This window comes from Elephas maximus, chromosome 17, assembly GCF_024166365.1.
Source record: "Elephas maximus indicus isolate mEleMax1 chromosome 17, mEleMax1 primary haplotype, whole genome shotgun sequence".
NCBI lineage: Eukaryota > Metazoa > Chordata > Mammalia > Proboscidea > Elephantidae > Elephas > Elephas maximus.
This window is the reverse complement of record NC_064835.1, coordinates 90,218,056-90,362,234: the sequence shown is the minus strand read 5'-3', so window position 1 is coordinate 90,362,234 and position 144,179 is coordinate 90,218,056. Positions and strand designations below refer to the sequence as shown.

Sequence of the window (144,179 nt, the reverse complement as noted above, 5' to 3'; positions counted from 1 at the left end):
AACTCTCACACTGATTTTTCTAGAACCAGGGCATGAAGGTGTGGTTCCCAACCTATTTTGACTGGGGTTCCAAACCCCTTTCTGTGAGATGGCCACCGGCTCAGGATCAGAAAGGGGGAGACCAAGAGGTTCAGGGCAGTCCTCTGTCCACTGGCCACCTTGGAGCAGGAGGACCCATCTATGTCCTGCTCGTGGACATCATTTTAACCAGAAAGGACCTGCCCAAGCCTACAGTAGGGGCTGACAGCACCTACAAGTTGGACGCAGGAGGGAGTAAGTGCAGCACCTGAAGCCGATGACTGACAAAAACCCCAGTGACCTAGAGAAGGAATCACAGCTTGTCTCATCCTATCTACAACCTAGAGGCCAGCACAAGTCTCCCTCATGCCTCCTTGTGATGTAGATGTGACTGAAGACTCAGTGGCCAAGCACAAGTTACAGGCAAGTTCACCAACTGTCCCAGTTTGCCTGGGACGGAGGGGTTCCCTGGGATGCAAGGTTTTAAAGCTGGGAATGTCCCGGGCAAACTAGGACAAGTTGGTCACACTCACATGGCCTGCACGTTACAGGCATGAAGGTTGGGATTTTAGTCAAGGGCTCAAGCCACGTTTCAGCCATTGAGTAAAGCCCAGGTCCTCACCAGGAGCATGCAGCTGAATGAGAACCTGCTCTTTCTGATTCTGCTTGTCTCTGTTCCCAGGTCCTGGGTCACCACGATCCCTACCTCATCGTCCTTGCCCAGTCCCAGGATGGGCTCTCAACCTCATGCTGGCTTCTGCTCCTTCCTCTGTAGGTGGACCAGAGCGGAAAGCTGAGGAGGACAACCTGGTAAGGCACCAACCCTGCTTCACTGCGTTTTCATTGAAGGTGTTGTCTTTGCAAATAAATTCAAGTCCTAGAAATACAGGATTCCAAGTGACTCTCAAGGAAAATAAATAGAAGTGCATTTTTAAAGTTACCACCCTGACAGGATTTAAGATTAGCAAACTGGAATCAAAAGACCGATAATTTACCCAGAAAGCAAGACGCTTTCTCTTCTTCAGTTGTGTTTCTTTGTTCAAACATCCTGCCTCCCAGAGGTATAAAACGTCCACTAGGAGCAAACTCCGAAGCACGCTCATTTAATACCTTTTACATGCTGTGTTCTTCCAGCAGAATTGTAATTACAGTGCAAAAACAGCAGCTATGGCTGCCAAGCCAAGAAAAAACTATGGGAAAGGCAATTTCTTGATTTCAGCCCCAAACGATGCCTGGGCCAAAATACATGAGAATTTGTCTGCTTGAGTTCAAATCCTGACCAAGTTAGGTCAGTCACTTAGGTGAATCCTTAACCTTTGTAAGCCTCAGTTTTCTTATCTGTATAATGGCATCCCTACCTTGTACTGGAATTAGCATAAGGACTGGTATGCAGCAAGTGTTCAGCTACTATCACTACCAATTCTTACCGTGAAGATGCCTTCTTTAACCACAGATGCATCCCATGGGATTCCAAAGGCAGCTTTGTAAATCGCGGCATCTCTAGGAAGCCAGGAGCCTCAAGAATTCACCTGGTCCTCCCTTTGCAGATGAGGAGATGGAGGTCCCCAGAAAAGCCACGGCCTGCCTAGGGCCACGCAAGGGGACCCATGGGGCTCCATTCCCAGACTCTCCATCCAGTCCTCTTTTCTTTCCATTACAACGAGCTCTCAAGAAGAAAACAGAGGGGATTTTTTGTTTTTGTTTTTATCTTTGTTCTTTTGTTGGTTTTGTTCTGCTCTGAGTTTTTTCTGTGTTTGGTTGGTGGGTTTTGTTTTAATGAGGCTTTCACCATGCAGAGGTGGGGTGTAGAAATCTGAATCTGTGGCTCAGTGGTGCATGAAGCATGTCGTCATTGTTGGGTGCTGTTGAGTCAATTCCAGCTCATAAGGAGCCTTGGTGGCGCAGTAGTTGAGTGCTTGGCTACTGACCTAAAGGTTGGCAGTTCAAACTCATTCAGCAGCTTTGCAGAAGAAAGACCTGGTGTTTTGCTTTGGTAAAGCTTACAGCCAAGAAAACCCTATGGGGCAGTTCTACTCTGTCACATGGGGTCGCTATGAGCAGGAAGCATGGCCTTCTTCATTTTGGGGTGTAACAGAACATCATTTCTGCTTTGGGTCTTCATTTTTTTGCAGTGGAAGCTTACTCTCACTTTACCAGAGTTCTTCACCTCTCCCTGGGCCTGCCAAAGTTACAGGAGGAGGTGAGAGGTGGTGTGATGGTTAAGGTTGAATGTCAAGTTGGCTGGGCCATGATTCTCAGTGGTTTGGCAGTTATGTAATGATGTAGTTTGGCAGTTATGTAATGATGTAGTCATCCTCCATGATGTGATCTGATGTGATCAGCCAATCAATTGCAAGGGGGTTTCCTCGGGTTGTGACCTGCATTCAATATATATATATATGGATGTTCTGTCAAAGATTGCTTGCTTGCTCTGGATCCTGCATCTGGCTCATTATCATCTGATCTCTGGTTCTTGGGACCTGAGCTAGCAACCTGCCTTATTGTCTGCTGATCTTGGGATTTGTCAGCCTCTGCAGCCTATGAGCCTGCAGTCTTACCTGCCGGTCTTGGATTCATCAACCTCCACAGCCTATGAGCCAGCAGCCTGCTGTCTGAACTTCCGATCTTGGGCTCATCGGCCCCTGCAGCTACCGAGTCAGGAGAAGACTCCAGTCTGATGTCTGTCCCATGGACTTGGGACTTACCAGCTTCTACAACCTCATGAGCCATTTCCTTGGGATAAATCTCACTCTCTGTCTATATATATATACATATATGATTGATATATGTGTGTGTGTGCATATATATGTTGTTAGGTGCCATCAGGTTAGTTCTGACTCACAGCGACCCTATGTACTACAGAATAAAACACTGCCCAGTCCTTTGCCATGCTCACAATCGTTGTTATGTTTGAGCCCATTGTTGCAGCCACTGTGTCAATCCATCTTGTTGAGGGTCTTCCTCTTTTTTCCTGACCCTGTACTCTACCAAGCATGATGTCCTTCTCCAGGAACTGATCCCTCCTGATAACATGTCCAAAGTATGTAAGATGCAGCCTCACCATCCTTGCCTCTAAGGAGCATTCTGGTTGTACTTCTTCTGAGACAGATTTGCTCCTTTTGGCAGTCCATGGTATATGTAATATTCTTCGCCAACACCACAATTCAAAGGCATCAGTTCTTCGGTCTTCCTTATTCCTTGTCCAGCTTTCACATGCATATGATGCAATTGAAAATACCATGGCTTGGGTCAGGCGCACCTTAGTCTTCAAGGTGACATCTTTGCTTTTCAACACTTTAAAGAGGTCTTTCACAGCAGATTTGCCCAACACAGTGAGTCTCTTGATTTCTGGACTGCTGTTTCCATGGGTGTTGATTGTGGATCCAAGTAAAATGAAATCCTTGACAACCTCAATCTTTTCTCCATTTATCATGATATTGCTTACTGGTCCAGTTGTAAGAACTTTTGTTTTCCTTATGTTGAGATGTAATTCATACCAAAGGCTGTGGTCTTTGATCTTCGTCAGTAAGTGCTTCAAGATCTCTTCACTTTCAGCAAGCAAGGTTGTGTTATCTGCATAACGCAGGTTGTTAATGAGTCTTCCTCCAATCCTGATGCCCCGTTCTTCTTCATATAGTCCAGATTCTTGGACTATTTGCTAAGCATACAGATTGAATAGGTATGGTGAAAGGATTCAACCCTGACACACATGTTTTCTGACTTTAAACCATGTAATAGCCTCTTGTTCTGTTAGAATGACTGCCTCTTGATCCATGTGCAGATTCCTCAAATTTGTTGTCATAGAGGCTTTTTGTGTGTTTGTTTTTAAATAACACTGTCTTACTATCCTTGTGATATCAAGGAGGGAGGGGGTTGGGCAAGGGTTCTAAGTTTTTATGTGGGAGACAGTTAGTTCCTATGGTTGGAGTGTGGCGATAAGATACCTCAGCCCTCGAGGCTCTCAGGACCCCTGGTTGTGCTGCAAACTTCTGACGTCTGCTCCCCTCCAGTGAATGTGGTTACTGAGGGGCTAACTCGTGCCTTAGAAAAGGAGTTTCCACAGAATTCTCAAAACACAGAAATAGTACCATAAAGACAAAGGTAACCATTCAAGGAATAGAGAAGTATATTCTCAAAACTGCACCCTGAGCCAGAGTTCAGAAGGGGTTTTTTTTTGCTGTTGCTGTTGTTGTTTCAATTTTGGCCTCAGAATTGGAGTGCTGCCTTGTAAACACTCTCTCAGCCGTAAGCGGGGCTGTATCTTCTGAGTTGGGACACAACTCAGGTCCCTAGCACATATAGGAAAACAGTAAGGGCCCCAAGACCAGACTCAGGGTACACTTGAAAGAATCTTGCTTCTCAAGTGGAGGGTTTACTTTTAGAAGAAAGCACCAGGGAGATGTTTTCAGAGAGCTTGTGACAAGAGGAACATTTCCAATGCAGCTTTCACCATCCTTTCTGCAGTTGGAGGTACCAGTCACCTCTGGGTGACCAAGAGTCCAAGTCTTGACGTGGACACTGAACTCCAGCTGAGCACTTTCCATGCCAAGGATGTAGACATCTCAGCTGACACAGGGAGCTCCAGCTGCTGCCAAGAGCACTTTGAGGAGAAATCCTCGGACCCTACCAGGCCCGTCGCAGTCGTCTTCTTGGGCTCCTGGTTTATTTCTGCAGTTCATCAGTGGTCTACCCTATGGCACCCCCGACTGAATCTCACACTCCTGACCATGCCCTGCTGGCAGTCTGCTTACTTCCAGTAATTTCTAACAGAGCCAAACTCAGGAAAGCAAAGATGCAGGACAGTGTGTTGGAATGTGTTATGGTAGGACTTAGCCTATCCACCTGCTCCTTTCCCGATGAACCTTCCCTTACCTCTGGGAAGCCAAGTTCCAGAGAACAGTGAGGTACAATATGAGGTGACCCTTGCAGCTCTTCCTGGGCAGCCTCTGAACCAGAACATATGCCTTCAGGAAAGGCCTCATTTGAGGAAGTGAAGGGTGAAGTTCTTTATTTTTTTTGTTGTTTTGAAAGTAGAGAACATCCCTTCTCACAATCCTGCCCCTAATTCCAGCTAAAATGTTAGTTACCCTGAGAAAGAAGAGTTAAGCAAGTTTCTTTGAGTCCCTCAATCTCATCTCTAGTAGGCATCGGGGGTGATGAAGAAATACCTCTGAGAGCAAACCTCACTCCAAGGGCTGTGGGACTTTGCACTTCAGCTGTTCCCACGATGCCGAAACTGGGCCTTTCTCGCCCCTTTAACATCCTCTGTGTTCTTTAGAGATGACAGTGACCAGTGAGGAAAGGAGAGAACTAAAATTAGGTTTGCCATTCTTTGTTACTGGGTGCTTTCAGGATAGCCACACCGTGTTCCTTCTCCACCTCCACCCACACACTTGTACTCTAGTCTCACAGCCCTTGTTTTGTATCTGTCTCCTAACCCACCTCACATCAAGGTGATCATGAACTTTTTGCCAAGTCATCCTGCTACCTTCCACAGCAACCTCCACAGTGCCCACCCATAGGGGCTACAAGGCGATGATTGTGGAATCACCTCCTGCCAGTCGACAAGGGGCAGGAACCTGTCCTGAAGTCTTACGCAGCAGCATCTAGGCTGAGGCCTGTGCTAACCCACCTGGAGTCCCCGCTGAGCTCTGGGCTCAGTCTGCCTCGTGTGTAGAGATCCTCCTAAGTAGCAGCTGATTCAGGCAGGTTACTGGGGACAGAGCAGAGTGGATCTAATTAGGTATCGTGTGCGCCTACTATTTCTAGCTTATGGATTATAGCAAATGCCTGATTTTAAGGTAACTGTATAAATGACTTTCTCAATGAGAAAAATTTTAAACAATGTTTTGATCAACTTTTTTGGAATCACTAGTTAGATGCCTATTTAACTAGCGATTTACTTACACATAGACCCCTGGTGGTGCAGTGGTTAAGAGCTTGGCTGCTAACCAGAAAGTCAGCAGTTTGAATCCACCAGCCACTCCTTGGAAACCCTATGTGGCAGTTCTACTCTGTCCTATAGGGTGGCTATGAGTTGGAATCGACTTCATGGCAATGAGTTTTTTACTTACACATATGTATTAAAATAATATATTAGTTTGTTAATGTTGCTTTCACCACATTCACTTTTCAGGAGACAATTTCTTCAAATTCTTCACAGGGATCTTTGACACCAGTATCTTTGTCATCACTAGACCCCTTTTGATCGTCTCACAATTCCTTCACAAATACTTCCTTGCCACTTGGGCTAAATGTTTAAGATGGAGCAACTCACCTCAGGATGACCAAGCCATAGCCAGCCATTTGCAGAATATTAGGATAAGGCATCTTGTCTTCATCCTTTAGTGTATGTTGGTTATTCTCACAATGTGACAACACCTTACAGAGTGGCTTTTAAAAGGACCCTTTAAAAGGCTGGCTGTTACATGTCTCTGTCACCCATTGGCAACCCTATCAGGATCTAAAACTAGCATTGTTTGAAGACGTTGGGGCCAATGGCTCTTTCCCAGATAGAACTTTTGACCAAAATAAATTGCTCAAAATCATTGAGTCATGTCATATGAGAAGATTGTAAGGATCTGACTCTGAACTGACTTTCTTTCTTCCACAGTGGATTTTAGGAAAAGACAAAGCCTTGCCTTAGGTTTTGTTACATCTTCAAAGCAATGGCTCAGGGTGTGCTGACAAGGTCAATGCGAAGTTAGGCCAGTGCCTCAGTAATCCTGGGCCCAAGAAGCTGGATCTCTAAGGCCCAGAACAGCCAGAAGAGCTGGCTGGTCTAGCTGCCATTCATGGGGCGGTGGGGGTGGGGTGGTCTGCAGACACAGTGGCAGAGGTTTGCCCGAGGTTGGAGCAAAGTGGACCGCAGACTGAGGCTCAACCCCAGGCCCCTGACTCTAAGCCTCTTCCCAAGGCTTGTCCTTTCTCCTAAATACACACCCCCCCCAAATTGTCACCAGATCTCAAGAGAGCACTGGCTTTGTCTGGGATAAACACCAACCCCACAGTACACCCGGTCATTACCAAATCGGCAACTCTTGTCTAGGCCTAGTGGCTTTCTCGGGGTTTTCTCGGTGTCTCTCTCCCAAATCTTTCTCTTTCCTCTGACTGTGTTCACATAAACATCCAACTTTGCTGCCCTAATGCACTCTCAAGCATAACTCAATTCGCACATCTGGATCTCCCTGTGCAGCACCTGGACAGGCCCCCTTCATGGTCGCCCATCACCTGCCGTCTGAGGTTCTCCCCGAACTTGCCCTGCAGCTCCACTTCACCTCCTCTCTATTCTCCCAGCTCCCCTCATGGTAACATCTATCTAAGGGTCCTGAGGGAAGAGACCTAAGGTTCTTCCCTTGGGCAAACGGGGTTGGATGGATGACATAATCCCTTTTAAGTCTTAGAAAACAGCTTTGTGGCTCTCGGCTCTCTCAAGCTCTCATTTCAGCTGCCTCAGGGTGCTGGGCAGAAGGCCAGGCAGAAGAAGCCCCGGTTAGAGACTCTCAGAACTCCAGGGAGCACCAGCAACGGGCTGCCTGCTCCCCTTCTTGAGGACTCTGCTCCGCAGCTTCCAGTTTTGAGACAAGCCCTGAGACCACACTTCATGCCTTCCAAAGCCTGCGACGGCTTGACCACACACTGCTTCATATTAACCTCTACTTCCTCTCCGTGTGTCTTGACTGATCACTTGACTTAGAGCCAGGTTACAGGAATCCTGGGGTGGGAAAGTGGACCCACTACTGCTCAGGACCCAGGAAGGGGCAGGTTCCATGAAAGGCACTATCTGAATCCCTATTGTTCTGGATCTCTTTGAAGAAAAGTGAGTTATCTTGAAGAAAAAAATTCTGAGGAGTGCTGAATTTCCAAAACTTAGGGAGAAGAAGCCCAAATGTCTATCAAAAGTGGAGCGAATAAAGAAATCATGGCAGAGTCACGCAATGGATTACTACCTACTAATAAAAACCTGATGAACACAAACAACATGGAATCTCTCAGACAAAATGTGTATGAAAGAAGCCAGACACAAAAGTGGTGGTAGAGGTCAGAGTTGCGATTCCTGGGAAGGGGAGGAGGGTGGTGGATTGACTGGGAAGGAACACAGGGAGCCTCCTGGAAATATTCTATATCTTATTCGGGGTGGTGCTTACACAAGTATTAAAAAAAAAACCATTACCGTGGAGTCGATTCCGACTCATAGTGACCCTATAGGACAGAGTGGAACTGCCCTACAGGGTTTCCAAGGAGCGCCCGGTGGATTCGAACTGCTAACTTTCTGGTTAGCAGCCGTAGCTCTTAACCACTGCACCACCAGGGTTTCCTACTCAGGTACATACACGTTTAAAACTCATCAAGCTCTACTCTGTTTATGCACTGTATGGTATGCGTGTCATATCTCAATAAACCCCACCCCACACAAAAAAAAAGACAAAGGGAGCAAGGAGTCAGTGGATGAGAACAGGAGAATCAGAAAGAGAAGTATAAGAGGCGAGGAAAGCCAGAGTAGAGCATTTCAATAAAGAGGCAACAGTGTTGATGGATGTAGACAGACTCCTGAATGTGGTGACTGAGTTAACTAGTCCTGACATAAAAATGTCAGTAGGATAACTTCAGCCTGAAGACAGAGCACGGTCAAAGGAAGTTGGTGGATGATGACGTTCTTGTTGCTTAAGTTTGGACAGTGTCTGAGCAAGTCTGTAAGAAGAAGATACTGGCAGATGATGGTTTGGGGAGAGAGAGAAAAAGAAGGGAGGGAATAAGGTTGGGAGCAAGGTTCTACAGGAAGTAACAAGGCATGGGATCTCAAATTTAGTTGGAAAGAGGAGGATCATTTGGAGACAGCAGAGAAAGAAAGCTCAGAGCCGTTCTGCTTAGAAAAGGTGTGACCTGAGCATAGTAGCAGCACAGGGTGAGGGGTCACTGTTCCTGCGGGAGGGATATGGGACCCTGTAAAAGGCTAAAAAGGTTATGAACTGTTGTTAAGAATGTGAAAATGTGTCAACACAAGTTTTATACTAAAAGTAACTGAGTTCCACAAGTATAACTGGCTGGACACTCAGAAAGCCCATTTGGGACATTTGCCAGTTATGTTTAGGAAACAAGAGATGGATGCAAAGAAGGTGAGTACATGTGAGTTGCTCTGGGTTGGGGACTAACAAAGCGTATTTGACAAAAAGATGAGAATTCTAGGAACTGAAGAATTCTATATCTCTCAGAAGGGAGACCCATGATGACAAAACATAGCAGTTTAAATTTTGTATCATCAAAGTCCCAGAGAGGCTAACAAGCAACACACTAAAAAAATACTTGAAGAAATAATATCTGAAAACTTCCCAAATTAGGAAAAAGACATAAATTTTAGATTCAAGAATCTCAGAGAACCCCAAACAGGACAAACACAAAGAAATCCATGCTTAGACATATCATGATCAAACTACTGAAAACTAAAAACTATGGAAATAACTTTAAAACAGCCAGAGAAAAATGACGAATTACTTATAAAGGAACAAGAACTTAAACGACTGGAGCTCTCTCATCAGAAACCACGGGGGGAGGGTCAGCAAGAAGTGGAACACATTTTTAAAAACCTTCTATTTTGAAATAAGTAGAGATGCATACCCTTCCTCTACCCACCTATCACTTGCTGACGTCAAGTGGTCAAGTTGATTCTGGCTCATAGCAACCCTTCCTCTAGTTTCCTTCGATGGTTACTTCTTACCTAACTATAGCACAATATGAAAAGCAGGAAACTGATCTTGGTACAGAGTGTGTGTGTGTGTGTGTTGTAGTTCTATGCTATTTTATTGCAGACACAGATTCGTGTAACCACCACAATCAAGGTACAGGATTATTCCATCATCACAGGGATCTCCCTCATGTTTCATTGTTGTTAGTTGCTGTCAAGCCAATTCTGCCTCATGGAAACCCCATATAGATGCATCCCCTGTTTTGTTCCTGATATTAGTAACTTGTGTCTTCTTTCTTTTATTCTTTGTCAATCTTGCTAGAGATTTGCCAATTCTATTGATCTTTTCAAGGGCTAGCTTTTTGTCTCATGGATTTTTTTCTATTGTTTTCCTGTTTTCATTTTCATCGCTTTCCGTTCTTATCTTTTTTATTTCCTCCTTTCTGCCTGCTTTGAGTTTATTTTGCTTTGGCTAGTTTCTTGAAGTGACAACTGAGACTTTTAAATTGAAAAATTTCCTCTTTTCTAATATAAACATTAATGGTATATATTTCCCTCTCAGAACTGCTTTATTTGTATCCCACAAGTTTCGATATGTTTTATTTTTATTCATTTCACATTATTGTTTTATTCCTCTTGAGGGTCCCTTTGAGCCAGGGGTTATTTAGAAGTGTGTTCATTAGCTTCCAAGTGCTGGAGATTTTCCAGTTACATTTCTGTTATTGATTTCTAGGTTGATTCCATTGTGGTCAGAGAACACGTTGTACCATTTCAATTCTTTTGCACTTGTCAGCGTTTGCCTTACAGATATAATCTATCTCGGTATACCCTCTGTGGGCACTCGAAAAGAATGTGTATTCTGCTGGTTTGAGTGGGGTGTTCTATAAATATCAGTTAAATATCCTCTTGGTTGGTGGTGCTGCTGAGTGCTTCCGTATCCAGCTATAATTGTGAATTTGTCTATTTTTCCTTTCAGCTCTATCAGTTTTTGCTTCACATAATTTTTAACTTTGATGTTTGTTCATACACCTTTAGGATTTCAGATTGACCCTTTCATCATATGTAATGTCTCTCTCTGTTCCCGGTAATTTTCTTCACTCTAAAGTCTGTATGATATCCTTATAGCCACTCCTGCTTTCTTTTCATTAGTTTTGATTGGTAGATCTTTTTCATCCTCCTACTGTTATAATTTAAGTGAGTTTCTTGTAGGCAGCATCTAGCTGTGTCATGTTTTGTTTTGTTACCCACTCCGCCAATCTCTGTCTTTTAATTGGTATAGTGAAACCACTTACACTGAATGTAAATTGATATATTAGAATCTAATTCTCATTTTATGTTTTTAATTTCTGTTTGTTCTATTTTTAACTTCTATCTTTTCTATCCCCTGCCACCTTTTGGGTTACTTGAACATTTTTTTACAATTTCGTTTTGATTTATCTGTAACGTTATAGGGTATGTCTCTTGGCTGCTAACCAAAGGGTAGGCGGTTTGAATCCACCAGCCACTCCTTGGAAACCCTATAGGGCAAGTTCTACTCTGTCCTAGAAGGTTGCTATGGGTCAAAATCTACTTGATGGCATCGGATTTTTTGTTTGTTTGTTTATAATATATATACTCATAATAATCTACTGATGTCAACATTTTACCAGTTTGAGTAAAGTGTAGAAATCTTACCTTCTTTTACATTCCTTTACCCTTCCCAATCTATCATACTATTGTCTTAAAGTGTTTCCTCTGCATAACTTGAGAAGCATATTAGAAAGTGTTATTATTTTTGCTTCAACCATCAAAAATAATTTAGGAAATTCAAGAGGAATAGGAAAGTCTATTTTATTTACCAATATGTTTACACTTTCTGTTGTCTTTCCTCTTTCCTGACGTTCCAAGATTCCTTCTTTTATCTTTTATTTTCTGCTTAAGAACTTCCCTTAGCCATTTATTTTATTTATTTATTTTAGCCATTTATTTAGGGTAGATCTGCTAGCAACAAGCTCTCTTGGCTTTCACTCATCTCAGAATGTCTTTATTTCCTCTTCATTCCTGATGGATATTTCTGCTCCACATAGAATTCATCGCTGACGGTTACTTTCTTGGCAGTTCTTCTTTTCCAGCACATGAAAGATGTGCCATTTCCTTCTGACTCTATGGTTTCTTTTTTCTTTCTTACTTTTTTTTTATTGTTGGCGCTATAGACCTGTCTAATCTTTGGCTGAAGGGTGAACCTCAGGAGTGACTTCAGTACTGAGTTAAAAGGGTATCCGAGAGCCATGCTCTCAGGGTTTCTCCAGTCTCTGCCAGACCAGTCAGCCTGGTCTTGTGTGTGTGTGTGTGTGTGTGTGTGTGTTTGTATGAATTTGAAATTTTGTTCTACGTTTTTCTCCTACTCTGTCCTTGACTCTATTGTGATCCCTGGCAGAGCAGTCAGTGGCCTCCCTGGTTTCTGGTGAGAAACCCACAGTTATTCAGATTGTTTTTCCCTGAGATGTGTCCTGTCCCTCTGACTTCTGGTAAGATTTTTTTGTCTTTAGCTCAGCTTTTTGCATCTGTAGTTTTATGTATTTTGCCAAATCTGGAAAATTTTCAGCCATTATTTCTTCAAGTACTTTTTCATCCCTGCCCTTTTTCTCCTCTTCTTCCAGAAATCCAGTGACACAAAAACTAGACCTTTTGTTAGAGTCATACAAGTCCCTGAAGTTGTGTTCTTTTTCTTTTCAGTCTATTTTCTCCTTATTGTGCAAATTGGGTAACAACTACTGTTCTGTCAAGCTCACTGTTTTCTCTGTCCTCCCTATTATGCTGTTGAGCCTAGTCACTGAGCTTTTTATTTAGGTTATCGTATTTTTTTTCTTTCAATTCTAGACTTTCCATTTAGCTTCTCTTTATGCTTTTTATTTCTTTGCTGACTTCTTATTTTTTTGTTTCTTTCAAACATGTTTGTAATCGTTCCTCAAAGAATTCTAATGGTGCCTGCCATGAAATCCTTGTCAGATAATTACATCATCTGTACCATCTTGACGTTGCCATCAGACAAATGGCTTTTTTCATTCTGGTTTAAATCTTCCCAGTTCTTGATAAATTCATATTCTATTACAATCTGGTCATTTGGGGTACTGTCTTGAAAGCAGGCTGGACACTGGGCTCTGTAGTATGAGAAGTGTTAGCAGGGCTGGTGAGGGTGGAGGGCTGGGCCGTGCTGGGCAGGGGATGAGGGTTCAAGTTCTGAAAGCCACTTAGCTGCCTAAAGTGCTAGAGGCCGCCTCATGCGGGCCAGGACCTGAGACTAGGAAGAAGCAGCTGCCCGATCCCTGAGGCTTGGTGGGTCCTGGGGGGTGGCTAGACTTCAGCTTGAGAGCAGGGGACCCCACCTGTGGATCATAGCTGAGGAGAGATGGGTCAGAGTCTTGTGTTAGGACTGTCACTCTGCACATGGTACATCACCACGGGCTGCTGCTCAAGGCAGGAGGGCCCTGCGGAACTGAAAATGCTTCTTAATGCTTTACCTCTTCCAGATGCCATGTTAACATTTTAGTTATGGTATGGAAACCCTGGTGGCATAGCGTTAAGTGCTACAGCTGCCAACCAAAAGGTCGGCTGTTCAAATCCACCATGTGCTCCGTGGAAACTCCATGGGGCAGCTCTACTCTGTCCTACAGGGTCGCTATGAGTAGGAATAAACTCAATGGCAATGGGTTGGGTTTGGTTTTAGTTAGTCCACAACCCCAGGAGTCACTGATACACCACAGGCTGTAGCTGAGATGGGGAGAGAGAGGCTGAGGAAACGCTGTGAGTCAGAGATAGGCAGGCCTGGCTCCCCAGCCCAGCTGCACCCAGTCACCATCAGCAGTCTGATGCTGCCTCCAGGGCAGAGGGTAGACAGTTTCAGTGTGGGAAAGGAAACTGAGGTGTGTGAGTGGTGGATGCTGTCTATCAGGAGTGGGAGGGAAGATAAGTGGCAACATAAAGACAGAAATAGATTAATTTTATTCTTCTCTCATGGATGAATGGCCATGGCTGCCCAGAAACAGAAGAGTTCCAGAGTTATGACTGTGTTAATTGCTACCCAGGCAGGGACACAGGAGAAGGACACAGGTTGGGGGGGAATAGGGGGAGTGTTTAAAGGCCCTTTTCTTTCTTTGTGGTAAAAGAGCTAACAGTGGTGGTGACAGTGGCAGCAGTGGTGGTGGTAGTGGAGGAGGTGTATGTGTACACATGGGGAGGAGTGAATACGTGTACACGTGGGAGGACTGAATGTGTGTGTACACGTGGGGAGGGGTGAATGTGTGTGTGTACACATGGGGAGGAGAGAATGTGTGTGTGTACACTTGGGGGGAGTGATTGTGTATGTACTTGTAAGGAGGAGTCAATGTCTGTGTACTCATAGGGAGGAGTGAATGTGGGTGTACACATGGGGGGAGTGAATGTGTGTGTGTACACATGGGGAGGAGTGAATGTGTGTATACACGTGGGGAGGAGTGAATGTGTGTGTGTACACGTGGGGAGGAGTGAATGTGTGTGTACACGTGGGGAGGAGTGAATGTGTGTGTACACGTGGGGAGGAGTGAATGTGTGTGTGTACACGTGGGGAGGAGTGAATGTGTGTGTGTACACGTGGGGGGAGTGATTGTGTATGTACTTGTAAGGAGGAGTCAATGTCTGTGTACTCATAGGGAGGAGTGAATGTGGGTGTACACATGGGGGGGAGTGAATGTGTGTATACACGTGGGGAGGAGTGAATGTGTGTGTGTACACGTGGGGAGGAGTGAATGTGTGTGTACACGTGGGGAGGAGTGAATGTGTGTGTGTACACGTGGGGAGGAGTGAATGTGTGTGTGTACACGTGGGGAGGAGTGAATGTGTGTGTGTACACGTGGGGGGAGTGAATGTGTATGTACTTGTAAGGAGGAGTAAATGTCTGTGTACTCATACGGAGGAATCGATGTGGGTGTATACATGGGGGGAGTGAATGTGTGCGTACATGTGGGGAGGAGTGAATATGTGTGTGTACATATGGGGAGGAGTGAATGTGTGTGTTCATGTGTGGGGAGTGAATGTGTGTACACGTGGGGGAGTGAATGTGCATGTGTACATGCGGGGAGGAGTGAATGAAGCTGGGCCTGAGAAAAGCACTAAATATTCCTCAGGCCACGTCCTTAACAGGAGCAGCTTCAGGATCTGTCAGGTGATTCAACTGTCTCAATAGCCTCCCATCTTCCTGAGCTCCAGGCCCCTTCTCCAACCCTTGCTCCAGTGCCCCCAAGGCCATCCCAGAAACTTGTCACCCCTCAGCACCGGCTCCCCTCACAACTCTTGAACTGTCTTCCTGTTTTCTGACCCTCTTACTACCCAGCTCACTTCTGCTTTCACTCCCACCAAAACTGCTCTTGAATTGCATGGAGACGGCAGTCCCGGCCAGCTTCCATTCTCCCCACATGCTCAGCTCCTTTCTGTATTCACATCCATTCCTGGTTCCCATGGCCTCTAATTTCTAACTCTTGGCACCATCTTCCCTGAATCTCTTTTCTCTCTTGTTCTCCCATATCACCTGCCCATAAAGATCCCATACGAAGACCTATCCAGCTGGCCCGCTCCCAGGGTGTGGACTGCTGAAGAAAGTCACACCAGTGTGCAGCTGAAGCTCACTGGCTCCAGACACAGCGGGACCAGATCCCACCACAGAGCATGCTTCCCCCATGGTCCCAGGCCCCCCGTCTCCCACACCCTCCCTTAGTGTCAACCCCAAACTTTGCCATCAGTTTCTCTTCTGTCCACAAACTTCTTCACCCCTCGTGGCAAACGGCCTTGCCCCACAGCCCTCTGGCACTAACTCCCATCATGCCACCTTCATGCCCATCTCTGTGCACGCCTTCCTTTCCTCCATCCCTTCCTGCCAGAAGTATCTAAGCCTAGTCCCTGGATCACTTTCCTCCTCCTTTTCAGAACAGTTGGTCTCTCAATCAGCATCTCTCTCACTCTTTTCCTCACAAACAGACCAATCCACTAAAAGAAAGTTTGCTAAAAAAGCCAATTCACACAGTGGCCAGTTTCCAAGATGCAATTTGTTAAAAACCAATTTGCCAAATGATCAATCTCATAGACTGCCAAATCACTGAAAACTTATTTCTATTAATTTCTTGCAAAATGTGCTATAGTATATGTGGCAGGGAAGGTTTCAAAAGTCATTGATGATGCTCCCTGCACGTTGTGTGATCCAGTTCAGACGTTTCAGTTTTGGCTTCTCCACCACTGTTGTATGTTGAATTCGTAGGCATGTGGTTGACATTTCAGAAGCTGACTACTTCTCAATAGTTACTTACGAAGGTTTTGGCAATTCATAAGCCTATTTTTTTTTTCTTGGTCTTTGGTTTGCAGAAAGGATGGTTTTGCCCTTTAAGTGCAATTTTACAGCAATTTGTATCTTCTCTGTGTTTTCAAAGTGGTTTGGCAGTCAGCCAAATAAAAGATTTTTCTGCATGTTAATTTTCATATATCCATGACAACTTCCCCAATGTCAAAATCCCAACGTGGAGCTGTAGACCAATTTAGACACACGTCTTTAAAGTTACAGTTGACAGTAAATACAGCTAAGGGAAAGCCCATCTACTGACACCAAAAAAAATGCTGTGCAATTCAAAGGAGCATCCTGCTCTTCAAATACGGAAACCTACATAAAACCAGCATTTTCCAGAGATGGACTGAGAAATCTATGGCAAAACGGCTGGTGAAAATATACCCGACAGTTTCTAATCCAAACTCAACTGCAAAACATAAGTGAAATAGAAAGCCAAACCTGGGGGAAAACCTCCACAGTTGGAGACACCATGGCACCCAAACTGCTATACTTTTTAAAGTCATTAACCAAAACAAGTTTGGGGTGAATCCCAGGGATCAGTCATCAGGAAAACCATCCTTTAGCAAATGGATTTTTGATGAATTGGCTGTGGGGAAATGGTGACTGGTTATTTGGCAAACTGACCCATTTCTTCAATGTCTCCATCCTTCCTGGTCTTGCCGTCTGCAAGCCGAGCATCAGGCTCCTGGGCCCCTAGGCCTGCCAGCCTCACACAGTCGTCCTTCCTGTTAGAGCCAATGAAATAGATGGCACCCTGATCGCATTGAGTGGGTCAGGAGACTCGGCCCCCAGCATTGACTCTGGGAACTTTGTAACTTTTAGGCCAAATTCTCCCCTTCATTCCCATCTTATTCCTGTAAGTGGTTTCTTCTCTTCTCTCCACATTGATTTAAGATCCCTGGTCCCTGGGTGGCACAAAGTTAATGCTCAATTACTAACCAAAGGCTGGCAGCTTGAACCCAGAGGCATCTCAGAAAAAACGCCTGGCAATCTGCTTCTGCAAGGTCACAGCCTTGAAAGCCCTGTGAAAAATACATGGGAGCACCATGAGTAGGAATCCATTCAACAGCAATTAGGTTTGGTCCCTAATTTAAGCCCAAAGTCCACAGAAGTATTTGGGTGTGGCTGACTTTTACTGAGGTTTTGGGTTACATGGCCAAACAGGTAATTTAAAGTGACCTCTCAGTCAAGCCTACAGGGTCAAGCCCACACAGTCAAGCCCTGGACTGGCCAGTCCTGTCCCAGCTGTCCTCTCACCTCTTCACCTCAGGCAGCTCTTAGACCCTTTTACCTTTGAGACCCTTCTCCTTTCTGCTCCTTCCCTCTCCCTCTCTGTGGTCCCTCCTCCTCTCTCTCTGGTCCCTCCCCTTCCCTCTCTGTGGTCTCTCTCCCTCCCTCCCTTTGGTCCTTCCACCTCCCTCTCTGGTCTTTCCACCTCCCTCTCTGCTCCCTCCCCCCCTCTGGTCCCTCCCCTTCCCTCTCTGTGGTCCCTCCCCTCCCTCCCTCTGGTCCTTCCACCTCCCTCTCTGGCCCCTCTCCCTCCCTCTCTCTGGTCCCTCTCACTCCCTTCTGCTCAGGTATTTTGTGGAACTTCTCTCACTTGGTCCTGCCCTCTATTTCCATATGCTGTTGCAGGAAAACTCACCTCTCAGAGCGTTTGATGGTGCCCTGTAGAGCAAAAGAGACTATTTTACTGCCCTAGGAGCCAGAAGCAGCTGTTGTGTTTCTATAAATGGCAATTTAAAGAAATTCTCAGTACAACCACAGGCACTGAAATCACTCCCGCCTTCCAAAACAAACTCTCTCCTGACCTCATACTTCCTTTAATAGCCAAGCTTCAGGGACCAGCTACTGATCCTCACTCTCTTCCTTTGTCACAACCAGCAGACAGTTCTTGGAATTTTCCCAATTACCCTTCTTGCAACATCTGACACTGTAGACACCTTCTTCCAGAAATTCTCCTTCCTGCAACCACCCTGGCCAGGGCTTCTCAGTCTCCTTTGCAGTGTCCTGTTCTCCTGTTACCCCTTCCAGGTCAGTGGCCTCAGATTTGGCCTTAGGAGCCTGGGTGGTTCCACGCACCGCAGTCTTAACCACCTCTTACATGCCGGGTGGAGTCATAGGTCTTTGTTAGCGGCTCTGGGCAACTCAGGACAACACTGTATGTCTCCTGGGTGTCTGGAATTCAGCGCATGCAAAACTGAACTGGTCCTCGTCCCCACAAGCATGTGCCCACTGCCAAGTCAGGAACCTGGGAATCATCTTAAACCCCCCTTTCCTGCCACGCCAAATCCAAGTCCTGTAGGCCCTCCTCTCTGATGCCTCCGAGACCCCTGCTGTCCTCCCCACCCCCAGTGCTCCTGCTTGAGTTCAGGCACTCGTTGCTTCTTCATCGAGGGAAGACCCTGGCCTCTGCCTGCTGTTCTCATCTATGACCAACGCAGCTGCCAGGCTGAACTTTTCCAAAGGCACGTCAAGAGATGCTTCCCTCCCCTTTGCCTGGAATCTTTCATGAGATTCAGAACTTTCAAGATAATATTTCAAGTCTTTAGCTTAGTACGCAAGGATGCCTTAGTTATCTAGTGCTGCTATAACAGAAATACCACAAGTGAATGGCTTTAACAAACAGAAGTTTATTTTTTCACAGTGAAGTAGGCTAAAAGTCCAAATTCAGGGTGTCAGCTCCAGGAGAAGGCTTTCTATCTCTGTCGGCCTTCTAATCAATCTTCCCCTGGACTAGGAGCTTCTCTGTACATGAATCCTGGGTCCAAAGGACACCCTCTGCTCCAGGCACTGCTTTCTTGGTGCTGTGAGGTCCCCCTTCTCTCTGCTGGCTTCTTTTATATCTCAAGAGATTGCCTTAAGACACAATCCAATCTTGTAAACTGAGTCCTGCCTCACTAACACAACTGCCTCCCATCCTCCCTCATTAACATCATAGAGGAAGGATTTACAACATAAAGGAAAATCATATAATACCGGAAATCATGGCCCAGCCCAATTGATACACATATTTTTGGGGGCACATAATTCAACCCATGACAGGGAGCAGTGGTGGTTCAGGGGTAGAGTTCTCACCTTCCATGCAGGAGACCTGGGTTCAATTCCTGGTCAATGCGCAACCACCACCCATTTGTCAAAGGAGGCTTGCCTGCTGCTGTGATGCTGAACAGGTTTCAGCAGAGCTTCCAAACTAAGACAGACTAGGAAGACAGTCCTGGCGAGGTCTGATTCTGTTGTCTGTGGGGTCCCCATGAGGCGGGAGCCAACTAGATGGCAGCTAACAACAACAGCTTAGAACACAGGGCCATTTGTAATTTAGCATTTTCTTCTCTTTCCACCTCCAAAATTCAGTTCAGGCACTACGTCCATCCTCTGGGAAACTTGCCTTGACCCCAGCCCTCTGAGATCTTCTGCACCTAGGTAGCAAAACTCTCAGCTCACATTACTCTGGCCTTGAACTTATATAACTGTCTGTGAGCTCCTAAAGGGCAGCCCAAATCTAACAGGACTTCATCTTTCTGGAGCCTAGCACGTGGTAGGACATTCAATAAAGTTTTGATGACAAGGACAACAAAATCTCAGGCTTTTCTGCTTAGAATGCTGCAGTATAGACCTTGATGATATGTGAGAGGGAGAGTCAAGAAGCCCCCTGGGGAGCTTCAAAAGTCCAGGGGAGCCACAGTGTGGCCAAGTGACTTCTGAAGTTGAAGGCAATCAGGAGCAGCTACAACCTCCAATCATGGGAGATGTAGTTTTCATTGTTCTGTCTCCTTAGGCTCTGCCGAAGGAGGCTCCTTCCTTCCAGTTCTGCTGGGAAGGTCTAGAATGCCCTGAGTGGACCTAGCAGAGTGCCTTGGACCATGAGACAGTGCCGTAAATTTTTGAGGATTGAGCACACACAAAAATACAAGTGAATTTGGCTCTGTCTCAAGGCAGGGGCACATTTTGTGTACCAAGCCCTCCCCGTCTGTGCCATCATGCTTGAATTAGAGCTGACTGTGACCCCTGCTTGGCTTGTCTCCTCAGCACTGATGAGCCAAGTGTAGTCTGTGGTGGCAGCTAAGGGGGATGTGTGGTGTACAGCCTTCTTTGGTCAGGCCACCTGTTCTCAAGGGGCCTCACTGCTGGGCCACTCCTTAGATCCTACTGACCTGTGACCAAACACACTCCAGGCGGGTCAAATTCTTTCTGAGTCCAGTGCCCATCAGGGTATAAATGATGTCACAGAGAGGGCAGCGAAGTACCATCAGGAGGTGGCACCTCGCCCCCAGCTCCAGCCCAACAGGCCAGCTCCTTAAGCCCAGGAAGATGGTACCTAGCTCAGCATGACAGGCTGAGAGCCCCTGTCAAGTGCTTTTTGGAAAAGTGGGGAACAAGTTCAAAATAAAAGTAAATCTGGTTCTACAGAATATATTCTCCTTGGAATCAGTGGCTAGAGGTGACGGGCTGGCAAAGACTCAGAAACAAAGGTGCAGGGACCAAAGGAGAAGGTGGCAGGACGCTAACTGGCTGGGAGTGTGGTTACATAATGAGTCTGTGGAAAATCAGCCAACATTCACATCATGAACCAAATTGAAATTTCTTCCTGATACATTAGCTGAAATTAACTTTGTAACGGCAAGTCCCAATCCCAGCAAGGATGTGGTAAAACGGCTGCCTTTGCACACTGCTCTTGACAGTATGCCTTGGTACCGTAACCCATGGGGGCGATCAATCATCATGTGTCAAAAATTGCAAAAATGTTCATAACCTGCTCTACAAAGAAAATAATCCAGAATATGGAGGAAAGTATCACCAGAATGTTAAGATTGTTGTTTTGGTAGAATTCTGCAGCACTCAAATTACACACTGTTTTAATATTGTATATGAATTTAAATGATGACTATGAAAGCAACATAGTAACACAGAAGAGTGCTCATGACAATGACAAGGCACACACTGCACACAGGATGACAAGGGGGTGAAACAACACCTTCACAGGATGAAGAACATGTATGAATACACCAAAACGATAGCTGCGGTTGTGTGGGACTTATGGAGGATCTTTTCCTTTTTCAAATTTAGTATAATGTGATATTACAATAAAAATAGTTTTTTCAGATTTGATGGATGCCAAGTGGAAATAAAAAGGGCAGGTGAGAATACTTCCCAGGTTGGGCAGGAAGGAGCCTTAGAGGAAGTGTGGGGTGACCTGGCTATGTAGGGACTGGATTTTGATTTGGTTTGGATAGGATCTGGTTGGGGGCTAGGCACAGAGGCAAGGACAGGCCTTTCCTACTCTGGAGTTTATTGGGATCCTAAAGAGTCTGGGGAGGTGGCAAGCTGATCTTAATTGGGAAAACTTTGAGGATCTCGTATTGGAGCTCTTTGGGAATCTGGCATAGACCCCCTGAGGGGACCTGAGAAAGTGACGACATCAACTCTGAAGAGGCTCCTGGGAGCTGGTGAGGAAGGAGGGGAAGTGACAGGGAAAGGGTCTATGAGGCTCTCAAGGGCAGTGACATCCACAGTGCCTGCACTCGGGGGTACTGGGGAAGGCATTCTAACTCCCCAGTGAGAGGCAAGTGGAGCATGGCTTTGGGGATGTGTTCACAATTTTGTCTTCAAAGAGCAGGCTTGAGTTTAAATAGTCTGTGGGCCAAGTATACAGGGTACATACACAGCCCAGAGCTTGGTGTTAGAATTTCATACAGCAAGAGCTAACTGAATAAATGAATGAATGCTTGAACACAGAAGGATTTATGCCAAGCATTGGGTGCAATAACATGGTCTCAATTGAGTCCAGTGGTGTTCAGTCAGAAATCACCGTTCACCATGTGTTACTGCAAAGAAGTCTTAGGCACATCAAGAATCCCATTTTCTTAAATAGCCCCTACTGAGAAAATTTACCAATTCATCAGAGCGCAGTGGTTAAGTGATACAGCAGTTAACCAAAAGGTCCACAGTTTTGTGAGCTCTTTAGGGCTTAGTCTTTTAGGATGCAAACACACGCAAGACAGAATTCTATTGTACAAGGAATGCCCCATCTAATTCTCCATCCCCACTTCTTGGGCCCTGTCTGATATTCTGTTAGGGCCAACTCACAAAATCAGTGGGATCAAATTTGCAGTAGGCAATACTCTATAATCTGTGGGTGTTGAGGGAGAAGAGTCAATCCACAATGTAAGAAATGAATCTGAATGCAAATCAGGTAAAAGTAAATATCTTTTAGGGTTAAGTACAGACAAGAAAATATGCAAAATTAAGGGGAAACCATCTCGTCTTCATGACGCATGTTCTACACTCCTTTTTGTACTGGGAGTAATTTTAACTCCCAGTTTATTTGCAAATAGACAAAGATGAGTCCAAAACACTTTCATTATCTTACAGGAGTGATTACCCAGCTAAAGAGAATGTTCCGCCCCACAGCTCATAAACTTGGTCAGGCTCCTTGAAGCTCTCCAGTCCATTGCTTTGCTGAGTCATTCCACTAAGCAGGCCCCTCAGACACAGAGCCCATCTGCCATCTGCTCACCAGAGGTATGGAGGGCCCAGCTGACCGCAACCACGGAACTTCAGAATCTTGCTATCTTGGTTGTTTTCACTGCTGTAATTTTTTGTCCTTAGGCAAAAATCACAATATTTATGTGAAATCACGTATTTAGGTAAAAGCCTATTTTTAAGATCATGCTAGAGCTTCAATATGGATAAAATTGGCATGATCTTGAAATCAGAACACAAAGGGCCTTGCTTTTCATCTGGTTTTACCTTCTGCCTCTAAGCAGTTGTTAATTCTATTTTATAAAGAGCTTCAAGTAGAATTGTTAAGTGCAAAACAGGACATTGCAAAATAATATGTGTGTTATAATTCCAGTTCTGTTAACACACACACACACACACAGAGTAGAAAATATCTGCCTGGTTAACCAAACCATTAAGAACGGTGACCTCCAGGGTTTCGAATATACAGGACTCTCATCTTTTAAAATTTGCTTTTCTCTAATGTGTGATTATTTTACAATGAGTTTATACCACTTTTTCAATAAAAACAAATAAAGATTAAATTTTAAAGGTGTGTAGGCAGTAGGATGCTGTGTGCATAGGAAGTCTTTCTGGTGATGAAATAATGTGCTAGTTGAGTTAAACTCTCTCCTGTAACAATTTTTTTCTCATATTCTTGTTTTTGTTTTCCTGGAGATGAAGAAAGTGGTCAGTATATTACCTAATGCTGCTGTAACAGAAATACTACAAGTGGGTGACGTTGACAATGAGAAATTTATTCTCTCACAGTCTAGGGGATAGAAGTCCGAATTTAGGGCACCAGCTCCTGGGGAAGCTTTCTGTCGGCTCTGGGGGAAGGTCCTTGTCATCAACCTTCTCCAATCGAGGAGCTTCTCAGTGCAGGGACCCCAAGGTCCAAAAGACGTGCTATTGTCCTGGCTCTTGTTTCTTGGTGGTGTGAGGTCACCCTGTCTCTCTGCTTGCTTCTCTTATATCTCCAAAGAGATTGACTTAAGACACAACCTAATCTTGTCTATTGAGTCCTGCCTCATTAACATAACTGCCGATAATCTTACCTCATCAACATCATAGAGGTAAGATTTACAACACATAGGGAAATCACATCAGATGGCCAAATTGTGGACAATCACACAGTACTGGGAATCATGGCCCAGCCAAGTTGGCACATACATTTGGGGGAAACAGTTCAATCCAGAACAGTCAGCATCCTCTCTAGAACACAGGGTTGGGCATTTGTTTTGGCACTTTATTATGAAAATTTCAACACCTACAAGGCAAGCGGAAGACTGTAATAAACCACTATTATAAACCCATCACCAGCTTCCACAGTTACCACTTTCTGCCATTTTGGTTTCACATCTCCCTCCATCTATACCCAACCCAAACCAAATTAATTTGTACGTAGTTCTTGTTTTTGAGCTAAAATTTACAAACTTTGAAACGCACAAAGTTTAGCATTATAATTTTGACAACAGATGCGCATGTGTAACCCATGCCTCTATCACGATACAGAACGTTCCCAACAACCCAACAAAGTGCCCTTGAGCCTCTTCACAGTCAGTCCCACCCCACTTCCTCCAGGCGCAATCACTGGTCTGCTTTTTCACCCTAATTTATTTAGTTGCCTATCCTGGAGTGAGCTTCTGTATTGCTCTTTAACATAATATAACTGTTTTCATTATAAAAACCGTTCGCACTTGTTAAAGAAAATATTGGGGGAGGAAATCAAAATGTAGAAAAAAGATGGATAATTCATAATCACACTACCTAAAGGGAAAAGTAGTTAAGATTTTGTTTCTGGTCAGTCCTTTTCTAAGTATACATTTGGTTTCATCTGTCTATGATTGTTCAGTTTATAGAATTCTATGTTGTTGTTGTTGTTAGGTGCTGCCGAGTCGGTTATGACTCATAGCAGCCCTAGGCACAACAGAACGAAACACTGCCCAGTCCAGAGCCATCCTCACAATTGTTGTTATGCTTGAGCTCATTGTTGCAGCCACTGTGTCAATCCACCTTGTTGAGGGTCTTCCTCTTTTCCTCTGACCCTGTACCCTGCCAAGCATGATGTCCTTCTCCAGGGACTGATCCCCCCTGACAACATGTCCAAAGTATGTAAGACACAGTCTCACCATCCTTGCCTCTAAGGAGCATTCTGGTTGTACTTCCTCCAAGACAGATTTATTCCTTCTTTTGGCAGTCCATGGTGTATTCAATATTCGTCACCAACATCACAATTCAAAGGCGTCAACTCTTCTTCGGTCTTCCTTATTCATTGCCCAGCTTTCACATGCATATGATGTGATTGAAAATACCATGGCTTGGGTCATGCGCACCTTAGTCTTCAGGGTGACATCTTTGCTCTTCAACACCTTGAAGAGGTCCTTTGCAGCAGATTTACCCAATGCAATGTGTCTTTTGATTTCTTGACTGCTGCTTCCATGGGTGTTGATTGTGGATCCGAGGAAAATGAAATCCTTGACAACTTCAATCTTTTCTCCGTTTATCATGATGTTGCTCATTGGTTCAGTTGTGTGGATTTTTGTTTTCTTTATGCTGAGGTGCAATCCATACAGAAGGCTGTAGTCTTTGATCTTCATTAGTAAGTGCTTCAAGTCCTCTTCACTTTCAGCAAGCAAGGTTGTGTCATCTGCATAACCCAGGTTGTTAATGAGTCTTCCTCCAATCCTGATGCCCCGTTCTTTTTCATATAGTCCAGCTTCTCCAATTATTTGCTCAGCATACAGATTGAATAGGTATGGTGGAAGAACACAACCCTGGCACACACCTTTCCTGACTTTAAGCCAATCACTATCCCCTTGTTTTGTCCAAACAACTGCCTCTTGATCTATGTAAAGGTTCCTCATGAGCACAATTAAGCATTCAGGAATTCCCATTCTTCGCAATGTTATCCATAATTTGTTATGATCCACACAGTCGAATGCCTTCGCATAGTCGATAAAACACAGGTAAACATCCTTCTGGTATTCTCTGCTTTCAGCCAGGATCCATCTGACATCAGCAATGATATCCCTGGTTCCACGTCCTCTTCTGAAACCAGCCTGTATTTCTTGCAGTTCCCTGTCAATATACTGCTACAGCCATTTTTGAATGATCTTCAGCAAAATTTTGCTTGCGTGTGATATTAATGATATTGGTCTATAATTTCTACGCTCGGTTGGATCACCTTTCTTGGGAATAGGCATAAATATGGATCTCTTCCAGTCAGTTGACCAGGAAGCTGTCTTCCATATTTCTTGGCATAGACGAGTGAGCACCTCCAATGCTGCATCTGTTTGTTGAAACATCTCAATTGATATTCCATCAATTCCTGGGGCCTTGTTTAGAATTCTATAGCACCTTTTTATTTTCACATTATTCCCATAATAATTTCATGTAGGTTTATCTCCTGTAAAGTTCTTAAAACAAACAAACATAAACCAAAATATCAAGCTCATTGCCATCGAGTCAATCATGATTCATAAGGATTTTATAGGATTGAGTAGAACTGCTCCATTGGGTTTTCAAGGCTGTAATCTATACGGAAGCAGACAGCCATATCTTTCTCCCACAGAAAGTTTGGTGAGCTAGAACCGCCAACCTTTCAGTTGGCAGCTGAATGCCTAACCAATGAAATTCTATACCCAACAAAAATATCTTTCAAAATTGCAGGTGAAATAAAGACTTGCAGACACAGAAGCTGAAAGAACTCATCGCCAGCAGATTACAGTACAAGTAATGTAAGGGAAACCAGTCAGGCAGAAAGAAAATGACGTCAGATGGAAATATGGCTCTGCACAAAGGAATGAAGAGCACGAGAAATGGTAACCGCGTTTATAAATACGTAGGCATTTTATATTGTTATTTAATATCTTTTAAAGATATTTGAGGACTTCAAGTTCTGGCCAAGATGGAGTAACTCCATTCCTCCAAGGTCCTTCCTCTTACAACTAAAACTTCCTGGGCATAACACAACAAAACACAGGAAGACTTTGAAAGCAGAGCTTCAAACCATAATTTTTTCCATTCTGGTTATCCTTCCGGTTCACCAAAATTTTAAAAATTCAGTGCTATTCTTGTTTTGTTTCATCAACCATGACTGAAGTGATTTGAATCTATTTGAGCAAGTTTTTTACTCTCTGATTTCAAATTTATATTCTGCAAATGGGTAACCTGGAGAGATTTCATCTGAAGAAATAAGGCTACCAAATTCATTCCTTACATTGCAAATAATATTGCATTTTTATGATAACTCAAATTTTGTTCACCCCAAGATTTTATAGTTTTGAAAATAGCAATATTAAACTATTTCTTTCTACACGTTCATTAATAATTAAATCTAAAGTGACAATGATATTCAATCTCAAAACATTTAATACAAAGAAAAACACAAGGTAAAATACGTTATTTTTTAATTTGATTTTTTAAATATACTAGAATTCATTGTAGCACTAAAAAAAATAGTATTGTGATAAAACACTCCGAACATACTGTCTGAATATTAAATTGAAGATTTGACATACATTTTTAGTAGGAAATTCTCAGCTTAATCCTATAAAATATACTGAACACAAACTTAATTTTGATGTAGGCAACATTCCACTACCAACACTTAATAGTCACGTAAAATCGATAAGAATTTATTCACTAAATACTAGAAATACAAAGTATGTTATCATACCTAATACATCAGTACATAAAAGCAAAGTGCAATAAAATATTTAACACTTTTGTATTCACCCCAATTCTAGGCTGAAGAATTGCTATAACATTACATAAAATAAACATTTTGTTGCAAATATAGATTTAATCCATACACAATTATACAGTTCATTAAGAAAACATAACTGCAACAAACCATAATTACACCTAATTAAAAGAATGTCCTCTAATATTTTTTCAAGTAAGCTATCCCTGCAGTCTCACGAGATGAATTTCAAATATAAAATATTTCTCTCAAAACTGCATTGAGTAGCTGGTGCACCCAAATCTACCCTAGTAATTTCATTGAACTGGGTGTGATGGTTAATGTTATGTGTCAGCTTGGCTAGGCTGTTATTCTCCGTGGTCCGGTGGACATTGGACTGATTGCTCTTCCTTAATGTAATGTAATCACTTCCATGATGAGGTCTGTCACAATACAATAAGATTTTTTAAAGTATCCGTTTCAGTTTCACTCTGGCAAAAATTTTGGGTTTTTTCGGTTTCAGTTTTCAGTTCCATTCGGTATGAATTCCTGTTCAAAAAGGGAATGGTAAAACTGTCTAAGGATCTCAGGACTTGAACAACACAGTAGTGAACTCCCTGGGTTTTCTTTTTGTCTCCTACGTATAAAAGCACAGCCTTCTAGTTATTTTTTTCTATGCAGCCTATGATTAGTGATTTTATATATATATATGTTTATATATAAATATATTTGTATTATATATCTGATATATAACATATAAATATAATTTATTTTCAGAAATTAGTTTATAATTTATATTAATTGAATTTAAATAAAATTTGTAATTTATATATATGAATAAAACCAAAAAACCCTGTTACTGTTGAGTTGCAGCCGACTTATAGTGACCCCATAGGACAGAGCAGAACTGCCCCACAGGGTTTCCAAGGAGCAGCTGGTGGATTTGAACTGCCAACATTTTGACTGGCAGCCAGGCTCTTAACCACTGTACCATCAGGGCTCCATGTATGTGAATATACATGTATATTTGTATATTATATTAAAAAAATCAAACCCACTGCTGTCAAGTTGATTCCTATTCATAGCAACCCTATAGGACAGAGTAAAACTGTCCTATAGGGTTTCCCTGGATAAAACTGTAAAGAGAAATACACAAATCCACATTTATCATCAAAGATTTCAATATCACATTCTCCATAATTGAAAGAACAAGTAAACATAAAATTTATCAGCAAGGATGGAGAAGACTTGAACAACACTATTAATAATTGACCTAAATTACCTAGTTGACATTTATTGAATACTCCATCCAGAAGCAGGAGAATACACACTCTTTACAAAAGCAATTGGAACATTTTCCAAGATAGACAATTTCTGATCCAAAAAAAAAAAAACAATACTCAATAAACTTAAAAGAATTAAATTTATATAAAGTATTTTCTCTGAATAAAATGGACTTAATTAGAAATTGCTAACAAATATATCTGACAAATTCCCAAATATCTGAAAACTAAATAACTCATTTCTATATAACCCATGGGTCTAGTAAGAAATACAAAGGAAAATTACAGAGCATTTTGAATGTAATGAAGATGAGAACACAATACGCCAACATTTATGGAACGTCACTACAGCAACACTTAGAGGAAATTCCACTGCTATGTCAACTTCCACTATAAGAAATTAGAGAAACATGAGCAAATCAAATCCAAAAAAGCAGGAAAAAAGTGAAATAATAAAGATTAGAGTGAAAAAATCAATGAAATAAATAGCAGAAATACAGTAGAGAAAAATCAATGAAACCAAAAGCTAGTTCTTTGATTAGATCAATAATATTGAAAAACCTCTAGTCACAAGGATCAGGAATAAAACATTTAACACACGGTTAACCAATATCAAGGGTCGCTCAGCTTTTACAGATATTAAAAGGATAATAAAGGAATATTATAAACAACTTTATGCCTATAAATAAAAACCTTAGATGAAATGGGCAAATTCCTTGAAAGACACAAACTTCCAGAGCTCACTAAAAAGGAAATAAATAACCTGAACTGACCTCTATCTATGAAATAAATTGAATTTGTAGTTAAAAATATTCCCACGAGGAAAACTTCCGGCCCAGATGACTTCACTGATGAACTTACCGTACATTAAAGGAAGTCTGAATCACAACCCTCGCAAACTCAGAAAAATTGAAGAGAAAACTTCCAGCTCATTTTATGAGCCCAGTACTGCCCTGATTCCAAAACCACACAAGAAAACTACAGACCAATAACCCGCATAAACATAGATGCAAAATTTTTAAAGAAAATTTTAGCAAATTGAGTCCAACAATATATTAAAATTATAATACATAATGCCAAATGATTTATCCCAGGAAAACAAGATGGGCTTGACATTCAATATCTAATCAGCATAAGTCACCATATTAAGTAAAAAAAAATGCAGAAACATAATAGATGCAGGAAAAACATTTGGCAAAGTCCAACATCCATTCCTTATCAAAACTCTTAGCAAACTAGGAGTTAAGGGCATCTATTAAAAAAAAAAAAAAAACCCTACAGCTAAAATCATACTTAATGGTGAGAGATAGAATCTTTTCACCCTAAGATCAGGAACCAGGCACACATGTCAGCTCTCAACACTCCTATTCAATGTAGCACTGACAGTGCTAGCCAACACAAAAAGGTAAAAGCAAAGAGAGAAAAGGAGGGAGGGAAGAAGGAAGAAAGGAAGGAAGGAAGGAAGGAAGAGTCATACATATTGGAAAGAAAGAAGTGAATTTGTCTTTATTTCACAGTGGACATGATCATACATGTAGAAAATCCTCAGAAATCTGCAGATAAAATACTGGAACTAAAATTTGAGTCTACAGGATTGCAAGACACAGGAACAAAATAGAAAATATCAATCAGAAATTAAAATTTAATTCATTTACGATAGCAACAAAAATATAAAATATGGATAAATCTGACACAAGATGAGGAAGACTTATACTCTAAAAATTACAATACGTTGTTGAGATAAACTTTAAAAGACCTGAACAATGGAGAGAGAGATTTTGTTCATGGGTCAGAAGACTCAGTATTGTTCAAATACCAATTTAGGGAGCATAAAATTGATCTGCAGATTTCATGCAATATCAATCAAACTTCCAGTATGCTTTTTCTGTAGAAGTTTAAAAGCAGATCCTAAAATTTACATGGAAAAGTAAAGGACCTAGAATAACCAACATAACTTTGATAAGAGCAAAATTAGAGGGCCGAAACAATCTGCTTCCAAGATTTATTTTAATGATACGGTAATCAAAACAGTAAGCAAAAAGATCAATGAACCAGCATACAGTCCAGATACAGGCTCACACAAATATTATCAATTAATTTTAGACACAATTGTAAAAGCAATTCAATGGAGACAGGACAGGCTTTTCAACAAATGGTGCTAGAACAACTGGATATCCTTGTGCCAAAAAAAAAAAAAAACTTGGATATATATATATGTACATATAAAACAAAATTCCAAGTAAATTGTAGATCTAAATGTGAAATTGAAAACCGTATACCTCTTGGAGAAAAGCTTCGCGACCTCGAGTTAGGCAGCGAGTTCCTGGATATGACACCAAGAACACGATCCACAAAAGAATAAGCTGATAAATCGGACTTTATCAAAAATAAAACCTTCTGCTCTGTGAAAGACACAGAAGAATGAAAACACAAGTCACAGACTGAGAGGATATTTTTGTGAAGTATATACCTACCTGATAATGCACATATACCCGGAATTTTTTTTTAACTCTCAAAACTCAATAACGACAAAACATAATTTTTAAAAAAGTGGAAAAAACATTTAAACAAACACTTCACCAAAGAAGGTGACCAACATATGGATGGTAAAGGGCATGAGAAGGTGGTCAACACCACTAGTCATGAAGGAAAAGCAAATTACAGTCACAACATGGTACCAACACACACGTTTTAAATCCAGTTGCTTCCAAGCTGACTCCGACGTGTGATGACCCCATACGTGTCAGAGTAAAACTGCACTTTATAGGGTTGGCTTTTCACAGTAGCTAACCAGGCCTTTCTTCTGAGCCCCCTGTGGGTAGACTTGAACCTCCGACCTTTCAGTTAGCAGCCAAGTGCCTTAAATGTTTGTACCTCCCAGAGCCTCTGCACGTATTTTAGAAAGGTTAAAGTTAAAAGGTCTGACCATACCAAGTGTTGATGAGAGTGTGGGGGGATTGGAATGCTCACACAGTACTGATGGGAATGTAAAATAATAAAAACCACTTTGGAAAACAGCTCATCAGTTTTTCAAAATTTCAAACATACATCTACTGTATGCCATCCTAGCCATTCTACTCTTAGGTGTTGGCGCGGGAGGAAAGAGGGCATACATCCACATAAAGGCTTGCACACAAATGTTCACAGTGGCTTTGTCTGTAATAGCTGAAAACTAGAAACAATCCAAATGTCTATAAGCAGTTGAATGGATAAACAAATTATGGTATATCCATACAATGGAGCATTACTCAGCGAAAAAAACTATTAATAAACAAAACATGGATGAATCTCAGAATAATTATGCTGAATGGAAGAGGTCAGACAAAAAAGACTACATACTGTATATTCCATTTATATAAAATTCTAGAAAATGAAAATTCTATCATGACAGAAAACAAACCAGTAGGGATAGGGAAGGGAGGCCTGGGAGGGAGGTATCACAAAAGTGCGTGAGGAAACTTTTGGGGGTGATGGGTATGTTCCCTATATAGATTGTAGTGATGATTTCACAGAGATACAACTGCCAAAACTTACATTCTACAATTTAAATATGGGCAGGTTTTTCATATGTCAATTATACCACAATAAAGCTGCTCCACAAAATAAATAAGGCAATGGAGGGTATCAAGACTGCTCTCAAGTGACTGTACGCTGACTGACTGCTCACAGGTGCACCCACAATCTACATATTTAACTGGAAGCTGCCTGACAACACCTCTACAACATTCTGTAAATCACTGTGAGAAAGGGACAAGCGTTATGTTAGAAACCACCAGGACACAACTGTTTCCACACACTTTTTTCTTCAGCTCTGGATTGTCTATAGCATGTGGCTGCCAGTTAAAACCAACTTGGGGCTTTTCTCTTTGGTTTAGAGAATCTGAAATTTAGCTCTGCCAGAGTTAAGTTCGTGTGGTGATTCATCTGAGCGGAAAGTACCTAGGGCTGACCGCAAAGTAGAGTTTCCTACGACTACATCAATGTCAGAGCTAACCACTGTCTCCTAGGTTGTTTGTTAAAAAAAAAAGAAAAACCATGGTCTTTTAAATAATTTTTTAACTTTTAAATAATCGATAAGGTATACTTCCTTTCTGTTCTTGTCATTTTCTAAACTCTAAAGGTTTTCTTCTTTTACTTTGTGAGAGAGCTTGGTCTCACCAGGGAGTGATTTCACCGGGGAATGGTCCCAATGTTGTGCTCAGGTTTTTTCCTTTTCTGCTTCCCTGTGCAGACCTCCCCACCCAACTGCTCTGAAGGGCCTGGATTTGAGGGCTGTTCTTGGCACCTAAAATATACCAGGCCTTGTCACCAGGGTGGCCCTGTCTGGGGATATCCATCTACAGCAGCAGTCTACTTCTTGCCAGAAAGTCTTGCACCCCCGTAAAGCCTTTCCCAGAATGAACCCACTGGGGTGATACGGGGGGGGGGGTGGGGCCACGCACCTAAGGGCCTGGGTGTTGAGAAGCCCTCATGTCTGTTCTGTAGCATCTGTGGGGAACCACTGGACTTTGCATCTGAAGGAAAAGAAAAACACGCCCACTGCCTTTTCTGACCCTGTGCTACATCAACATCATGTCAGAGAGCCACTCTAGCAAACTTCGAAGGTTGGTGTTCCCCCATTTTACAGATGAAGCTCAGAGAGGCTTGGTGCCGAACATGACCCAGGTCTCAACAGGTCGAGACAGGGTGAGGATTTGAACCTAAGCCAGTCTGGTACCTGCTTTCCTCCACTCAGCACTCAGCTGCCTCTCCATCCTGCCAGGTCACTACCGCTATGAATTCACCTTTACAGTCACTGCTTGGTTTGCTCACATTTTCCAGGTAGTTGACACTTTAAATGTTAAGCTGCAAGATGTGTACAACTTCCAGTGACCTTCTGGAGGAGCTGACAAGCCTGGAGTCGACTGGATGCTCCTAGATGCTTCTGATGTGTTATATAGAAGGTTGGGCTTCCTAGGGTGTCAGACGGCTGTGTTTTTATCATCTGGATTCTCCTGTAGATAAACCCATTTGTCCATGAAGTCAGAAAGGCAGGCAGGGGCCTTGTAGGAAGGAGTTTTGACCCAGTTCTAAAAGCAGGGATTTGCCTAGGGGAGTAATATGATCAGATCCCTCAAGAATGGAAGCTTAGAGATCACCCAGAGTCAACGGCAGTAGTCTAGACAAGAGATGAGGAAGGCTTGAATTTTAGTGATGCCAGTAAAAAAAAATGGATACATCCAGAAATCGTTTTAGAGGTAGTCAAACTGACCTGATGAAGAATTTGATGTGGGAAGAAGGATAAAGAGAAGCAAAACTGATTCATAGGATTCTGTCTTGAGAAACTTGAGAAACCAAAACAGGAAAGAGTGAGATAAAATCCAATTTGGGAAAATCTTATACTTTGCTTTGAACAAACTTGAATTTAATTTTAAATGTCTGTTAAAGTCTGAGTAGGTGACGGTGTACATGAGTATGGGCCCTGAATGGGTGTAGAAGTCCAGCGTTCATTAGCATATAGATAGCACATAAAGCCAGGAGACTGGCTGAGGGCACCAAAGGCATCAGTGAACACAGAGAAGAGCTGGGAAAGGAACCCTGGGGCAGGGCAGCATTTAGAGCAGAGACAAGAGACGTGGTCAGAAGATTAAGAAAGAGCAGCTAGTGCAACAGGAGGAAAGAAAAGAGTGTGTGGCATATTGGGAGCAAAGAGAAGAAAGAGCATCAGGAAAGAGGAGTGGTCAGTTGTGTCACATAAGATGAAGACAGAAGTGTCCATTGAATCTGGTAGCAATACATCATTGTGAGATGCTATATAAACGGTTATAGCTATACTATCTGAATGAATATTGCCCATTCTTCACACTTTCAGTAAACACCTACTATGTACCTTTGCAGGCACTGGGACATAGAAATCAATGGAACATGGTGTCTACCCTCAAGGAGTCTATAGTGGTGAGGAAGAGGAAGGTGCAATAACCAGTGTTTTCATTGCATCTGTTATCCCATTGGTTAAGCAACAGCCCTGTGAATCAGTTACTGCCATTACACTCATTTCACAAACAAGGAAACTGAGGCAGAGAGAGGTCAAGTGTCTCACACAGCCAACAACAAAACCAAGGCTAACTGTAACATGAAGCTATGGAAGAGTGATTCACAAAGATGACTGGGAAATGGCCAATGATCACGCAGTTTTGTACCAAGAGGACTGTCCATTTGAAATACAGATGGACTTAGGAACAGCCTGAGTCTTCTTGCCCACGTAGGACAGCCCAGATGGAATGCCTGAACACCTATCCCTGACTCTTAGATGAAAACAGCTATAGTCACTTGGTTTTTTACACAGGGGCCAAAACAATTCAAGAGTTAAAAGCAAGTGCTTTTCAATAAATGCTACTGGAACACCTGGGTATGCATATGGAAGAGCATTGCTCTCCTCCTCTTTATTTTGTTCTACGATTTAATTTTTTAACTGAGAATAAACTACATACAGTAAAGAGCACAAATCTTATTTCAGTGGAGTTTTATTTGAATATTCCCTCGCAACCCCCCAAGGGCTCCCTCCTGTCCCTTCCAGTCACCTCCCCCACATTTCATCTCTTTATTAATTTTAGGGTTACTGCTTTTTTGTGTCTAAGGAAATCTTTGCCCACTCCAAGATCATGAAGAATTTCTCCTACGTTTTCTTCTAGAAGCGTTATCATTTTAGTTTCACGTTAAGGTTTACGATCCATCTCAAATTAGATCGCTTCACGTGGCCTCTCCACTTGGCCTGGTTTTCTCATAGCCTGGGCTCCGAGGTCCCGGAGCACCCCTTCCCAGCACTCTGCGGGTCGGAGCAGTCACCGGTCCAGCCCAGAGTCCCGGGGAGGGGAGTAGGCTCCCCCTTCCTCCCAGCAGGGGCGCTGCATGTGTGTAGAGGGAGGGAAAGAACTGGTGGTGGACAAGTTTGGAAACTATCACCAAACCAAGAGTTTATTTGCCCTACTTTTCCCTGAAAAAGCCGATCACACATACATATCACTGTGTTATTTATGTCTGTTTGGGAATTATTAAAGCTGTTTCTTTGTTTGGGGGAGCCCTGGCGGCAGAGTGGGTAAGAGGGCAACTGCTCCCAAAAAGTCAGGGTTTTGAACCCACCCAGGAGCCCTGCAAAAGAAAGACCGGCAATCTGCTTCCGTAAAGATTGTAGACTTGGAAACCCTAAGGGGCAGGTCTACTCGAACTGTCCGAATTGACTCAACAGTAACAGTTTTCTTTACTTACAGTTTATTTTCTACTCACTTCCAAAGAGGATCTGTGGTAACTTACGGTGATTGTAATCTGTAATAGCACTGTTTCCCCCAAAATAAAAGATTTAAAAATTTATAGAATTATGAAAAACACGTAATATATAGAAATCATAAATAATGTAGTTATTACGATTAGGCTTCCGTTCCACTGAGTTCCTGTATTTACTGGAAAGGAGAAACCAACCCTTACTAAACTCATCACTTGAGGGAAGGGAGCCAGCGCTTGCCAGGAGGAGACGCTCAAGAAGCAAAACTGCTGTTGACATCGACACAATTATGTCCATTTTTCAAGAGAGAGAAACTTTTCACAGTGACAGTGTCTTTGTTAGGGTTCTCCAGAAAAACACAAGGAGTTTTTAAAATATATATATATATACACACATACACACAGAGAGAGAGCAAGAGATTTATCTTAAGGAACTGGCTCCCAGGACTGGGGGGCCAGTAAGTACAGAATCCCTAGGTCAGGTGACAGGCTGGAGTTTCCAGGAGTCTTGTGTCCCAAAATTAGTAGGTCAAGTGGTGATGGAGTAAGTTGAGTTATGGCAAGACGTCTATTTATAATCTGGAGGCAGAACACTCCCTTGGGAAAACTCTCTTTTTGCGGTTAAGGCCTTCAGCCGGTTAGAGGAGGCCCACCCACATTAAGGAGGACAATCTGCTTTACTCAAGGCCGACTGATGCAATCACATGTAACTGCTTCCTGACAGCATCTGGACGAGTGTTTGACCAAACAGCCTGGGCACCAGAGCCTAGCCGGACTGACACATAAAATTAACCGTTCAAAGGGTGCTGCATGTAAAAATAAAGACACGGCAAACGGTCACAATATAACAAACAATCCCCGATTAACACAGATGCAGGATGCTCTTCTGCCGCCCAGGCAGCAGGTTGCAGAGTGAAAGCCTGACGGGGAGAAGTAGACCGGTGGGACCCACACCCACGCCTGGGCCCCCTGCACACCCGGGAGGACAGATCTCTGGGCGTTGACCAGCTCCTGTACTGTAAGAAAGTTCCCAGATGACTAATGGGGCACCTGGGTCAAGAGCCAGGGGCAACATCTCTGCTGAAGTCCCTGCTGTCCAGCTCCTGGTAGTGGTTGGGTAAGATGGTTGAGGTCTGAGCCAGAGAGTAGTGACTCCAGGCTCTGTTGGAAGTCCCTTGGAACTCCCGGGGCTTTGGGTTACAGGACAGCACGTGCCAATCGAGTCCCAGCGTGCAGGAGAAAGAGCCACAGCGGAAACACTGAGGTCACTTAGGACTTGTTCATCCAGGCAGGAAACACCGGTCAGGAGGGTGAGCAAGTGTTATCCTTCAGATGGGTGGTTTCATCGATGCTTTCATTTTTCAAAAAACTGTATCTTACTTTCAAAGGTATATTCAAAACAAATACAAAGTTTACTCCTCTCTTATTCAAGGTTCTTGGTTCTTTCTGTACTTCCATTTGGGGCAAGACTAAAACAAAACACAAACACTTTTAGCAACGTTGAGCGTCAGTTCTTTGCTAGAGATGAAGGTACTTGTTCACTCAAAAAGAATCAGGATGGAGAACATTCTGTTGGTGGTAAATCACCTCCTACTGCCCTGGTGGTGCGGTGGTTAAGAGCTCAGCTGTAACCAAAAGGTCGGCAGTGGGAACCTACCCTCTGCTCCTTGGAAACCCTACAGGGCAGTTCTACTCCGTCCTGTAGGGTCGCTATGAGTCAGAATCAACTCGACGACAATGGATTTGATTATTTTTTTATTAGCAAACTCACAGTGGTCAGTAGACAGGTGGTGGGCTTTCAAAGGCCTGAGACTCCAGACTCGAGAAGGTTCTTGTGCCCATGCTTAGTGCTCCCATGCCAAGTTCACTGAGTGCAAAAGTAAGAAGAGCCTGTTAACCAGCAATCATCATCATCGACCCAAGGAATGAAATAAAAGGGCTCTTGATCTAAATCTGCCTGTCTCATTGGATACAGCTGCTATGTATCCTTATCTTAATAAGCTTTCAGGAAGGAGCTGGATTGAACATGCTACAGTTTTTTATCCCATGGAGTACCATACAGCTGTGAAAAATATTGTTGTAAAAGAGTATTCAGGGACACGGAATGATGGTCATGATAGAATGTTGACTGAGGAAAAAAGTACATTACAAAACATATGCACCGCAATCATCCCATTTTAATATCTCTCCTTCTACTTATTTATATCTGTCTCTCTATCAATCCATCCATCCATCCATCCATCCATCCATCCATCCATCCATCCATTCATTACATCGATACATCCATGCATACATGCATAAAACCAAACCAGTTGCCATCAAGTTGATTCCAACTCATGGCAACCCCATCTGTGTCAGAGTAGAACTTGTTCCATGGAGTTTTCAATGACTAATCTTTCAGAAGAAGGTCACCAGGTCTTTCTTCCAAGACACCTCTGGGTGGATTCGAACCATTAACCTTTCAGTTTGCAGCTGAGCCCTTAACCGTTTGTGCCACCCAGGGACTCTACATGCATGCATCCAAAAAAAAAAAAAAAAAAAAACAAACCCGTTGCTGTCAAGTCTATTCTGACTCATAGTGTCCTTACAGGACAGAGTAGAACTGCCCCATAGGGTTTCCAGGCTGTAAATTTTTATAGAAGCAGATTGTCACATCTTTCTCCCATGGAGCAGGTGGTGGGTTCTAACAGCTGACCTTTCAGTTGCAGCCGAGTGCTTAGCCACTGCACCACCAGGGCTCCTTGCATACATGCATACGTGTAAACCAAAATGTCCACAGTAGCTCTTTCTGAGTGTTTTATTTTCTTCTTTGACTGATAATTACAGTCTAAGTTTTATGTTAGGGGTATGTGAATTCTTACATACGTAAGGTTTTTAAAAAAGACACCAAGAGACATGGCGGCAGCCAAGAACCCCAGGGCAGTCCACCGTCCGTGGTGTGGCCCCACACTCTGCTGGTTTGGTGCAGCTGGTTGCCGACTAGCCCGTCTACACAACAGTGACCTGAAAGACCCCTTCTGAAGCCGGCAGCGCTTCTTCCCTGATGTCTCCAAGCACAGACATGAGGGCACAGGAGACCCATCCCACTGGCTGTGATGATCAATCTTGTACTCTTATTGAGAATAGTCTTGTTTCACGTCCGTGTTTTCTCAATTCATTTTCTAGAGAGAAAGCACAAGTCTATGACAGGCAGGTTCAAAACCAGACACCGGAGCCGGAGGTCCACTTAGGTGAGGGTGAGAAGGCGCCTCCTGAGTGGCATCCAGGCAGAATTGAGCCATGTGGTCACCCTGGGCGGGTAATCCTTTGGTGGCTGGCAAATAGACATCCTTTGCATCATCACCATTCAGCTTTTACCTGGAGGAGAGGTGATGACACACTGCCATTTTCTGGGGCGGCACGAAGGGCCGCCTCCTGAAGAGGTTGGCAGGGATGGTCCAGTGCCTCTCACATCCTGACACCTCAGGCAGTGGCCAGCTGAGCCCTTCACTCACCTTCACCATCTTCCATCCACGCAGGAAGAGCAGCCAGTGTGGGACTGAGCTGACACCAAGGATCTAGGGAGCTGGGCAGGGCAGAGGAAGGAGGTTGCCAGACTTCTACAGCTGGGCAGCTCTGGGCAGTGCACGTCTTCACTTTCTCACCCACCCAGAAAGGTATTAGAGAAGCCCTGCCAGGCTAGGCCGTAGGACTCACACGTGTACATGGAAATTGCCTGAGGGCCCACCCCTACCGCTGCTGAACCACACAGGTGTCAGGGTGCAGAGAAAAGGGATCTCACTAGAAGGCAACTTCCTCAGAGGTAGGGACTTTGTCCGCTGCTGTCTCCCTGGTGTCTGGAACAGTGCCGGGCATAGAATAGGCAGGTGCCCAAGAAATAGATTCATTCCCTGAGTGAATGAATGAAGCTTACTAGTAATCAAAGAAATGCAGACTACAACCACATGTGGCATTAATTTGTGTATTAAACTACAAAAAAAAAAAAAAGCTTAGTGGAAAATATACAACCCTAGTGAGATTTGGGGGGAGCTGGCATGTATCTGGCATGAATGGCAATAGCTATTAATATAACCCTTTTGGAAAGCAATTTGTTAATAGGAAAATGCCTACTCAGTAATTCCAGTTCTATAAATACATCTTAAAACAAATAATCCAGAAGAAGGAAAAAGTCACATGGGTAAAATGTCCACTGGAATGTAATTTATAACAGTGAAGAAACAGAAGCAGTTTGAGAGGCTACCAATGGTGGAATGGTTGGGTAGTCGGTGGTGAATCCATCAGATGGGGTGCAGCCATTTAACATGAGCATTGCCAGGTCTGTGTAAAGAGTGGGGAAAAAAAAAAGCAGATGTGTAATTGCAATCATAAGACATATTTTTGGGAAAAGCCAGAAATGATGGAGAGTTTATGGATCATTTTCCCTCGAATTTCCTCTAATTTCTATCATCAAAATCTTTTTAGCCAAAAAAGAGCTTAAGCAAATAAGACCGGCTGTGACGGTTAATGTTATGTGTCACCTTGGCTAGGCCATGATTCTCGGTACTCCATAATTATACTCCATTTCGTGATCTGATCTAAGTGGAGTTTCCTTGAGGGTCGGGCTGCATCCAGTATATATATAGACATTCTGGCAAAGCTCAGGCAGTCTCGATCCTGCATCCAACTCTTCATCCTCTGACCTCCGGTTCTTGGGACGTGAGCCAGCAGCCTTCCGTCTGACCTGGCCATTTTAGGTTCATCAGCCCCTGCTATTACGTGAGTCAGGAAAACCTCCAACCTGATGCCTGACCCTTGCACTTGGGACTTGCCAACCTCCACAACTGCACGAGCCATTTCCTTGAAATAAGTCTCTCTATATATTTATATATATACACTTCACTGGTTTTGCTCCTCTAGGGAGCCCAGCCTAAGACACCTGCCCATATCACACCACGGAAACAATGGTGGTTCAGAGGAAGAACTCTTGCCTTCCATGCGGGCAACTGCGGTTCAGTTCCCAGCCAGGGCACCTCATAAGTAGCCACCACTTGTCTGTTATGTTGCTAGGATGCTGAACAGGCTTCAGCAGAGCTTCCAGACTACACACCCCCCGCCAAAAAAACACCTTTATCGAGTTGACTCCAGCTCATCGTGACCCCATAGGGTTTCCAAGGCTGTAAATCTTTATAACACAGATGGCCACATCTTTCTCCTGTGGAGTAGCTGGTGGGTTCAAGTCACTGACCTTTTGGTTAGCAGCCAAGCGCTTCAGTAGCTGTGCAACCAGGCTCCTTCTTCCAGGTTACATGGACTAGAAAGAAAGGCTTGGCAATCTACTTCTGAAAATTAGCCCAGTGAAAACCATATGAATCATAAAGGCCTGATGGACAACCAATTTCTTTCCATCGTGCATGGGGTCCCTGTGAGGTGGAGGCAGAGACCAACTGGACTGCAACTAACAACAACACATTCCACCGTGCACCCAGTATGCACGAGCAAGACAGCTGGCTCAAGGCACCCACACGTGGACACTGCCCCCGAGAGGGAGGTCTGCCATCACTGACCTGCCCTCCCAGCTCAGGTAGGACCCCAGCCTCCAGGTTTTATACCACTAGATGATGGAGCTAGGCCAGTTTTAAGGCAGGTTTCACGACATGGACAGCCATCCCTGAGTGCCAAACACACGGAGTTGTGGGGAGCTCACTGCTCAGTATCATCTGATCAGAGATTGGAGAACATTTGCCAGAAACAGGCAAGGCATTGCACTGAGAGTGCTTAAACAAGCATGGTCATTGGTTTTGTTGTTTATTTTATGCCATAGAACTGCTGTAGTAAATACGTAAATCTCTGATGGCTGTGGATGGCGATCTCTTCAGTAGATGGCAATCTCTCAGGTTAAGCATTGTTCAGTGCACTCTCTGCACAGCTGTACCCTCCAGCACTGATTAGTGTCCTGGAGGCTTGGAGAATCTAGTCCCTGAGGCCTCCAGAGCTGCCCTGATTCCTGCTGTTGCTCCTTTGAGCTGGGACCTGCCCCAATGACAATTATGATAGCTCCCCCTTCCCCCCTTTATCTGGCCTAAGCTAGTTAGAGCATGGCTGCTTTCTGATAGTAAAACCCTGTACGTACCTAGACATGCTTTCTTTCCTAGTGCGGTGGCAGGAGGGTAGTGTCCAGTTCACCTACAAGGGGGTGAACCAAGGCTTGCACCTGAAGGAGCCCCTCTAATTCTTGCTGATTCAACAGCAGGGTGGTGGTTCTTAATCTCATTTGCACACTGGAATTGCCTGGGGAGCTTTGAATAGCATTGATCTCTGGCTCCCCCTCCCAGAGATTTGCGTCTAATCAGTTTTGGTGAACATTCCAGGGCTTGGGAGTTTTCAGGAGCTGTTCAGGTGGTTCCATAGAAGCAGCCAGGGTTCCACCGTTGCATATGTCAGTGGCAAGGTCTACACCGAACACGTTTAGATCACGTCTGCAGATAGCGTGGTCTCTGCACAAAGATCAGCGAGTATGGCGCCATGCTTCTCAAAAGTTTGCTGTGCCATCAAGGAAGCAGAGCTCAGGAGGGGCCCAGGCATTAGGGCTTACAGAGACAACAGGCTGGGTGCACGTGGTTCTCCATCACTAGCTCTGCAACCTTGACAAGTGGCTCACCTGCTCTAAGCCTCCATCTCCCCATCTGAAAATTAGGGATCCTAAACAGCATGCCAGCCTCACAGGGTTGTTCAGGGTGTGAGTGACCAGGCATGTTGGGGAATGTGAGCATGCCTCTCTCCGGTCCTGCCTGGAAGAGTGCAGAAAGGACACAGTTACCACTGGAAACAGCAGCCCAGGGGGCATTCTGATGCCCTTCATCCAGTTGATAGTCACGGAGCTGCACTACGTCAAGTGCAGGAAATAGGGGGAATGGAAAGAGGGCAGACTGTGACGCAACTCTCTCCCAAGGTCCCCACCTAAGGAGCCAATGGAAGTATATTCTAGAAAGAATATGTTAGTAAAACTCAGAAGAGAGTCTGACCAGTTTAGAAGCAAAAATCTCTCTCCTGGAGCCACTCAAAACTGAAGCGCAGAGTTGTGGCAGCGATGAGATTGCTTGGCTCCATCTGAGACAGTCCCAGCCTCAGCCAAACAGGGAAACTGCCGCAGCCCAGGAAGCTGGCCTCTGGTATGTTCCCAAATCTGCACCTGTCTTAATGACAGAAATAAATAAACCACCACCATTAAGTTGATTCTGACTCATGGCCACCCAATGTGTGCAGAGTACAACTGCTCCATTGGGCTTTCAAGGCTGGAATCTTTGGCAGCAGATCACCAGGCCTTCCTTCCAAGGTTCTTCTGGGTAGGTTCAAACCACCAGACTTTGGGTCCGTAGTGTTCTTAAATTCTTCTAATATTGGGAAAGAGGCACTGTGGGCTGACAGCCTATCAGGTATACAGCTACCACCTTCAGTGAGCTTCTTCTTGTCCCCCAGCACCGACGGCCACCCCTCTAGGGGTTGATTCCACAGAAAAGGGTTAGCTCTTCCTTCGGTCGCTTAAACTGAAGCGCAAAGAGGTAAACATGTTACATTTTAGGAAATGCTCATCTCTACCCCTGACCCCAGAGCTGGGCTGAGGTTTCACACAGATTAAAATTAATCCAAGAATCACATCTCTCTCTCTGGTTTCGCTGTGGAAGGGAACTGGCCCTTGGCATTGTAAGTGTGGCTGACAACTGCTAGATGAAGCCACGGAAGTGGCTGTGTGTCAAGGCCGCACCCGGGGACTGCTGTGGGCGGCCCATCTTACCTGGGCATCCGATCTCCCCTCCCTACTGCCATTCTATTTCGACCAATTGTAAGGCTGTGTTTGGGCTCTGCCTTGTGTTTTCAATTAAGAACATTCTTTTATTTATTTATTTAAGTGTGTATATAGTAACCATAGAAACAGAAACCCCTTTTCCACTCGCTTGTGTTTATCTGGAGCCCTGGTGGCACAGAGGTTAAGATCCCTGCTGCTATCCAAAAGGTTGGCAGTTTGAACCCACCAGCCACTCCTCAGAAACTCTATAGGGCAGTTCTGTCCTGTCCTGTAGGGTCACTACGAACCAGGATCAACTCGACAGCAACAGTTTTGGTTTTTTCGTTTATATGTCTGTCTGGCTTTTGTTGTCTCCGTTGAATTGCGGGATCCCAGGGGAAGGGATCTGGGTCTAGGTTGAATTAAATTGTGGACATGGAGGGGAGTCTGAGACAGCCTCTCACCTTCCTGCTGTAGTGGGACTGAGATTCTGGCTTCATTATCCTGAGGAGGCCCCAGGAGGTAGCCCCCTCCCCACCACTATCCACATCCCCTATCTTGTGGTGAGCTGAGGTTCTGGTGTAGCAATTCGTTTAATTCTTGTCACAGTACTGTGACCACGTTACCATCATTCTTTCCATTTACAGATGAGGAAACTAAGGCACAGGGTGACTAAGGAACATCACAAGGTGTCACAGCTACAAAAAGCACAGGAGCCGGGATGTAGACCCATCCAGTCTAACCACACAGCAAAACTGCTGTGCTCCAGGGCTCCCAAGCCTGCAGACCCAGCATTCCCTGGACATGTGACATGGAGATGCTCACCTCCACTCCCTTACACCTGCTAAATCCAGAGTTCTACAGCTTAAGGCCAGGGATCTCCGTTTTAATTCTCCAAGAGACTCAATGTGGCAGGACCACGGAAAGGTATCTGGGATCCCTAGGACTAAAACCTCACGATGGTTTCTTGCAGAACTGCCTTGCCTTGTCCTACTGGACACAGACATGGAATGAGGCAAATGTGGCCTGTGAAGCAAATCACTGCCTGAAGATCCCAGGGGACTCGGTTCTAGAAAGGAACCCTCCAGCCAGCTGTTTACAGAGCCAGAGAACTCCCAACCAGATAGCTTTGCCTCGAAGGACAAAGAAGAGCTAACTCTTCCATTCAACACATTAGGTGTGATGGTTAATATTATGTGTCAGCTTGGCTAAGCTATGGTTCCCAGTTGTTTGACCAAACCCTAGTCTAGTTATTGTCATGGAGTAGTTAGTTACATGTTATTAAATCGATTGGTCTTGGGTAGAGCAGATTAACTTCCATAATGGTATCTAATATGATGCAACGGAATATAATCACCTTCCATAATGCAATCTAATGCAGTGTCATCAACCAGGCAGTCATACCAGTGTGAGGTGGATCCTAATCACTTCTAAGTTATAAAAGACCTGAACAGACTCAGAAACACACACACAAGGGAAAACAAATGCCATGTGAGGATTGTCTACAACTCAAAGAACTCCCAGGAGACAAGGAACACCTGAGACTACCAACAAGGAAAGAATCAAGATGACCAAGACCCTGACTTGGACTTTCAGCTCCAGAACTGTGAGAAAATAAATTTCAGTTCTTTAAAGGCGCCCACTTGTGGTATTTGTGTTACAGCAGCAGCAGGAGACTAAGACACTTGTATTAAAGCTTTCCTAGGTGAACCTGTGTGGTCCCTGCTCAGCGAAGATGGGCAGCTCGCAAGATATGCATGGAGCTCCAGCACAATGCCCATCACACAACTGGTGAGGCTTGGGCTGGAGCAGCCAGGCTGTGGACAGGGTGGAGGGAATACCCAGGACAAATCACATGACCCCTCGAGTCCCAGCTTCCCTCATGCATAAAATGCCGAGATGGTAACGGTAATACCTGCCTTGTCTACTTCACATGGTGGTTGGGAGACCAGCCAATTTTGGCATCACAATTAGATACCTTCCCTGTGCTGAGTGTTTTGCTGACATTCTCTCATTTTGCCCACTGGAAGATCCTATGAGGTAGGGATTATCATCCCATTTTATGGAGAAGGAGGCTGATAAGTAAATGCAGATCTGAGATTCTATTTCTAAGAACATAGAAAAAATGTATTATCCAAGATGGCTGCAACAAGGTATCCCATCCCAAATGCTCTTTTTACTCCTTCCATCAAGAGATGGGATCGCTATTCCGTTTCCTTGGATCTGGGTGGACTTGCAACTATGGCAGAAGTGACGTTCGGTGACTTCTAGGGCAGAAGTGACGTTCGGTGACTCCTGAGGCCAGGTCAGAAAAGGCCTGGTTTTCTTGGGATGCTCACACTTGGAATCCAGCCACTATGCAGTGAGGCAGCCCAGACCACATGCGAAGGCACATGTAGAAGTCCCAAATGACAACCCCTGCTGGGGTTCTAGCCGACAGCCAGTATCAACCACCAGACAGGTGAATGAGGAAGCCTTCGGCGTGACTCCAGCCCCAGCCACTGTCCGACCACAACCACAGGAGATACCCAAGTAATGAGAATAGCCTAGCTGAGCTCAGTCAACCATGAGTTCTGATCATAAGAAGATTGCTGTAACTTTAAGCTACTAAGTTTTGGGATGGCTCTTTATGCAGTAGTAGCTTGCCAGAAGAAGGGAAAATCAGTTTTATCAGGGTTTAGGTGACAACTCACATTCTCATTTTTCAGTACTGCGACAATCTCTAGAAGTTCAGCAAATAGTTTTAAATGTTTTATTCCATTTATGCTGGATTTAGAAGAAAGTAAATGTAATTTTTTTGCAAGGAGAGAGGAGATGGGAAAGGTTTGTGAGGAAGTGTGTATTTTGCTCTTGTTCAAGATCAGTGAAGTGCCTCACAGATGACATCTGGATTCTTCTTGAGAAAAATGGAACAAACCAGACATCCAAGAGGCAGGTGTGTGTGTGTGCATGTGTGTTGCATGCGCACATGTGTGTGTGCATGCGTGCGCACGTGTGTGTGTGCATTCCTTACTTTTAGTGGCCAGAACCAAGCAGTTGCTGTCACATCCATTCCGACTCATGACAACCGCATGTGTGTCAAAGTGGAACTGTGGTCAGTGGAGTTTTCAAAGGCTGGATTTTTAGAAGTAGGTCACCAGGACTTTCTTCCAAGGCTTCTCTGGGTAGACTCGAATCTCCAACCTTTTGATTAGTAGCTAAGCACATTAACCATGTGCACCTCCTGGGGCCAAACCATTCAACAATGAGAAAGAGAGAATAAAAAGGGCTCCCGCCATGCACGTTTTTGTTAGAATCTGCAGTCCCGTCAAGGCCCCAGGTTTTGTATGTGATTTGGTGATTTGATAGTGTGGCCGAGAGGCTGCCCAGCCGCAGACTGCTCTGACCAGCTCTCTCCTGGCTCCCGCTTCTCCAGGGCTGGGGACCCTGCTGAGGCTGGAAGCCACGGACTCAGCAGCCTCAAAGCAGCCCTGAAACATCCTCCCCTTCTGTTGTCACAAGCACAGGGCAGTTGCTCTGCCCAGCCGAGGCTTGGCACCAAAGCCACGTGTCGGAAAGGCTCTGGCTGCACAAGTCGGCTGCTTGTTTCTTAGTCTCTCCTTTTTTCTCCTTCCTTTCCCTCTTTGCCCTCTTTCTCCCTCTCTCTTTTTTGAAAGGAATTCTCAGAAGACAAACACATTCTAAGTGCTAATGGGTGTTGGCTTCTGATTCTGTTGTCCTTTTCCAGCATACTTTTATGAGATTCGTAGCCACCGTTTGCTTTTCCTGTATGTCTAACACGGAGAAGAGGGCACAGCACATTAGAAAGACAAGGCAATGGGTGACCACTCTGTAAAAAATAACTGTGAGAGGCCTCCAACACAGGAGAAAAGAGCACTCTATCTGAGTTGTCCAGGGGTCCCTCCCTGTGATGCTCAAAGCTTGTCCGTGATCGGCAGCAGGGAGTGTCTGGTGCTGTGTGGGGCAGGAAAGGGCATCCAAGCTTGGTAGGGCAGAGGAAAAAAGAAGCAGCTTCAGCTGGAGGACCAGCCCGTTGGTCAGTCAAGACCAAGGCCTCCAGCCCAGCCATTTCACTCAAGACTCTGGAGTTGGGTTGGGGGGTACCTGTTCCTGTGCCTGTGTATAGGGGGTGCCCGAATCGACAAAAGACTAAAATAAACAAAAAACAGTCTGGACAGCCCTATCCCCTCCTCATCTTTCAACAGCCTGAAGCCAAGCTGAGCCCCCTCTTGGTGGTCATCTCTAGGACACTACGACCCAGGGCTCCTGACTGGTTTCTCTAGGCCTCTGCACCCCACTGCAGCCCTGTCTCCTGCACACAGGTTGCTGAGTTGTTTGCAGCTAACAGGTTCCTCCATGCTGATCTCACCCCCATATCCCAATGAGGCACTCAGCCCTGCCGGGGACAAGATCACTGGTACTCAGCCTCTATGGGGTACTGGGCTCCACCAGCCTTCAAAGTGAGAGCTGTCTCCTCCCTACAGGGCTGCTCCCTAATTCTGCAGGGGACAGTCCTTGTGAGGAAGGAGGTTCTGCCAACCCTGACAGAGCCCTGCTGTTCCCTCCCCCCGTCTCTGTTGCCTGGAGACAGAGCCCAGCAAAGCAAAGATGTCAGGCCCAGAGGTGGGAGGGAGCCATGTTCTAGTCTCTTTACTGTGCAAAGCCTGAAGGAAAGGCCTCAAGCCTGGCTCCATTCTTTCCTGCACATCAGAAAGGATGCCCAAACCAAACTCAACACCCACTGCCTTGAAGTCAATTCTGACTCAGAGTGACCCTATAGAACAGAGTATAACCATCCCAAAGAGTTTCTAAGGCTGTAATCTTTGTGGAAGAAGACTGCCACATCTATCTCCCATGGAGTGGCTGATGGGTTCGAACAGCTGACCTTTTGGTTAGCAGCCAAACACTTAACCACTGTGCCACCAGGGCTCCTTGAAAGGATGCCCGGGTAAGTGGAATTGCTCAGTGACCTTGGGAAACCAATCAACTTCTGTTGAGCCTTTGCTGTGACCTAGCCTTGGCCTCAATGCCCTGGAGGACCAGAGAAGACAGTGTTGGCCCCATAGGCCTTCCATGTGGCTGTAGTCTGACTTGATGAATGAGCTTGATCTTATTCAAGCCAGTCAGAAAACAGTGAAAGAGAACAAGAAGTCAGAGAGTATGGACCCCGAGAGGAAGGGAAGCTTCATTGATGAAAGACGGCTTGAGGGAGCAAGTTCATGCTTATGGGGGGCTGCAATGAGCCATTATCTCATTCAATTTACACGGTGTTACACACATTTTACGGAAACCCTGGTGGTGTAGGGGTTAAGAGCTATGGCTGCTAACCTAAAGGTTGGCAATTGGAAACCATCAGCTGCTCCTTGGAAATCCTATGAGGCAGTTCTACTCTGTCCTGTAGGGTCACTATGAGTTGGGATTGACACAATGGCAATGGGTTTATACACATTTTACACATGAGAAGACTGAAGCTCAGGGAAGTGACTTGCCCAAGCACATAGCTGAGAAGGGACAGGATTGAAGTCATGACTGATCCCAACCCATGCCCAGCCTCTACTGCACACATGCCTCTCACATGTGAGTTGCTTATAAATGTAGTTGAAAAACATGAATGAATGAACGAACCAACCAACCATATGTTCTTGAGCTGGACTCGGGGGGATGAATAGGCTTTAAGTGAGCAGAGAAGATAAAAAAGAGCATTTCAGGATGGGAAAAAGGGATAGAGCACATGAAACGGTGCCATGCTGGAGGGAAAAGAGCTGGCCAGAGCAGAGTTTGCCTCAATGAAGTCCTAGGAGGATCCTCCCCCAGCAATCCTACATAAAAGTGGCTTCACATGCCAGTGCTTCATGGTGCTCCCTGGGGAGGAAATGGGACTGAACAGGTGAGGGATTGCTCATGCTCACCTGAAACCTTTTCCCTAACAAGTGAATCCACTTATCACCTGTAACTGGACAGTCAGGGAAGGCTTGGATCTCTGGAAAAGGCTAAGAATGGGGTGAGTAGTTGGCAAGGAGTTTGAGGCTATCAGTCATCAACATCATCCCCACCACCATCATCATCATCCCTGCCATGATCATCATCACTGCCATCATCATCATCATCGCTGCCATCATCATCACCATCATCATCATCACTGCCATCATCACCACCATCATCATCACAGTCATGATCATCATCACTACCATCATCATCGCAGCCATCATCTTCATTGCCATCATCATCGCCATCATCATCATCACTGCCATCACCACTACTATCATCAACGCCATCATAGTCAACACCACCATCATCATCACGGCCGTGATCATCACTGCCATCATCATCATCACTGCCATCACCATCACTGCCATCTTTTTCATTACCATCACCCCTTGCACCATCATCGCCAGCACTCCATAGCAAAGCTTAGTGGCTAAGAGAGACGCCTGAGAGGTCTTGCTGGGTTTCTAGCCTAGCACCATCATTCACTAACTATATGAGCTTGGGCACATTTTTAAACTTTTCTCAGTCTCACTTTCTTCATATATAAAATGGGGATAATTAAAAAAGATAACATGTATAAAGTTCTCAGCACACGCCTGACACATGGGGTCAGTAAAAGTTAGCTGTCGTTATCAGTGTTATAATTTTTATTTTTAATGAGCCTTCTAAGTGGAGACACTTTGGGTCATTACCGTAGAACCTGGTTTACAGAATGGAAATAAGGCTGACTCACACCCACTTTTCAGATGAGGAAAGCGATGGTCAAATGAGCTAAGGCTCTTGCCCAGGGTGACTTGGCTGGTGGAGGGAGGGGGGCCTGGTGGTGGGAGGAAAGCACTGTGAGACCTTTCCCCATTGTGTCTGCCTCGTTCATTCTCTCCTGGGCACAGCCTCACAGTCTCCCTCTGGGTGCAGGCTCAGCTGGGATGCACTCCAAAGTGTCCATTAAAAATGCTGCCATTTTGTGTTTGTTTGTTTGCCCCCAAAGACATAAAATCCAGGCTTATCAAGCAAAAGTCCCACTTAGTCCTGCTGTCTTGAGTGGCGAATTCCACCACTATCTAGCACTTTGGCTCTGACATAGAATATTTTGTTCCCCGTGGAGCTGGCAACATGCTCCAAAGGATGACCTTTGTCACCCAATCATGTGTCCAGTCACAAGGCAGAGGAGAGAGGAGGACAGGCTGGGGTCGGAGCCCAAATATTCCCACCAACTGGGCATCTTGAGTAAGTTTTTAAACCTCTCTGGACCTTAGTGCCCTCATCCATAAAACTGGCTTAATGACTGGAGCCCCTTCTCCAGATTGTGACAAGAATTAATCGAATGATTTGATAAAGAATTCAACTCAGTGCCCGGCCCTTGAAAAGTGCTCAACGCTCCAGAGCCAAAAAATGAGGTGTTGCGTTGTGTCCTCAGGGTCAGGCAGAAGACTATTCAGTCCCTGCATCTGATATGGCATGAGCAGTAACTAGCTCATATTTTAAATAGACCTGGCTGGAAGGAGGGTGATGGTGGACATGAAAAGGGAAAAATAGAGTCTGTGGCAAAAAAGCATAGATCAGGGAGAGGTCAGCTCCCATGAATATTATCCAAAACTCTACCGGAGGCACTTGACAGCTTTGGCCAAGTTTCTCAACTCCCTCATGTCTCAGAACCCTTCTCAGAAGAAAGAAGAGATTCTTTGTTGGGTCTGAGGCAGGGCACTTGCTCATTCAGAAGTGTTGCCCAAGCCTTGGACTAGGCGCTACAGGGAAGAGAAAGCATAAGACAAGATGGAGCCCCTGATCTTGCGGAACTTCTAACTTACTCGGGGTGGTGGCCATGAGGGTTGTTCACTAATGTTTTCACTCCCCTTCTGAGCACATTATAGGATTGCACTTCCCACTCCCCACTTCTCCCCACCTCCCAGGTTAGGTGTGGTGCTGTGATTGCTTTAACCTTCCAGGTAAATGCTTTCCAGAGCTGATGTGCAATTCACCACATCCCCTTCTTTCTGCCATGGTGACTGGCAACACTCCAGATTGGCCCATGTCCAAATGAGTTTGGCGAGGAGCAGAGCCTCCCTCTCCATCATGATGGACTTAATGAGACTTTGTCTTCTTCACTAATAATGCCCACCACTGACCGCTGGGAGCTTGCTTGTTATTGCAGTAGAACTGAACCCAACCCAAGAAGTTAGTGAGATGAAGTCAATGCATGGGAGAAAAGCGAAGTTCTGAACCAGGTGGTAGGGACATGTTGGAGGAACTAAGAATCCTCAGAAAGGGCTGGGTACCAGCTCCCAGGGGAAGATTGGGGCTGCATCTTGAGAGCTATGCAGGATTTGGAGGGTGGTAAAGAATGGGCCAGAGAGGCTGGAGGTATCCCTGGAGGTGCTAGAGGTGGGGAGTGGGGTTGAGGGACAGAGGTGTCTGAAAACACTTTTGACTGCCTGGAAAAGAAGGTGCTGGTGGTGGTCTTAAAAAAGCTGGCGTCCAATTTCTTTCTTCTGTAGGCTATAGTGGTTAAGTACTACAGCTGCTAACCAAAAGGCTGGCAGTTGGAATCTACAAGGTATTCCTTGGAAACTCTATAGTGCAGTTCTACTCTGCGCTATAGGGTTGCTATGAGTTGAATCGACTTGACGGCAATGTTCTTCTGTCCTGTAGGTTAGATGTATGTGGCAGGCAAGTTCAGTCAGACTTTACGTAATTTCTTCAGGATTGGGCCAAGTGGTACTGGACATGGTGTGACCAGATGGCAGGAGAAAGGGGATGGGAGTCTCATCTTTCTAAAGCCAGCTCCTCTCCCCCAGGGAGCCCTCACCGACCACCCAGGGTATTTCTCCCACTCTGAGCTCCTCCAGCTCTCTGTCTTCTGAAGAAAGGCAGGTGGATGTGAGAGGAGAATAAGGGCTCGAAATCAGACAGACAGACCTGAGTGAGACCCAGCTTCCTTCCTTCCTTCATGCAGTCATTCATTCAAGCCCTGCCGAGTGCCAAGTGCACATCTATATCCTGAAGATGGGTTGTGAGCAAGAACCTGGCTACCCTGGATCTTATATTTAAGCGAGGAAGAGAAGAAACAATGACAAAACACAAAAAAGAAAAGAAATTTTTACAAGAATACAAATTTTTAAAAAATTAAATTCTGATGTTGGAAATAAGAAAGCAAACAAGAGGCTGAGATGAATTATACTCAAGACCCACTTTAGATAGGGCTGGTTAGTTACGGCCTCTTTCAGTCAAGGACATTAATGAGACTTATAGGGAGAAAAGTAGCTATACTTTTATGATCGGGGAGAACATTCCAGGCAGGAAGAATGGTGCGTGCAAGACCCTTAAGTAGGAAAAAGCTTGAGTAAAAACGGAGGTGGGAGCCGAAAGAAGAGCAATGTCTCTGGGAAAGTCATAAGATGAGGATGACGAGGCAGCAGTGACAGGCCATGCTGAGCCTTCGAGACCATTGGAAGTGTTGTTAGGTGCCATCGAGTTGGCTCCAACTCACAGTGACCCCATGTACCACAGAACAAAACACTGCCCAGTCCTGCGCCATCCTTACAATCATTGTTATGCTTGAGTCCATGTTGTAGCCACTGTGTCAATCCATCTCATTGAGGGTCTTCCTCTTCTCCGCAAGTGATGGATTCAAAATATATTCTAGCGACAAACCAACAAGACTTATTGATGGGTTATATCATAAGAGAAAAGGAGAGAGAGGTTCCAGTAACCTGGGGAAGGGGTGCCATTTACTGGGATGGGAGAGGCTTGGTGAAGGATGGGACAGGTCTGCAGGGGAAAATCAAGAGTTCTGCTTGAATACGCTAAGTTAGGCATGTCTGCAGTCTCCCAGGGGAGATGTCAGCAGGCAATGGGATCTGGAATCAGAAGGAAGTTGGAAGGAAAAGTCCATACTGGGGATGTTTGGGATCATTGGCATAAGAATGGTATTTAAGTTTATGAGACTGCATGAAATCACCTGCGAAGTGAGTGTAGAAAGTGAAGAAAGAAGGTTCAGGAAGGTGGTGGGTTCAAGAGTACGTTCAGGAAGGTGGTGGGTTCAAGAGTACGTGGGAGTTGAGAAAGTAGAGACAATGTGTGTAAATAAAACTCTTTTGATAAATTTGGCTCTGAAAGGGAGTAGGGAAGTCAGACGATGGCTCTCCATATGTGAAGGCTAGAACAGAACGCGTCTGTATGCTGATGGGAATTGCCTAGTGAAAAGGAAGATAACTGGTGTGAGTGGGAGAGATGGGACAATCGAGACAGCCAGGTTCTGAGTAGCTGGAGGGGGTGAATCCAGAGCCCGGTGGAGAGACTTTTCTCATCAACACAGGAAGGAGGAAACAGAAGAGAAGTACAGGCAGTGGGGGCTTGTGAGCTTGAGGCTGGGAAGGTGAAAGTTCAGGTCTCAATGAAGCTGAGGGATGGGATCACTTGGAATCCGAGAGAGAGTGGAAAGGTGGAGGGGAAGCTGGGGCAGTGGCTGCTAGAGAAAACAGGGGTTGCCTGGCAGTCTTGAAGGCTAAGGTGCACTCTGAGATCACGACTTTGGAGCACAAGCAGCCAGGCCTATTACACGTGATTACCTCCAAAAATGGTCGACAGCTCTGGCATGGCATTGACAAGGTGGATCGGAGGGTTCATCCAGGCTTGGGATTTTGCCTAGGTACTGGGGTAAAAGAGAAGAAGGCAGAGAGCTTGAGAGAAGTCACGCTGGAGCCATTATGAGGGGCCATGGACCAGAGGCTGGACCAGAGGAGCGAGGCCAGGCAGCAACACTGACAGTGCGGTGCTGGGCTCAGCACTCGGACATTCTCGGTGAAGCCAAAGAATCCGGGCAGTGAGACAGCGTGAGCTGCAGGGCTCAGAGGACGGGGGTGGTGGTCTGGAAGGGAGGGTTTAGAATCCAGATTTGTGGATGAGATGGTCCAGGGGTGACTGCAGAAATGGGGCATTGCCCCTGAGGAGCCCTGGACAGAGAGGCTGGTCACCCGGGGAGTGTGGGTTCTGTGCTGCATGGCCCACCTATTTGGGTGTCATGACAGAAGGTGGGAAGAGACACAGGCTCCGACCAGGAAGAGGTGTAGCCGATGGCACTGCCTCTTACCAACTCTGAGTGAGGCAGGGCTCTGAGCCCACTGCCTAGGTGTGCCGCTTTCTGGGGGTATGACCCTGGACGGTTACTGTGTCTTCACTTGTAAAAATGGGGACAGTAATTTGTACCTGTCTCTTAAGGTTGTTGTGAAGATTAAAAGAAATCTTTCGTATGAAGCTTCTGAAACAGTGCCTGGGGTGGATCAAGTGCTAATAAGTGCTAGATATCATTCCTCAATAAACTTGACTTCTAGAGATTGACCCAGGCATTAAAGAATTGATGGCACAAAAATTCCAGGCACAATGGAAGTGACCATAAATATCAGGGAGTTCCCCCCAACCCACCTCTGCCAGCATGCAGACATGCACACACTTCACACACCCACTCTTTTGGCCTAAATGTTGCCTCGTGCTGTTTTTTTGTTTTTTTTTTTTCTTATGTCTATTCCTTGCTTGGGGTAGTTGGGACTCAATAAGAGACAGTGTCACCAATGATCTCAGATATGCAGGCCACACAAATACATGTGTGCATCTGAAATACCCCAGGGACGCCACCAACGTCATGGAAGGAAGAGGGTGGTCCATGGGGAGAGCTAAGTGACCAGGAAATGTCCTTCCTCTGCTGGCGCAGCGGGGCCCTCACAGGCTCTGAAGTAGCTGGGGTGCAGCAGTGTCCCAAGGAGCCGGGACGCAGCAGTGTCCCAAGGAGCTGGGACGCAGCGGTGTCCCAAGGAGCCAGGACGCAGCGGTGTCTGAAAGAGCTGGGGAGCAGCAGTGTGGGAGAGAGGCAGCTTTCTTCTCGTCTTCCCGCCATCTGACAGCTGTACTCTGCACTCACCTCAGAGAGGGCCAGGGTGGGGAAGAGGCAGCCCCAAGAGGGGTGGGTGGCTCTGGGAGTCTCGTTAATCAGCACAGGTCAGCATCGCCTTATTTCAGGTGTTTGAGCCTGTACCCTTGACTCTGCACGGAGCAGCAGTACTTGCTGTCTTGACCATCGTCCTTACCTCCCCCAAGTCACCAGCAACGGGAATTACGCATTCAGTGTACTCACACTGAGTCCCTGAGTGGCGCAGATGGTTAATGTGCTCAGCTGCTAACCAAAAAGTTGGAGGTTCAAGTCCATCCAGAGGAACCTCAGAAGAAAGGCCTGGAGATCTATTTCTGAAAAAATCAGCCATTGAAAACCCTATGGAGCCCAGTTCCAGTCTGACACACATGGGGTCGCTGTGACTCAGGGTCGAGTTGACAGCTATTTTTTTTTTTTTTTACGTTCACATCGGGCAAGACTCACTTCCATTTTGGATATTTTCAAGTGCTGTCATGGCAGACTTTAAGGAGAATAGCTTTCTGTGACAGAAACATGAAAAAGAAGGTTCTTGACATGTGGGAACACTGGTAAAGAACTCTGTCTCTGCAACTGGAGTTTCAGTTGATGTTTCTTGGAAAGAAATCATTTTATATAAACTTTCAATTCTTCAAAGGGTTCAGATCAGACAAAAAAGAATAAATAATAAAAAATTTTGAATTTTATCTTATGAATGCTGCCACTCCCCTCAACCTCCTCTTACGATCACGCCTATTTAAGAAACTGAGAAGTGATTTCGGAAAAAAATATTAGTCCAGTCTTATAGCGATGAAAGTACTTTTTCCCACCTCATGGAATATTTTAAAATCAGAATGGTATTATTTACACAACTTGACATACATGGCTCACCAAGGCCAAAGTCCTTCAAACTTTACACCTGCCTCCTCGGTGTCTGTATTTCAGAGAACGGGATTTGCAGGCAAGCAGTCAGTCCCAACAGGGCCCCTTCTCAGTGGTTCCAGCTTCCCTGGGGTCAGGCCTTACCTGTGGGCCCAGCCCTCCCTCCTCACCTGGTCCATGAATCACCAGCCATGCAGGCCACACTGGGATCTGTCTGTCTGTCTGCCTAAGCTTTCTCAGCCCTACTAAGCAGGTCAGCCCCATGGGCTGGACCCAGACTAAGGGAACAAAGAGAGTCCAGTGCCTTTGATGCTCTGAGAAATAGCTCCCAGAGACCTCTGTCCAGAAAGCCATCAGATAACAGAGGCAGTGTCCCAAGGCCACCCAGACCATCTGGTGGACAAGGATTTTAAGCCCGATTTCCTCTGGAAGGAAGGTTGAGACTCTTTTGCCTGGTGTTCCCCATTGGTGCACTCTGACAGGCCAGTCTCAGCCAGGTCCCACACAGGGATCCTGTGTGGGTCTGGAAGGAGATGGGGAGCTCTCTCATTCTCTCCAATCTTAGTGCTCTTCTAACTTGTCCAAGATGCTAGGGTAGCCACTCTCCTTCTCTAAGCAAGAGTTGTGTCATTCCACAGATGTTCCTTGAGCACCTACTATGTGCTGTGCTAGGGACGCATGCGGGGCGGATGCTACAGACACAGCTGGGCGGATGCTACAGACACAGCTGGGAAGATGCTAGGGACAGAGCGGGGCTGATACTAGAGACATGGCCAGGCTGATGCTAGGGACATTCCAGCATCCCGAGTTCTAGCACACACTAGACGTGGGGTTCCCAGAGTCTGTGCAAAGCCTTGCTGCCCAAAGAATAAAACTAAATGTGGGATTAAATGGGGGTGGGGGGTCAGAGAAGGCCTCCGTGGGAAGGTGACATTTGAGCAGAGACCCAAAGCGACTGCAGAACCAGCCCTGTGCATATGTGGGAAGAGTGCTTTAGGAAGAGGATTCAGCAAGAGGGTGGTGAAGGAGTGAACTTGGAGTGCTCCAGGAAATGGTGTGTGGCATAACCCAGGAAAAAGCCCATCTTGTCGGGACTTCAGAATTTTGCCAGCACCATAACCTTGGGTAGCAGCTTTCAAAAGCAAGAGGTTTAGAGGAACAATTGAGTGGTCCTGGGGCTCAAGCAGACAGGGTGCAGGAAGATGAGGGGGCTACCATGACACACGGAGGGTCATTGCCAAAGGCTGGACCTGCTACTTCAGCAGCTTTTCATCTGAAAAGGCCCAGTGCTGTCACTGCTTTGTTAAAGCAGCAGAAAAGCACACATTATGAAGGTCAGCAGCCAAGAGCACACTTGGGCTTCCATAGAAGAATACTGACCACGGAAGCCTAGCCAATCATTCATTTGTCGTCAGTCCATCACTCATTTACTGATTTTTCCTAGGTGTGAGCTGTATGGCAAGCCCCAGAGACTCTGACAGTCCAGAGGGCAGAGGCATAATTTCAAATACAATTATTAAAATGCCCCAAGAGAAATATCACTCAGCCATAAAGAGAAATGAAGTCCTGACGCATGCTATGGCATGGATGAACCTTGAAAACATTATACTGAGTGAATTGAGTCAGTCACAAAAGGACAAATATTGTAGGATTCCACGTATATGAAATATCAAGACTAGGCCAGAGTATAGACAGCAAAGTTTATTAGTGGTTACCAGGGGCAGGTGAAAAGGACAAAAAACCCACCGCCGTCTAGTCCCTTCTGACTCACAGCAACCCTACAGGACAGAGCAGAACTGCCCCACAGGGTTTTCAAGGCTGAAACCTTTCCAGAAGCAGGCTGCCACATCCTTCTTCCATGGAGTAGCTGGTGGGTTCAAACAGCCCACCTTTTGGTTAGTAGCCAAGCACTTAACCACTGCATCACCAGGGCGCCTTTTGGTCCCATACAGATCTTAAAAGAGCATAACACTCAAGGCAGATGTTTTTTACTAGTTAAGCTAAACTATTGTTTGGTTTTAAGAAGGCTTCAGGGATTACGTTTCGGTTTAAGTTTAAAGATTATCTCAGGGCAGTAGTTTCCAGGGGTCATCCAGCCTCTGTGGCTCCACCAAGTCTGGAGTCCATGAGAATTTCAAATTATCTTCCGCATTTTCCCCCTTCTGATCACGATCCTGCAATAGGGCGAAAGAGAGAGGAAAAATGGGACTCAGTGCTTACGGGACCAGCACTTCTATTAAGCATGATGGAGACATTTGGGGACAGGTGATGGTGATGGTTGAACATGGTGAGTGTAATTCATGTCACTGCAATTTACATATGAAAACTATTGAAAATGGCAAATATTTTGTTACACATATACTTACCACAATTAAAAAAAAAAATGTTCCAAGAGAGGAACTAGGAAGCAAGATGCCCCATAGGGATGAGAACATCTACCTGTGAGCCAAGAAGGCTGGCCCATACCTTGGCAACTGGAGGCCTGAGTCAGGCCAAGAGTTACCTGGGAGCAGCCGCTGCCTGAGCCTGGCTGGGTGGGTGGCAGGAAGCCTCGCCCTGGGACGGACTTGGAAGAGTCAAGAGTGTGTGTGCTCTTGAAGGCTCCACCGAGGCAACTTCCGGGTGCACGGACAGCATTCTATCAGAGCAATAAGCAAGCAGAAGCTGAAGTTTACCCTGAAGAGCTCTTTTTCTAACTTGGGGCATGTGAGTTATGAACGGTCCCCCACAGCAGATGGCCATTTTCACCTCTTAATATTCACATGTGTACATGTATCCTGGGAACCTTTTGTGTGGCCTCCTGCCCAACGTCTCAGGGGAACCGGGACGCCTTTCCCTGTGCAAAGCAGGAATCACACACACTCGCAGTCCACACCTTCAATCATTACCATCCCACACCAATTCTCTCGACCGCGGCCCCTCCTGGAGCCCGCCTTTGCAGCTCCGTCCCCTGTGTCTGACCTACTGAGCCCTTTGGGTTTGTGGGGAGGAGGCCTTTTCCCACCAGGACCTGGCTCACCCGATGGTAGACTGGGTTCTCCGCAGACACACAGCCCTGGGGCTGCTTCACCCCCTCCCTGCCGAAGCCTGGCCCTGGGCCCTCCAGCCCACTCTGTCCTCCCACTCACCCTGATTTGGCAGAAAGCATGCAAACCTGTGCCAGGGAAAATTACCAGAGAGAAACAGAAATGAGAACTGAACATTTTGGAATTACAGTGAAAATTTAAACAGAAAAGCACCTTATTTGAGTGCTGTCCTTCAGGGCATTCTCCTTGGGGGTGCTGCCACTGGTCCCACCATTTCTGGAGTCATCCATGAGGGGCCTGAGTAAGTTGTAATGCTGTGGTTCCCAACTCTGGCCACCCACTAGAGTCACTTCACTGTTAAAAATACTACATTGGAGCCCTGCCCAAAATTCAGAGAGGTGGGCCCCGGACATGGGTGTTTTGTAAAAGGCCCCTGGGGAGTCTTACCAGGTTGAGGCCCTTCCTTCCCATGCAGTACCTGGCCTGTGTTCAACAGATACTCCACACATGTCTACAGAAGACCTCTCTCACAATTACAGACCATTTCCTCAGGTTGTGTTTTATAAGAAACTGTTTCGTTGAAGTGAATGCCTAAATATTTACACTACAGGCTTTCTTCATCAGCCAATGATTTACAGTCCAACTTGCTCGGGTTTCTTCCAAAAACCAAACATTCTCCCTTTAAAACTAATTGATAACGCTTCATAGATAACCACAGGGCTAAGCTGGCGGCTCATCAAAACAGCTCTTAATCGGCCCTTCCTCCACTCCATCCCCTCTTCAACGTAGGCCTCCTCCCACCAGGCTCCCTCCTCAGTAAACACCTCCACCGGAGGCTCGCCCCCCGGTAAACACCTCCGACCTAGGATCCATCCCCGGTAAACACCACCACCTTAGGATGCCTCCTCGGCGAACACCTCCACCGTAGGATCCCTCATCGGTAAACACCTCCACCGTAGGATCCCTCTCCGGGAAACACCTCCGCCGTAGGATCCCTCCCCTGCAAACACCACCACCTTAGGATCCCTCTCTGGCGAACGCCTCCACCTTAGGATCCCTCATCGGTAAACACCTCCACCTTAGGATCCCTCCCCGGGAAACGCCTCCGCCTTAGGATCCCTCTCTGGCGAACGCCTCCACCGTAGGATCCCTCATCGGTAAACACCTCCACCTTAGGATCCCTCCCCGGGAAACGCCTCCACCTTAGGATCCCTCCCCGGGAAACGCCTCCACCTTAGGATCCCTCTCTGGCGAACGGCTCCACCGTAGGATCCCTCATCGGTAAACACCTCCACCGTAGGATCCCTCCCCGGGAATCGCCTCCACCGTAGGATCCCTCCCCGGGAAACGCCTCCACCTTAGTATCCCTCATCGGTAAACACCTCCACCGTAGGATCCCTCCCCAATAAACGCCTCCATCGTAGGATCCCTCCGCGGCGAACGCCTGCACCCTAGGATCCCTCTCCGGTGAACGCCTCCACTGTAGGATCCCTCCTCGGTAAACACCACCACTATATGATCTCTCTGGCCAAAATCCTCAGTTAGAATCTTTCTTTCCATTCTCTCACCCTCCGCATTGGGAAATCTTATCTCCCCTCCATCCCTCTCTGCAGTGACAGTACCCTGGTCCCAGGCACCAGCATCGTGTCTTGGCCTCCTGGGAGGCTCCTGACTGCCCCTGAGCCTACACTTCATTCCCATCACAACCCAGTCACAATCAGATGGAACTTATTTTTTTTAACATTGTATTTTGACATAGTTTTAGACTTACAAAAGTTTGCAGAATAAACCCCAAACCACACCCCTTGCCTTCAAGTCAATTCCAACTCATAGTGACCCTGCAGGACAGAGTAGAACTGCCCCACAGGGTTTCCAAGGAGTGGCCTGGTGGATTTGAACTACCAACCTTTTGGTTAACAGCTGAGATCTTAACTACTGTAGTACCAGGGCCCCAAGGTTGTAAAATTGTATAAAGAATTTCCTTACAGCCTACACTCAGATTCCCCAAATGTTAACACTTTGCCGCGCTTGCTCTATCCTTCTCTCCCCGCACCAGCCCCTCGCTCAAGATATAACACAGGTGCATGCATACCACATTTTTTTCTGGATGTTTGAGAGTAACGCCTAAATACTTCAGTGTGTGTCTCCTACAAACAAGGACATCCTCTTACGTAGTCATAGTACAGTTATCAAACCAGGAAACTGACACTGATATATTATTATCTAGTCTATAAATTTTATTCAGAATTTACCAATTGGCTGAATAATGTCCTTTACAGCAAAAGAAAATCGGGATCACTTGCTGCATTTGGTCTCCTTTCATCTGGGTTTCAGAGGGATCTTTTTAAAATAATTCAGATCAGATTGTATTGCTCCTGTGATGAGAGCCATCCAATGTCCAGCTGAAATTAGAGTGGCCTGTCTCTTGAGCAGGACTAGGCCTACAGTAAAAAAAAAAAAAAAGGTGAGGTAAAATGCCCAGGTGGCTAGAGATACGGGTGCGGCCTGGCCCTATGGCTGACTCCCTCCAGATGCGTTTGGACCAGGCCAGAGTCAAGAGTCCCAGAATGCCTGGAACTGCTCTCTGGGCAGGATGGTCTCACCAGCAGCCCATGCGAGGTAGACCTTGGCCGGCCTCAGCCTCCTGTTCCTGCTCTGCTGGCACCTGAGCGGACTCTGGCAGAACCACACCACCTGGCTTCATACCCCAGCTGTGCCGTTGTCTGGCTCCGTGACCCTGGGCTTCCCTATCTGGACTTTTGGGGTAATAATGACAATTACTTCTAAGGGTTGTTTGAGATAAAAATGAGTTATGAGATGCTTTGAACAGCGCTCACACATAGAAGTGTTCATTGTTAATTGCCATTACAGGTGTGGGGACTCTGGGGGCCAGGTAGGAGGTGGGCAAAACACCCAGAGGAGCTGAAGGTCCATCACCCTTACTACGCTAAGCTCCTGAAGCCGTTCCTTCTCGTGGAATTCCACTCCAGAATTTTATTTTGGTCTTGCTGCTTACTGGCCATGAGACCTCTGCAACCCACAGCCTCCCAGCATGTGCTAGGTGTTAGGCATTTTTATATTCTCATCTGAGCCTGGCATATGGTAAAGGCTTAATACTTGGATTGAATTCGTTTTTTAGGAGAATGATCATCCAAGTCACTAAAATAACAGGGTTGCATAAGTCCTCCTCCGATGTCCCTTCAGAGACATCTACAATGAAACTTGACATCTTGAGTTAAGAGGGGCTGGCCCAAGTTTGACCTTGTTTAGTCACTGGGTAAAGGGATGTTGCAAGGCTAACCGGTAACTAGTTGCCATGGAGATGGTCAACAGAGGCACCAGGTTCCGAGCCCATATGTGGCCCATCTCTGTGTAGGACCCCTAGAGCCCATACCTGCACTGGAACACATTATGCTCTGGCCTCCATTACTCTCCAGGCCACTGGTTTGTGAAGGCCTCCTGTAGAGCCGGGAGAGATGAATGCTCAAGCCAGCCCATACCAGCTGCTGTCAAGTCAGTTCTGAATCCTGGCAATCCCATGTGTGTCAGAACAGAACTGTGCCCCACAGGGTTCTCAACGGCTGATTTTTCAGAAATAGATCACCAGGCCTTTCTTCCAAGGCACCTCTGGGTAGACTCGAACTTCCAACTTTTCAGTTAGCAGTCGAGGGCCGAACCATTTGCACCACCCAGAGATGCTGTAGAGCTAATTCCTCCAAAATCTGCTTTCAGAAGACAAGGCCAAGCAGCTGTTACAACCTTGCCTTCTTGGGCCCGGGTCAGTACTGCATGTTTGCACTAACATGCCCACGGAACGGGCTTTCAACATTCTAATGTATCTTCTCCTTGGTGATATCTTCTCCTGAGGGCTTGCCTCAGGTAAGAGTTTTTGAGAGAAGGAGAACCAGTGCAATAAGTATTCCCAAAAAGATTAGAGACCATCGTGTTGCCTTGTCATTTTCCATCTTCTCATAGCCCTGTTCCGATCTTGGCCAACAATCAGCCTGTCTCCCCACACCTTCCGATTTCACATTGTTTATCAAGAACTCCTCACAAACTTTTTGTTCAGTCCTTCCTGTCAGGTAGGAATGAGTCAGGGCTTTGGCTGCCAGCAACATAAACCAACTGTTGTAACTCAGCACAAAGAAAACTCATTGGAGAGCTGGGCTCACAGAATCGGTGAGAAGCTGCGAGACCAGGCCCAGGTACTGATGGCTGGGTTGCTGAGCATCATGGCCAAGGGGCACAAACATGCCTCGAGGACGCTGGCATCTAGCAGCCCCTCCTTCTCTGCTTGCTCAACATTCAAAGTCCTGGGAAAGCGTTGGATCGGCTGACCTGTCCAGAGGGCAGGGAGAACATTTCAAAGGTGGAAGATGGCAGGCACACAAAGGGAAACTGTGGCGGAAATAAAAGAAAGGAAGATGAGTGAGTTGGATGCAGAACGATCCCCATGCCCCTAGAGAAGAGCTACAGGAAATGTGCAGGGTTTTTGTAAGAAAAGTCAAGTTTCCAAAAGCATCACAAGGCAAACCTAACAGATGGGAAAAAATGCCACTTACCTGGGGAGAGATCTTCAGGGAGAAGGTGGAAATCCTCCCCTCAATTCATGTGCTGTTGCTGTTAGGTGCCACCTAGCTGGTTCCGAAAGAAACACTCCCCCAGTCCTGCACCGCCCTCATGATCATTGTTATGCTTGAGCCCACTGTTGCAGCCACTGTGTCAATCCATCTTGGTGAAGGTTGTCCTCTTTTTCTCCAACCCTCTACTTTACCAAGCATGATGTCCTTCTTCAGGGACTGGTCCTTCCTGACAACATGTCCAAAGTTTGTGAGACAAAGTCTCACCATCCTTGTTTCTAAGGAGCATTCTGGCTGTACTTCTTCCAAGACAGATTTGTTTGTTCTTTTGGCAGCCCGTGGTATATTCAATATTCTTCACCAACACCACAACTCAGAGGCATCAGTTCTTCTTTGGTCTTCCTCATTCATTGTCCAGCTTTTGCATGCACATGAAGCGACTGAAAACACCATGGCGTGGTTCAGGGGCACCTTAGTCATCAAAGTGACATCTTTCCTTTTTAACACTTTAAAGAGATCTTTTGCAGCAGATTTGCCCACTGCAACGCGTCTTTTGATTTCTTGACTGCTGCTTCTGTGGGTGTTGACTGTGGATCCAAGTAAAATGAAATCCTTGACAACTTCAATATTTTCTCCATTTATCATGATGTTGTTAATTGGTCCAGTTGTGAGGATTTTTGTTTTCTTTATGTTGAGGTGCAATCCATCCTGAAGCCTGTAGTCTTTGATTTTCATCAATAAATGCTTCAAGTCCTCTTCACTTTCAACAAGCAAGGTTGTGTCACTTGCCTAATGCAGGTTGTTAATGAGTCTTCCTCCAATCCTGATGCCCTGTTCTTTTTCATATAGTCCAGCTTCTCAGATTATTTGCTCAGCATACAGATTGAATAAATATGGTGAAACCATGCAACCCTGAAGCACACCTTTCCTGACTTTAAACCATGCAGTATCCCTTTGTTCTGTTTGAACAACTGCCTCTTGATCTATGTACAGGTTCTTCATGAGCACAATTAAGTGTTCTGGAATTGCCATTCTTCGAAATGTTATCCATAATTTGTTATGATCCAGTCAAATGCCTTTGCATAGTCAATAAAACACAGGAAAACACGTTTCTGCTACTCTCTGCTTTCAGCCGGGATCCATCTGACATTAGCAATGATATCCCTGGTTCCATGTCCTCATCCCAATCTGGCTTGAATTTCTGGCAGTTTCCTGTCAATATATTGCTACAGCCACTTTTGAATGACCTTCAGCAAAATTTTGCTTACGTGTGATATTAATGACATTGACAATGATACCGTGCAAATTCTTGACATAGATGAGCCCCTCCAGTGCAATCATCTGATTGTTGAAACATCTCAATTGGTATTCTGTCAATTCTGGGGCCTTGTTTTTCACCAATGTCTTCAGTGCAGTTTGGACTTCTTCCTTCAGTACCATGGGTTCTTGATCATATGCTACCTCCTGAAATGAATGAATGTCAACCAATTCTTTTTGGTACAGTGACTCTGTTTCCTTCTATCTTCTTTTGATGCTTCCTGCATCATTCATATCTTCCATTCACTTTAGCTACTCTATATTCAAAAGCAAGTTTCAGAGTCTGTTCTGACATCCATTTTGATCTTTTCTTTCTTTCTCGTCTTTTTTATGACCTCTTGCTTTCTTCATGTATGATGTCCTTGATGTCATTCCACAACTCATCTGGTCTTTGGTCATTAGTGTTCAATGCATCAAATCTGTTCTTGAGATGTTCTCTAATTTCAGGTAGGGTATACTCAAGGTCCTACTTTGGCTCTAGCCAACTTGTTCTAATTTTCTTCAGTTTCAACTTGAACTTCCTTATGAGCAATTGATGGTCTGTTCCTTAGTCAGCCCCTGGCCTTGTTCTGACTGATGACATTGAGCTTTTCCGTTGTCTCTTACCACAGATGTAGTCGATTTGATTCCTGTGTACTCCATCTGGTGAGGTCCATGTGTATAGTTGCCGTTTACACTGGTGAAAAAAGATATTTGCCACGAAGAAGTCATTGGTCTTCCAAAATTCTATCATGCAATCTCTGGCATCATTCCCAATACCACGGCCATATTTCCCAACTACCAATTTTTCTTCTTAGGAAACCCTGATGGGACAGTGGTTAAGAGCTAGGGCTGCTAACCAAAAGTTTGGCAGTTTGAATCTATCAGGTACTCCTTGGAAACCCTATGGGGCAGTTCTACTCTGTCCTATAGGGTGGCTATGAGTTGGAATCAACTCAGTGGCAACGGGTTTGGTTTTTGTTTTAATCCTTCTTCTTTGTTTCCAACTTCTCACATTCCAATCACCAGTAATTATCAATGCATCCTGATTGCATGTTCGATCAATTTCAAACTGCAGAAGTTGGTAAAAATCTTCAATTTCTTCATCTTTGACCTTAGTGGTTGGTGTGTAATTTGAATAACAGTCGTATTAACTGGTCTTCCTTATAGGCGCATGGAAAACAGAAGTTTAGGGAATTCATAAAAACCAAACCAAAACTTATAGGCACATGGATATTATCCTATCACTGATGGCATTATACTTCATTATAGATCTTGAAATGTTCTTTTTGATGGTGAATGCAACACCATTCCTCTTTGTCATTCCCAGCATAGTAGACCGTACGATTGTCTGATTCAGGATGGCCATTACCAGTCCATTTCAGTTCACTAATACCTAGGATATCGATGCTTACACGTTCCATTTAATTTTCGATGATTTCCAATTTTCCTAGATTCACACTTTGTACATTCTAGGTTCTGATTATTAATGGATGTTTGCAGCTGTTTCTTCTCATTTTAAATCTTACCACATCAGCAGATGAAGGTCCTGAAAGCTTGACGCCATCCACGTCATTAAGGCTGACTTTGGGGAGGCAACACTTCTGCAGTTGTATTTTGAGTGCCTTCCAACCTGGGGGGCTCATCTTCCAGCACTATATCAGACAATATTCCACTGCTATTCATAGGTTTTCACTGGCTAATTCTTTTCTGAAGTAGATCGCCAAGTCCTTCTTCCTAGTCTGTGTTAGTCTGGAAGCTCAGCTGAAACCTGTCTGCCATGGGTGACCCTGCTGGTATTTGAATGATGGTGGCATAGCTTCCAGCATCACAGCAACATGTGAGCCCCCATAAACTGACAGACACGTGGGGGTAATTAATATGTAGTCATTGTAATCCCAAAGAAAACACCGAAAAAACTTTTCAAGAAGCTTAAACAGATTCTGAAGTGCACATGAAAGAGAAAACACAGAAGAGACATGACAATCTTGAAAAATAAGAACAAGATATTCAAAACATACTATGAATCTATGGTATTTAAAATAATGTAGGATAAGCAAAATGATCAATGAAAAAGGGAAGAGTTGAAAAACACGCCTATACGTACAGGGATTTGATGCGTGTCAAGGACCATTCAGGCTGGTAGAGAAAGAGGACAGAGTAGCTATTTATAGGGAGAAAAACAAAGTTAGATTCATATTGCATAGCATGAAAAAAATAAATTCCAGGTGGATTAAAGATTTTAAAAAACCACTAAAATTATAGGGTAATGGGAAGAAAATACATTTAAAATTTGGCACACGGAAATTCTCTGAAATGAGGCACAAAATAGAAAAGCCTAAGTTAAAGACTGATAAATCTGACTTCTAAACTGGCAACTTCTACGTAAAGTACTCCACAAAGCTAAAAGACATGCAGCGAATAAAAACACACGTTCACTGCCATGGATTGAACTGTGTCCCCCAGAAATATGTGTCAACTTGGTTAGGCCATGATTCCCAGTATTGTGTGGTTGTCCTCCATTTTGTGATTGCAATTTCATGTTAAGATGATTAGGGTGGGATTGTAACACCACCCTTACTCAGGTCACCTCCCTGATCCAGTGTAAAGGGAGTTTCCCTGGGGTGTGGCCTGCACCACCTTTTATCTCTCAAGAGATAAAAAGGGAAGCAAGCAGAGAGTTGGGGACCTCATACCACCAAGAAAGCAGCACTGTGAGCAGGGCACGTCCTTTGGACCTGGGGTCCCTGCACCTGAAAAGCTCCTCGACCCGGGTAAGACTGATAACAAGGACCTTCCTCCAGAGCTGACAGAGAGAGAAAGCCTTCCCCTGGAGCCAATGCCCCAAATTTGGACTTGTAACCCACTAGACTGTGAGAAAACAAATTTCTCTGTGTTAGAGCCATCAACCTGTGGTGTTTCTGTTATAGCAGCCCTAGATGACTAAGACATTCATCAAAAGTCTTGTATAAGAATATTCATAGCAGTTTTACTCAGAAGAGGCCCAAATTGGACCATCTCAGGGGTCCATTAATAAGCCAATGGACAAAGTGTGGTATATTCATACAACAGACTGCTACTCAGCAATGAAAAGGAACAAATTACTGGCAGTCGTAATATGGGTGAATCTCAAAAACACACTGAGCAAAAGCAGCCTGACACACACCGTGTGATCCTACTCACACTGTGTGCAGGCACAGGCAAAACTAACCTATGGTAGCAAACAAACAAACCAACAAACAGAACAGAGGTAACTCCTGAGGCCAGGGAGGGGAGGGACTCCCTGGGAAGGAGCAAGAGGGAACTTTCTGGGGAATGGGGATGGTGTTGATCTTGACACTGAGCGCTTTAGGTGACAGGCTATGCTTTGCCAAAACTGAGCAAACGTACACTTACACTTGTACGCTTTATCGTATGTACGTTTTACCTCACATGAGAAAAACTGATATTTAGCTGAAGTATTTAGGAATAAGGGTGTGATGACTACAATTTAAGGACCCCTGGTGGCTAAGTTGTTCAAGCGCTCAGCTGCTAACCAAAAGTTGGCAGTTCGAACCCACTAGCTGCTCTGTGGGAAAAGATGTGGCAGTCTTGTGGTTCCGTAAAGATTACAGCCTTGGAAACCTATAGGGCAGTTCCACTCTGTCCTTTGGGGTCGCGACAGGATTTTCGGTGGAACTACAATTTACTTGGAAATGCACAAAAAATAAGATGGATTAATGACTGGATAGTGTATGATAAAACAAAGTAAGACAGTGAAAGTAGGATCTCGGTGGTTGGTAGGCAGGGGTTCACTGTAAAATTCTTTCAACTTTTCTGTATGTTTGAAGTTTTTCATAATAAAATGGGGGAAAATGAAAATAGACAGAAAGACAAAATTTTCCAAAATGTAACAAGAGATTTTATCCAGAATATCAAAACTAAAGAGCTAATCATCAATAGGAAAAAAAAAGAAAAAATCTAATTGAAAATAGGCAAAGGCCCTCAGAAAAAAAGACAAATGCCAGTGCCTGAAAAGATGGTTATCCTACTTATGAATAGAAATATTCAAATTAAACCAACACCAGTCTTCACCCACCAGACTGATTCCAACCTGTGAATTTCTGGCAGAGTGTTACAGGACGAGTAGGTCTCTCACCAGCTGCTGGTGGTCGTGTGGATGGGAGGCGCCATCTTGGACGGCTCGTGGAAAGGTCTGTCGAAGCTGCTACCGCACTGCACTGTGCTGCCATCAAAGGAACTCTCCTGCCTGCCGCCAAGGAGGCTCTGGTGCAGCCCTCAAGACGCAGGCACGTCCAGAAACAGGGTGCCGGTGAATGGACTCCACTATACCTGCACGCGGCACTTGCAGTGGTGTGCCTCTATGGAAAGATGGATAATCCGCTTCTAAGTCAGGACCACATACAGAATGACAGCGTTGATACAAAAAACAAAATGCTGTGCAAGCACGCACACAATGCGTAGAAAGGGCCTGGAAAAATTCAAACTCCTACCTTGGGAAGGAGGTAGGATTAGGGGTGGTAGCCAGAAAACAACTCCAGCTTTACAATTTAGAAATACCTATCTATATAGGTAGATACACATGTACATGTGTTTATATATACCCACTGCTCTCATAGCGACCCTAAAGGGCAGACTAGGACTGCCCCATAGGGTTTCCAAGGCTGTGAATCTTTACCGAAGTCGACTGCCACATCTTTCTCCCACAGTGGCTTCTGGTTAGCAGCCAAGCACTTTAATCTCTGTGCCACCAGGGCTCCTGTATTTGGTAGCGTAGTAAAGAGCTCAGCTACTAACAAAAGGTCGGCAGTTCGAATCCACCAGCTGCTCCCTGGAAATCCTATGGGGCAGTTCTTTTCTGTCCTATAGGATTGCAATGAGTCAGAATCAACTCAACAGAAAGTTTTTTTTTTTTTAATATATAGTATGTTGTTTGCCACTGAGTCAATTCCAACTCATAGAGACTCTATAAGGCAGAGTAGAACTGCCCCATAGGGTTTCCCATGCTGCTACCTTGACAGGGCAGGTCGCCAAGTCTTTTCTCCCTCAGAGCTGGTGAATTCAAACCACTGACCTTTGGGTTGGCAGCCGGGAGCTTAACCATTGTGCCACCAGGGCTCCTTTTGTACATAATACAGGTATCCATATCATATATATATAGTGTATCATGCATACAAAAGAACATATTCACATATTGCTCACATAATTAAAATTATTAGCTTAAAAAAAAGCTCAGCCAGAATCTAACTTTTCTACCACTTTTTGATTTCAGAGTATAAGTGGCAAACTATGTAATTACTTGTTTATGATCCTATAACCTTTATTCCCATGGTACAGTGGTAGAATTCTGCCTTTCACGTGCAAGATCTGGGCTCAGTTCCCGGCCAATGCACCTCGTGTGTAGCCACCACTTGTCAGTGGAGGCTTTGTGGGTTGCTGTGATGCTCAGCAGATTTCAGCAGAGCTTCCAGACTAAGACAGACTAGGAAGAAAGGCCTGGCAATCTACATCCAAAGACTTAGCCAATGAAAACCCTATAGATCACAACGGTCTGATCCCATTGCGTACAGGGTCAACACGAGCCTAGGGCCAACTCGACAGCAGCTAACAATTCCCCAAACTGGCTTTTTCAATCATCCCTGAATTAATTCACACCCACTGCTCACCACGGGATTCTCCATAAAATAGTAGCTCCTTCATAAAAAGGCTGTGATCGGTCCGTAGTCAGGGGCTCGGGTTCCTGCCGGGTGACACCTCCTGCTCTGAGCAGGTGCGGCAGACTGCCCTTCCTACTCAACTTCTCACTTTTTCTTTAAACTAGGAGACAGGATAAGACGGCAGGGGCCTGAGTAACCAGGAATCAATCGACACAGCTCAGAGCCGTCTCCTGATACACCCACCCCATCTCCTCAGGTGTTGAGTCATATCTAGCTACAGAACGTGGGCAGACACTGCAGTCTCATTAGCCACTTCAAAACTTTGAAGAGTGGTTTGCTTTTAAGTATACTATACAGAATTGTCTTCAAGTAAGAAATTACAGAATCTACACACATGGTAACACGTTCTGAATGATGAAGAGCCAATGTGTGGGTGCATACACACACGTGCACACACACGCACGCACAGTGTCAGGTATCTGTTTCTCCATTTTGTGACACAAATCAAACAGCTCACGAAAACTAGTTGAAAGTTTTATTTATATAAAATTCATTAAGAACATAAAAGATTGAGTTCTTTAAAAAAATCTGCAGTTATTTACAGCAGTATTGCACAAGTAAAGTGGCAATTACCCTGTCAAATTCATCAGTGCAAAACACAAGTAAGCCAGGGAAATCGCAGTACAAATGCTACATAGGCTGGGTTCTGGGAAACAAGTCGGCGATGAATCAGCACATAGACAGATCAGTGCTATGTATCAACAGGTACCTGATGAGCTCTGATACAATAACAAGTGGTCACAGAGCCTGCACAAACAGCTGAAGAGAGCCTCTAAAGGCCGACATTTCCAGACAGAAGTCGCCAAGTTATTTAGCTGGGAGCCTGAGGGTGCTTCTAGCACGCAAAGATGTTTGTGGTGGAACAGGGGTCACCCAACTGATTTAGCGTCATGTATGAGCACATCCATGCACACGCGTGTGCTGGGTGGACACACACAGGCACCAGGCTAAGTCAGCAGAGATGATGGAACCATCTACATGCAACCACTGATTAGTCTCGCTACAGCTTCCGTGAGCTTTCACATCCTAACACCCAGTCCAGTGGGGTCCCCCAACTTCTCTACAGGGGAAGACAGTGCAGGAGGGCACCAACCTGAAGAAGCAGGCTGGCCGAACGCAGGGATCGGGACACAGGGGGCTTGCACACCGAGCTCCTGAAGACAGTCCACAGGTCAGAGAACAGAAAGCTGCGCAGCAGGTTGGGGGGATTCAACGACTCACCAGGTACCAGCCAGGGGCGAGTGGTACCAGGTGGTCCCGAAGTTGTTCTCAAACAAGAGCAACACCGCCAGGCCGCGGGGTCCGGGCAAGGCAAGGCCCGTCCGTACCTCCACCCTGCCTGGCCCTCACCCTGGACAACCTCATGGCAGACCTCTGAAACCGGCACCTTGTTATTTCTCTGAACACTGAGTTGTCAGGGGTTTATTTTCAACGGGAAAATCTTTCCCAACTGCTGGAAATACATTTTATTTTAAGATATGGCCTGGAGTTAGAATAATTTGCTTCTATGATAGCTGCTTTGGAATGAACAGAAAGATGCTGGGTGTTTCTTGGAGCTGAATTTTGTGACCTATCAGAGTTACAGTCTTTCATTGGCAATTAAGCATAAACTTCATCAAAAGGACAGCAAAACTCAAGAATGTACACACGTTTGACCAAGTTACCAAGAACCAAAGCTGGAGGACTGTTCCTCGGGAGACCCAGGGCCTGCAGGGAGCTGAACGAGGACCACTGGGAGCTGAAGCAACTGACGGGACAGGGGGGATCGGGGGAGGGAAGTCAACACTTTTCAGAACTTCAGACTTTAAATAAGCAGAAAATAAATATACAATATTTCTACAAGTTACAGCATTATGAAACAGTAGGGCACCAGTTACGCAGAGGGAATCTACAATATTTACAACCTCAATTATGAAAAAGTTTAGAAAAACAGTGATTTTTACTTACTTAGCTGTACAAAATTTTACAAGAAGGGTAAAGAAAACACAATTGCACAGACATTTGGCTCAGTTGATAAGTAAGATATGATCTCCTAATCTAATAAATAGTCAGATATATACATTAAGGGGGAAACGGGAAACTGTATTCTACTGTATACAGTTGTTCTGATCCGATAAAATTTTAAGCCAGTTTCTCAATTTTTTTTTTTTTTTTCTCCACAACCAAAGAAAATTCTTCATGAAATCTGTGCAGGTGAGGAAGGAGGATGGGTCATCGGAAGACTCATGGATGAAGTCCTTCTGTGTTTTTATTGCATTTCAGTGTTAAGCCACAGGACACTTTCTAAAACCTCATGTGGGTAGAGGTTGTCAAGGCACAAAACCTGCACTGAGTTTTCAAAAAAGGGCATCTAGTTATTTTTTCCTACCAAATTAAAAAAAAAGGAAAAGGCATACCCACGGTAGGGATACTTCCTGCAGGAGAGGATCTGGATAAAGAGACACATACGGTACAGAGACACCCAATCGTCTCTCACGTCCTGGTCCCGACGCCCTGTCCTTTAATACTTCTACAATTCATAGACTCTCTTATTTCCTCACGAGCTGCTTCCACGGCCAACCCTGAGGCCACCATGTCAGAGGTGACATGGCCCTCAAGCAGGGGCAGCGGTAGCAGGACCTCCTGCATCCAGCCTGGGGTGCACAGCGTCGCTCCCTGGAGCAGCGGGGCTGAAAAAACAGAGTAAAGTGCTCCAGCCAGAGAGGCTGGCCCGTGACTATGGGGATCCTGGGAGGGGTGGGAGCAGCCCAGAACCAAATACATCTTTGGTGTGTGCTCAGCAGGTCCACAGCTGCATCCCTAACACATCCATACAGCCGTGGACCCTGTGACCCTACGAGGAGGTTCAAGACACGTCAAGAACACAAGCAACAATCCAACCAACACAGCTTAAAAAAATATTCAAAACGCCAAGGAGATTTTCTGGGGCGGGGGGGAAGATGGGAATGTTTGTACTCCAATCATCTCTACCTAAAGGAAAAGTGGGTCTTAACACATATGAAGATACAAATGACTGGATTTTTCCACTTCACTAAATCCTGTGAAAACACTGGGCCTCTGTGGGACAAAAGAAACACAACAGTTGCTGGCACTGTTGACTCATTTGAAAATTCACATATTTCTTTTAAAAAGCTGTTTAATAATCTGAGTTTTCAAAAACTGTAAGAGTTACAGGTTCACAAAATGATCTTCCCACCCCTTCCACTGCTCCCTCGCGTCTCCTGGGTGTCCCCAGCTGTTAGAAGGCCCTGAGGTGACTGACTAGGAGCCAGGCCTCCTGCTCACTGCAGCAGTAGGGGCCTGCAGAGGGCACCGGTGGGAGCCGTGGATATGCCGGGGCCCCAGAGCATCGGACTGTCACAAGAGAAGTGGACAAAGTAAAAATAGCATCTGGCAGAAGGCTGAAGGATCATTTCAGACTTAGGCCCCATTAAGGGTCTATGGTACTGGTAAAACCTGAATTCAGCCTACATTTTGAGATGGATTTAGAGGAGCAGGGACCAAGCATCAGGCATCTAAGGTCAGGTGGACTCTAAATGGACTAAAGCAGGGCCACAACAGAAACGGCCACTGGAGGCTGTCCGCAGCCTGCACTTTGCCAACTCAGCTGACCACTGTGCAAGTAGGGCGTTGGTGTGGACCGCGCTGGACTGTGCTGCGTGGGGGTGTGGACTCTCTGAGGTGCCGTGCAGAGCTCACCCTGTGACAGGCCTGTTCCCACGAAAGCCAGCAGTGCAAAGGGGTGCAGTGCGTACTATGCTGTCTGCTGTTACTGTTGCTATCACTCGTCACAATGCTTCTAACTGCCGTGCCCATCGAGACTAAAGGAACACCACCAAGCACTTCCGGCTGGAAGATGGGGCTGTGTGAGACAGGCACATTCCACCTCTCGTTCTGACCTTTATCAGCAGATACCCCAGACCGTGTCTCTGCCTCAGCGCCCAGACAGACCACGGGACATCACAAAAGGAGACGAGGAAAAACATGGAAAAACAGCCTGGAGTTCCACCACAGATGGAACTACATTTAAGGAGGTGAGTGAATATCTACAACACGGAGCGGCATGTCAGTGCAGGCTGGCTGCAGACCCTCTGCCCTGTATCAGTTCCATTTCAATTACGAACTCTTTTGGTATTAATAATAATAATTAAAAATAGATCATAGAAAGAGGCTATGGCAGGGAAGTGAGGGGGCCTATCACACCTCTCCCTGTTTAAAAATCATGAACAGTAATCTCTAAAAACAAACTAAGGCAGCTTTATAAGTTAGCTGGCTCAGTCTCCTCTGCAGAGTTTACACAATTCTCTGAGAGTAGCCAACAGGTTCTTAAAATTTCAGTATAAAAATCATTCATGAGTTTGTCAGAAAGTTTCCATTTCCTTTTTGAAAAGCTGTTCTTAGTAAAGAAGGGGGAAAAAACACACCACATGTAAACACCATTCTTGCAAAAAATGCTGCTCTAAAAAAACCATGATTTGTACATAAAAAAAAAAAAAATCCTCCCTCATTTACATTCACAACAAACTTCCACTTAAAAACTGCCACGCAATGATGAGCAAGGTCAAGTCCACATCCAGCTTGGCATCGTTAGGGCCGTGGTGTCACCTGCCCCCTCCACACCTCCTCTGGGGAGACCGCTGGCTGCGTATTAACAGCACAGAGACCCCGGTGCTCGTACGTGCTGCTGTTGACAAGCTGAATGTCTGTGCACAGCTCTGCCGCTCAGAGGACCATCACTGCATTCTCCACACCAGGCGGACGATGTAGCGTAAGAGACGTAAGATAACCATTTGAGGGTGGTCTTCGGCTGCTTGGTAATTATTCAAAAAAGCCTGGAACAGCAAAAGGAAAATTTTTTTATTTCTTAGCCCTAACTCTTTTTTGGGGGGATGGGGCACATATTTAAATGAACAGTCAACCCCATCTCAATCGCTAAGGAAGACCCCTGAAAGACTGCTATGTCATCAACGCACCAAGGCTTCCCTGAGACAGCTAACTCCTATTTCCCCTGCAAGAGATGAAGAGAATACAAAAAGGGCAGGGATCCCAAATGTTTTTCTTCCTCTCAAAAAAAGCAATCAAAACAATGTTTGGGAAACTCAGGGAATCCCTGCGGACCAGCTTGCCCTCTAAAAGCCATGTGCAGGCAGTGCCATCACTGGCCAGTACCACCTGGTTCAGGAAAATGCATCACCTGCTTGCAAACCAATATCCCCACAACCCCCAACCTCCATCATGGTACCTGGGAAAGCACCCCAAGTCCCAGGAGTTGATGCCCAATGTAAAGGGGTCGGGGCAAAGAGAGGGAGGAACGACCTTGGTAGATCTGAGGTAACCAACTTATTATGATCCAAGTTGTTGACACTCAAACACGTCTCAGGTTCCCACAAGGGTGAATTTCTGGTAGCTGTAATTTATTTAAGAAACCAGTGATTTGGTGTAATTCGCCCCAGGAAGCTAAATGAAGAGCAGATGCAGTGCCAAGCACCAACGTGCCCCTTGGGCTGCTCCCGAGCAGCGTCACCGGGTAAACACTGCGGCCCAGCGTGGTGTCCATGATGAGACAGGCGGGGTGGGCCTCAAGCTCCCTGCACAGGGAGGAAGGAGCAGAAAGCAATTAAAAAAAAAAAAAAAAAAGCTTCTTTTCCAGTGACCACCATCTATTACCACAATCTGTAAAACTTAAAAAAAAAAACGGAAAATGCCAAATTATTGAAAGTTTCAGAGGTCTCGGGTCTTCCAGGGTGCCCAATTTCGAGTTACAGTCAATTTTACAAGGCTAGTAAGCGTTGTGGTTGTTAGCTGCCTTCAAGTTGGCCCCAACTCATGGTGACCCCATGCGCAATGGAACAAAATGCTGTCTGGTCCTCCACCATCCCCACGACCAGCTGCAGACCAGACCACTGCTCCATGGGTTTTCAATGACTGGTTTTCGGAGGTAGCTCACCAGGCCTTTCTTCCTGGTCTCAGTCTGAAGTTCCACTGAAACCTGTTAAGCATCATAGCAACACACAAGCCTCCAATGACAGAGGGTGGTGACTGCACACGAGGTGCACTGGCCAGGAATTGAACCCAGGTCTCCCACATGGAATGGGAGAATTCTACTGCTGAGCTACCACTGCCCTCTGGACTGTAAGTGTGAGGTGTAAATTCAGACCAGCCAAAGAAGGTAATGGAAGACTTTTGCCCAAACACGAGGGCTGCAACCCACTTCACTGTTCAAGTCTGAAATTATCACTTTCCCTTTCCTCAATGAGTTACACACACACAAGACCAGCTGCCACAGGGGTCTACAGCACCTGACGAGCCTCCCTTCTCATTCTGGCAGCGGGGTGCTTCCAGCTATCACAGGAACCACATCCAGGAATCAGGCAGAGAATAACTGTCCCCTCCAGACCCAAAATGTTACTCCTAGATACCAGCTGCCACTGGAGCTGCCTTCTCTCAACTGTTTACACAAGCTCCGGAGCACTTGTCTGACATACATATGGGATGGTGATAAGGCTACGTACGGCATTTCCTTCTTTCCTTCCATAACAAGATTGGAGGAAATCAGCTTTATGTAAGCAATTCCTGTAGTGGCACTCTGTAACCACAGCCTGTGATTTTTATCTTTTTTACGAACAAGAACAAGATTGCTTTGTTTTGATTTAACTTTCAAAATTACTTTGCTGCTTCTATGTGAGAATAGTTTAGGGGAAGGTTAATTTTAGTTTAGTTAATATTAATAGGTTGAAAGAGGCTGATTCAAAATAAAACCACAGCTTACTAAAATGAAGAACTGTATGCAGTGGAAGGCTGAGCAATCGCTTCAAGACAGCGATCTCCACAAGAACCTGATGTCACTGCTTTCCTCAGTGGGCCCAGAGAATGGGCCCGGCTAGGTATCCACAGTCACACTGGGGACAGACCCCAAACTGCTTACACTTAGGAAGTGTAAATTTCATATTCTAGTACTGACGCTGTTGGAGAGGAGACACCTTGCGCCTACCCTCCCAGGCTGTTACCGTGACCAGAGATGAGTGAAAGACACCTCTGGGAGAATTCCACCCAAGTCTTTAGAGTTCTGCTTTCATTTCAAATAGAAAGGACATGGGTGGGAGTGGAGGGCTCCTGTGGAATTCTCTAGTTCCCGAATTTTTTGTTTTTAAGAAAAACCACACCTGGGAAATTCTGGAAAAGGAACACCCAATCCTGACACAGAGAAACCTAGTTGGTATGAGATGATGGCCACGTCAAAGACACACAGCTCGGTGAGCAAGGACCACGGCAGCTCACTTACTACATCAGGCGTGACATCACCACCCACACTTCTAAGCCAGTGAACAATTGCTTTTGGACTGCATTCAATGGAGGAGGCCATTTACCATGAATTCTAAAAGTTGTGCCAGCCCAGAAAATCCCTGACAGCTGGCACAGCCGGCTAAAGCTGTTCCTGGCCAGGTTTATGATCCACACCGCAGCAAACAGCTGGAGCACAGACAGCTCCTGTCTCAGGCTACAGTTACCCTAATACCTCAGCCACACACATCAGCAAGGCTGACGGGCGCACGTGGTCTGAGACCGATGTGCTTGCCGGCCAGGTGGCACAAGAGCCACAGCTGGGTGCGAACACCAAAGCAGGACAACCAGCTGGTGCAGAAGGCCATGGGGCACAGCTGGCAGGAGTGCACACTAAGTGAGGACCTCAGTGCCGCGTCTAAATGAGGAACTGCTGCTGCAATTTGGTTCCTAAAGCAGGGACTGTGCCTTGGGGTGCGGTAAGGAGTGAGGTTTAAAGTCAGGAGAGGTGTGCGTCAGGGCTGTGTCCTTTCAGCATAGTTACTCAGCCTGTATGCTGAGAAAATATCTGAGAAGCTGGACTATATGACAATGAACACATCAGGACTGGAGTAAGACTCATTAACAACCTGCGACATGCAGATGACATGACCTTGCTTGCTCAAAGTGAAAAGGACTTGAAACGCTGATGAAGATCAAAGCCCACAGCCTTCAGTGTGGATTATGCCTCAATATAAAGAAAACAAAAATCCTCACAAGTGGACCAATAAGCAACATCATGACAAATGGAGAAAAGACTGAAGTTGTCAAGGATTTCTTTACTTGGAGCCACAACCAACACAGCAGTCAAGAAATCAAATGATCCATTGCTGTGGGCAAATATGCTGCAAAACACTAACTCTTTGAAGTGTTAAAAAGCAAAGATATCAACTTTGATGACTAAGGTGCACCTGACCCAAGCCATGGTGTTTTCAATTGCCTCATATGCTTGGTAAAGCTGGACAATGAATAAGGAAACCCGAAGAAGAATTGACACCTTCGAATTATGGTGTTGGCGAAGAATATTGAATATACCATGGACTGCCAAAAGAACGAACAAATCTGTCTTGGAAGAAGTACAGCCAGAATGGTCCTTAGAAGCAAGGACGGTTAGACTTCATCTCACATATTTTGGACACGTTATCAGGAGGGACCAGTCCCTGGAGAAGGACATCATGCTTCATAAAGCAGGGAGTCAGCAAAAAAGAGGATGACATTCAATGAGATGGATTGACAAAGTGGCTGCAACAATGGGATCAAGCATAGCAAGGGATGGTGGGGCTGTGAGGGTGGTGCAGGACCGGACAGTGTTTTGTTCTGTTGTACACGGGGTCGCTTTGAGTAGGACTCAACGGCACCTAACAACAAGGAGTTAGGGGAATCCCCGGGTGGTCAAACGGTTAACACACTCAGCTATTAACCAGAAGTCTGGAGGTTTGAGTCCACCCAGAGGCACCTCAGGAGAAAGGTCTAGTGATCTACTTCCAAAAAGTCAGCCGTTAAAAACCCTGTGGAGCCCCGTTCTCTTCTAACATGGGGTTACCATGAGCTGGAATCTAAATCTACTCGACAGCAACTCTGAAACGCCGAGAGTCTTTACAGTGGAGAGTTCAAAGCAATGAGGCGAAGCCACAGAGAGGAAACACACTTGTGAGACGTCAGAGTGAGCACACACGGGGCAGGTCCGAGCCAGTGTCACGGACTGAACTATGTCCCCCCAAAATGCGTTTACCAATCTGGCTGGGCCATGATTCCCAGTATTGTGTGGTTGTCCTCCATTTTGTGATTATCATTTTATGTTAAAAAGGATTAGGGCGGGATTGTAACACCACCCTTACCCAGGACACATTCCTGAACCAACGTAAAGGGAGTTTGCCCGGGGCGTTTTTATCTCTCAAGAGATAAAAGGAAAAGGAAGCAAGTAGAGAGTTGGGGACCTCATACCACCAAGAAAGCAATGGCGGGAAAAGAGCGCATCCTTTAGACCTGGGGTTCCTGAGCAGAGAAGACTGATGAAAAGGACCTTCCTCCAGAGCCAACAGAGAAAGAAAGACTTCCCCCGGAGACGACACCCTAAATTTGGACTTCAGCTTACTTTACTGTGAGAAAATAAACTTCTCTTTGTTAAAGCCATCCACCTGTGACATTTCTGTTACAGCAGCACTAGGTAAGCAAGACATAGAGCATCACACCCAAGAAAGAATTTGTAAGTCAGGCTAAAAATCACAATCACCATGTTGCAGGAGAGCAGTAAGTTAAATGAAAGTTTATAGATAAGTCTGACCCCAAGCACTGAGATGTGCTGTCCCAATGGTCCCTGCCATCTGATATGGGGCTGGAATGACAGTGAGAGCATATATAAAAACAAAGGTCAGCAGCCATGCCTTAGAGCCTCTTCCTGAGACGTGCTCCTCTCTGCAGGACACACCTTCCCATCTGGAGTCCAGAGGCTGCATCTGCTGGGATGCCTGACTCCCAAAGTCGGGCAGGAGAGGCGTGTGTGCACTAAAGGCAGGCTTATGTTCTGCCACCCCAAAACTGGGCAATATAAAACGGACTATCTTTCCTGATCAAAAGTATTTACACCAAAACAGGAACTAAAACAAGAATAGTCAGGAGAGATGTTTACCCCTCTTCTGAACCTCTTGAATTTTCCCCTCATATTTAACTACGATTCTTGGCTCTTCACATTTTAAGTTAAGAAACACTTCTTAGATCAGAGTAGGGTAACGCTGTTTTAGTCTAAATTGTAAAAGCACTGAAGAAAGATAAAATGACTCATTTGGGTGAAAGAGATTAATTATTCCAAAAACTAAATGTTGTAAGTACACATATTTTGTGTGAGCTTTATTAAAGTTATCTTTCTCTCTCATGCACATATAAAAGTCTTCTTCAGCAAAGTCACAAGTGCCTGAAGTACAGGGCCCATCACACTGGGTGTTTCTATCTCCACGGTCTAAATCGAGAGCTACATGATGGCTGGGTACTAGGGTAACTGACTTTTATGGGCACCCCTGAGCCTAGAAGATGAGCCTCTCCACATCTAGCTTTGTGTCTCTGCCCAGGGACCATCTTCTGTCGGGGGGGGAAACAGGACTCCTGCAGCCCCAATATCTGGTGTGCATCACAGCCAGGCCCACTTCATGGCACACTGAACGCTGACACCTGCGTCACCAGCACTGAGCACAGAAGAGCAGCACACAGCCCCATCCTGAGGGGTACTTGTGGGTACCAGCAATGAGGAAGTACAGAAGAGAGCCCCTGACGCCGCCTCTGGGGCCATGAGGTACGTGCGTGCACATTCCCACTTCATAGATGGAAAAGCATCCACACGTCCAGTGAAGTATGACTGCTTACACCAAAGGAGAATCAAGATGCTGAGGGGCCTTCCTGTCACAGACAGACAGCACCTGCTGTGACGGAGCCTGTGCTCTGCTGAAGACCAGTGCCATACAAACAAGCAAGACAAAGTGACAAGGGCAACACAAACATTTGCCGGGGCGGCGGGGTGCGGTGGGACAGGAAGGCACCAAAGTCAATCCCTGAATTGAGTCTGAAGGAAGAAGAGGGGTTGCTCAGAGGGGCTAATGTGAGCAAGGACAAGAAGGCTTGAAGAGAACACATCTGAGATGCAGCAGACAGTTCAGTTAAAGCAACATTTAGACGGTTACGTTCTGATTTCTCCTAAGAAACCAGACTTTAAAGCTGGTTTTACATCCCAGATTTTTCCCTCACAGAACATCCCTTCAAAGCTGGGAACATCTACGCATCAGATTCCATGGTTTTCCCATCTACAGACTTAGGTCCACCTCTTCGGAGATGTGAAAAATACCTTCTGGTCAATGAGCAAAGCTTCCACCTTGGGAAACTCAAAAAGAAGAGGAGCAAACTACACCCAAAGTAAACAGAAGAAATCATAAAAATTGGAGCAGAAATCAATGAAACTGAAAACAGGTAATTAATAGAGGGAAATCAAAGAAACCAAAAGCTTGTTTCTTTGAAAAGACCAATAAAACTGATAAACCTCTAGCCAAGTTAACCAAAAAGAGAGACAGGGAGAGAGAGAGATCCTTTGAGATAGCCTCTAGAGCACTGAGGCAGGGAATTCTAAATATTTCCTTACGTGTCCACATGATACCAGACGACACCAGCTCACTAGGAGTAGCGAGGGGGAGGGTGAGATGGGGGGTGCTGTGCTAAGGGAAAGCCCTCGAGCAGGGCTCTGCTACTGACCAGGGCTCGGAGAACGGAGGATGGAGCAGCAAGGAGACGCTGAGTGCAGGACAGGAGTACGAGATGGCCTGTGGGCGGCCAGAGCAAGGGGAATGCAGCACGCTCACCATGCCCCAGCCCACGGGGCAGCCCAAGCCCCCTGCACAGTTTGCAGCAGCTCCAAGGAGAAGACAACTGGAAAGTCACACACCATCCTCACCATTCTTTCCAACGACCAGTAGACTGTCCGGGGATTTTATTATATTTGAATGCCAAAATAATCAAAGCAAAACAATGCTCTCTTGCTCAATCCAAGGAAGCAGATGCTTAGGGAACAAAAGAGGCCGACCCCAGGCCACCCTGGGAGCCAGTCAGGGAGACCACAGACACCTGCAGCACTTGCCCGGGGACTCGGCATCACGGCCCCGCAGAGACGGATGAGCCCAGCCTCCGAAGAGCTGCCCAAGACAGTTTGGACCTGGAGCGGCCCAACCGAGGAATGAGAACAACCCACTGCAGCACTAAGCGAAGACTTAGCACACAACTTGTCAGTCTCCCGACAACGCCATGAGCCAGTGCTGCTCTTCCTGTTTTACAGACGGTGAAAGAGGCCAAGAGAGGCCCTGCAACTGGCTCAAGGTGGCTGAGCAAGAGGGCCACAGAGTCAGGACTGTGGTCCCGAGCCCATGCTCCCGCCAGGAAGCCACACATGCCAAGACTCTTAACACAAAAGCTCCCAGAATGGAAAGGGATAGCATACGAGTTGGAAGTCCTGAGGCAGAACAGAAGTTAAGAGGGGCTCTGGAGTCAGCCCAGCTGCCCACTCCCAGAGCTGAGAACCTGGGGGGCTGCTTCTGCTCCCTTCTCAGCACGACAATGCCAGCCCTCACCCAAAAAAACAAAACCCACTGCTGTCGAGTTGATTCCGACTCATAGGGACCCTATAGGACAGGCCCCACGTTCCGAGCCGGGATGGTAGGCTTGTGTTGTATGCTGTGCTGGAGGCTGAGCTGAGTGGTGGGAATTGTTTAACCTGTTGCCATCGAGTTGATTCCCACTCACAGCGACCCTATAGGACAGAGTAGAACTGCCCCATAGAGTTTCCAAGGAGCACCTGGCGGATTTCAACTGCCAACCTTTAGGTTACCAGTCATAGCACTTAACCACTAAGCCACCAAGGCGTGGTAGCTGGAAAGCCTTTTGTAGGAGAAGAGGAGGTCACAGACTGAGTCTGTAGAGTCAGAATTAAGAACCACCAAGTGACTCTCAGAGCCCTGGTGGTGCTGTGGTTAAGAGTTTGGCTGCCAACCAAAAAGGTCGGCAGTTCAAATCCACCAGCCGCTCCTTGGAAACCCAACTCGATGGCAACAGGTTAAACAATTCCCACCACTCAGCTGAGCTTTTCCAGCACAGCATAAAACACAAGCCTACCATCCTGGCTCTGAACGTGAGGCCTGCGAGCCAAATTACTCAATAAATACATGAGCACACGTGACACTACTCACGTGAGAGTGACAATAAAAAAGACACAATAAAAGTAAAAGTTGAGAGACATCAGAAATGACATCAAGAAACAGGCTTACTCTGGGAACCGGGGGGTGAAGCTTACTGCAGCTGAGGGCCAGTTTACGTAAGAGCTTCCTGACAGTCAAAGAGAAAAGGGAAACAAGACACTTCATCATCACTGTCACATACAGTGAGCTCAATGCTTAATGAGAGACAAATCAAAAAGCAAGATTAAGACCTACAGAACTGTGAGACAAAGAGAAATTTTTAACTTGTTCCACAAATCTAGTTTCTTATAGAATTTCAACACTGAACAAATGCCTAACATCCTTAAGACTTGTCTTAGTCATCTAGTGCTGCTGTAACAGAAATACCACAAGTGGATGGCTTTAACAAAGAAATTTATTTTCTCATGATCTAGGAGGCTAAAAGTTTGAATTCTGGGTGCCACTTCTAGGGGAAGGCTTTCTCTCTGTGTCAGCTCTGGGGTCAAAATCCTCTGGTCTATGTACTTCTCAGTGCAGGAACCCCGGGACCAAAGGAGATGCTCTTCTCCTTGTTCTTCATTCTTGGTGGCATGAGGTCTCCCTGTCTCTCTGCTCGCTTCTCTCTTTTGTATCTCAAAAGTGATTGACTCAAGATAAAACCTACTCTTGTAGATTGAGTCCTGCCTCATTAACATAACTGCCTCTAATCCTCCCTCATTAACCTTGTAGAGGCAGGATTTACAACACATAGGAAAATCACATCAGATGACAAAATGGTGGACAATCACACAATACTGGGAATCACGGCCTAGCCAAGTTGACACACATTTTGGGGGGACACAATTCAATCCATAACAAGACTAACCTTTTTTTTTTTTTTAATTAATAAAATGATCTTAAAGTGGCGATGTGTAATGGCAGACTGGATGCCGGGCCAGGAAGGACTCCAGCAGAGAGGTAGTCCAGCTCCAGGTTTGGGTGTGGCACCTGTCTGACTGGTATCTTGCCCTAAGGGACTAGGGGACAGAGGGTTTAGGATTGATGTCCAGGAGCTGGAGAACACCAGGGGCTGTCACACTGCCTTCCAGGAAATAATGAGTTACCCTACACTTTACATGGTTTGTAGATGGCAATTTTCATAGCAAAAACAATCATGTGCAGCTCAAATAAACTGGTGCTTGCCAGTTTGTCTATGACATAATTTTTGGTTTTAGCAAATGCTTTTTCTTTGGAGGTGGGGGAAGCAGTTCAGTGTTTTGGTTTTAAAAGCCCTTCATGCCTGACGTATGCCATCCTGTTTCCATACCACAAGTACGAGGACGAGACAGCAAAAACTACCACCTTTAGCCATGGAGACACCAGAACCTGGGGCATGGAAGGGTCATCCTTCCTAGGACCTGGGCTCTGTCTTCGTTGTTTTGTTCTTCTGGGGACCTTCAGGAAAGCACGTGGTTCTGTTTATCTTGATGGAGACGGCACCTGTGGATTGTGGATTTTCTGGAAGAAGACTTTCCGTGAGTAGTTGGATAGTGTGTGGTCTCAGGAGAAGTGCAGTGAATTTGAGATCAGATCTGGACTTGAGCCCTGGGTCTGCCAGTGAGCCCTGTCCATCCCTTAAAAAAAAAAACTAAAGAATAAATGAGAACGTTCAGACATGGACCTAGAAAATGCTGTCATCCGTATCATCGTTGTTCTCTTTTCTTTCACTTTGAACTATAAACGAAACGCTTCTCAGCTGGTTTTCGATGTTTGGAAAGGGAAATGCTGGTTGCTCTGTTTACCTGTCTTGAAGCATTCTGGAGCTGCTTTTTAAACGAGTCGTGTGCTTGACTGCTTTGCTGTGCTGGGTGTACTCCAGGACCAGTGGGATGAGGTGCTGCTGTGTGCACACGACTGGTCGGGTGGAGGGCTGTGTGCAGTTGTGTTTGCCCAGACCATGTGTGAGTGCCAGTCAGCGTGCTGCGGGGGGCGTACCTGTGGGGCAGGTGGGGACCACAGGCCGTTAAACAGTAACCACTTAGAGATGCAGGAGCCTGGAGGATGGCAAGTTTTAACTTAATATTTGATATCCAAGGTTTTCATTGTTTTATTCACAGAGAGAATAGAAAGCATCTGTTAAACTCCAGCATTTGATTAACGACGGCTTCTGAAAGAACACTGTCTGAGCACACACATCTCTGGGTTTGCGTTCAGAATGCACGATTACCAAGCAAACTACAGTTGAGACCTCTCATACATTATCTATAGAAGAATGATTATAATTAATAAAACGAAACTCAAACAGCTCCGGGAATTTCACTTCTTAGCAAGGAGAATACTCAAAGATTTCAAGTTCACATACAGGATACAAACATGCTAATGCACTGGCAGCTCAGTTAAACCTTTGTTTCCACCAGAACCAGACCACGAGCCACCTTTCCCTCCCCGCTGCTTCGTCCAGCACAGTTTTACACGCTGGTCTAGAAGTCGGTCCACTCATGCTTATTTCCACCAGAACCAGACCACGAGCCACCTTTCCCTCCCCGCTGCTTCGTCCAGCACAGTCTTACACGCTGGTCTAGAGGTCGGTCCGCTCGTGCTTGTTTCCACCAGAACCAGACCACGAGCCACCTTTCCCTCCCCGCTGCTTCGTCCAGCACAGTCTTACACGCTGGTCTAGAGGTCGGTCCGCTCGTGCCTGCACATCCCTGGCAAGAAGTGGAGGCAGGCACTGGAAACAAAGAGGCACTGTCCCTGGTGATCATAATTCCAGCAAAGCAATGAAAGGGTTTCCACTCATTCCTTGTCCCGTCTAGAGAGTCTGGCGCAGCTTCAAGGGCTGCTGACCACTGCAGTCCACTGTGAGGACTTCAGTTCAAGCCCTCCCCAACCCAGTCACTGCTATGCGAGAGTAGTCACCTTAGCACAGAGCAACTTAGGCTGGACTGAGAAGGCCACAGAAGGACAAGCTGGCAGCCCCAGTACTGGGGAGAGCTTTGGTTAGAGGATGGGTCTAATTATTCCAAGAGCAAGTGTTTTGCATTCTGAAGGGCCTGCACACCAACTCCGGGCCCAGGGCCAAGTTCCCTTCCAGTGGATCCATCCTCCCAGAACTGGTGGTAAGTATACAGCACTCCATGCCTGCAAAGGTGGGAGAGCAGGTAGGTGGGTGGGTGGGACCCACCTCCTGTGAGAGGGCCGTGACCTACACTTGCTATATGACCTCCAGCAGATGAGCTAGGACTTGAACGATGCAGGTTCTGAGTGGCAACAGAAAATAGCAGAGGCTATTAAAGGACAAAAGGGTACCTGGTTATCTTGTGACGATGCACCCATGGATGAGTGCATGGGGACAGGGGGTCTCAAGGTGTAGGCTGCTAAAATTCAATCAACACTGTATCACTCAGCTAACTTCAAACTGCTAGCCTTCTTCATAAATTCCAAGTAAAGACTCAGTTACCTTCCCTCCTCAGAGTCTCACAAAAGCGTCCTCCACAGCAGACCTGGACACGGGGAGCCATAACCTCAGTACACCGGATGGGTGTCCATCATTCAGCAACGAATGGCGTGTAAGAGCGCCAATGTCTCACAGTCCCCATTACCTCAGTACACCAGGTGGGTGTCCATCATTCAGCAACGAATGGCGTGTAAGAGCGCCAATGTCTCACAGTCCCCATAACCTCAGTACACCGGATGGGTGTCCATCATTCAGCAACAAATGCCATGTAAGAGCTCCAATGTCTCACAGTCCCCATAGCCTCAGTACACCAGGTGGGTGTCCATCATTCAGCAACAAATGCCACGTAAGAGTCCAATATCTCACAGTGCCTTGGACTTTGTCCCACAACACATACTACGTGTGCCTGTGCTACAAAGGCACTTTAATGTTTAAGGACAGGGTGAAAAACACACCAAAGGACTGTCATTAGCCAAATCTGGGACAATTTGATTATCAAAATGAATACTGAAAGTAAAGCATAATGACCCATGGATAAAACAGGAGCCCACAAATCAAAGTTGATAAATATACAGGACAGAAGGGAAAGTTCTTCCCTCCTTTGCAATCTCTTTCCTTCTACTACAAATAGAAAAATAACTTTATATGAAAGACCCCACCTTAACCAAGTGATCAAAGTCACATCGACAGTAATGGTGCAGAGACGTGAGGCAGTGGACAGGGCACAACGTCGTCTCAGGGTGCTCCTGCCAAAAGCGCAAAACTGGAAGGAACCTCATCGTGCAAAAACATAAGACACGCCCAAATTCAGGGACAGTGTCTAAAACAGCTGTCCCGTGCTTTTCAGAACTCTCGGCATCACGAAAGACAAAGACCATCCAAAATTAAAGGAGACGATAGAGACATAACAACTAATGTAAACTTAACTATAAAACTCTATATATTGGGACAACTGGTACAATTTGAATAAGGTCCACAGTTTAGTTAACAGTACTATAGCAGTTAATGTCCAGATTTTGAAAATCATACCATGATGACATAAGAGAGTACTTTTCAGGAACATACACTTAAGTACTTGAGAGTAAAGTGGCGTCATGTCTGTACCTCACCCTCAATAACATGCACGTGTATATAAATATATAAAGACAGGGACGGTGATGAGAATGTGGCACAGCATGAACACTGGCAAACGTGGGGGACAGATCTAAGAGGGGTCTTTGTATCATTATTGTGACTTTTCTGTAAATCTGAATTTCAAAACAAAAATTTACCAAAAACACTCGTAGTGGGTGGGTGGGGCTGGTAACTCTGCCATAGGGTGACATGGGGCCAGGGCGCTGGGTCCAGGAGAGGGGAACAGGCACCGGGACTTAGCGCTCACCTTGGGGCTCTCACCTGGTCCTTCAAGGGTTCAGATGCCACAGCTTCGTGTCATATGCTTCCCCACTGCCCTTAAGTGGACTCAATACATGACAACTACACGACAACTTCCTCTATTTCTCTAACTGGAAAAACGGGAAAATATCCTGTCAGGCTTCAAAAGGCTCACAGAAAGAAAAAACCAACACTTTAGAAAGGTGCCTAAGACGCTAAATATTTAAAATGCTAAAGCCCATTATGAAGCAGACCTCCATGCTTGTGAAGACGGCAGGTAATTTGAATTCATTATTTTCCAAAACTGCCTCCCAGGCCCTCACCAGATTTGTATCCCCAAGAGTTAACAATTTAACAATGGACAATGAGTGTGATGACAGACAACCGACTGGTTTTATTCTAACACTCAGCCATGAAAACCAGTGTCTGTGGCTTCGTGGAACACTTCATTACTGTCCTCAGCCTCCGAGTCTGGTGTTTGAAACACATGGAGAATATACTGCCTTCGTTTTAGAAAAACGAGATTATAGCCTAGAATCTATCCCAACACCCAACCCTTGATATTCTGGCCTATTTAGAAAGCCTAAACCCCTTCAATTACAGTGACTGTATTTCTGCACTGGATTATTTTTTAAGGTACGCAAAATAAGATGCACAATTACAAAATGTACAATTATCAAATACTGCAGCGAGACTAACAAATTTATTTTACCAAAAGCACAGAGAATAGGTGACATTTCATTTGAAAAGACAGATAAGGCAATCTTAAACATATGCAGTTTAATTAAACTGTGAAATACTGGGAGAAGAGGAGGGGGAAGAAGGTATAAACCCATCTGATGTCATTATCTCACCCTTAAGGCAAGGTAATGAACACGGTCCAGTGTCTGTGTTTCACCTGCAGGTGACTAGAACTATTTACCACACTCAACAGTCCAGGTGAGGGCAGCAGCGGCAGTGGGCCTGGCTATACTCCAATCCCTAATCCACTCTCAGTCCGTACCTTGTCACTGACCACACACGGTCACCATGCAGGTACATCAACCAGGCGCATCTAGGAAGGCCCTGGGGAAAATCCTCACCATTCAAAGAGAAGTGTTTACAAAATGCCGTAAGCACATCCAGGTCTGCAGCCACAGGCTGCTACAACCTGAGAATGGTGCTCCTCTCCTGAGTTCACGGCAGTACGTGGACTCTGAGGCACCAGTGCCCACAGCCTCCTCTCTTGGACAGCTCCATCCCAGTCAGATCTGGCCCTGAAGACATAGACAAATTCCCTTCAGAGACGGGCCCTGCATGGCCGTCAGTCAATTACCTAGGCTCATCCTGAGATATCTATGCCCATCAAAAATTATTCTGTCCTCCTGGGCTCTGGGATCAGGGCATTGATGTATTTACACTACTGTTTGGGTTCTCTAGAGAAGCAAAACCAGTAAAGTGTGTATATATATGTGTGTGTGTGTGTTTATATATATGTATATATATATACATACACACACACACAGAGATTTAAGGAAACAGCTCACACAGTTGTACAGGCTGGAAAGTCCCAAGTCCAGGGGTCAGATGTCAGGGTAGAGGCTTCTCTTGACTCACATAGCTGCAGGGGCTGATGAACCCAAGGTCGGCAGGTCAGATGGCAGGCCACTGGCTCACAGGCTGCAGAGGCTGACGAATCCCAAATTGGCAGGCAATATGGCAGACCACTGGATCAAGTCCCAAGAACTGGAGGTCAAATGATATCCCAGATGGAGGATACAGAGCAAGCCAGCAAGCTTTGCCAGAATATCTATATATATATATCTATATATATATCTATATATATATCTATATATATCTATATATATATCTATATATAGATATATAGATATAGGACGCAAGTCACAGCCCTAAGGAAACTTCCAACTGATTGGCTGATCACACCAGATGACATCACGGAGGATGACTACCGTCATTACATAACTGCTAAACTACATCATTACCTAACTGCCAAACCACTGACAATCACAGCCCAGCCAAGTTAACATAACTTAACCACCACAGTCTGCCTCTTGTCAACTTGGCACCCGGACACGTCTCCTTAAACCATACATAATTTCTAAAGACAATTACAAAGTATACATGCACCTAACATGATACAACAAACATGCATACAACTGAAAACATACTAGCCCCGCTTACATCTTATAACTGAAAAAAACAAAAATATCTGATGTATGCACAAGGAAGAAATACTCATTACAATTAGAGTCCTCATTTCTGCAATGGGTCATGTGGTCACAACTGGTATTTAGAACTACCTTCTTCCACCATCCATTCCCTATTCCTTTTACCCTCAGCAAGTACCTTTGCTGGTCATGGTTCTTTGCCTAGTGGGGTGAGCAGAACCTTCATTCCTGAAGGGTCTGGGCCATTAGTAATCATGTTGGAATTGGGTTGCTGTAGTCTTCCATTGACTTTAATCACAGGCCATGGTAGCACTAAGAGACACCCTCAAGGATCTCCTGTCTTCTAGACATACTCTTCTTTACCTACATTATGTAATATCAATTCGATTTCCCCTTGATAGTTAGGATTAATCACACCAACCAGTATGGTAACTCCCTTTTTTGCATGTTGATACAGGGGCATGAGGACACCAAAGTGGCCAGGTGACATTCTGAACTTCTAGCTCACTGGAATTCATGTTGTGTCTCCAGGTGGGGGCATTCTTCCTTTTGAAACTAAGACCTCTAGACCTGCAGAGTATAGGGTCGCAGGGACAGGATGCAAAAATCTTGCAAGTGGGGCACTAGGGGTAATAGAAAGTGGTGCCACTCCCATCTCCACCCCTTGATTCCTGAAACGATGGATCTTGGCTGTGGGAGAAACAGCACCATATACTAAAAGCTGGCTTAGAGCACATATGGCCTCCTAAAGAATACTGCCCCAATGCTGCAAAGTATTACCAAATAGATGGCACCATAACTGTGTCTTTAGAAGGCCATTCCATCATTCTATCAAGCTAGCTGTTTAAGGATGCTGGGGAACATGCTAAGACCAGTGAATTCCAAGAGCATGGGCCCACTTCTGCATTTCATTTGCTGTGCAGTGACTCCCTGGATACGAGGCAATGCTGTGCGCAATACTATGACGGTGGATAAGGCATTCTGTAAGTCCATGAATGGTAGTTTTGGCAAAAGCATTGCGTGCAGGGAAGGTAAAACTGTATCCAGAGTAAGTGTCTATCCCAGGAAGAATGAAACGCTGCCCTTTCCATGATGCAAGCAGTTCAATGTAATCAACCAGCCACCGGGTTGCTGGCTCGTTGCTTTGAGGAATGGTGCCGTATCAGGGACTCAGTGTTGATCTCTGCTGCTGGCAGATTGAGCACTCAGCAGCGGCTGTCGCCAAGTCAGTTTTGGTGAATGGAAGTCCATACTGTTGAACCCATGCATAACCTCCAACCCTGCCACCATGACCACTTTGTTCATGAGGTCATTGGGCAATGATGGGAGTAGCTCGGGAAAGAGCTTGACTGATTTCCAAAGAACACATCATCCTATCCACTTGATTGTTAAAATCCTCCTCTGCTTAAGTCACCCTTTGGTGAGCATTCATATGAGACAAATATCTTCACTGCTTCACGTACCTTTTCCCTGTACTTCCTCGTCACCAATTTTCCAATCATGTTCCTTCCAAGTCCCTGACCATCCAGTCAAGCCACTGGCCACAGCCCATTAATCAGTATACAATTTCATATCCGGTCATTTCTCCTTCCAAGCAAAGTGAACAACCATGTGCATTGCTCAAAGTTCTGCCCATTGGGAGGAATTCCCTTCACCACTGTCAAGGAGGTCCCAGAAAGGGGCTGTAGTGCTGCCATTGTTCACTTTCGAGTAGGGCCTGCATATTGCACATAGAGCCACCTGTAAACCAGGAAGAAGTTTTCTCTTCCTCAGTCAACTGATCATAAGGAACTTCCCATAAGGCTGTAGGTGCAGGCTCGGAGATGGAAGGTAATGTGACAGGAGTGGAGACCATGAGCATCTGGGCCACTTCCTCAAGTAACTTACTTGTGCCTTCAGGTCCTGCTCAGGCCTGATCTCATATATACCACTTCCATATGGCTCTGTAGGTCAGACAACACCCAGTTCATGACGAGCAGCTCAGGCTTCATGGTGACTTGGTGGGCCATAGTTAAGCATTCAGTCTCTACTAAGGCCCAGTGACAAGCCAAAAGCTGTTTCTCAAAAGGAGAGTAGTTATCTGCAGAGGATGGCAGGGCTTTGCTCCAAAATCCTAAGGGTCTGCACTGTGATTCATCAACAGAGACTCCAAACAGCATCTCTGTCTGTGTCATGGCTTGAATTATGTCCTCCAAAAAATCTTTCTATCAACTTAGTTGGGCCATGTATGGTTGTCCTCAATTTTGTGATTGTAAATTTATGTTAAGAGGATTAGGGTGGGATTGTAACACCACCCTTACTCAAGGCCCCTCCCTGATCCAATGTAAAGGGAGTTTCCACAGGGTGTGGCCTGCACCACCTTTTATCTCTCAAGAGATAAAAGGACATGGAAGCAATCAGAGAGTTGGGGACCTCATGCCATCAAGAAAGAAGCACTGGGAGAAAAGTGCATCCTTTGGACCCGGGGTCCCTGCATCTGAGAAGTTCTTCGACCAAGGGAAGTTTGAGGAAAAGGAATCTTCCTCCACAGCTGACAGAGAGAGAAAGCCTTGCCCTGGAGATGACACCCTGAATTTGGACTTTTAGCCTACTTTACACTGAGGAAATAAATTTCTCTTTGTTAAAACAATCCACTGGTGGTGTTTGTGTTATAGCAGCACTAGATGACTAAGATAGTCTGCTACTGACACTTCGAGCACCATTGGCTCAGCCAGATCATACAGCCAAGTGGCAGAGTGACTTGCACAGCAGCCTGAGCCTGTTGCTGGGCCTTCTCTTGTTCTGGGCCCCACTTAAAACTAGTAGTTTTTCGAGTCACTTGATAAATAGGGAGGAGTAGCACACCCAAATGAGGGATATGCTGCCTCCAAAACCCAAACAGGCCCAGCAGGTGTTATGCCTTTTTAGTTGTAGGGGCCAGATGTCACAACTTATCCTTCACTTTAGACAGAAATCTCAACATGTTCCCACGCCATTGAGCTCCTGGAAATTTCAGTAAGATGGAAGGCACTTAAATTTCTATCAGATTAATTTCCCACCCTCTGACAAGCAAATGTTTTATCCATAAGTCCAGAGTCATTGACTTTTCTTCCTTACTAGGTCCAATCAGCATGATGTCATCAATGTTACGGACCAGTGTGACGTCCTGTGGAAGGGAAAGGCAATCAAGGTCAGTGTGGACGAAATTATGTCATAAGGCTGGATGATCAATATACCTCTGAGGTAGGATAGTAAAGGTGTATTGCTGGCCTTGCCAACTGAAGGCAAGCTGCTTCTGGTGTTCTTTGAAACCAGAATCAAGAAAAAGGCATTGGCCAGCTCAATAGCTGCATACCAGGTACCAGGAGATGTCTTAATTTGCTCAGGCAATGAGACTACATCTCAAACAGCAGCTGCAATTGGGGTCACCACCTGGTTAAGTCTTTGATTATCCCCTGTCATTCTCCAAGATCTATGTTTTTTGCACAAGCCAAATAAGGGAGTTGAATGTGAATACTGTGGAAATTACCACCCCTGCATCCTTCAAGTCTTTGATGGTGGCAGTGATCTCTGCAATCCCTCCAGGAATGCAGTATTGCTTTTGGTTTACTATTTTCCTAGGTAGGGGAAGTCTAATAGCTTCCGTTTAACTCTTCCTACTGTAATAGCCCTTACTCCACTTGTCAGAGATCCAGTGAGGAGGTTCTGCCAGTTTCTGAGTGTATCTATTTCAATTGTGCTTTCTGGAACTGGGGAAATCACTACAGGATAGGTTTAGGGACACACAGGATCTACTATAAGATGAACCTCAGCTAAGACTCCATTAATAACCTGACCTTCATACACTGGTGGGCCACAGTGAAGTTTTGGGTCTCCTAGAATTAGTGTCAGTTTAGAGTCAGTATTCAGAAATCTCCTATAAGACTGATTATTTCCTTCCCCCCATGAACAGTCACTCTCATAAAAGGCCGTAGATCCCTTTGGAGAAAGCTGAGAGACCAGTTAACAGTATAAATTTTTGGCAGTGTAGCAGAGCCTTTCCTCAAGAGGATCCAGTCTCCCCTTCATTCAAGAGGTTGTGGGTCTGTAATCTGGCTCAAGTCTGTGAATTGACTGAGGGGTCATGACTCTATTCTGATGATTCAACTTAAGACTACTGTTTGATCGACCTTGAATTCTTCTGCTTATATAGATCAAGTAAATTAGTAGATTTCCCATCTATTGCACTCCTAGGGACATCATGACTAAGGAGCCATCACCATAAGTCCGTAAGAGTCAGGCTATTCTGATTACTGCTTTGACTCCACTGTCCATTGCAGTAGCCATGCCCACCTTGTCTTTGCCGACGGAGTACCATCCCTTGGCCCTTCTCACCATAGAGTCCAATCAACCCTGTTGCAGTTAGGTGTCTTAATTCAGTTAGGGCAGTCCCCACTGTCAAATCTGACTTACATAAAATAGCAATCATGGTAGTCTTCAGGATGCTGGGGCTCCCTTCACAAATTTGCTCCTCACTGTTGTGATAAAAGATGTGTTCCCTGGGCATTCCACATGTGGGTCTGTGGATCTAACCTGATAAATCCACCCTAGCACGCCAAATTCCCTAAGCCTTTGGATACCTTCTTCTACAGTACACCAAGGCAGCCCTGGTACTTCCACTTGATTTCATGTAGGCCACCACATAATCCATGCTTCAGCGAAACAACCAAACTATTAGATCCTTTCCTAATCTCTTGAGCTGAAACACTGAATGAAGAATCTATGCTTAACAGACCCATTTCAATAAACGCAGATTTACCTCACTTTATGTTTCTTGCACAATTTCCCCACACATATTCCCTAGCTTTCTGTTTGTGTGTATTATAAAAGCCAAGCAGTTCTTTTGGGGTGTAGTGTACCTCCTCCCGGGTTACACTTTACACTTCACCTTTTGGGGTCAATAGGACATAAGTCTAGTTATAGGCCTAGAAACAAAAATAGGTGGTGGGGGTGGATCCTGAGAACATTCATCAATGTCTTCCCATTCTGACAGAACTGTGGAAAAGTATCAAACATGTGATCATCCAGGGCCTTGCTTCTCATCGATACTTGATCTACTGGCAGCGATATTTTGCATATTTCTATTGTCACCTCATGCCACGGATTAGCAGTGTCTTCTTTACTACTGGAGGTATAGTTATCAGTGCCTTCTCAGACTTCAGAACCAATTTAGAAAGCTCATCCTTATGATTTTGCTTCTCTAGAACCACTCTCGGTACCAAATGTCTTAGGCTGGATTCTCTAGAGAAGCAAAACCAACGAAGCATATGTATAGAGAGAGCAAGATTTATCTCAATGAAATGGCTCATGTGGCTACAGAGGCCGGCAAGTTCCAACTCTGTGGGTCAGGCGTCAGGCTAGAGGCTTCTCTTGACTCACGTACCTACAAGGGCTGACGAACCAAAGATAAACAGGTCAGACGGCAGGCCACTGGCTCACAGGCTGTGGAGGCTGATGAATCCCAAGATCAGCAGACAATACTGCAGGCTGCTGGCTCAAGTCCCAAGAACTGGAGGTCCAACGATGACGAATTGGATGCAGGATCCAAAGCAAGCAAGCAAGCTTTGCCAGAACATCCATAAATATATTGGATGCAGGCCACAGTCACGAGGAAGCTCCCCTTACAACTGAATGGCTAATCACATCAGATCACATCATGGAGGATGGCTACATCATTACGTAACTGCTAAACTACATCATTCTATAACTGCCAAGCTACTGAGAATCATGGCCCAGCCAAGCTGACACACAACCTTAACCTTCACACCTACTGTTTTAAAACACAGTCATATCAAAATCCCTTTAGGTAAACCAAGGCATAGAAATCTGGGGTACAAGTAACTTTAGTGGCAAATTATAATAACTATCAACCTTCTAAAAAATTACCGTTTTAGATCTAGGCTAAAAAGGAATTTATGTTCTTGAATTGGTCCACATCAGGTGTAGGATGCCAGGCATTTTGCCAGCCAAAAACAGGATCCTAAGAGGTTTCTAAGCCCACTTACCAAATGTGACACTCATTTAATGACAGAACATGACTACAGCACAGTTCCTATCACACACACACATCCACACCCCACATGAAGGCATGAAAAGGATCCTCTGTGTGTTACCGCATAGTCCCTGACGCCCTCAGGGAGATTCTCCACCGCTGAAATGGAAGACTCCCTTGTAATGAGGAAAATACCCCTGTGAGCATTTACAAGAAGCTTGAGAAGCCTTGTACATAGACAGGAAAATAAGAATGATTCAAAATAATCAATAGGTAGCATCCAGTTACTTAGCAATAGCTAGCTCAAAAAGAAACTAATGCTCTGAGCATGACCACCCACAGGAAAAACAAGCAAAAAAAAAAAAAAAAACTTAAAGAGATACAATAATGAAATTCTGAAACAACAGTGTTCAGAAAAAATAAGCCAGAAGTTACAAAATAAGAAAGAATGCTATTAACAATTACAACATTTTCCACAAAATAAGACTCAGTGTGTTCCTTTTGGATAAATCAACAGAAATACCTTCAAACAAGGTTGTTTGTAAAAAAGCAAACAAGTCAAAAATACTTACATCACGTATCTCTTAGCATGCCCCTTACAGAAAGTGGTCACACATGCTCTCAATGGCCCTAACTCCCAGAGTAAAAGCCTGTAAGTTCTAAAATGTCTTCTGTGTGAAAAAGATGTCCAAATGGTAACACCTATTGCCACTCACAAAATAAAAAATATACGTTGTGTCTACAGAAGATATGGGGTTAACTTGAGAAAAAAAAAAAGGGAAATCAAGAATACACCTCATGATTTAAGTGGCAGTCGTTGGTGTCCATAATCTCAATTTTTATACTACAAATTACAGGCTATTAATTAGTAGCCTCTTTTTTTAATATATTTCAACAAATAAATGTCCAACGACAGCAATGGGATAGGAAGGGCAACGGTTATCCTGCTCTCACTCGAGCCTCCTGCTATCCAAGAGCCTTTCAGATCTGTGCTGGCGCTGTTCCCGCTGGCTGAGCGAAGATGGAAATGTTTTAATTTCTTTAATTTTGACCTAAACTTCCTAAAGCGAGTACAAAAAATACCCTATAAGGATTGAAAACTATGTTAATCATAATTATGTAGAAATATTTCAAAGCATACAATAATCCATTTTTAAACATTGATGTTTTAAGGTGTTCATGAAATTCCTTTGCCACCTTATACTCTGCTTTATTTACCATCATTAAAATTTAGCCATAAAGCAAATGAAAAATGGGAAAGGAAAAACATGGGAGGTCACACATAGGCAACAGCTTTCATTTGCAGAATAAGCATATAGTTATTATCAGTCATCCTTTTTTTTTTTTTTTTTTACCGTGGTAGGGGAGAAGGATTTGAGAAGAAAAGGGGGTAAAGAAAATGCATTACCCTCCTACCATGGTGGGGGAGAAGGACATGAGAGGAAAAGGGGTAAAGAGGACACATTACCCTCCTTGGGTAGTAGGCGTTGAATTCGTCTCCAATGCGCCGTAGCTCTCGCGCAATCCAGATCTCCGGGCGCAGGTCTGCAGGTAGAGCCTGAGACTGCCTCATGGAAGCTGCAACAGAACAAACAAAACAAAAATCACCTTGTTTTCCACAGATCATTTAGTACATTCCAAAGCCTGTCTCGCACACTCCTGCCCATTGCTGGAAGTTCTCTGACTACAAGGTTTATAACAACACGTAAAGCTTATCGTGGTGGGTCTGTTATATAACCGGGGACTCAGGATCACAAAATTTAAAAATACCTGACCAATTAATTACATGTTGCCATTTCAAGAAGATAAACATCCACCAAAATAGTGCAATAAATATTATCAAAGAAAAACACTTCAAACATATTAGAACATAAAAATACAGGATGTCAGTACAATAACTACTTTTGGTCTTAATAAAACCAAAAACCATACCCGTTGCTGACAAGTCGACCACAACCCATAGCAGCCCTATAGGACAGAGTAGAACTGCCCCACAGAGCTTCCAAGGAGCAGCTGGTGGATTCAAACTGCCAATCTTTTGCTTAGGAGCCTGAGCTCCTAACCACCGCACTGCCAGGGCCCTTCTGGTCTTAATACAAGGTAAAATCCCTAGGAAAATTTCAACCATCATATAGGAATATCAGGAGAAACTGTTCTGTTCTAAGCAAAATAAGCAAAAACATGAGAAACTAAAACAGGCTACCTGGATAAGACCATTTCTGTGGACGCAGATACTGCTAGAGGGACAGCCAGTCTTCAGAAGCGCTGTCACAGGGCTAAACGAAAGCGTAATTGCATGTTTTGCCTCAATATCAAAGGAGCTAATAAAGACGGATTCAAGACTATGAACACCACATGGGTAGAGGAAATGTACTGGGTATAGAAGCAAAGGCATTTTTGAAAAGAGAAAAGGAGGGAGGTCTGCCCCCTCATTAAGCCATTGCTAACACTCCCACCCAGACCATTCATCGGATTGTTAGTGAAACCTGTAAAAGTCATGTGACAGCCAAAAAGGAAGGCGAACCAGATTTTGAGTTGTCAAAAGGTTCCACCTTCCGATTATGTTAGAAGATAACATTCTCCCTTCACGATATGGAAAAGCATGCCACTCAGAAGAAAACAGCTGAGTAACACGTGTCCACAGAAAACAGATAGGATGCTTGGATTTCAGCTGCTATTCAATGTCACCTACATTAACCTGCCCTTAAGACGGACAGGCTGCACTCACGAACAAAAGTGTTACGCTTTAACCACAGCAAAATATTTTCAAGACCTATGATAACTGAGTTTTGTATTAACATTAATATAGTTTCCTGTTTTGTATTTTTGTAAAAGGTCAATAAAACTGATGTTGATTCACAGCTCTATAAAAGCTAACTTTTTGAAGCTTTTTTTACAATTCTTCTCAAGACTCTTCCTTCATCTCCTCTGTCCCAGGTTCCCATACAAGTGAATTTAACAATGATCCCAAAAAGACATGGGCGCCTGGGAAAGGCAGGGTATCACACGTGCTATGTGCAGGTTGCGGGGGGAGTGTTGGTGGGGAGGGCTGCACTCAGAATCAGGCAGAGGAAAAAACCGCTAATGGAAGCCAGGAGGACAACCAGAAAGGCTGATGGTGGGGGGAAAACTTTAGGATAAGTCAGGTATATTCCCTGTATATACATCCAACCACATAAAAAATAATTTTTTAAACATTATTTACAGTAGAAATAACATTTCTAACATTAATCCACGCCAGTTAAATTTCAAATGACAAAGCTGGCATAACCACTTCAGTGCGGACCTGAGCATGCAGTATGTGGTAAAAGGTCATCTCCTTGCCCTGTGCACGTAGCCCTGAAGGGTTCGTTAGAGCATGGGTATCAAATCAACCCTATTTTTTCAATCCTGCCAGCAATCGGGCACTCCCTCCCCCATGTTATAAGCTTTTCACAGGTTAACTTGCTGTTAAGGAAAAGGAAAGCATGTTTTCTTTGAGGGCCTGCTATGTCAGGGCCTGCAGTGAGCTTCGCAGTGTGGTCTCACGTAACCCCGTGACACGATGCGCCTGCCCACAGACAAGGTGAACAGCCAGCCAGCCAGCTGGGCGTCACATGGCCACAGGCACCCACCTCTGCCAAGTTTTAGAACCCCCCTCACCCCCCTCTAGACACAGATCTCCTTGAAAGAATAACTTACCTTCAATCCTACAGTCAGAAATGAAGAAAAAGCTATCAAAAGAAAATCTGTGAAATACAGACTGTGTTTTACAAAGATGGCAGATTAGTAAAAATTGCTGCCCAAGTTGTCTGATGTTTAATAAACTAAGATATGCACTAATTTACTGAACAAGCCATATACCAGACATGTTCTAGGAGGTTTTCCAGGGTACTGCAACAAAAGAGGCCGGGCCCTGATTCCATCCATGGAGCTTCATTCTCATGGATTAAACATTTAATTTCAATTAAATGTTAAGCTTCTCCTGGACAAACATGCTTGTAAGTGTACCCTGTACTTCTTATAATACAACATAAAAGTAACTTCCCAGCCCCTAAGTGAATCTTATTAAATTCTATTTAACACCTTTACTTATTTGTGTGGTTTAAAAGCTCTGCCTGGTTTGTGTATGAGCCAGCAACCAGAAACATAAAGAGAGGGGTCAGTCTGTGTCAGAGGGCAATTTACAAAGCTAGCACGCAGTCAATGTGTCAACCCACCCAGCAGCTAAGAAGGAAATATGGAACCTTGCTGGCCGAATTCAAGGTGTCCATCCTACAGACGAGGACCCTCACGTTTTCTGGGGTAAGGAGGTGAAGGAGATAGACAGATGGCCTGTTTCTTCTGTTAAAAGAAAAAGCTCGGTTGCTGTTAGCTTTAATAAAGGCACTGATGTAGACATATCCATGAGGTTCTGGGCGCCTCAGTGGAGTGAGAGAATGCAGGGCGGGAGGTGTCCAGAGAGGCCAGCAGAATGCACTTTTACAAACGAGTTCCCTCAATGATTGTGGGTCAGGCAGCCACAGACTAGAGCCTGGACAAGACTGAGCAAAGGAAAAGAAATTATGGGGGAGCTGCCCTGACACCCTTAAGGAGAGTTGAATTAACCGAAGGTAATGAATTTTTTTTTTTTTTTTAATGAATTACGCCAGGTTCAGGATAGACTGTAATTGGCAGTAGCAGATAAGTAAAGATCCATCAACTGTACTTACACGTATTTTTTTAAGTTGTCATAAAAGGGCAGAGTATAATAAAAATTCAACTTTGCAAAAGGGACTGGTCTGTCTAGACTAGGATCGCACCTGTCCTCACTTGGTTTTTCAACATGAACGGTTTCAGCTTTTTTCAGAGGCCAAACAAAAGCAATTCCTGATCCTTGAATCTGTAAACCTAATGGTCAACACGCATTCTGCATAAAGATCTGGTAAATATTTACACAGAATATACGGCTATAAAGTCAAATTATAAAACAAAAATTCTATTTAGATATTTAAAAGGTATTCTATTCCTGTATTTTAAAAGGTATTTTAAAAGGTAGCTTTAATCTGTTAATAAAGTGCATTTTTCAATATAAATTTCAAAGATTATTTTTCAAGTAACAAAATATCTTTTTTTGGGGGGGGAGGACTGTTAACTTCATCACTAATATTAGTGACTCTCATTTGGTCTCAGGCCACACGAGAAGCTAACAGAAAACAAAACGGGGTCTGGTGGTCAGACCTAGAGGCTTGCTTGTCAGCCTCCTGGACACTGGTCAGAGCCAGGATTAGGGATTTTATTCTCTTTATCACCAGTTGGCTTAATCCTGCCCCACTATCTCCCCCTGTTCCAGGTTTCTCACCAGAGTCAGCTGGACGGGGGGACGGGCCGCCACAATGGTAAAAGTTCACAGGGTTCAGAGGCAACGAGGGTATGAAATACGTACCCGCTCCAACCTCACTACCATATCCGGTCTGCGCACCAACCACCAACCAGAATACCCCCGCTTTAACATAGTCAATCTATCAAAAATACAGCTTAAGTTCGTACTTCCGGTCTATAAGATATCAGGCACACACAAATTTTGTTTCGCTATCTGTGTTGTGCCTAACAATCCTACATGTTGATACGTGATCAATAAAATGAGTCTTTACAAGAAAAATTCTATTTCCAAATAGGATCATATTTGCACACATTGTTGCTGTTAGTTGCCACTGAGTCATTTCTGACTCATGGCCACCTTTAGGTGTCAGACCAGAAACGCTCCTAGGGTTTTCAAGGCTGGGACCTTTTGGAAACCAGGCCTATCTTCCGAGGAGGCACCTCTGGGTGGACTGGAACTGCCAACATTTTGGCTAGTAGATGAGTACCGGACCAACTGCACCACCCAGGGACTCCTATTTGTGGTCAGGTTTTTAACATATATTTTGGGGGAACACAACTCAATCCACAACCACCACTGTGGCAGCCAGCCTCCAAGACGGCCCCCAGGGATCCTACTTCCTGGTACTCACAGTCTTATACGGCCCCCCTCACACTGAGCCAGCACAGGTCTACGTGGCCAAGAGGATAAGGCAGGTGACCGTGTACCATTTCTGAGATTACGTTACAAAAGACATTGCAGTTTCTGGCTTGGCTTCTCATATTCTCTCTCTCACATCCTTTCTCTTGGATAAAAAAAAGTCTTTATTTGAAACTTAAAATCTCTTAATTATTAAGTAGGAAGGTTAGGTTTTTAACATCTTACATGAACATAAAACTTCAGAAATTTTTCAAAGGGAAAATTCTTACGAGGTACTTTTTCACTCATAGAAAACGTAGTTTTAGCATGTGAGAAAGTGTTTTGCTCCACAAGCCCAGTAGTAAAACTCCAAGGAAAAAATAAAAATAAAAGAGCATAATGAAGCATAAACCGCTCTCAACGTGAAGCTGCTGCAAAGCTGTAAAGGGCAGGCAAAGTCTGAAGTCCACAGGAGGCTGGCCCAATCCCGAAAGCACCAGACTGAGGCCCAGGGAACCTGCTGGATTCAGGCTTCCTTTCTCTTTACTCCTAACAAAGACCACTAATCAAAACTTTTATAATGCAACTGTGTCAGACCCCATAATTGTATCAAAAGTGTGATACGTTAGCTGAATTTTCATCAAAACTCTTAGAAATAATTTTCTTCTGATTTTTTATATTCAGAAGTTACTGGTATTATTATTTCATAAGGGAAAATGCCACAAGGTATAATCAATCCACTTGTGTATACCCAGGAGGGGGTATTTTCAATGCCAAAGAACTCTGAGTTCCTAAAAGATGCAGGTTATTTCATCAGCAGACTGTTCTGGCTCAGCTGCAGAACTACTTTCCAACCCAGAAGGTCGTTTCAAAGCCTAAAACTCAGCAATTGAAAACAATTAATATCGTGGTTAAGTGGCTGATAGGGAAATCAGGTTGATAGTGAAATTAATATCGTGGTTTAAGTGATTGATAGTGAAAAGGGCTTTCTGCAGCACTGCCAGTCAGTACAGGAAAATTGGGAAAAAAAAAAAAGACTGTAAATTCATAATAAGCTCAACAGTCAAGACAAACTTTCCGATTTCTCCTCAATGCCAGACAGCTTCTATCCCGTTGTTACAAACAGGAAGTGTTCAGAGGAGCTGAAGTCATGTCACGAAATTCATTCCAACTCTTTGTAAACCCTGCAGGCCCCGCTCTGTGAGGATGCTGGCGGTGACAACAGCCTGTGCTGGGCGGGGGGGGTCACACAGGAGCGTTCCAAAGCCACCATCTCCTCCCGAGGAACAGGACCAGCGCAGCTCACACCTCCAGGGAGCTACAAGCCACCATCACCCACCTCTGCCAGCAGCCCCCCGGTGACCAATGTCTGACTTACAGATGACTCCGTATATAAGAACAGACTGCCATAAAGCCGCTTCCATTAAAAATGAGTTAAATACAATGGTTTGTGATAACGAAATGCACGCACTACTTCGTGACGCTCATGAAAACGTGTGGTTTGGCAGTGTTCCTTGTTTTTGGGCATAGAAAGGTAAAACATATACTATATAATAAGACAACATTTGACTAACTGGCACTAAATAAGAACTATATCTATCTGTTCTGACTTACCTTAAAGACAGGCTTGGGAACGGGTCTCGTTCGTAACCCAGGGAGGTCGCCTGTACTGGGTTTCAGGCCCCGCAAGCTGCTCTCACACATGGTACGCCATTTTTATACCCACAAAGTCATTACTGGAATTTCAAAATGTGGTACCAAAACCCACTAAAATTCACAGAAACACTCCACTCTACATTGCTTTTAGATGTTCAGTGATCTACAAATACTTGGGTAGGATCCTGATTAGATTTTAAAACGATCAACACTAAGCTCTATGGACCCAGGAGGAACAAATGGTAAACATTAAGCTCTGAATTGATATTCAACTCAGAGCTGAAAAATGATTTCTCAATCCCCAAAATTACCAGATTATATGACTTCAATGAAATGAAAGTTTTAAACACACAACAGAACATGCTTAGCCAAATATGTGACACACCTTTTACCACACTGTGGGGCTGTGGGCCAAGAGAGAAAAGGTAGAGGGACAAAAGGCCCCTGCTCTTGACATCCTGGGGCCCCGACCATCTTCATTTCCTGAGGGCAGTCTGATTAACAACCCAAAGCCATAAAGGACGAGGTAAAAGACTGTTTCCTTGTACTCTGAAACCAGCTGTAAAACCAACTGCAAAAGTGATGTTCAAAGGAAGTTTAGAAGAAGCACTGCTTCTATAAGTGACAGCCACTTTGAAGCTCAACAGTCATTTGGAAAAATAAAAGTTTTGGGATGTTTATTAAATCCCACGGTCTCCTTACTTACTTGCGTATCTTTAGAAATATCTTTTTGAATTCAGAATTCTCTGCAGCCTACAGAAGGAAAAAAGCAGTCGGTCGGCCCACGACTATTGCCTGAGGAAACCCGCCCAAGTGATCAGACAGCTCACCTGCCCAGGTCGTGTCAACGGCTGCAGGAGAGAGAGCAGCTGCCCTCATGGTTCCACTGCAGTGGACACTACCAGAATCACCTATTTGAAAATCTTCAACTCCAGTGATTCTCAGGTAAAATAACCTAAAAATCGATTTCTCTTTTTCCCCCGACACCCACAGAGACCTGGTCCAGCTCTCCTTGCATCACTTTATTTTTTGATAAATCCCCTATCAGTTCCCCTAGCTATGGATGAAAGTTAGACATAAGAGGCTCTTTCGGCACTCAGCATTAGTACTCACAGATTCCTACGTCCACATTGCCCCGGGACACAGTTGTGACAAGCCCAGGCAGTACATGAACTCAAGACAGAGCTTTAAAAACAGCTGCTGAGATAAAACACCACAAACAATACTTAACACTGTGTATCTGGCTTTGCACCGCCCACAGCCATTCCGTGGCCCCAGGTTAGAAAGTCAAAACAAGCCGCTTTCATCAATTTCCAGTCTGACCACTGGAAACTGCCAGGAAGCCTCAGCTACAAAGGATGGGCAGAAACCTGGAAACTATCCCAGCGCTCACGGGATTTTCCCTCTCACTATGACCTGTTTGTGACAGTAAGAAATCTAAGGCTTTAAAGAAGAACGTGCTGCACATTGTCGCTCATTTCTTATTCCATCAGAAGTCCTAGTTTTCCAGGTTCACCTGAGCTGTCCCTGACACTTACCACTCATTTACTAGAGGCTGGTGGAAAGCCGGCAGCCGCCTACATCCGAGAACATGTCTGCTTAACGCTCACCGAACTCCAGTACCTCAGACAGACGGGAGACCGTGCAGGGCGCTCTTCACATGACACCTGATCTCCGGGCCTCTGTGCCCTCTTCCAGGACAGGTGTGGCCTGCTTCCTCAGGTTAAAGGGTGTGACTGCTACAACCTCCTGGCCCGCAGGGAACTGAAATGTTTCCTTATAACCTGCCCAACCAGCCTTGACTCCATCCTCTGGCATAGACACAGTCTATTATTCCTCCTACCCACAACGGGACTGGACCTTTGTGACCCATAGGGTCATCATCGGCTGATATTTGGAAGTAAATTGCCAGGCCTTTCTTCCCAGTCATCTCAGTCTGGAAACTCTGATGAGACCTGTCCAGCATCATACCCACTGCCCTCGAGTCGATTCCAACTCATAGCGACCCTATAGGACAGAGTAGAACCGCTCCATAGAGTTTCCAAGGAGCGCCTGGCAGATTCGAACTGCCGACCTCTTGGTTAGCAGCCGTAGCACTTAACCACTACGCCACCAGGGTTTCCGTCCAGCATCCTAGCAACACAAAAGCCTCCGTTGACAGACGGGTGCTGGCTGCACATGAGGTGCACTGGGCGGGAATCAAACCTAAGTCTCCCTCATATACTCCCCCTGAAAAAAGCCAAACCCACTGCCGTAGACTTCGACTCAGTGGAAGGAGAGGATTCTACCACTGAATCCCCCCTTACGCTTAACTCCAGTTTTTATCAATGGCGCTGCCACCACATGCCCCAAACCTCGTCTTGAACCAGGTCCTTCCCTCTCTGTGGCTTTTATGACGGACCCTGGAAAGACCCTCGTCCACCATCCTGTCCTCCTCAGCGAGCTCTCAGAACAAAACATGCTGCTCTGAACCGTGCCTGGTGAAGCTCAGGGTCTGGTGGGGCCAGGAAAGCAGACACTGATATCTCCACACCGACCCCCAGCCCAGAGAGCCTCCTGGACAGCTGCATTGGTATTTCTCTAGTCCTACATTCCTTCCCGAGGATTAGAAAGGATTTGACTATGCCATCTCATTTTGAAAAACAAATAAAAATAACCCCCAAACTAAGTACAGTCAAATGAAGACCAACCCTAAGCCTGCTTTAAGACAAAAACATAAGCCATATATCCCTTCTACTGACAGTGGAGGCAACTTCCTACCCACACAATTTATCTCACCACTTACTCCACCAAAACTATAAAAAAAGAAATGTTTTTAAAGGCTTTTTAAAACCAAACGTACAACTCTCTACATTAATTCACTTAAAACCATTCCTGAGAAATACATGTTAAAAAAATTTTAAGGTACTAGCTTTAAGCGACTACAAGTTGTTCTTACCCAAATTAAAAAAAAAAAAAAAATCAGATCTTGGAAAGGAAGTGAGACTGTAACTACAGACGTAAGAATTTCTGACTATATTTGAGTAAGCCTGGCTTCCCCTATGAAGCTGAAGTTTAGTTTAACACTGGCAGCAGGATACAGGTGATGGGCAGCGTCTTTCTCTCTGACGCACACAAAGACCTCCAGCTCACTTCGTCTCAACGATGGGGGACTAAAGCGTGGGTCAAAAACAAGAGCAAACACTAAACTGAAAAGCTACATCTTAAACAGTTTTAAATTAAAACGAGAAAAAAGCCTGCAATTTTATTTATGCAGTTAAAATCTGCAACAGCTGTATATAAAATGGAGCCCTGGTGGTGCGGTGGTTAAGAGCTTGGCTGCTAACCAAACGGTCGGCAGTTCGAATCCACCAGCTGCTCCCTGGAAACCCTATGCGGCAGTTCTACTCTGTCCTATAGGGTCACCATGAGTCAGAACCAACTTGATGGCAACTTTTTTTTTTTTAAATATATGAAGTGAAGCACTACTTTGTTAATACAAATACGTGGTTACTGATCACACACCGTAAGGATGAGACACAGTGAAAGCTTTCCACTGAAGTTCACACAAAGCATATCCCACTACTAAGGGACAAGGCAAACGCAAGCCCCGTGGCCTTTTGTAGGAAACCCAATAACAGAAAACCAGAAAAGAAATGCTAAAAGAACTAAACTCTGCTTAAAAAATAAGAAAGCTAACAGGCTGGAGTTAGCCCATACTGTGAGTGGTGGAGTGGGACAGCCAACGAGAACAGCAGCTTCAGCACGAATTCCTGCGTCCACTGGCCCACCTGGCCATCATGAAGCCTCCGCAGAACAGGTGATCCCCAGGGAGGGTCCCGCAGAGCAGTCTGGAACCCGTACAAGTGTCACATAGCGTCATGTCCCCATGCAGACGGCTTTTTTTGTGGAAGCCAGCATCACTGTTAGTGTGAGCATGACCTTAAGCATGTTGGATTCTGTGCTGAAAGACGGTCTTGTCTGGTTCACACCTCCTCCTCCACCTCCTCCCGAGTGCTCCTCCCTCCCTCCTCCTCCCCCCACCTGCTCCTCACTCCCTCCTCCTCCCCCTCCTCCCACACACTCCTCCTCCCTCCTCCTCTCCCTCCTCCTCTCCCTCCTCCCACATACTCCTCCTCCCTCCTCCTACCACCTCTTCCCTCCTCCTCCTCCTCCCTCCTCCCGGGTGCTCCTCACTCCCTCCAGGACCACAGTTCTGTTGCCTGAGTTGGTACACTGGGCAAAATGGCCCAGCATCTCTGTACTGAGAAGCCCATCCATGTAACACAGGTCACAGTGGGGCTGGGGCTGCTCCACCCCCCACTCCAGGCGCCCTACACTAGCCTGCAACCCTCTACTTCAGGTGACAACACTGGACCCCGGCCAGGCTGAGACTTGCCCCAGGGGCTGGGCTGGGTCACCGCCCGCTGGAACTTTCCACTCCAACACTTCACACCACACTACAGGAAAGGACGCAGCGACAGAACACAGAGGTTAGTAAGCACCCTGTATTCTGTACGTCAGGCTTTCCCCACACAGAAACACAGCAAAAAGGAGTCCAAAGCTTCGAACGAACACACCGGTCAAACCCAAGTAGGAAGCGACGGAGCAGCTAGCACCCACACGTTCCATTAAACGTCACGAGGACTCCCTTCAAATCAGGAACTTTTTTCTGAAGTTGGTGAATTGTTTTGACTGACGAGCATAATTTAAATTCAAGTCTAAGTAAAACTGAGGTCTAAATTCACACATATACCAACATGGTGTATTATCCACAATTCATTTCTAGAATATTTTGCATTAAGAAATTTCACAAGGGACCAAAAAAACAACAAAGCTTTTTAAAGTCTTTTCGCCATCACATTTATTTGGCAGAAAAGTAAGTTACTCAACAAAACAAGGCTGCCAAGCTTGGCTCATCTCACACCGCTTCACACCTGAGATAAACACACTCGTCCCGCTTGTGCCGGCTTCGAATCACTCATTAATTCTTCTATAAATGGGCTATATTAGTGTTTTAGGAACTGGATGGGAAAACGTGCTCTGACCCAGGCGTGTAACATATTGGGAGGGGAAAAAAGATCCCAAGGCAACCCTGATGGGTGGTTGAGAACCAGTACATCACATCTGTTCCAGTTTATCACTCACACACCCTACCCGACTGAAATGATTCTTTTTTTTTTTTATCTTAGCTTCGAAACCCTAAGAAGGTAGCAAAGCCCAAGCTAAAGCAAGCATCACGGCGCTGTGGAGCAAAGAGCAAGGTGCCAGGGCCACAGACCTGATCCAAGCCCAGCGCCAACATGACACACAGCCTAGACCAGTTTCTGAAACCCAGAGCCTCCATTTTCTCGCTCTGAAAATGACATAAAATCTCCATTTGTCAGGGGTGTAGACGCCCGCACTCACTGTGAGGTGTGTATGCGAGACATAAAGGGTATGTTCTCACGCTGTAGCCAAGCTACAAAGCACTGCCCAGCCCTCACTTCTGCTTAGCTCTGGGGATACATGTGGGAAGGGCAAGGAGCAGGAGAAGAGAACTTCCCTCCAGCAGCCCTTCCTCAGCCATCTGTTTCCCTTCATCACTGTCTCGGCAAACCACAACTCTGCTCACAAATCACACAGATCTGGTCCAGGGCAGAGAACAGAGAAAACAGAAAGAGGATTTGGGTTTCCCACAGGACACTGAGAGTGCCCACTTGTTCTAAGAAAACACTGGAAACCAAGACTGTCTGGCATCCTATCAACTGGGGTTAAACACATCCATCGTATGCACCTTGTCTGTACTGACCGCTGACATTTGTTACCTCCTAGGACGTGATTTTTTTTTTTTTTTTTTTAGGACATGAAGGAAACGTTACCAATAAAGGCTCATAAATGACTTACTCAAGTGTCAAAGCCAAAATTACATATTAAAGACGACTAATTTTCTGTTATTTTCTCAAGAAAGGAGTTGAATTTTCTCAGGGATAGGGGGATAAAAAACTGTTTTAAAATCCTTGATTCTATTCAGGCAGTGGACTTTTCTAACATTAAATCAATGAACAACCATCTACCCCTTATTTCCAAAAAAGTTACACAACTTTCAATTGCAGGAAAAAAGTAGCTTACCCTGTGTCTCATGTCTCAAGGCTATCCCTTCAAATGCACCCCTTGAACTGTGGTCAAGTTTCTGCCAAATCCAACAGGCTGTCTCCCTCGGGCGTCCCCTGCAGTCCTGGGACAGTATGCAGCCACAGCCCCAGTTCAGGCGGCACCGAGGCGGGCTCCAGATAGCCCTCCACGATTCAAGACTTGCCAACAAAGCCAAAGTTCTTTTCAGGGTGACACAGGCTCACGTGCCAGTTAGGGGTGATTCAGACCTCTGCTCCCCACACCCGTACTGCCAGTTTCTAGAAAAGAGTTTCTTGTTTTCTTGCTTGCTTGTTTGTTTTGGAACCCAGGGGATTAGAATTGCAGTAGCATTTCCAGATGAATTCACTTCCCTATGAGTTTCCTACACTCCTGAAATGACAGCTCCTTTCCAGGGAAGCAGGAGAGAAGGTTTTATTACTGTCATGCTCAGTGGTCCCTGCAATGGCGGTGTCAGAGCACCAAGGGGCCAGAAGTTATCCGCCAGGGTTCTGCCAGACACTTTATGTCTATTAGCTTACTGAAAAGCTCCCCACAGCCCTCAGGGTGAGCATTACTGTCCTCTCTGATGGACAAGTAAACCAAAGCTCAGACAGGCTAACCCTTGCCTAGACGCTGGTGGGACCGAGAAGCAGCCAGGATCCCAACCAGCCCCTGCTCCAGGCCAGGCACAGCCTGAGCAGGGGGAGCGAGTGCAGAGAACAGCCAACAGGTGCCGAGTCCACCTGTGGCCTCCAACTGATGCAGATGCTTTACAAGAAAATACTCACTTTGCTAAAACAAACAGGACAGCCTCGAAAGAGTAAGTTAGGGCCTTATGTCCATCTGGAGTACTTCTGGTGATGGGCCGAAAACCTGAACTCTCCTAGTAGAAATCTTCAAAACACACAGACAGCCAGACACACACACACTCCAGCTGCCTTTGAGTCAATGCCAACTCGTGGTGACTCCTTGTATGTCAGAGTGGAGCTGTGCTTAACAGGGGTTTCAAGGACTGATTTTTTGCAAGCAGGCTGCCAGGCCCTTCTTTCGTGGTGCCTCTTGGGGGACTCGAACCTCCAACCTTTTGGTTAGCAGCCAAGCAAATTAACCATTTGTACCACTCAGAAATCTTTACCAAGGCACAAAGGACGTGATAGTAACACATAAGCATACCAACAAGATACACATACAAGTGCGTATAATCTGCTGGGTATGTAAAAAAAAAAAAAAAAAAAAGTTAAAATTAACAGTACAATCATATAAAATATATACTATTGATTAAGCTGGTTCTTATACATGTGAATTCGGATGATTTTCCAAGTACAGCAAGGCACACTGAAAATACCACCTGTACCCACCTACAAAAAGATCCACTATCTACGTTTTGATGTATTTTCCTTGTAATCTTTTTGTTACGCTTTATAAACTTCCGAAACACCGAAGGAGGATCCATCAATAACTTTGTAACCTACATTAACCTCATGTTATACCAGGAGCATTACTTGATGCCATTATTCTTTATGGCACCACTGGGAGGGCAGCCACAAAGCCTGTCAAAGGATGCATGATAATTCAGACTCTCCCACGCCATTAGAGCTGTGGGACACTTTTTGGCTGGTTTATATAATGCCGAGATGAGCGCCCTTGAGCACACACTTGTGCTGGCATTTCCTGCAAAAAAGCATATCATCGGGTGCTCTGCCCAAGCCTGCAGAGCAGGGTCTGGGGGCCCAGTGGGTGGCACAGTGCTTCACAATCTGGCCCATAGCACAGCACAGCACAGCACAGCAGCCGGTCAACAAGGCCCGGTTTCTGTCAACAGTGTGATGTGACGCCCACAGAGGAGGAAAGCAGTCTTAGTCCTATGCTCCAGCACAGGTCTCCTTAGAGGGCATGCTCAGTGCTGGCCACACAGCTAGAGGCTGCTGATCAGACTGAACGTGACCAGAAGGTAGACGAGGCTGGAAATCTGTCACCTGAGGAATATGACAAGAGACTGAGGCTGACTCAACAAAGACAGAAGACAGTTCTTGTGTGGGAGGTGGCAACAGGGAGAGATGGTAGCCCACAGGGAGCTCCATCCTAGGGTAGGCAGGATGACCACAGATCAGGAGGAGACTCGGACACTAGGAAAGTGCTGCAATTTAATGGTTTTAAAATAGGTCAAGAAGCAAAGCATCAGACTTTAGCATTTAAGAGACAACTACATGTGTATCTTCACACCTAACATTGCAACACCCTAAAATATAAAACAAGACAAATGAATGGACGGTATCTCATTTTTCCTGCTTTAGAGTACAATCATGCAGAACTAAAGAACTTATCATTTCCTTTATCTGATAAATGTAGCCTGTATTACCACTAATCTCCTCCCAACTATAAAAATCTATTACACATAGAAAGTAAAAAAAGAGGTGATTTCTAAAAATCTGAGTAGTAGCTTACAGTCAGAGCCAATCAATGCCAGTCATGAATATTCAGTTAAGACAAGACACAGACCTCCAGCTCCACCAAGGTGGAGAAGGCCCCTTCCTCCCAGGTCCTTCCTCTCACCTGGACATGAACAACAAACACACACAGGAAGTCTCTGACAGGCAGACAAGACAGGCTGCCCAGGGACCTCGAGACTTGAGGAAGAACGAGGTAGTAAGCTCCCTGGTTTCCTTGTTACCTAACCACTGATCCTGGAGACCGGGCTGCAGAAGCCTCCGGCGGGAACCACCAACCCACACAGACAGAAAGAGCTTCGAAAAAAAGCCTGTTGCCAGGACCAGGAAGAGAGGGGTCTAACAACAGAAAACCTTTCTGGCAACACCTGCCCCACTCCAGAGGAGCCCTGGTGGCACAATGGTTAAAGTGCTTGGCTGCTAACTGAAAGATCAGCAGTTCAAACCCACCAAAGCACTCGGTGGGAGAAAGATGTTGCAGTCTACCTCTGTAAGGCTTTACAGCCTTGGAAACCCTTTGGGCAGTTCTACCCTACCCTAAAGGTCACTATGAGTCAGAATCGACAGTCGTGGGTTTGCTGGTTTTGGTTTTGGTTTCCCTACTCTAGGAGTCCTAGATGGCACAACAAGTTAAAACGCTCAGCTGCTAACAGAAAGCCTGGAGGCTCGAGTCTACCCAGAGGCACCTTGGAAGAAAGGCCTGGCAGTCTACTTCCAGGTAAGTAGACTGCCCCCAGTGTAAGCAGGAGCTGAGGGGTGCTGAGTTTCTGCCCCCACCCTGCAGAAGCAAAGTGGTGGGAGTCAGCTCTCCGCTCCCCTCTTCCAGGTGTCGGCAGGGGCGGGAGGCCGAGCCCACACCTCCAATCAGGTAACGAAGCAGTGTACGCTGATACTCCACTTTTGCTGAGAAAGTATCATCAAGGCCGAGGAGGGGGCTAAACCTCCACCTCACCCAGCAGGCACAGAGAGAACTGAGAAATACAATAAACAAACCAGCCAAACTCACCGGAGGGGCTCACGAATAGAGTGGAAATGATAGAGGAAAAAATCAGTGAACTGAGGCCAGATCAAGAGAATTTACCCAGTCTGCAGAACAGACTGAAAACAAAAAAAATGAACAGAATATTAAGGACCTGTGGGACAGTAACAAAGGCACCAACATCCTGATTACTGGGGTCTCAGAAGAGAAAGAGGAAGAGACTGAAAAAGTATTCAGAGATATATGGCTGAAAACTTCCCAAATTTGACATAAAACTATAGAATTCAAGAAGCTGGGCAAACCCCAAACAGCATAAACCAAAAGAAATATGACAAGATGCATCATAATTAGACTTCTAAAAACTAAAGACAAAGAAATCTTGAAAGCAGCCGGTGAGAAATGACGCACTACCTAGAGGGGAACACCAATTCAAAAGACAGCAGATTTCTCATCTGAAACCATGAGGGCCAAAAGAAAGTGGCATATTTCTCAAATACTAAAAGAAAACTGTCAGCCGCAAACTCCTCATCCAGGGAAAATATCCCGCTGGCATGAAGAAGAAATACAGACATTCTCGGACAAAGGAAACCTATGATAATTTGTTGTTAGTATATCTGCCGTTAACAAATGGCTATAATTTCCTTTGTTTAGAAATCTTCTAAACAAAGGAAATTGTAACAGAAAAAGGCTTGGAATTTCAGAAAGAAAAGAACTTCTCATGAGTTTCTTAAATCATCATTTGATGGGTGAAGCAAAAAACACCATTTGATATGGTTCATAATGTTTGTAGAGAAAACACTTAAGACAATTATACTTGAAAACTGGGGAGGGTAAAGGCACAAAGAGGGAAATAAGGTTTCTACAGTGACGCAGAAGACATAAAACGTTGACACCATTGATATCAGTAGGCTCTAGTAAGTTACGTATGTGTACTATAATAACCTAGAAAACGACTAAGAAAATTATAGAGAGCAGTATATTCAAAACATAATAAAGAAATCAAGATGGAATCCTAAATAATGTTGAAATAACCCACAGTAATATAAAGAAATAAAGACAGAGAGAAAAACAAAAGAAGCACAAACAGAGAGCAAACAAGAAATAAACAAGAAAATGGCAGATTTAAGCCCTAACATATCAATAACTGCCTTAAATGGAAATGGCCTAAATACACTATTTAAAAGATATCAGTAAAAATGGATAAAAAAATATTATCTGAGAATATGCTGTATACAAGAAACTTACTTCAAACACGACACACAGATTGAAAGTAAAAGGATGAAAAAGGATACATAATGTAATTTAACTTTAAAAAGCAGGAGTGGCTATATAAACATCGGATAAAGCTGGCTTCAGAGCAAAGGGAAGACAATCGGAAATGTATATGCGCCCAACAAAAGAGCCTTAAAACACAACAGCAGACTCTGACAGAGCTAAAGGAGAAAGAGACAAGCCCACCATTACAGTCAGAGACTTCAACCCCACACTCTCAGTTGGCAGAACTACTAGACAGAAAATAACAAGGATACAGGAGAACTGAATGAAACAATCAACCAATGGGATCTAATTGATACATATTTTATAACCACTCCACACAACAACAGCAGATACAGATAAAAGTGCCCATGGATCATTCACCAAAACGGACCATATCCTGAGCCATAAAACAAACCTTGATGCATTTAAAAGAACTGAAATCACCCAGGGTATATTCTCCGACCACATGGAATCAAACCAGAAATCAACACCAGAAAGACAACAGGGAAATCTCCAAACACGGAAGCTAAACACACTTCTGAATAATCCATGGGTCAAAGAGGACTCTCAAAGAAAATAAAAACACACAGAGCTGAATAAAAATTAAAAGAACATAGCAAAACATGTGGTATGCAGCTTAGGGGAAATTTATCTAGTTTTTTAAAGGCTTACGTTAGAAGAGAAAGAGTCTAAAAACTATAAAGTTAAGTTCCCAGCTCAAGAAACTAGAAAAAAAGCAAACACGAAGCAAGCAAAAGGAAGGAAATAAACAACAATGAAAATGAAAACAACAGAGGAAATAAATAAAACAAAAAGCTAGTTAAAAAAATCAATAAAACTGATAAAGCTCTAGAAACTAACAGATAAAAAATAAGATACAAATCACCAATACAGAAGGGAAACGGGAAACCCAACAATGGATCGTTCATCACTTAAAAGGACAATAAGGCAATACTATAAACTATCAATTTCTCAAAAACCACAAACTACCAAAAATCTCAATCAAGATGATACAGAAAAACTGAATAGTCCTAAAACCATTAACAACAACAACAAAAAAATTATAAAGTAAAAACAATATCCAAGCCCAGATGGTTTCACTAGAGAATTCTACCAAACATTTAAACAACACCAATTTTACACAATCTCATCCAGAAAATCGGAGGAAACGTTTCCCAACCCACTGCAAAGGCTTCGATACTAAATCAGACCTTCTTAAAAGAAAACAGAGGAATACCTCTCACAAGCTCAGGCACAAATATCCTCAAGCAAATGTTAGCAAATTCAACCCAGTGATATATAAAAAGAGGATTCGTTCCAGGCATGTCAGGCAGGTTTAAAATTGAAAATCAATCAATGGAATGCAGCATTATCAACAGGCTAGATGACTGTTACACGATCATATCAATTGATGCAGAAAAAGCACTTGATAAAAGCCAACACCCACTCCATTCATGATGACAACTCAGCATCTAGGGGTAAAGGGGAGCTTCCTCACCTTTTTAAACAGCGTCTAACAAAATACCTGCAGCTGATGTCACACTGGGGCCCTGGCAGCACACTGGTTAAGAGCTCAGCTGCTAAGCAAAAGATGGGCTGTTCGAATCCACCAGCCACTCCTTGGAAACCCTATGGGGCAGTTCTACTCTGTCCCATAGGGTCCCTGTGAGTTGGAATTGACTGGACAGCAATGGGTCTGGTTTGGGTTTTGGAAACATCAAAGGTAACACGAGAGACTGAAACGCTTCCCCCTGAGATCAGGAACAAGGCAAGGGACGTCTGCTCTCACCACGCCTAGTAAACACAGTGCTGGCAGCTCTAGATCTGACAGGAAGAAATAAAATTGTTCCTGTTGGCAGATTCCATGAGTGTCTCTGCAGTTCTTCCACAAAATCTAAAATAACGCCTAGAATCACTAAGTGAGTTCAGCGAGGCCGCAGGACACCGGATCAACACACACACAATCAATCACTTGGACACCTATATACAAATACGAACATGCGGAAGCTGGAATTAAAATACAATACTATTCATAACTGCTCCCAAGTCAATGAAACCACCGGCGCTGGAGCGACTGGGCGTCCACAGGCAATTAGAAACACTGACCTAAACCTCACACCTTACACACGGATTAACTCGATAGGATTTGTAGCTCTAAATGCAAAACGATAAACCTTTAAATAAAACACGGAGAAGAACATCTTCGGGCCTTAGGGCTAGGTGAAGAGTTCTTAGGCTTGACACCCAAAGCACAATCCATAAAAGGAAAAAACTCTGAACTTTATCAAAATTATAAAGTTTTGCTCGCATTAAACCCTGATAAGAAGAGACGAAAAGACAAGCTACAGATTGTGAGGTAATATTTTCAAGTCATAGAGGACAAGGGCCTTGAGCCTTGAATATACAGAGCCCTCAAAACACAAGAGTAAAAACAAAAATTCCAGTTAGAAAATATGCAAAAGACACTAGCAGCAAGGAAGAGAGTATGCAGACGCAAATAAGCACAAAAAAACATCATTAGCCATTAGGCAAATGCAAATTAAACCACACTGAGCTATCAGCACGCTCCTGTCAGAATGGCCACAATAAATAGGTATCAATGCTGGCAAGGACAGGGACAGTCTGCCTCACTGTACAACGCCCGTAAAGCCACCCAAGGAAACCGTTCGGCAGTACCTTAAAAAACTAAACTACTGTTAAGATCCAGCAACTGCACTCCTGGGCATTTACCCCAGGGAAATGAAGATTTATGTTCACAACGAAGACTGGTACAGGGCTGTTCACAGCAGCAGACCGGCTGCCTGACGGGATGCTTCACCACGCAGCTCCTTCCTGGACCACTAGTCCAGCAGCTGCCAGAGAGGTACCAGGAAGACAAGGTGGGACACACCACTGTGGGCGGGCTAACCACCACCCCACCCCCCAACAGCCAGCTGTGCCACCCAAATGCCTTTCGACAGGTGAATGGTTAAATAAACCGTGAGACATCCATACCATGGACTACTACTCGGCAATAAGAAACAAGGACCACCGATACCACTTATATCTTACACTCATCTCAAGGGAATTATGCTGAGTGAAAAAGCCAATCTCAGAAACCTACATACTGTATGATTTTTACTTTAAATGACAAAAATACGAAGATAGAGGGCAGATTAGCAGTTTCCAGGGGTTACAGAGAGGGGTAAGTGGCGGTGGGGAGCAGGAGGGATTCGCATTGGAGTTGTTCTGTATTGCGACTGGGGTCACACTCATCTACACGTTTGATAAAGTTAAACAGAATCACACACACACACAGACACACACAGCGGAGTGGTGAAATCTGAATAAAGTAGATGAATTACATTCGTATCAACTTCCAGGCTGCCGCATTGTAATTACACAAGATGTGACCACTGCGGGAGACCAGGGTGAAGAGCACGCGGGATCTATTCTCTCTTACAACTGCATGCGGATCTACAGTTACCTCTAAATAAAAGTTAAAGAAAGAAGATACAAATTTAAACCTGCCTGGACAACTATCAATTACTTTTTACTCTTTTCGTTTGGAACTAGGGAGGAAAATTCTTTCGCTCTTGTCCGTTTCCATGCCCACTCGGGACCTGCGGAGTGCATGTGTTCTCTTAGTGCCTGAACCCGTGACTTGGGCTGGAAGGCCAAAACTGGGTCCTCAGCAAAGGAGACTCCACAGTGAGGTTCCAGGGCAGCTCTGAGGTGCCGGGGGAACAAAACCACTCCACTGGCCACTTTTTCAAGACCCCCACGCACCATGCAGTTTCCAGAGGTAAAACAAGACCTACGTTTCCTACTTGCCCGGAGAATACAGGAATCCATAACGCTAACACAATGTTTAAGGGACTCACAGGATTAGGTTGATTATTTTTACTCTCCTAAATCAGCAGAAACAACCAAAGGAGTAAGTTCCACGGACAGGGTGCGCCCCAAGTGTGAAGGAGGTCTGGCTCGCTAAGGCCTGGCCGCACCTCCCAGCCCCTCCACGTGCAAGGCCAGCCAAACCTGAATGCTGGCCACAGACGTAAGTCTACATTTTCCCGTTATGTAAAAAAAAAAAAAAAAAAGGTAACATTAATATTAAAATTGTATTCTATCTAACCCAATAATCAACATGAAACTTACTAACGATGTACTTTACACTCTTCCACATACAAAGTCCTCTAAGTCCAACAGGCATTCACAGTGATGGCTAGGGAGCCCTGGTGGCGCAATGGTTAAGGCACTCGACTGCAACCAAAAGGTCGGTGGTTCAAAACCACCAGCGGCTCTGTGGGAGGAAGATGTGGCAGTCTGCTTCCGGAGGGATTTACAACCTTGGAAACCCTATGGGGTTGCCGCCAGTCAGAATCAACTCGACGGCAATGGGTTTATTCACACTGATGGCACTTCTCAATTAGGGGTCACTCCATTTCCAGTGCTCAATACCCACATGTGGATTCTCCAATGGGCAGCAAAGAGCTAGGCCTTACATGTCACTTATACGTGACAAATGTTTATAGCTGAGTCCAAATAATTAAACATACTTCGGAGGGCGCAAGTCTTATCCGTTCACAGTTAAAAACCACTCTGAGGCAAAGCCAATGAGTATAGTTCAGTTGACCTGCAACATCTTCTGGGCTTTTCTTCTCTGTCAGTGAAGTGGGAACCCTGACTACAAAAATCAGCACTAAGCTGGAAACCTATTAACACCGAGATCCAGCTCTCACTAAGACCAGCAGGACATCATGCCTGCCCCCAGGGAGCTTGGGACCTGAAAGAGGGGTCAGACATTCACCTGCACCAGGAGAAGTACATGCAAGACACTAACGGCACAAAAAGAGTGCAATTACCTCCAACTGGTGAATTCTGGCGTACCAGGTAACAACATGAAGTTTAAGACATTTACCGAAACGACAGGTAGGAGTTATGTATGACTAGCATTCATTTCCTTTCTGATCTTTCGCAACGCGTATTTCCAATTGCACTGACTATACTTCAAAGCGAGAATCTGCACAATACTTTACACGTAATCAGTATTAAAAACACAGATGCGGAGAGCGCTAATCAGAAAAGGCATATGCAGCAAACCAACATCTCTGCCAGCTGCTTCGGTGAGAATAACCCAGCTCCTTCTCTTAGGGGGGCACCTAATAAAGTACCTCCCAGCGTTTAGCATGAGACACACGGTGAGCACATGTAGCTGAGGGTATTCCTGCCATGCTCAAAGATTCAGGCCTGCCACTTCCCAGGTGTACCTGACCTCTGACCAATGCTGTCCCACGGGGACCTGCTGGTCCACCTCACTGCAGGTCACGATGTCAGAGCTGTACAGTACAGCCTGCTGGTCCACCTCACTGCAGGTCATGAAGTCAGCTGTACAGTACAGCCTGCTGGTCCACCTCACTGCAGGTCATGACGTCAGCTGTACAGTACAGCCTGCTGGTCCACCTCACTGCAGGTCATGACGTCAGCTGTACAGTACAGCCTGCTGGTCCACCTCACTGCAGGTCAGGACGTCAGCTGTACAGTACAGCCTGCTGGTCCACCTCACTGCAGGTCACGATGTCAGAGCTGTACAGTACAGCCTGCTGGTCCACCTCACTGCAGGTCATGAAGTCAGCTGTACAGTACAGCCTGCTGGTCCACCTCACTGCAGGTCATGACGTCAGCTGTACAGTACAGCCTGCTGGTCCACCTCACTGCAGGTCATGACGTCAGCTGTACAGTACAGCCTGCTGGTCCACCTCACTGCAGGTCAGGACGTCAGCTGTACAGTACAGCCTGCTGGTCCACCTCACTGCAGGTCACGATGTCAGAGCTGTACAGTACAGCCTGCTGGTCCACCTCACTGCAGGTCACGATGTCAGAGCTGTACAGTACAGCCTGCTGGTCTACCTCACTGCAGGTCACGATGTCAGAGCTGTACAGTACAGCCTGCTGGTCCACCTCACTGCAGGTCATGACGTCAGCTGTACAGTACATCCTGCTGGTCTACCTCACTGCAGGTCATGACGTCAGCTGTACAGTACAGCCTGCGGGTCTACCTCACTGCAGGTCAGGACGTCAGCTGTACAGTACAGCCTGCTGGTCTACCTCACTGCAGGTCAGGACGTCAGCTGTACAGTACAGCCTGCTGCTCTACCTCACTGCAGGTCAGGACGTCAGCTGTACAGTACAGCCTGCTGGTCCACCTCACTGCAGGTCATGACGTCAGCTGTACAGTACAGCCTGTTGGTCCACCTCACTGCAGGTCACGACGTCAGCTGTACAGTACAGCCTGCTGGTCCACCTCACTGCAGGTCACGACGTCAGCTGTACAGTACAGCCTGCTGGTCCACCTCACTGCAGGTCACGATGTCAGAGCTGTACAGTACAGCCTGCTGGTCCACCTCACTGCAGGTCACGATGTCAGAGCTGTACAGTACAGCCTGCTGGTCCACCTCACTGCAGGTCATGACGTCAGCTGTACAGTACATCCTGCTGGTCTACCTCACTGCAGGTCATGACGTCAGCTGTACAGTACAGCCTGCTGGTCTACCTCACTGCAGGTTAGGACGTCAGCTGTACAGTACAGCCTGCTGGTCTACCTCACTGCAGGTCAGGACGTCAGCTGTACAGTACATCCTGCTGGTCTACCTCACTGCAGGTCATGACGTCAGCTGTACAGTACAGCCTGCTGCTCTACCTCACTGCAGGTCAGGACGTCAGCTGTACAGTACAGCCTGCTGGTCCACCTCACTGCAGGTCAGGACGTCAGCTGTACAGTACAGCCTGCTGGTCCACCTCACTGCAGGTCATGACGTCAGCTGTACAGTACAGCCTGCTGGTCCACCTCACTGCAGGTCATGACGTCAGCTGTACAGTACAGCCTGCTGGTCCACCTCACTGCAGGTCATGACGTCAGCTGTACAGTACAGCCTGCTGGTCCACCTCACTGCAGGTCACGATGTCAGAGCTGTACAGTACAGCCTGCTGGTCCACCTCACTGCAGGTCACGATGTCAGAGCTGTACAGTACAGCCTGCTGGTCCACCTCACTGCAGGTCATGACGTCAGCTGTACAGTACATCCTGCTGGTCTACCTCACTGCAGGTCATGACGTCAGCTGTACAGTACATCCTGCTGGTCCACCTCACTGCAGGTCACGATGTCAGAGCTGTACAGTACAGCCTGCTGGTCCACCTCACTGCAGGTCATGACGTCAGCTGTACAGTACAGCCTGCTGCTCTACCTCACTGCAGGTCAGGACGTCAGCTGTACAGTACAGCCTGCTGGTCCACCTCACTGCAGGTCATGACGTCAGCTGTACAGTACAGCCTGCTGGTCCACCTCACTGCAGGTCATGACGTCAGCTGTACAGTACAGCCTGCTGGTCTACCTCACTGCAGGTCAGGACGTCAGCTGTACAGTACAGCCTGCTGGTCTACCTCACTGCAGGTCATGACGTCAGCTGTACAGTACAGCCTGCTGGTCCACCTCACTGCAGGTCATGACGTCAGCTGTACAGTACATCCTGCTGGTCCACCTCACTGCAGGTCATGACGTCAGCTGTACAGTACAGCCTGCTGGTCCACCTCACTGCAGGTCATGAAGTCAGAGCTCTACAGTGCAATGCAAGACTTCCCATGGTGTTCCAGCATGAAACTCTCCAGTTTGATGATGGCAGACTTCAGCATGCTAAGTATGATCTACATTTTAATAGAATCTGTAGTGGTCTTCCAAAATGATAATGCTACCAGTTTAGTGATATTTCCTTTATGCAGGTAGGGCTAATGTGAATATATGGTAAATGAGATTTGGTATATGGTGATCAAGACACAAACCCTTCCCACTGGAGGGGACAGGGAGTTGATCCAGCAGAGGCTCCCCTTAACCACGGTTACCAGAACTGCACATACTCAAAGTCACATGCTGGGGGCTCAAGGGTCAAACCAAGTGCAGATGTTTCGATGTTTTTATCTGGCTTATACAATGTTTTCGAAGTTCTAAAATGGTTGCCAACGTTTCAGTGGCAGGGTATCTGGCATCCCGATCTGCATTCCTGGGTTCTCTTGCAATACAGGAAAACCTGCCACTCTGAGACCACACACCCTTGTGGCTACAACTAGGGGTGGCTATAATTTAAAGGTGGCAAGTGAGCTCCAGTTTCCCCGCTAGGTCAGCCCCTCAGTGATTTCACTTCTGGGTCTCTTGGCATCTATCTATGTTTGCCACTCCTGGTTTAGATCCTAAAACTGCCTTTAATCCCTGAAACAAAAACCTACAGCCTCATCTCATTAATAGTATGTCCAAACCCTCTGAGCAAACAAAATAAGCTCAAAAAGGAACGTGAATAGAAAACAAACCATTTTCATGGTTCTGTGTCAGTAACAGTAGTTAAAGCACTCGGCTGCTAACCTGAAGGTCAGCAGTTTAAACCCACCAGCCACTACTCAGGACAAAGACATACCGTCTGCTTCTGTAAAGATTACTGCCCTAGGGGGCAGCTCTACTCTGTCCTGTAGGGTCACGATGAGTCAGAACTGACTCAATAGCAACGAGTTTACGTTGGTACTGCTATATGAACAAGTTCATTTCTTTTAAATATCACTTAAAAAAAGTATCTCTCTTCACACTTTTAGTTACAACTTATCTTCTGTAACTGACCAGGTCCCTTTCAAGCTGAATGTCATTAAGTAAATCTCAGTGGTTAAAAAAACAAGCCATCTTTCAGCTTGGCAGAGGCCTAGGTCCAACTTTCTTCAGTTGTCCTGCATCTGGCTTCAACACCAGTCGCCTCGACCACACCGCCAAGTTGGACCCCGAGGAGATTCAAGTCATAACCCTGAGTGAGGTACACCAGTAGGGAAGTCAGTGCCATGTCTGCTCTGGCCCCCAAGATGGGCCCCCCGAGTCTGTCTCCAAGAAGTGTTGGTGATGACACAGCTAAGGCAGCTAGCGACTGAGAGGGCCCAAGGGCTACGGTGAAACTGCTCATAAGAGAAATGTCAGGGCGGTGCTTTCGGCCTCTGCCCTGACCACTGAAGCACTCCAGGAACCACCAGAGATAAAAAGAAGCTGAGAAACATTAAGTACAGTGGAAATATCACTTTTGATGGGACTGTCAGCATTGTCTGATAGATGTGGCACCCATCTTCAGCCAGAGAAGGCTCTGGAACCATTACAGGGACCCCGGGAACTGCCCAGTCTATGGCTGCAGTGTCGATGGCCACCACCCTGAAGACATCAACAATGGTGCGGTGGAATGCCCTGACAGTGAAGAACTACAAAGAAAAATATTTCAATAAAGGATCATTTGGTAAATAAATAAAAACAAAAATGAAGCCATGGTCATCCACTACAGCTGAACGAAAGGCAGCAGGAAAGCCTTTCTAGTCCAAAGCTGACGCTCAGCACAAGCTCCCAATTCATCGCAGCCACCGAACACTCCAGCGGTTTTCTAAATGCCGGTGTGAGATTTTGACAAATCGTCCATTCTCATGAAAATACGGAAGCGTGATGGAAGAAATCACTGAGAGAATTCTACAGGAAGGCTCTAAACACTACACATGGCTTTTAAATAGATATTCAAACGGCCACAAGTCACCTGTGTCTTTCCCAGGTATTGCTTACCCATTGCACTGAGGTAATGGTTGATGGCCTGGCAAGGAGGACTTGGGGTTTGTGTTGATTTGTCACAACTCATGGGTGCTGGGCTCCTGTCTGTGTCAAAAGAGAAATACCCGCTGGAGGATCGAGACAGCAGGGAGGATCTTCTCACAAAGATGAAAAGCGGGGATCTGGTAGCAAAAGGGCCGGGGCTGGCTGGTGGGGCCTGCGGGCCCTGTGGGCTGCCCTGGGGGCAGCGGTCCCCTTCACCGTCAGGATTACCTTGAGGCTCCGTCAGCAGAGAGGTAGGGGCCCCAGGCCTGAGCTGAGGAGGCTGCGGAGGCCTCTCCGCAGGCTGTAACTGTCCACCTTCTCTGTCACACTCAGAACTTACATCTGAAGGTTGCTTTGCCATTTGGTCTTTTTTTCTGCAGCGTGGAAAAAAAAAAAAGAAAACCTAAGATTATCTCACGCAAAGATAGTTACAGTCAATAAATAACTTTCACCTATTTGTAAAACTTCTGACTTAAACCCAAATAGTTTACCACTAAATTATCACTTCATACATTTCTCTGATAATCTCCAAATTAAAAAGTAAAAATACATTTAAAAAAAGTATTATACTTATCAGGGGGTGGGGCTAAACTTCCCAGCACCAAACAAAACGCAGAAACAACGTGTGGATCTGGCGCTCCTACACGCGCGCGCGCGCACACACGCTTTAAGAAAAGCAGCTTGTCTGAAGTCTATTCGCCTGTGCTGTCTGCTCGGTCAGGACAGACCTGAGTAAGTCAGAAACTCCCGGCCGGCTCTGATTCCCGGGGCTCAGACACCGCGCTGCAGCCCAGGAGCCGGCGCCGACGCAGCCACTGCAGGCGGCTGGCCGCGTTCCCCGCTCCGGCCCCATTGTTCTGCCTAAAGTGCTGAGGGCAGCAAGTCTGGGAAGGTTTGGCAGCGGCCGTCAGTCGTAGTAAGTGCGTCACAATAGAGTGTGTAACTCAGCGCGCCTGGGCCCGGCTCTAGCGCTCGCCGCCCGCGGTCCTACCCGCTCCGGCCCTCGCGCCCCTCCTCCCACCGCGGCAGGCGCAGCACCAAACGGGACAGAACTTCCCCGAAGCGCATCCGGACACCTAGGTGCACACCCCTGCATGGAGGACCCCCGAAACCGCCCGCGGCGTCCCCTGCAAAGTCCACAACTGACTCCGCACGCCAGGCAACACCGGGGCGCCCGGCTGCTCCGCCCTGCTACCCTCCCCTCTGCTGGCAATGACGCGGAAACTCACGTCTGCCCCTTTCCTTCCGAGCTTGGCGTCCGGTCCCGCGGTCCGCCGCGTCCAGCCTGCGCCCTTCGCCGGCCCGGCGCCCCCCAGCCGTCACCGCGAAGGCAGCGCAGGAGACAAAGCCCGGGACTCGCGTTCAGAGCCCCCGGGGCACCGCAGAGGCCGCACCTTCCCGCCCGCCGGCCGCCGCGGTCCACCGGGTAGCCGAGGGCTCCGCGCGCCGCGCCTCTGGCCCGCGCTGCCCCGGCCGCAGCCGCGGGGAGCATCCTCCGCCTCCTGCCGCTCCTCCCCTCGCGCACTGCGCCCGCCGCCGCCGGCACCGCGGGCCTCCCCGAGCCGCCGCCGCCGGGTGCCCGCGCTCCCCATTGGCCCGCGCGCGGTCGCTCGGCGCACCAGCCAATGGGCGGCGGCGGGGAGGTGGCGCCAACGGGTCCGGCCGCCGAAGGCGAGGCGATTGTTGACAAACTCGGCTCGGACCGCGGCTCGCGCAGCGCAGGCGGCGGGCGCCCGGCGCAGGTCTCGGGGGCCACGGCTGCTGGGCTAGCGCCCCTGTGCCCTTCGGTGCGCCGCGCGCGTCTCAGCGACTCCCGCCGGCACGGTACCGACCGCCACCTGGAAACAAAGCAGGATCCGCGCTCTCCTCGGCCCGGCGGGGCTGTCCTCAGACCCCGGTCTTTTTCGCCGCCGCCGCCGCCTCCCAAGCTCGCCGGGGTGAAGACCCCAAGGGTCGCCCCGGACTCAGCTGCAGCACGCATCCCGCTCCTCGTGCGTCGCGGACACGGGGCAACTCTGAACGGCCGGCACTGCCCAGCGCCGCGCGTGTTCGCGCCCCGTCACCACGGCAGACCCCGGACACACCCAGACCCCTATCCTGACGACCCTTCCACCAGCAGCACCAGCTCAGGGGTACAGGGCCCCGAGGGACCCTCCGCCAGCCTACACTGAGCCGTCCCGGCCCCGCAAACCCAACACGTTCTGCGGCCCGCAGTGCGTCCACCGCGCGCCCCGGCGGCGGGAGGCCGCCCTCGGTCTCGCTGCTCGTGGCCGTGTGGGTGGCACGGTCCGCAGGTCGCCTGCATACCGAGCAAAGCCCCTGGCACGTCCAAGAGGGGGAAGGCGGCAGCTGTCCCGAAACCTCGGCCTGAGAGAGGAAAAGCCCGGTCTCGTCAGTTAAATCGCCACCAAAGTTCCGCAAACCCTACGCAACAGGCCCGCGCGCCAAGAAAAGCCGGACGACAGTCCCCGCTGTACTGCACGGCCGCTACTCGGGAGCCGGCCGGGTTTTCCGATCGGGCGCGCGGTCCAGTGCCGCGGGGCCCCCCGCTCCGGGCCGGCGTCCAGAGCCCGCGCCCCCTCCCAGCCCGGCCCACGACGCTGCACTTCCCGGCGCACCGCCTGCCACCCGGACCTCGGCACCGAGCCGCACTTCGGCCAAGTGCCCACAGCGGCGCAGCGACCCTCCCCAAAGTGGACCTGCCCGGGGCGCACGCGGCAGCCCCGCCGGCGACAGGCGGGACGGGTACGTGCGTCCTCCGCCTGCATGTGCTAAGGTGGCGAGCAGGACTGGAGCCGCGGGGACCAGTGCCCGTCCTCCATGCGCCCCGGCCCGCTCCCCGAGACCCGGAGGACTTTACCTTACGTTTCTCAGTCCGAGAGTCAGAGTCAGACATTGGGGGGCCGAGGGCCAGGGGAGGGGCGCCGGGGCGGTGGAGGGAGCTGCGCGAACCGAGCAGACCGAGGTGGTGCTGACTGCAGCGGGATCGGGCGCGCAGGCTGTTGTGAGACGCCGGCGGCGGAGGCGGCGCAGCCGACTGGGGACCGGACGCTCCGAGAAGCTGGAGAGCGGGCGCCTGCGCTGGCGAAGTGAAAGCGGCACAGTCCGGCCCTGCAGCCCAGCTCTGGCTGTCGGCTCGGGCCCTGTCCAATCACCGCGGGCCCCGCCCCCGCCAGGTCCCGCCCCGCCAGGCCCCTCCCCGCCGAGCCCGGCCCTGGGGACCCGCTGCCGGCCCCCCAGCCCCCAGCGCCGCGACCGTCGGCGCGTGCAGGCTGGGACAGGTAAGGCGGGGCGGCCCCACCGGCTCCACTGTGCTCGCGCCTCCCCGGACCCTGCGCTCGGGAGCGAGCAGACGCCCGGCGTGTTTACCGCGGTGACTTCGGCTGCCTTGTGCGCACCCATCCCCCACCCCGGGGTGTACCCTGCCGCCCGAGCGGCGGCCGTCGCGTGTGCAAGGAACAGGGGGCGCTCCTGGCACGCACTGGGCTGAGCGGGTCGCGGCCGCCCGCGGGAAGCCTCCGGGGGCGCTCCTGCGCCCTTGCTCTTCCGCAGCATCTACAGCCCTGGGGAAGGCTGGGCTCGCGAACGCTTGGGTGAGAGGTGCAGAAGGGGCTCTGAGCTCCCCGAGAGTGCGGGGCGCCGGGCTGGAGCCCGAGTAGCAGGCTGCCGGTCTTCCTCGTCTGCGCCTGACGCAGGACTCTTAGGAGCCCCTGCTCCTGCCGCCCGGCAAGGGTTGAGAAAGAGGACAAGATGCGACCCCGGAAAGCGTCCGAGAGCCGGCTTCTCCGCAGCCCGGTGCGGGGCTAGATGAGAGTGCAAAAAAAAAAAAAAAAAGGATCAGGTAAAAGAGGGAAATGAAAATACTTTAAAAAATCCTTTTAAGGAAAAAAAAAATACATGGAAGAGTCGCTGTCTCCAGGGAGAGAGGGTGATGTCCGCGCTCTGTTGCGACCCCCTGAGACTTGAGTGCTGTCAGAGAACCGCCCGGGAACCGTCCCTCCGCAGGCTGAGGCCAATGAGGGCGGCGAAGCGGGCTTCGGGCCGCCGGTGGAGAAGGGCCTGGGGAACGCTATTCTTCTTGCCCCTACCCCCTGCCCGCGCCCTCATCCCTGCCCCTCCTGTCCGCTCCCATCGCTCCTCTGTCCCCAGACCTGGGCTTCCGGACAACCGCTGTTGGGGATGGGTGGGGAGATGGAACACCACCCGAGGATGTCGAGAGCCCAAAAGAAGGCAGGACGGATTGAGGAAACGCAACGTAGGGCCGCCCTACCCTGCACCCCAGCCGGGAAAAGGAAGGGGCCTGGGTGCACAGAGGCCACCTGGGCCAGGTTTTACGTTTCATGGGCAGATCTATAACGTCAGCGTGACACAGCAGAGCCCAGGTTAAAGACCGCTCAGCCCATCCTCCAGGGAGTCCTGAGCGACGTGAAGGCCACCGTTTCTTGGGGAGACTCGAGGGCAAGCGCCGGCCGGGTCCGAATATTTCGCTGCCTACAGAAGGGGAATATGCGTGATCGCGGTGAAGTGGATGGGGAGATAGGAAGTCCACGGTGACCGCGGACCTCTCGCGACTGCTGATGGCTGCCGCCGGCCAACTCTGCTTCTCGCCGGCTCCGCGTCGCACGCGGGGCAAAGGAACACAGTGTGCCGCGCCCTCTGGGAGCCCCAATCCCGCCCCGCGCCCGGGTTCTCGGCGTTCTCTGCGGGGGTGGGCGACGCAGAAAGATCAGAAAACCGCGCGGAAGAAAGCCCTGGTGCTTGTCATTAGTTCCGGTGCAGCTCCGCCGCCCCCGCGCAGCCCGCTATTGCGGCTCTGTGAACGCGTTAAAAAACAAAGGTATTAGGGAAAGCAGCAGGCCGAGCGCCCCTATTTGGGGCACAACAAGAAAGCGGGCCAGGAGGCGGCAGCTCTTGCGTCCTCCGCTATCCTGGCTGTGCTAATGAGTTTTGGGCGGGCGCCCCAGGGCCGGTGACAGCGAGCCCTTCTGGCCCTCTCCCAGTGCGTCTGGAGCTCCTCCCAGAACTGGGCCAGAGCACAGGGGGCAGCAGGGGAAGGGCCCGTGGGCGTTAGGTCTCCGCTCGGGTGCCTCGCTGACGCGGGCAGTGTCTGCTCTTGCTGCCGCCACGAGATGTAGGGGAGTGCAGGAGGGAAGATGGCTTGGGCTGAGAGAGAAGGGCAAGAATAAGTGGGGTAACGGAGACCTGAGAAATGGGAAATCCACAGCCCTCGCCCCCGACCACAGGAGTCTCCCTCCAAGTTCCGAAATAAACTTTATTTCAGTGTATTTGCCCTGGCCCGCCTCCCGGTACCCTGCCAACAGCGGGAGAGCCTTCCCATCCCTTTATTTCTTTACTAGACTTTATGTTCTTCTGAAGGATAGATTACAAACTTTATTTAGTAAAAACTTGTTCCTCGCGCTGTCTTACGGTCGGGAAGCCACCTGTTTGGAAAGACAAGCCGGAGTTCGTGCTTTGCCAGAAGCGAAACCCCAGGGTCCCCTGTCCTTCCGCCGCTTCCTCGCGGAGCCCCAGAGGGTCTGACTCACTGGAAAAGCGTCGTTTGCTGAACCTCTGAACTCGGGCGGCCGGAGCTTTTGCCTGAGGGTGTTTGATGGCGGGGGGGGGGGCTTTTCTTTTTTTTTTTCCACCCAGCACCACCAGTTTTTTCTTGAAATCACTGGGAATCTGAGTCCATGATGACAGACCTTTGGCGGCAAGCGATCTTGGGGTGCGCACTCCCCGACCGCCCACTCCAATCGTCTAGGGGCAGCCGACCCCGGAGCTGGGGGAGGTCGCGGCCCCGGCTAGGCAGGGTTGTAAGGGAGGGAACAAAGCGCCGCACGCCCCGGGCGGTCCCCTAACTCCCAACAGCCCAAGGCGCGCCTCGCTAGCCTCGGCTGGATCCGCGCTCCGCGCTGCAAAACCCCCGAGCGCGGCGACGGAGCGCGTGCCAGCCGGGGCTCGGGCCCAGCTCCCGGCGTCAGCGAAGCGAGCGTCGTGGCAGCTGCGGGCGCGGCACCTGGCTTCCCGCCTCGCCCGTTATAACTTGGCTGCCGGCTCGCGCCGTTGGGAGCGCACCCCTTCCCGGGCCAGGGGCTGCGGGGGCGCGGGGTAGAAGGCCCAGGCGGCCCGGGGGTTGGGATTCCCGCGATCTGTGCTTGGAGGGCGGAGTGTGGAATGTTAAAGGCGGGGGTCGCCCTCAGGGCTTCGTCCTTCGCTGTGTCGCACAAAGGCAGCAACTGCAAAACACGACACAAGGGAAGAGGTCAGATGTTGGCCAACTGACGGTCCTCCGGTGCCGGCGGCGTCACCCACTCCGGCCACCCGCACACCCGGCGGCCGCGGAAACCAGCTTCCCTCGGATCGCCCGCGGCCCAGAAGGGCAGAGGCGTCGGTTATGAGTAACCTCCGGAAAGCCTTTTTCATCTTAGAAATTCCCAACTCAGCAACGCCTAAAGCTCACGCTTTTCTTCTTAAGGGAGTTGGGGTGGGGGCACCGCCCTAACTTCACCGGGAGCGCGTGACGTGGGTCTGGGAATCTTTGAGCGTCTTCCCTCCGCTCCGACTCCTTCCAGCCTGCAGAGGCCTGGGGTGCCACCTCTGGGGCGCGGAGGCCTGGGGTGCCACCCTCTGGCGCGCGGAGGCAACTGAACCGGAAGAGCGTCAGGGCAGGTGGACCTCTGGCCGGCTGCGGGCGACGCCCAGCGGCTCCTGAAACATCCGCCCAGTGGCAAGAAGGCCAAGGCCCGGCATTTGCAGCTCTGCGCACCTTCCACCGGGCCGCTGCTGGAGATGGACCTGCAGTTAACGCGAACCCCGCAAAGCCACCTCTGCCTGTGGGAGGGCCAGGGAGGGGATGAGGCAGGGCAGGGACTTGGAGGGAAGGCACTGGGTGTGTTATTTCATTTTCCAGATCTAAGTTTTAAGTGCAGTGCTTTTTGTGTTTTGTTTTGTTTTGTTTTGTTTTGTTTAATTCCCAGGGGAAAAATGCCACCAAAAATGATAGGTCGTTTTTTTTTTTTTAAAGGAAAGAGCAGAGCGGCTGTTTTCCTTACCCATAATTTACACACTCCACTCCTAGATGTCTCCAGGTTTTTTGTTTTTTTGTTTTTTTTGGTCAGGTTTTCTGTCATGTAAATTTCTTTCACTCCCCAAATTACAGTAAACTCTAGGTTTTTATGGTTTATTTTTATACCTTTAAAGCATGGCCTACACCACCCCACCTTTGCCCTCACTGATGGTAACCTCTGAGCTGTGCTGATGTGTTAAAGCCAGGGTCCTGTGTGCAGGCCCAGCTGGCATTTCAGGTGAGAGTCAGTAAGCGGGTTCCAAAATGAGGGCCGGGGAAGCAGCGCCGCTTTTAATTGTCCAGCGATACGTTTTCCTTAGAAGGTGCTCCTTTACACCCATAGATTCTAAGCACAGCTTCATTCTTCACACACTGCGGTTAACCCATGGCTGCCCAGTCGATTCCAACTCAGCAGCCCTATAGGACACAGTAGAAATGCCCCATGAAGTTTCCAAGGAGGGGCTGGTGGATTCTGACTGCTAACCTTTTGGTTAGCAGCCGAGCTCTTAACCACTGCGCCACCAGGGCTCCTCACTGCGGTTAAGCATCATCAAATCAGTACTGAAAAAACTAATCATATTTGCAAAATGCACTAAGATGAACTTTCACTGACCAAGATTTCAAAGTTACTAATTCATACTCTTGACAACACTCTGACTAATCCGTCAGCTCTCAGCGACTTCAACCACCAGTTCAAAACCACAAGATGGGGTACACAGCCCCTGAACTTTGCAAGTATTGTAATATTATTAAAGATAGTTTTTATCTTTGGGTTTACATTATGAAATTCAACTAATTTTTGCTGTATATCAACAATGGGGGAAATTCAATCATTTGAACAATTACTATGTGGAAGAGAGTATGGGTTTGGTCTGTCTAGTGCTGGACACAGAACAACAGGCCACGGGTAAGAGTTATAGGGCGCATTCAATACGGTAGTCCCCCCTTGAGTGATACATTAAAGGATGCCTGAAACCATGGATAGTACCAAACCCTATATATACTATACTTATAATAGTTTAACTTATAAATTAGGCACAGTAAGAAATTAACAATAACTAATAATAAAATAGAACAGTTAAAACAACATAATACAAAACAAAACCCATTGCCCTTGAGTCGACTCCAATTCATAGCGACCCTGTAAAAATATGCTGTAATAAAAGTTATGTGAATGCTACGTACTTATTTAACATTTTGAACCCCAGTTGACCACAGGTAACTGAAACCAAAACGTGAAACCGTGGATGGGGGCTAGGGGTACTGTATATTCAACATGAGGAAAACTTAAAACTAAGAAAGTAAAAAAATTCAGTGCGTGGTGAAGAAGTAGGTCCCCTCACTCTCAAGTGTTCAGAAGTGATGCCTGCAATGACACTCTAGAGAGAAGCGCTGTCCTTGGTAGGAAGGCTGGACACTGCCTGCCAACGTTCTTTCTAAACCTCGAGTTCTGTCTACAACTCTCTGCCCTTTCTTCCTTTTCCATGAACTGTAACAGGAGCTCAAATGAGTAGTGTCTAGGCTGGAGGGTTAGGCATGATTTCTGTTACAACCATTATCTGACTCGGATGCCAAGGACTCACCCACCTCTGCTTCCGCCATGAGGATGATGATAAATTATCATTCTTTCATTCATAAAGTACCTACTGGAGGCCCCTCCCGGGTTAGGTGCTGTGCGAGTACTGAAGGCTTAGATAGGTGATAGCTGCCTGCCAGGGAGTCGATTCCAACACGTGGAAGCCTTACGTGCAACAATGAACTGTTGTTGCCCTGTCCTGTGTTATTCCCACAATCACCAGCATGTTCAAGCCCATCCTTGTGGCTACTGTGCCAATCCATTTCATCAAGGGCCTCCCTCTCTCTCCCTGGCCCTCTACTTCACCAATTGCCCCTCCAGCAACTGATTCCTCCTGATCATATGTCCAAAGCAAGCAGATCAAACAATGTGATGTTGCGATCCATAAGATTTTCTTTGGCTAATCTTTGGAAGTAGATTGCCAGGCTTGTCTTCCTGATCTGTCTTAGTCTGAAGCTCACCTGAGACCTGTCCACCATGCATGACCCTGCTGGTATTTGAAATCCTGGCAGCATAGCTCCCAGCATCACAGCAACACACAGCCACTGCAGTACGACAGACAGATGGACGGATGGTGGACTGGAGGTTTGGTGATGCACATTTCAAACACAGGCCACCTACATGATAGAGGTGATGAGGGGTTTAAAGATTTTTAAAAATACAATCTTGTTCTTATAAAATAAAACTAGGTAGCTAATATAGCACTGATTATTACACGCAGTATTTTTATTACCAAAGATCCTCTTAGGACTAAGTACTATTACAATTTAGTTTTATTACCAAACATGCTCTTCTACCCTATAAGCATAAAAATGGCACACCTGCCCTGTCCTCCTGCCCTGTGAATGTGTGACAAAAGTACGCTGGACAAAGCAACCCAACCCCACCTCTCTCTCTGGTTCACCATTTGCCCTTACTTCATGGGGGGCTGCAGTGTTTCCCTTTGTGGTTGCTATCTGCTGTCCAGGTGGCTCTGACTCATGGCGACCCCGTGAAAGACAAGATCCGGTCACTGTGATCCAGACGGTTTCCACTGGCTGATTTTCAGAAGTAGATCGCCAGGCAGTATTTCCCTAGACCTAGAGATTTCCTGAACATCTCTCCAAGGCCTTGATTCTGTGTACCGTAAACTGCAGGTCAGGAGGTAGTGAGGATGGAGTGAGGTAACGTACGTGAACGTCCACACTGTAAGCTGCAAAATGCAGGAGAACAGAAAGTTGCTCAACTCTTTATCCTCAGATTGCCATCATCAAGGCCTTTGAAGATTTTTCAGAAACTCATGTCATAAATTTCAAAGCGATCTGTCCGCTTAACACAGAAATGCAGGGCCTGAGTGTGACAGCGTGTGTATGGGGAAGGGGCTTACCAGGTCTGTCCAATTGAACTTTTTATCAATCTATGTTGCTTAAGGCATTTTCTGTTTAACGTAGCTTTAAAGTATAACCTCCTTAACAAAGAAGACATACATCAACACACATGCCTTGGCGGGCTCCACTTATGTGATGGCAGCTTGAAAACAAGTTATCTGGGGACTAGGTACAGAGATAACGATACAACGTATCCTTTTTGATATGTCTGAAACTTGGCATAATGTGTGGGGCGTGTGCATGAAACACTATCAAAATGTACGGCTTCATTTCAGTGAACACCACCCTATCCAGATGGTTTGTGAGAAGATTAAGTAAAACGAGTATCAGCATACATCCTTCAGGCACACTTCTGCTAACATTTCTCATCAAAAGAAAGGTCGATTTTTCTCTTTGTTTTCGGTCTTTACCATCCATGGAAAAGTCATACCATAATGTCTCTGCTGTATTTGTTTCTATGCTAAAATCGGGCGTGAACATCATCTCTAGTTCCTTCCGTAGCCCCTTTTATTCAGACCTTCACCACGTTTTTAGATTTTTGCTTCCAAGGTTACCTTCCTCGAGTGTTGTTTTGGTCTGACCACACTTCCCCCCAAAAACCTAGAGGCACTTTGACTTGCTTCTCAGGTCAAAGTAAAGTTTTTGATTGTGAATTTGAGTCCTTTCACGGCCCTTGGCTTATCGAGTTCCCATAACTCATCCACAACTCAACCACAATCTGCACTTTATACTCGCCACGAGGAAATTTATTTTGTCTTGTCCTTGACACTCCTCATCACCTTGTACTGAATCGTCACACGTGCCATTCTCTCTCATTCACACATTGTGACCAGGTTAGGTCTCTTTCATGCTTCCAGTTCTTGGCTATGAATTCACTGCTTTTAGTAAAGCTGCCCTGAAATAGTTTTAATCGTTAGTCACGTTAGCCGAAAGAATACAGACAGGTCACTTAATTTCTCTGAGCCTCAGTTTGTTCATCTATAGACTGGGGATTTATCTCTCTTAGGAGTGTTTTGTAAGTATTAAGTGAAATAATATATAACGATATATTCATGTTATAAACAATGAAGTCCTTAGCACTGCTGACCCTGTCACATAGTAGATACTCACTAGACATTAATTCTCATTTCCTTTCCTATTACCTTTTATTTTTCTTAACGTCCTTGAATACCTAGCTCCTATTTGTATATCTGTGTATGAACAGAATATAGCCTAGTATTTGCTAGTCCTGTCTCTTATTAGACTATAAATTATTAGGAATTAGGACTGTGTTTTCTCCTTCCTCTGTTTCAAAACTTCACATAGAGGCCATTTAACACATACTGGTCTCTCTCCTGTTGAATGACTGAGCTTTAAGTCCTGTTCCGTGTGTGTGTATTAGTATCCCTTAAGGTTCTTCACTTGAGTACACACTTTTGGGTTTTTTCAGTTTAACAGGGACCATGAGCATAATTTACTTTTGGAATGTCTTTCTTCTATCGTCAGGATCTAATTCCATCCACAAAAATTACCTGTAAACGTGTGATATTTGCCTAGATTATCACCATCATCTGTCCTCTTCCACTCAGTGAATACCATACAAATAATAATAAAAAAAAACCTGTATCAATTCTAAAATAGAAATTTTTTCATATTTTAATACCTCTATAAATAGGATTAAAAAAAAAAAACCAGTGCCGTCGAGTCGATCCTGACTCATAGCAACCCTATAAATAGGATATGTCTTATAATAGGTGGCATTTGACAACACTTTTTCTTTCTTAGTACATAAAGTAATGCATTAGAAATAATCAGTGGTCTTTATAATTTTTCTGAGTGCATCACTGTACATCTCTTTTAGTGGTTCCTTGAGCTACTATATTGTACAGACACAACTTACCACAGTCTACTCTGTTGACGTTTCACCAGTTGAATGAAGAATAGAAACCTTACCTCCTTTTAAATCCTTTTACCCTCCCCCATTATAACATTTCTTCTACATACACTGACAACTATAGCAGACAATATTATATTTTTGCTTCAGTAGTCAAACATAATTTAGAAAACTCAAGAGATGAAGGACAGTGTATTGTATTTACTAATATTTTTGCTTACTGTCTTCTTTCTTCCTGTCTGATGTTCCAAGTTTCTTTCTTTTATCATTTCTTTTGTTTACAGAAGTTCCTTTATTCTTTCTTTTAGAATAGGTCTGCTGGCAACATATATTCTCTTAATTTTCCCTCATCTAAGAAAGTCTTGACTTCCCCCTTTATTTTGAAGGCTATTTTCACTGAATATAAAGTTATGGGAGTCCCTGGGTGGTGCGTGACTACTGGCTGAAAGGTTGGCAGTTCAAACCTACCCAGAAGTGCCTTGGAAGACAAATTGGTCATCTATCTGCTCCTCGAAAGGTAACAGCCTTGAAAGCCCTATGGAGCAGTTCTACTCTGCACACACAGGGTCACTGTGAATCAGAACAGACAGTGGTAACTAACTACAACAGAATAGAGTTATGGGCTGGAAGTTCTTTCCTTTCAGTGCTGGAAAAATCTTATGCCACTTCCTCCTAGACTCCATCATTTCCAATGAGAAATCTGCTGTCATTTGAATTGCTTTCCCCCCAGAGGTAAGTGTTGTTTCTCCCTTGTTTTCTAGATTTTTTGTCTTTAGTTTTCAGAAGATTGACTAAGATGTGTCTTGATGTGATTTTCTTTGGGTTTATTCCGGGTTTGCTCAGCTTCTGAATCTGTAGGCTTATGACTTTTGCCAAATTTGGGAAGTTTTCAGTTATTATTTCTTCAAGTATTTTTTTTTTTAGTCCCACCCTCCTCCTCTCCTTCTGGAACTCTGATAACACAAGTGTTAGATCTTTTGTTATAATCTCACAGATCCCTGAGTGTAGCCAGGACCAGCAGAGGCTTTACTCGCCCCTCTCCTCCATCCCGTAATTTACAGAATGGTCTCCCAAGTCTAAGCTGTCCTTTGAAGAAAGGATAACCTGCCTTAAAAAAAGTGCTAACCCATTGGAAAAACACTGATTTTAATGAGTGATATTTGGCGCATATCTTTAGCAGATCTGGGTTGGTTACAATAAAAGAATAACACACCTGTTTTCACAGGGCTACGTATCACACAGATACTCCTCAGATTAAGTACCTCAAGAATAGGAGAGACAAATACAGCAAGACTAACATGTAAGACAGGGGTGGTAGAGGAAAATGTTCGTGTAGGAATTTGATGTGGAAGTTTAGAATGGAGGAATTCTTTTCCTTACCAAACAACACCACCACCTTCAGTTAGCCTAACTAGAGAGTTTATTTTGAGGAGGGACAATTTTACCCTAAAATTTTTCTCTCTTGCATTTTTTTCAACTACAGAGTGCATGATACTATTATTTGATAAGTATTACTGAAAAACCCATTTCAGTAAAGGAGCAGGGCTAGTTTTCTAGTCACACAATTTTCACTGACTTAACTGAATTCTAAGTGTAGGGTAACATCTAGGCTGGCAAACTGTTCAACATGAGAGGTAGCAGTATCCCTAGAGCCAGAAGGCCTGCCTTAGAACCCTGATGTTGCTATTTCCAAGCCATGAGACCTTCCTTATCTCTAAGATGTAAGAATTAAGTGAGTTTGGTACAGGGTAAGCATTTCTTCTTCTTTTTCTTCTTACTATTATTTGTTCTCCAGTTAGTAATAAAAGATTCTTTACAACTGTGGCATTTTTCATTACAAAGTCTGCTTAATCATCTAAAACAAGAATTCTGAGAAAGAGGCATGAATTTAACCACTTAATAAGAGCTTCTGATGTCTATTCATACTGCTACTGATTCATAAGAGGAAAAGTTTAAAAAGAAGACAAGTGCATATAGCTTTCCCCTTAGAATACAGGAAACCATGTAAAAGTATTGGCAATGGAATTAAAGTAACCACAATGCCTCTCCTGGTAGCATTTTCTACAAAGACATTTACATGAAATGAGAAAGAATATTAAATCAGGTGGTTATGATAAAACTCCACTATCAGCTCCATATCTACAATGTACATGGAACAAAAGAATGTGGTATTTTAATCAAGTGATATTTGAGCCTTGTAAGTAAAGACACCCCCTCCCCCCCGCCGCCATATGAACATACCCAAGAAGGAGTCATTTTCAGTCTAAAGTTTTCTTCAAGAAGCAGAAGTCCTGAAAACTCCCAGAATTGAATATATAGTAAAATTCCAGTTGTTATGAAGAAATTCTGGGTCATGGGTCCTGGAATTTTTAATTTCATGGGCCTAAAAAAAAATTTTTTTTTCTTTTGAAGGGTAATTTGGGGGGACTTCCACTTCTAGTTAGGATGTAGAGGATACAAAATAACTTTTTTCCCCTGGTAACAGGAAGAACCTAGATGAAATAAAAATCATACTGTCTATGGGGCCACTGAAGAGAAGTACATACAAGGGAGCATTGGTGAAGCAATTTAAGAGAAGTAAACTCTTTATAGGTAAACAGAGAACCATGGAAACTTCCACATCTGGGGGCAGATGACTAGTGTCAGTGCAGAGAGGTGGAACAGTGGGCCTGCCAGAGATGGAAAGACTGAAGGGATGAGGAAAAAAATGGGCCATGCCTCAGATGAGTCTATCAAGATGTACTCAAATCTGAAAGATCCCTAAGCACAAAAACAAAGTCTTGGCTGAAGAATTCTTAATTTCCAACCTAGAATTTTGTTAAGAAAGCATCACTTCCGGGTGGAGGAGGGGGCTGGTAAGCAAAAGAAACCTGCACAGTCCCATGCATCCTTGTGCTACCTGAGTTTTGGGGCATGTCAGAGTCCAACCAAAAGGTGAACCAACGATGTCTGGGACTATAGTCCAATATCTTCCCAGCTCAACCGCTGACAGGATTGAAAAGGTAGTGGGGCTGGGGGGTCAGGATGGGTGTTGGGCTAAGCACTAAGTCTAATTAAAGCAGACCCAGCCCAACATGACTCTAAGAAGAATTTCAACCATGAGACTCACCCTCACCACCAGAAAAAAGAAAAGGAAATAGACAAAAGAAAATAAAATCTTCTGTTTTACACAATGTCTGGAATACAAAAGTATACATAAGACCTGAAAGAAGCAGGAAAATGTGAACCAAAATCTAGAGAAAGCACAAGCAGTAAAAACACACATATAGATGACAATGATTTTAAAGCAATTATTATGAATGTGTTCAAGAATTTACAAGAAAAAATGGGTATATGGATTAAAATGGGATATTTGAGGAGATAGATGAAAACTCCAAAAAATAATCAAATGGAAATTGTAGAACTAAACAACAGAATATTTGAGATAAAGAACTCATTGATGAATTCAACAAAAGAATGGATGTTGCATAATAAAGATCAGTAATCTTAAAACAGATCAGTAGAAATTATTCAAACAGAGAAAAAAAAAAAAAAAAAAAGCACCAGTGACCTGAGGGCTTATACCACCAATCTCATGCATGAGAACAACACATGAATTCTTATCAGATACAAGGCGAGACAGAAGACAATGGAAATACAAATCAATCTATAATCTAAATCTACCAAAAATATCCTTTAAAAATGAAGATAAAGAATTTTAAGATGAATAAAAGCTGAGCGATGATTTGCCATAGACTTTCATTATAAAAATCACCAAAGGAGTTCTCCAACTCAGGGACTATAATACCAGACAGAAACTCTGATGTACATTTTTTAAAATTTTTATTTATTTTGTTGTTGTTGAGAATATACATAGCAAAACAAACACCAACTCACCAGTTTCTACACGTACGATTCAGTGACACTGATTACATTCGAGTTGTGCAACTATTCTCACCATCCTTATCTGAGTTGTTTGTCCCCCATTAATATAAACTCACTGCTCCCTAAAGGTTCCTATTTAATCTTTCCAGTTGCTGTTATAGATTTGATCCCACATCAATGGTTCTTAAAGGAGCATAACGCCCAAAGCAGACATTTTTTACTAAAAAAAATTTATTGTTTGGTTTTAAGAAGCCTTCAGGGAATGTTTTTGGTTTAAGGTTTAAAGGTTATCTTGGGGCACTAATTTCAGGGGTTCATCCATGGCTCCAGAAAGTCTGGATTTTATAAGAATTTGAAATCCTGTTCTGCTTTTTCCCCCTTTTGATCAGAATTCTTCTATAGAATCTTTGATCAAAATGTTCAGTAATGGTAGCTGTGCACCATGCAGTTCTTCCGATATGATGGCAAAGGAGGCAGTTGTTCCTGGAGGCAATTAGCCACACATTCTACTTGCTCCTCCTATTCCTGACTCTCCTTCTTCCTCTGTTACTCCAGGTGAATAGAGGCCAATGTGCCTTGGATGGTCACTTGGAAGCATGTAAGACCCCAGGAACTATGCAACAAACCAAGAGGTAAACAGAAGCACTAAACACGTTATTAGACTAGTTAACTGGGATGTCCCAAGAAATCATGACCTTAAACCTCCAAACTAAGGAACCAAATCCCATGAGGTGTTTGCTTGTACATAAGCAGCCTCAGCAGGTGCTCCTTTTTTTTTTTTTTTTTTTGGTTATTGTTGTAAATACGTCTATCACACAACTTTTGCTAATTCAAGTTTTTAAAGGTGTACAACTTATTGACATCACTTAAACAATAATTGGCTGTGCAACACTAACCTTAGTCAATGTGCTTTTTCCATCACCAGAGACTGATAGTCAGTATTCCATAAGCATTAACACCACCCACCACCACCACCACTCCCTCTCACCCCTGCAACCACTGAAAAACTTTGGCCTCTATACATTGGCCTTTTCTTGTCTTTTTATGTAAGTGAGGTCATACAATATTTGTCCTTTTGTGACTGATTTATCTCACTCAAATGTCTTACAGCTCCATCCATATTGTAGCATGTATCAAGGCTTCATTTCTCCTACCGACTGAGTAATATGGCACTGTACGTACGTACCACATTTTGTTTCTCCAGTCATTCATTGAGGAACATTTAGGTTGTTCCAACTTTTGGCTATTGTGAATAGTGCTGCAATGAACATTAGTGTACACGTCTCTGCTTGAGTCTCTGTTTTCAAGTCTTTAGAGTATATACCTAGGAGTAGAATTGCTGGATCACATGGTAGTTCTGTTTTTAGGGTTTTTTTTTTTTTTTTGTATTCTTATTTATTTTTAGTGTACTTCAGATGAAGATTTACAGAACAAATTAGTTTCTCATCAGTTAGTACACACACTGTTGTATGACACTGGTTAACAACTCCACGACATGTCAACACTCTCCCTTCTCAACCCTGGTTTCCCTATTACCAGCTTTCTTCTCCCTCCTACCTTCCAGTCCCTGCCCCAGGGCTGGTGTGCCCCTTTAGTATTGTTTTGTTTCATGGGTCTGTTCAATCTTTAACTGAAGGGTGAACTTCAGGAATGACCTTATTATTGAGCTGAAGGGGTGTCCAGGGGCCATATTCTCAGGGTTTCTTCAGTCTCTATCAGGCCAGCAAGTTTGGTCTTTCTTTATGACCTAGAATTTTGTTCTACATTTTTCTCCAGCTCTGTCTGGGACCCTCTATTGTAATCCTTGTCAGAGCAGTCAGTAGTGGTAGCCGGGCACCATCTAGTTGTACTGGACTCTGTCTGGTGGAGGCCGTGGCAGATGTGGTCCATTAGTCCTTTGGACTAATCTTTCCCTTGTATCTTTAGTTTTCTTCATTCTTCCTTGTTCCCGAAGGAGTGAGACCAGTGGAGTATCCTAGATGGCCGCTCACAAGCTTTTAAGACCCCAGACACTACTTACCAAAGTAGAATGTAGAACATTTTCTTCATGAACTATGTTATGCCAATTGAGCCAGATGTTCCCCAAGACCATGGTCACCACATCCCTCAGCCCAGCAACTCGGTCCTGCAGGGAGTTTGGATGTGTCTATGGAGCTACCATGAGCTTGCCTTGTACAGGTTGTGCTGGCTTCCCAAGTGTTGTATACTGTCTTATTCTTCCCCAAAGTTCTCACTTATCTATTGTCTATTTAGTGTTTTTCCATTCCTACCTCTCCCCTCCCCTTAACCATCAAAGATTGTTTCTTTTTGTATATAAACCTTTTCATGAGTTTTTACAGTAGTGGTCTCAAACAATATTTGTCCTTTCGTGATTGACTTATTTCACTCAGCATAATGCCCTCCAGATTCCTCCATGTTATGAGATGGTTCACAGTATCATCGTTGTTCTTTATAATTGTGTAATACTCCATTGTGTGTATGTACCACAGTTTGTTTATCCATAAATCTGTTGATGGGCATCTAGGTTGTTTCCATCTTTTTGCTCTTGTGAACAATGCTGCAATGAACATGGGTGTGCATTTGTCTATTCGTGTGATGACTCTTATTCCTCTAAGATATATTCCTAGAAGTGGGATTGCTGGATCACATAGTATTTCTATTTCTAGCTTTCTACGGAAGCACCTACCATTTTCCAAAATGGTTGCATCATTTTGCATTCCTACCAGCAGTGCATAAGGGTTCCAATCTCCCCACAGCCTCTCCAACATTTGTTATTTCCTGTTTTATTGATTTGTGTTAGTAACGCCAGGGTGAGATGGTATCTCATTGTGGTTTTGATTTGCATTTCTCTAATGGCTAGAGATCATGAGCATTTCCTCATGTATCTGTTAGCCACCTGAATGTCTTCTTTGGTGAAGTGTCTGTTCATTTCCTTTGTCCATTTTTGAATCTCATTATTTGTCTTTTTGTTGTAGAGGTGTTGGATTTTCTTGTAGATTTTAGAGATTAGACCTTTGTCTGATTTATAACAGCCAAAAATTTTTTCCCAGTCTGTAGGTTCTCTTTTCACTCTTTTGGTGAAGTCTTTTGATAAGCATAATAGAGATCCTTGTTATCTAGCTTATCCTTTGGAGGTTGTGTGTTGTTGGTTGTGGTTTGTATCCTGTTAATGCTGTATATTAGGGCCTCTAGTGTCGATCCTATTTTTTCTTCTATGAACTTCAGAGTTTTTGGCTTTATATTTAGGTCTTTGATCCATTTTGAGTTAGTTTTTGTATATGGTGTGAGGTATGGGTCCTGTTTCTTTTTTTTTTGCAGATGGATGCCCAGTTTTGCCAGCACCATTTGTTAAAAAAGACTGCCTTTTCCCCATTTCATGTAATTTGGGCCCTTGTCGAAGATCAGGTGACCATAGGTGGATGGACTTACCTCTGGGTTCTCAATTCTGTTCCATTGGTCAATGT

The 144,179-nt window shown here is 45.8% G+C and overlaps 2 protein-coding genes and 2 long non-coding RNA genes across 11 annotated transcripts; 1 reads left to right on the top strand and 3 right to left on the bottom strand.

Moving 5' to 3' along the window:
• Window positions 1-57,968: 57,968 nt before the first annotated feature.
• On the bottom strand, window positions 57,969-67,097 carry LOC126060337 (uncharacterized). Its single transcript, XR_007513577.1, has 3 exons — window positions 62,729-67,097; window positions 58,812-58,946; window positions 57,969-58,482 (listed from the first exon to the last, which is right to left on the bottom strand). It is a non-coding gene; the product is annotated as an uncharacterized LOC126060337 (long non-coding RNA).
• A 4,003-nt stretch (window positions 67,098-71,100) lies between these two features.
• BCL2L11 (BCL2 like 11) lies at window positions 71,101-127,915 on the bottom strand. Of its 3 annotated transcripts, XM_049856406.1 has the most exons (6): window positions 127,827-127,915; window positions 126,196-127,333; window positions 125,195-125,340; window positions 124,937-125,026; window positions 98,409-98,518; window positions 71,265-75,759 (listed from the first exon to the last, which is right to left on the bottom strand). In XM_049856406.1, exons 2-6 carry the CDS (start codon window positions 126,945-126,947, stop codon window positions 75,661-75,663), a joined length of 1,197 nt encoding a protein of 398 aa, XP_049712363.1. In that variant the 5' UTR covers window positions 126,948-127,333; window positions 127,827-127,915; the 3' UTR covers window positions 71,265-75,660. The 3 variants fall into 3 exon arrangements, 2 of the variants coding, with proteins under 2 accessions (XP_049712363.1, XP_049712362.1); XR_007513568.1 differs by lacking the exons at window positions 124,937-125,026; window positions 125,195-125,340; window positions 126,196-127,333; window positions 127,827-127,915 and having other exon boundaries at window positions 71,101-90,487; window positions 98,409-108,521; XM_049856405.1 differs by lacking the exons at window positions 71,265-75,759; window positions 98,409-98,518; window positions 126,196-127,333 and having other exon boundaries at window positions 121,886-125,340; window positions 127,827-127,906.
• Window positions 120,866-122,909, top strand: LOC126060335 (uncharacterized). Of its 6 annotated transcripts, none has more exons than XR_007513574.1 (3): window positions 120,866-120,932; window positions 121,972-122,069; window positions 122,168-122,211. It is a non-coding gene; the product is annotated as an uncharacterized LOC126060335 (long non-coding RNA). The 6 variants fall into 6 exon arrangements; XR_007513572.1 differs by lacking the exons at window positions 120,866-120,932; window positions 122,168-122,211 and adding exons at window positions 121,709-121,775; window positions 122,860-122,909; XR_007513573.1 differs by lacking the exons at window positions 120,866-120,932; window positions 122,168-122,211 and adding exons at window positions 121,709-121,775; window positions 122,762-122,811.
• A 2,855-nt stretch (window positions 127,916-130,770) lies between the features above and the next one.
• LOC126060332 (cleavage stimulation factor subunit 2 tau variant-like) lies at window positions 130,771-134,737 on the bottom strand. Its single transcript, XM_049856404.1, has 3 exons — window positions 134,529-134,737; window positions 134,073-134,228; window positions 130,771-131,205 (listed from the first exon to the last, which is right to left on the bottom strand). The coding sequence occupies exons 2-3, from the start codon at window positions 134,136-134,138 to the stop codon at window positions 130,771-130,773; spliced, it is 501 nt and encodes a 166-aa protein (XP_049712361.1). The 5' UTR covers window positions 134,139-134,228; window positions 134,529-134,737.
• Window positions 134,738-144,179: the final 9,442 nt, after the last annotated feature.

Excerpts from the sequence above, each read along its gene's own strand:
- BCL2L11 (XM_049856406.1), bottom strand. The coding sequence starts at position 126,947 with ATGCGTGCTGCAGCTGAGTCCGGGGCGACCCTTGGGGTCTTCACCCCG. Across the intron at positions 125,341-126,195 it reads TCGGAAGGAAAGGGGCAGAC|AAAAAAAGACCAAATGGCAA; the intron begins GTGAGTTTCCGC and ends TCCACGCTGCAG. Across the intron at positions 75,760-98,408 it reads ACGCCTACTACCCAAGGAGG|GCTTTTTTGAATAATTACCA; the intron begins GTAATGTGTCCT and ends TTGCTGTTCCAG.
- LOC126060332 (XM_049856404.1), bottom strand. The coding sequence starts at position 134,138 with ATGCTGGGAGCTATGCTGCCAGGATTTCAAATACCAGCAGGGTCATGC. Across the intron at positions 131,206-134,072 it reads GCATGGTGGACAGGTCTCAG|TTGCTGCCTTTGTGCGACAC; the intron begins GTGAGCTTCAGA and ends CGTGTTTTGCAG.